Consider the following 117,528-nt stretch of genomic DNA (forward strand, 5'->3'; position numbering starts at 1 on the left):
GGTAAGCACCCTGGCAGGCTGGGGCAGTTTGTTTACCTGCCACATCGGCAGGTTCGGCTGATTGCAGCTCCAGGCCAATGGGGGCGGCGGGAAGCCACAGCCAGCACATCCCTCAGCCCGTGCCACTTCCTGCAGCCCCCATTGGCCTGGAGCTGCAATCAGCCGAACCTGCCGACATGACAGGTAAACAAACTGGCCCAGCGAGCCATGTGCCAGAGGTTGCCGACCCCTGGTCCAGGCTGAGGTTGATGGTGGTATGGAAATTGTTGAAATCATGGTGGAATTCCTCAAAGGCTTCTTTTCCATGAGTCCAGATGATGGAGATGTCGTCAGCGTAGCGCAAGGAGAGAAGGCGTGCTAGGGGCCGAGAGCAGAGGAAGCGGTGATCTAAGTCAGCCGTAAAGAGGTTGGCATACTGTGGGGCCAGGCGGGTACGCACAGCAGAGCCGCTGACAGTATCTGTTGTCCCTACGTGTGAAACAGTTGTGGGTGAGGACAAAGTCGCAAAGTTCAGCCACCAGGTTTGGCAAGAAACTAGTTCACAAAACTGGGGGGAGGAAAATCACTGCTCTGGGCACCCGCCCTACACACGGTTCCAGCCCCACTGAGCCCAGCCCAGCCCAGCCCTGGGAGCGCTCGGCGGCTGCTGGGACTCGGCCTTGGCCAGGGCTGCTGGACGCCTGGCCGTGGGGTCCCCGCGAGGGAAGCCCGAGCCGCTGGCTGGGCCCGGCCCCCCCGTGCTCCCGCGGGCTCGGCTGGGGCGCGCGGTCCTCCCGGCCTGCGGGGGCAGCAGCGGCCCCTCCGCCGCCTTCTGCGGCCCCAGCGCCCGAGCTCGCAACAATGTAGCAGGGGCAGCTGGGCTGCGCTGCGCTGCGCTGCGGACCCGGCGGGTCGTGCTGGGCCGGGCGGACCCTGCGCTGCGGACCCGGCAGGCCATGAGCAGGTGAGGGCCGGGCCGAGCCGAGCCGAGCCGAGCCGAGCCTGGCCTGGCCCGGCCCCTCCCCGCCGGCAGCGGAGCCGGCTGTGCCCGGGTGGGGTCTCCAGGGCGGTGCCCCCTGCCCGTCCCGGCCGGGCTTTGGGGGGCGGGGCTCGCCTCCAGCCCCCTGACCCCCCAGTGCCGCATCCTCCCAAACGTGGGGTCTTGTGGCGGCTCGGGCCGAGCCCGACCCTGGAACCGCTCGGGAGCGGTCGCTGCTGTCCCGGGTGCCGCGGGCCTGGGGCGGGGGGGGTTGGCTGGGGGCGCTTTGGAGACCTGCAGTGTGTTCAAGGCCCACTTGTCACTCTCCTGCGTGGGGACGGGAAGAGGGCGCCTGAGTCTAGCCTGGGGATCAGCCCCCCGACTCCGAGAAACGGGCCGGGGAGGGGTTCTGGCGAATGCCGCAGGCCCAGGCATCCTTCCCAGCCGCCTGCCCCCAGGCTAGAGGCAGCAGGGACTGGGAGGTGCTAGCTTGTGCCCCCAGCCCAGAGGGCCACAGGTTGAGCGCTGTGGGTCCTGGTGTTCTGCGGTGCCCATCCCCACCAGGTTGTGCAGTATTTCTAGGCCACTGTAGAAATCTGCATCCTGCTCCTAGCTCTGGCTGGGTGACACCTGGTGAGTCACTTTCCCCTCGCTGGTCTCCCATCTATAAAATGCCCTGTCTCATGGCAGGCTTCAGAGCATTATTGCTGTGGGTGCAATGTTCTTGTGCTGCGAAGCCCTAGATCGGGGTAGGCAACCTATGCGACGGGTGCTGACGGCGGCACGCGAGCTGATTTTCCGTGGCACTCACACTGCGTGGGTCCTGGCCACCAGTCCAGGGGGCTCTGCATTTTAATTTAATTTTAAATGAAGCTTCTTAAACATTTTGAAACCTTATTTACTTTATAATATATAACTAAACTATTGTTGTATGTTGTATCAGCACGCTGAGATGGTAACAGCACTCCCCAGCTGTGTCCGATTGTAATTGCGTTGCTAGGTTAAGACCCTTCCAGAACACCAGAAATACTTATAGAAAGAGATCTTCTAAAAAGGTTAAAATGTATGACTGGCACGCAAAACCTTAACTTAGAGTGAATAAATGGAGACTCGGCACAGCACTTCTGAAAGGTTGCCGACCCTGCCCTATATAACCACTGAGCATGTTTATCATCCCACTCTGGCTGTGGGAGCTCCGGGGGCAGGTGGGAGGCAGGGAGGGGCAGTAACTTAGTGGTGGTTTTATTTGGATGTGTGGATAGCACCACAGCTCCAATTTTGTCACAACAGCACAGCGATCCTTTCAGAAATCCCACACAGGAAACTGTCAAAACCCAGCTACATTCACCGTGAGTAAAGAGCCCAGCACAGCATTGAATCCCACCCTGCCCACCAACTAGGCTTTGAGTGACAATTAGCTTTAGGCTCCACTGTTGATGTTTTTCAAGAGCCTTCTATTGAAGGGCCTAAAATGCTTTATTTCGAGCCTAAATCTAGCTAGTGTATTCATTGGAACGAAGCTGCCTAGGCACTAGGGTGGGATTGCAACTTAAAAACACACCTGTTGTAAACCAAGTTCCTTCCCCATGCTGTCAATGAAGTGTGGATTTTTGAAAGTGGAAGTAGGCAAATAATGAATCCCTTTCCTTAGCAAGTTTCTGCTTCCTCTGTGCTCATCTCTGGCATTGCACAGTGAAACTCAGTCTCTCTCAGGTCTGGGTGCTGAATTGTTTGGATGTCAGATGGCAGGGGAATGGTTCTGAAAAAATAACTGCTCACACTGGAGTTTTGAATAGAGACACGTGTTTCTGTGTGCGTCATGGGTTTGGGAAAAGCTTGTGTGTGGCTGTCTCTGTTTGTTTACAGTATTAAAATTGGAGGCCAGACTGATCCTGACAGTGTCTCTTCATTAAATGGGATCAGAAATGGTTTCTGGAAATTAAGCAGCTATTTCAACATAACTGTAGGCAAAGCAGTTTTCCTGCATTTAAATTTCCCTTTTGGATGTCAGGCTAATTCATGAGAACTAGGAAGTGAAGCTGATCACTCTAGAATTGTTGTCGAATGGTCAGACAGTTCACTCAGTAAAGAGCATTATTAGGATTGTAGCACCAGCTGTGTGCTCAGCTCGATACAGACCAGTAGGGAAATAGCCACAGCTACGCTGCACAACCCTCTTGAAAGAAAAAAATCCCTGGCAGGAACACACATTCTTCTGTTTCTGGCCACGAGGACAAACGGAAACCCAAAAGTTGTACCGCTCATAACGATGTCAGCTGAGTTAATCGGTGCAGCTGCTAATCTGCTTATTCCCCCTCCTGTATGAGAGTAGCTATCCTGGTGAGCACTTTACACTAGTAGAACTGAGCCCACACAAGGGGTTTACCCTTATGACTGTATCTGTACAAATCACCCCCTACCAGACTGAGCAGGGTAATGCAGGGGCTGCGTAGGAGCTGCACTGTTCTGTATTTGTCCACCATGAACCTCTCTGTGGGGCGTCTGGTACTGAATGAGGCAGGCTGCTCAGAGTCCACTTGGCCATTCCCTACACACAGCCTTGTCTTCACTAGCCACAAAGACCCTGCACGGAGCTTGGCTGAGCTGATGTGAGGTAAACCCTGAAGACAAGGCAGTTGGAAGCTTTGTGTGTGGTAGCCAGTAGAGAGAACTGGCTGGGGGACACCAAGGGTAGTGATGGAATATGGGGCTGAGCCCCACTGGTGTGTTTGCCTTACAGGGGCGCACTGTATCCCATCTAGGGCTTGCAGGGCCCTGGGGTGGTGGGCCCTGATGTCTGTGATGTCTGTGCAGCAGGTAACACAAGGAGCTCTCTGGATTTTTCACATGTCTTGGGGGTGGCAGTGGTGGGGTGAGAGACTGCACATTCTGTCTGTGCAGCACGCTGAGATGTTAACAGCACTCCCCAGCTGTGTCCAATTGTAATTGCGTTGCTAGGTTAAGACCCTCCCAGAACACCAGAAGCCAGTACTTGCCCGAGGAGAAGATGCTCAAGGACGCTTCTCCAGAAATGTGGCGTTTTTCTGTGTGACTAAGGGCTAGTCTGCAGCATAGATGCTGGCTCCAGCCGCTGTCGGCAGGGTCAGTCCACCTCCCTGAGAGGCAGGAGCTAGGTGGATGGAAGAATTCTTCTGTCAACCCAGCACTCTCTGCGCCGGTGCCTAGCTCGGCTTAGCTTTGTCGCACAGGGGGTGTATTTTTTCCCCCTGAGAGGTCAACCCAGCAACATCAGTCTTTGGAGTGTACACCTGGCCATCAGAGGAAGGCTGGCCATGTCGGTACAGCACTGGACTGGGACTTGGGAGTGGGGTTTAATTCTTGGCCTGTGGAACCCTGGCCCAGTCACTTCGTCTCTGTGCCTCAATTCCCCATCTGTAAAAGGGGGTGAATATGTCTGTATGCTCCTCAGGGCAGGCCCTTGCTAGGTATATGTCCTGCGTCTAGCACAATGAGCTCTTCTGCTGGGACGGGAAGCACTGTCAGCACACGTTTGTAGAGTGCCATTGGTGGTGGTGGTAACTCCAGCTGGCCGGAGCTGGGGTGCATGCTCTAATGATGGGGTGCCACGTGCCGGGCTCCCAGGTGTCTGGCTGACTTGGCTGGAAGCTGTTCTGGTGACACAGGCAGGTGGATAGACTGGTTTTTCTACCTCCTCCGCTGTAGAGCACAAACCCCGCAGAGCTTGTGAGCAGCGGGTGATACTGCTCGGTAGTGGCTGGGGAAAATGATCCATCGATTCCAGTTTTAAGTGGAAGCTGCCTGGGCTGGGCTGGGCTGGGCTGTGGGAGGGAAAGATCAGGCATTGCCAGCTCTAGCCTGTTGCCCTGCTCTAGTGTCACCGGCAGAGACGGGTGAGCACCTGGGGCAGGTGACGTGCCCTGGCGTTGGCTCTGGCGCGCACTGCTCCCTTCACCTCTGCGTGATCCGGCAGGTTGGCCTGCTATGGAATGTGATGAGAAGCTGGTCCGGTTCCGACAGGCCCACCTCAACCCCTTCAACAAGCAGCTGGGGCAAGGCCAGCATGACCAGGAGGCTGGGGACGACCTTTCTTGTCGAGGTTAGTGTGGGGTTCCCTCGCCCATGCTGGGGGGGCGCATGTCGACCTGCTGCGGGGGAGCATGCAGTGACCAGGGGCTGGTGCTGAGAGCCACAACTAAAGGGGTGGGGGCCCCCTCTGACCCCAGTCCTCCCCCACCGGGTCCCTGCAAGCCAATTTCCTGCCCAGTCCCTGGGCTGCCGGATACCTAAGTGCCTTTATCTGGAATGCTTTCCCCACACCCTGGAGGGGTGGGGAGAGGACACTAGATTCCCCCAGCATAAGGGGGTTGTGGACCAGGTGGCCTCTCCACACCAGGCAGACTCCCAGAAAGGCAGCCTGGGCTCTAGGGACTTCTGGTTCTAACCCCGGCTCATCCACCCGCTGGCTGCGTGGCCAGGTGACTTGTGCATGGAAGCTGTGAAGTTCTGAGCATTGGTAGATCTTGCACCTGCCGCAGCCAGTCATTCTCTCTGGGGCAGGGAGGCTGCGAAGTGAGATGGGAAAGCGCTTTCCCAGCATGTCTGGGTGCTGAGCGTGGCTGTGTGGGGAGGGGACCCACCCGTATTCTGCTGTAGATGTTCAGTTGGGAAGGTCTGTGCAGGGGCAGGCCTCGAGTGACACCTCTCCTGTGTCCCCAGGATTTGGGGTGTGCTCCTGGGAGGTGTTGCTAAGTGCTGCTGCTCCTCGGACCTGGTGCCCAGAGCTGCCCCCTCCCAGTGCCCCTCACCATTCAGTGCTGAGGGGATTCCAGGGGCAACGGTGCACATGTTATGCAGGGGCTGAGTCTGGCGCTTGCCCTGGAGCTGAGCTGAGACCATATCGTGGTGGTGGGGAGGGGGTGTCTCCCTTCCCTCTCCATATGTCTCTGCTTGTTGCAGACTCGCTGCTGGGGCTCTCCCACGGGGACCCCGGGTTCCAGTGCTCGGAGCGCGTGATGGACTTGGGGCTGGCAGAGGACCACTTCTCCCGCCCTGTGGTGAGTGACTCCTGGGGGCGGCTGGGTGTAGGTTGGGGCTGGCAGCGACTGGAGGGGCTGTGGTGAGTGACTCCCGGGGGCGGCTGGGTGAAGGTTGGGGCTGGCAGTGACTGGAGGGGCTGTGGTGAGTGACTCCCGGGCGCGGCTGGGTGAAGGTTGGGGCTGGCAGTGACTGGAGGGGCTGTGGTGAGTGACTCCCGGGGGCGGCTGGGTGAAGGTTGGGGCTGGCAGTGACTGGAGGGGCTGCGGTGAGTGACTCCCGGGGGCGGCTGGGTGAAGGTTGGGGCTGGCAGCGACTGGAGGGGCTGTGGTGAGTGACTCCCGGGGGCGGCTGGGTGAAGGTTGGGGCTGGCAGCGACTGGAGGGGCTGTGGTGAGTGACTCCGGGGGCGGCTGGGTGAAGGTTGGGGCTGGCAGCGACTGGAGGGGCTGTGGTGAGTGACTCCGGGGGCGGCTGGGTGAAGGTTGGGGCTGGCAGCGACTGGAGGGGCTGTGGTGAGTGACTCCCGGGGGCGGCTGGGTGAAGGTTGGGGCTGGCAGCGACTGGAGGGGCTGTGGTGAGTGACTCCCGGGGGCGGCTGGGTGAAGGTTGGGGCTGGCAGCGACTGGAGGGGCTGTGGTGAGTGACTCCCGGGGGCGGCTGGGTGAAGGTTGGGGCTGGCAGGGACTGGAGGGGCTGTGGTGAGTGACTCCCAGGGGCGGCTGGGTGAAGGTTGGGACTGGCAGTGACTGGAGGGGCTGTGGTGAGTGACTCCCGGGGGCGGCTGGGTGAAGGTTGGGGCTGGCAGCGACTGGAGGGGCTGTGGTGAGTGACTCCTGGGGGCGGCTGGGTGAAGGTTGGGGCTGGCAGCGACTGGAGGGGCTGTGGTGAGTGACTCCCGGGGGCGGCTGGGTGAAGGTTGGGGCTGGCAGGGACTGGAGGGGCTGTGGTGAGTGACTCCCAGGGGCGGCTGGGTGAAGGTTGGGGCTGGCAGCGACTGGAGGGGCTGTGGTGAGTGACTCCGGGGGCGGCTGGGTGAAGGTTGGGGCTGGCAGGGACTGGAGGGGCTGTGGTGAGTGACTCCCAGGGGCGGCTGGGTGAAGGTTGGGACTGGCAGTGACTGGAGGGGCTGTGGTGAGTGACTCCCGGGCGCGGCTGGGTGAAGGTTGGGGCTGGCAGCGACTGGAGGGGCTGTGGTGAGTGACTCCCGGGGGCGGCTGGGTGTAGGTTGGGGCTGGCAGCGACTGGAGGGGCTGTGGTGAGTGACTCCCGGGGGCGGCTGGGTGAAGGTTGGGACTGGCAGTGACTGGAGGGGCTGTGGTGAGTGACTCCCGGGGGCGGCTGGGTGAAGGTTGGGGCTGGCAGCGACTGGAGGGGCTGTGGTGAGTGACTCCCGGGGGCGGCTGGGTGAAGGTTGGGGCTGGCAGCGACTGGAGGGGCTGTGGTGAGTGACTCCCGGGGGCGGCTGGGTGAAGGTTGGGGCTGGCAGCGACTGGAGGGGCTGTGGTGAGTGACTCCCGGGGGCGGCTGGGTGAAGGTTGGGACTGGCAGTGACTGGAGGGGCTGCGGTGAGTGACTCCCGGGGGCGGCTGGGTGTAGGTTGGGGCTGGCAGTGACTGGAGGGGCTGTGGTGAGTGACTCCCGGGGGCGGCTGGGTGAAGGTTGGGGCTGGCAGTGACTGGAGGGGCTGTGGTGAGTGACTCCGGGGGCGGCTGGGTGTAGGTTGGGGCTGGCAGCGACTGGAGGGGCTGTGGTGAGTGACTCCCGGGGGCGGCTGGGTGAAGGTTGGGGCTGGCAGGGACTGGAGGGGCTGTGGTGAGTGACTCCCAGGGGCGGCTGGGTGAAGGTTGGGGCTGGCAGGGACTGGAGGGGCTGTGGTGAGTGACTCCCGGGGGCGGCTGGGTGTAGGTTGGGGCTGGCAGCGACTGGAGGGGCTGTGGTGAGTGACTCCCGGGGGCGGCTGGGTGAAGGTTGGGGCTGGCAGGGACTGGAGGACTTGTGGTGAGGTGTTCCTTGGCCCAGAAGGGGCAATCTGGGAAGTCTCTGTGCCTGGGATGGGGACGGCACCGTGCCTGAGCCCAGCAGGGGCAGTGCTGCTCACCGGCGTTGCCCATCTCTTGCCTGCAGGGCTTGTTCCTGGCCTCAGACATCCAGCAGCTGCGGCAGGCAATCGAGGAGTGCAAGCAGGTGATCCTGGAGCTCCCTGAGCACTCGGAGAGGCAGAAAGACGCTGTGGTGAGGCTCATCCACCTGCGCCTGAAACTCCAGGAGCTGAAGGTGTGGCACGGGGGCTGGGCATGGGGTGGTGGCTGCAGCCGGCTAGTGGCTCTGCTAGCTGAGGCCTCAGCTGTGTGAGCACAGAACAGCCCACCCAGATAGCAAAGGACAGGATCCCCCGCTCTGTGCCAGGTGCCTGGGCCTTCCTGCTGACTTGCCAATGAGGGCCCGGGCAGCACTGACCGGGATTCTGAGGTTCCGCAGCCCAGGCAGGGAGCGGGGGCCCCCACTCCGGGGTGTTAGCAGCAGTGCTCACAGGAGGTGGTGGCCAGGCTTTCGGTGCAAAGGAGGGGAATGTCTCCCAGGCTCAGCCCTGCTCTAGCCATCTGTCTGTGCTGCAGGACCCCAGCGAAGACGAGCCCAACATCCGGGTGCTCCTGGAACATCGCTTCTACAAGGAGAAGAGTAAGAGCGTCAAGCAGACATGTGACAAGTGCAACGCCATCATCTGGGGCCTGATTCAGATCTGGTACACCTGCACAGGTGAGCAGCCAGCCCTGCCAAGGCAGCGCCTCCCTGCTCCCCAGCCTGGGGTAGGATGAAGGCTTGTTCTCCTTCCCGGTGGGGCTGATCCCCGGAGCTCAGCCAAAGCTTCCCTCTCAGGCTGGGCTGCAGGGCACACGGGAGGCGGCAGAGCCCCCGGGATGGGTCGGGATGAGTGGGTGGCTCTGCTGGTCACCTGGGTCCTGCACAGACAGGAGTGCAGACCCCTGATGGCATAAATGTCCCAGTCACTTCTCTGCTGCCACCCGCTTTGCTCTGAGCCTTTCCCTGCCGTGCGGAATAGGGCTGGGCCAGTTCTGAGTGTCGTGTGAGTGTTGGCAAGAGGCCTGGGTGCTCCCCAGCCGGGTCAGGCTGAAGCCACGGGAAGGCTTGGCCAGGCGGGTGACTCCTGCGTCTCTGTGCTGTGTCCTCCCCAGGGTGTTACTATCGCTGTCACAGCAAGTGCCTGAACCTCATCTCCAAGCCCTGCGTGAGGTCCAAGGTCAGCCACCAGGCCGAGTATGAGCTGAGCATCTGCCCCGAGACAGGCCTGGACAGCCAGGATTACCGCTGTGCAGAGTGCCGGGCGCCCATCTCCCTCCGTAAGTGCCACCTGCACGGGAGAGGATGCTGGGGCTGAGGCGTGGCCAGGGATAGCCATTAACCCTTGCAATTACCAGCCTGCGAGTGCTGGGACCGGAAGCCACGTCCTGGGCACCTTCCTGTTCATGCTGAAGCACAGCTCCATTAGCGGGACGGGGGCAATCCCTCTGGCCTGGGTGCACACAGCCAACGCATCAGTGGGGTCACCCTGCCATGTGTGTGAGCAGGCTGGAGCACAGAACATGGAGGGAGCAGAGCTCAGCTGGGATTAGATCTCGGGAGTTCATGGCTCCCAGGTCTGTGCTCAGCCCACTCTTGGCATCCCTGGGGTGGGGCTTCTGCAGGGGTGTGGCTGGAGGTTGCTCTGGGTATATGGAGTGAAGGGAGCATGGGCTGAGCACTGAGTGGAAGGAGATGACAGCAGAGATATGGGCAAAGGCCTTGGCATCAGGACACGTGGAGTCTGGTCCTGACTCTGCCCTGGCTCACTGTGCACTTATGGGTGAGTCACTTCCCCTCTCCGAGCCTCAGTCTCCCAAGTGCAGGACAGGGTCGGTGGCACTCACCCAGCCTCCCCAGGTGCAGGGCTTGGCACTGGCTTGGTGTTGGGAGACTCTGCAGCCTCACGGCTAAGGGGAGCAGCAGGTACTGCCCTGGCGGGTGAGAGCAGAGACCCCTGCTGGGTCTGGGAGGGATTGGGATGGGGGACCTAGCAGGGCTGGGGCCCTGGGGCTGTTCCTGGCATGATGGGGCTGACAGCCCCGTGTCCCATGCAGGGGGCATGCCCAGCGAGGCCAGGCAGTGCGACTACACTGGCCTGTACTACTGCGGAAACTGCCACTGGAACGACCTGGCCGTCATCCCAGCCCGTGTCATCCACAACTGGGACTTTGAACCCCGCAAGGTGAGCGTGCCGGCAGGGCAGCCCCAGGGGCAGGGCGGGAGGTGATGCTAGGGAGCACTGAGGCTCAGCTACCCTGAGGCAAGTCAGGGCACAGGCTGGGGGATGGGACATGGAGCCTTTCACCTTTGGCCAGCAGCGTCCGTTCCAGCCTTGGCTGGCGGAGCGCAAAGCTAGTTCCCATCTGCACCTGGGGGCCTGCGATGTGAGCCCGGGGCCTGCAGGGGTTCATTTAAATCTGGGCCCAGCCCTAGGAGATGGTTCCCTGGTGACCCACGAGAGATGGGGTCCGTGTACAGCGCAGGAGTTGGGCTGGTTTTCTCAGATGTGTCAGCACAGCAGGGCCCTGGCCCTCCCCCTTCCCGGAATGGGCTGCAGACCCCCTCCCTGGCCCTCATGTCCTTTACTTACCAGAACTGCTGGTCAGCATGGAGGGACCGTGCCCAGCAGCCCCGCAAACCACTCTGTGCTAATCACATGGGCCTGGAGGGCCCCTCCACGAACCATGTGCTGTTTACACTCAGTGCTGTCCCTGGGGTGGCAGCGGGGGCCCCTGGCACAAGGCGGTGCTGCCGCCTGCCCCTGGTTAATAACGGCGCTGTGTTCTCCGGGCCCAGGTCTCCCGCTGCAGCATGCGTTACCTTGCCCTGATGGTGTCGCGGCCAGTGCTCAAGCTGCGGGAAATCAACCCCCTTCTCTTTAACTACGTGGAGGAGCTGGTGGAGATCCGGGTAAGTGCCTGCATCCGCTTGGCTGGGCTCTGCTTGGGGCTCGTGCCCCTGGTTCTAAGGGCTGGGGTCACATCCCCAGACTGGCTTGTGAGCATGTTCGTCCCCTAGTGTGAGGGAGTTCCCTGGGGCTTCCAGCTCTGGGCTGGGCCAGGAGCAGCTCCCACTCATGCCCCCTTCTCTCGGTGCTTGTACAGAGTTGTACTTGCCCACCCGATTTCTCACCCCTCGATACTGGGGCCAGAGGGCAGATTATCCCACACCTGCTATTGCAGGGCCCTTGCGCTTCACTGGGAGGTGTCTGGTTGCTGTTGGGCAGGATGCTGGGCTAGCTGGGCAGGCCCTATTCCCTGAGCCTCACCTGCCCCCTCTCCCTGCAGAAGCTGCGCCAGGATATCCTGCTCATGAAGCCCTACTTCATCACCTGCAAAGAGGCCATGGAGGCTCGTCTGCTGCTTCAGGTGCGGGGGTGTCTGCACGGGGAGGAGCCGCTGTGCGGGGACCGTGTGTGCGAGCGAGTGTGCTGGGATGGGGAGGGAGCTGAACCCCTGAGCTCATGAAGCCAGTTGTGCCACTCCCCGGCAGAGTACAGATCTTCCACCTGTGCCCATCTGGTGCCCAGTGACGGGCCATGCCTGGGCAGCTCCAGCCCAAAAGGTGACACCTGAGGGGCATGGCACTGTCCACCTCCTGGGGCTGAGATCCGTTAACCCATCCCTGTCTGGGATCAGCTCTGCCTTGTTGTCCCATGAGGGCAGGGGAGCTGTGGGGTCAGCGTCACACGGGCCAAGCCCAGAATCCATGGGCGTGATTGTCCCAGCCCCGAAGCTCTGGCGCCTGTGGCTGCTGTGGAGACCCCTCTTAGGCATGCTGCCACATGGGGATCTGTGACTGACCCCCCCCCCCGAGGCGGTGCACAGCAGCACGTTACATGGACTCTCTCCGGGACAGGAGCCACGTGCCGAGGGAGGACGAGGGAGGCGTTCAGGCCACACTAGTGGCTGTGGCAAGCCCAGCTGAGGAGGAGGTGGCTGGGTCCAATGGCCGTCGCTAGCCCAGACGATGGTCTGGGTGGCCTCTATCCCAATCACCCTGTGTCCTCGGTAGAACTTCAGCTCTTGCACCTGCCTGCCATGAACCCTGGGAGACTCACTGGGCTGCTGGCGTCGAGCCCCGGGTCGGGGAGGAAGGGCACGTTGAACCCCAGTGTGTGATGTTGGACCAGCCACAGAGTAGGGTGGAGAGCTCTTGGCCAGGGCTTCATTGGATTCTGCTCCCTATCTGAGCCCCAGCTGGGGAAGGCCCCTTGGCAGGTGGGTGGCTGGGGAGCGGCGGCGTCTGACGATTCTTCCCCTGCAGCTGCAGGACCGGCAGCACTTTGTGGAGAACGACGAGATGTACTCGCTGCAGGACCTGATCGACATCCAGGCTGGGCGCCTCAGCTGCTCCTTAACAGAGATCCACACCCTCTTCGCCAAGCACATCAAGCTGGACTGTGAGGTGGGGCTGGGTGGGGATCAGCTCTCGGAGGGACCGCAACCCCCCACTCCAGCCCGTCCTCCCTGGATGTTTGCAAAGACTCTAATTTCTGCATCTTCATTGCTAGACAAATGCTTGTGTCTAAACCCCTCCCCTAGGAAACAGGGGAGTTGGGGGGGGCAGGCCCCGCCCTCCCCCAGTAACAACCCTGGGACATGTGGTGGGAGGAATTCCTCCTTTGAGTCCGGGATGGGTGTGGGGAGGTGCCATTGCCACTGCCCTGATGTATTTGTTGAACCCCCAGGTAGCAGAGGTGGGAATGGGGCACACAGGACTGGAGGAGCAGGGCCTGGAAGCAGTCGGGCCCCAGGGCTCTGACACCCCAGTGTGCAATCTGCTGGAGCCAGCAGCTCTGGGGGGGGGGCCTGGATCCCAGCACTGGTGGGGATGGGGGAATGCACTGCACAGGGCTCAGCAATCTTCACTCTTGTCTCCAGCGGTGCCAGGCAAAGGGCTTTGTGTGTGAGCTCTGCAAAGAAGGGGACGTGCTCTTCCCGTTCGACAGCCACACGTCGGTGTGCACGGACTGCTCTGCTGTCTTCCACAGGTGGGTGGGGAGGAGCCTGGGGCCACATGTCAGCCCCCATGGCGTTCTGTGCCAGCCATGGATGGGAGCATGGGGCCCAGTCAGGGAGAGCAGGGAGATCTCTGGGTGGGGGGAGCCCCAAGATATGCAGGACTGCGAAATGAGCCGGGCGCAGAGACAGACCCCACGGTGCCCTCAGGTGGCACTGCAAGGAACCAGCACTGGGCTGCCCCTGCGCCTGGCATAACCTGGCACTGGCCCCTGGGGAGGTGAAGCTGCTGGCTGAGATCCTGCTTTCTGCTGGGCAGTGCCTGGGATGCTGCCCCTGCACTCGGCTCAGTGGTGGCCATGGCTGGCCAGTCTGTTCACACGCAGTTGGGTGAAGCAGGTCCCGAGTGTGGCACCTTGGACCTCTCCGGTGCTGGGGTGGGGGAGGATGGAGCTGGGCTGGGCTGCCTGGAGGACTTGGCTTGCTCCCTGGCATGTTGCCCTCTCCTGTGGGTCTGCACCTGTCTGCTGGCTCTTGGGCTGCTGCAGCCACGCCCCTGGCGCTGGGCACTAGCTTGGACACTGCACACGTCTCCCTGGGCGAGCAGGGCACTGTGGGTGGCTCCCAGAGCTTGGGGGGCACTGGCTGTGAACTTGGGGGGGCATGCAGCTCCTTGCCAACAGGAGCGCCTGGTGAGGCTGCAGGGCTGGCCTGAGCCCCACACTCCTGATGGCAGGGCCGATGGGGGTAACCTTCCTGCTCCTCGTTTCCAGGGACTGCTACTATGACAACTCAACCACGTGCCCCAGGTGTGTCCGGCTCAGCCTGAGGAAGCAGTCACTCTTCCGAGGTCCCAGTGCAGAGGAGCAGGCCTAGGGTCCCCCAGCTCCCGCCAGACCTGAGCACCAAAGAACATTGGCGAGAACTGGGCGTTCCAGAGGGGGCGGCTGCAGCGTTGGGGCTGCAAGATCTGAACTAGCTGCCACTGGGGGTGGACCCCGGGCCAGGGAGCAAGGTGCTGTACAGGCCCGAACGAGTGCTTTGCTCTGGGACCAGCCCAGCACGCTGCCTGTTGTTGGGAGCCAGCTCAGCAGATTCTGAACCCAGCTCTGAGAACTCCCTGGGCTGGGGCTGAGCGTAATGGAGTGGCAGGAGCTACTGGGGGTCTCTCACTGTCCCAGCCAGCCTCTGCCTCTTGCTGCTCTGCCTTGCAGCTGTGCAGTGAAGCAGGGCACATGCCCCGTGCTGTGGCAGGTGTTAGCAGGGGTGACGGTGCAGGAATCCCTGGGGAAAGGAGGAGCCTGGTGTCCCTGACTCACTGACAAAGGGGGACATGAGATCAGCCTGGAGCAGGGGCATTCCAGGGCTTTGCCACTTGCAGGTGGTTTGCCCCCGGCCTGTGCTGAGTTCCCTGCTGCAGGTACTTGCTGGCCCCGGGCCGAGTGGGGAGAAGAGGGAGGTGGCTGTGATAAGGAAGAGCTGCTGTGTTCTCCTCCCACGCTGATCACGGCTCTAACCCCTCCTTTGGATATGTCCTTTTCTAACGCCGCCTCTGCGCCCCAGCAAGCCTCCTGGCATGGGCCGGCGTGCCAGTCTCCGTTGGCGTTACAGCGCTCCCTCTGCCAGCTGCTCGGTGCTCTCCGGTTGGTGCATTTGCGTCTAAAGGGCCACGTTGGTCTGGCCTCTGAATGGCCGGGCTGGCTTCGGGGGTGGGCCCAGGGAGCCTCCTCTGGAGGTGTCTGGCCGTGGCCTAGCTGGCGAGGGGCCTGTGGCGTGTGAGACTCAGGCTGGTCCCTTGGAGACAAGTGTGCACATCATGTCCCCATCCTCTCCGGCAGCACTCAGCCCCGGCTGGGCCGGGCCATCGAGCTGGCATGTCCCTCTCCTGTCCACGGGCTCTGCAGGGCCGGAGTGAGGCTCAGAGGCTGGGGCAAACCAGTGTGGGCTGGTGGAATGGTTCGCACTCGGTTCTCAGCCTCGCTAGGCTGATCTCACTGGCCTCCTCAGAGCCTGAGCCGTGGGGGCATGCCCTCTGCTGAGGGAGGACGCGAATGCCATGGGCTGCAGGCTGGAGCTTGTTACTGGTACTGGCTCCCTCCAGCTCCCTGTGAATGCAGGTGGCACCTCTTTGGCTTTTTAAAGAGAGAGACGCAGAAATGAGTTTGGGGCTGAGGTAGAGCTGCTCATTACATGGCCTTTCCCAGGACCCTCCTGTGCCGTTCAGAGGCCAGGGCCTCAGGTTGGAGTCTAGCTGCTTTAGTCTTGTATTTATTTCCGTGCCCAGCCTGGCAGTGCCCAGAGCAGTGCCAGCATCTCTCCTCGGCGCTGGGAGCATAGGGCTCGCAGTCCGCTGGCTCCATACACTGGCTGACTGCTGCAGGAGCCCAGAGTGGCACTGGTCTCCCGTGCCACCTTGCACCCTTACAGGCATGTCAGTGACCCCACTGCCAGCCTGTGTCTCCCGCAGTGCAACTGCCACTCCCTCGTCAGGGGCAGGAAAGGCAGGAGACGTTCAGAGTCATCCCTTTACATAAAAAAGTACCTGGGATGGGCCCCTCGAGCCTTGAACTCTAAACCGCCCCCCCCCCACACACACATACACCCCCGGCCCTCCTTTGAGTGGTACGGCCTGGAATTTAAAAATGCACTGGGGTGGGGGCTACTGCTATACATAGGGTGTTTGGGTGGAAGAGAGAGCACCAGGGCCGCCCACCCCCTCCCTCACTGCTGCCTCTTGCCTCCTCCATGCTGTTACTGGGCTAGACAGGGTGGGGGGCTAGGAGCTAGCTGGGGTCCGTCTCCCCATGCTGCAATCCCACCTCCCCAGTGCAGGGCAGACGTGGGTGTTTTCAACAGGCAGAACCAAGGACTCGAGGCTGCTGGGCCCGGCAAGGGAGGTGCACAGGCTTTGGGCAGTGACAGTGATGGAGCTCTGGGGGAGAGCTACGGAATGAGCACTAATCCCTTTAGTCTTCCTTTTTCTACAGAGGGGGGAGCAGGGCTGCAGGGTATGCAGGGCCGAGCCCCTCCGTCTCTGTCCCTGGGGGAAGTGGGAACTAGCAGGTTTTGTTCTAATCACTTTTCCTCTTGTGGGTTCTGCTCCAGCTGATCTTGGTGGGGCTCTTGCACCACCGGGGGGAGGGCTGTGTATGAAACGCTCGGGCTAACCAGTGAAACACACACTACCTGTTTGTAACCCACTCGCCTGATTTCCCAGAGGATGCGTTTCCCCTGCTGGGCCATTTCCACTCCCTTTGGATGAGGGCCTTGTTTGTAGTCCCAGTGGTAAGGGCAGGCTGAAGCCAGCAGAGGCCCTGAGCTCTTGCTTAGAGCTGGAGTCCAGTCAGGAGGCTGGAATGGAAACCCCACCTCTGCTGAACGGGGGCGAGCAGTCAGACCCCTCTGGGAACCGAGCTGGGCCAAAGGGAGCACCCTCACCCCCTTAGCCAGTGGAGTGTGGGGAGAGCCATTATTGCCAGTTTCCAACTGCCTCTGCTGGGCTCATGGTGTTTGCTGTTAGCAAACGCTGGGATTGTTAACCCCATGCTCGGTTTTCACTCATTTCATTTCTTTCTCGGATGAAATTTCTGGGATGAAATTTCTCCTCCTTCGACCGCATCCCGCTCAGGACTGTTACACATTGAAACCCTCCCACGTCACACTAGTATTAACTCAGCCTCTGGTTCCCCTTCGCAGTGCGGGTGTTGGATACTCTGGGTTTGGTGTGGTTGTCATGCCCCAGGCCCTTCAACTCTAACTCCCTCTTCGGGTGTTCGTAACTTTCACCTGCTAGGCTGAAACATCCCTGTCCTGGGCTCTGAGCAGAGGCGAGCGCTTGGAGAAAACTGGCCCTTGTCTCTTAGTTAAAATGAACCGCCACGTGTCTGGGACACTCCTCAAAAAGTGAGCTGCTGCTTCAATCTTCTCCGAATGGTTTTATGTTTAATGGCTAGTCTGCCAGGGCGGGTGTGCACCAATGCATGAACACTAGCGTGAGCACTTTAATTTCTGTACAGACGTGTACGGTGGCTCTCTTTGAGTAGAAATAACACACCTTGCTATAGAATCATTGTTTACCCTCTAAGTCCCTGACTTACAGGTGGATCTTTTTCTTGGATTCTAGAAACACTTTGTTTGCCTGTATGGGTGAGAGATTCAGATGGCAGGCTCCAGGTAGGCAGGGATCGTTGTGAAGCTGGGGTGAGGTGGTTGTTTTTTTAAAGTTTAGTTCCTAATCTTGCAATAACAAGGTCTTAAGAGAATGTTCCCCCGGCCCCCTCCCCACAGTTCAGAGGGCAGGACTAGCAGCGTGAGCGTGTTTTACATCCTTGCCTAGGCATGGAAGAGCACTTGCTGAACCTGCTGGTCCACACGCTTGTAGAATCCTGACAAGCAGCATATGCCACAGGTGTGGCCACACGTGCTAGTCTATGGCAGGATGGGCAGTCCCAGAGGAAGGGCGCAATTCCCACCTGTTCTCAGACCATCATCTTCCAGGCGGTATCATGTATAACCCGACTGCCATGTGTTTATCAGACCCAGCACTGTTGCACCTGTGATGAGAGACAGTCTAGGACCTAGGCTAGCTGCTCTATGGCCTTTATTAAATGCACCTTGGAAAGAGTGACTGCAGCAGCTGCCGTGTTGCACCTGAGCGGCAGGCAAATCCCTGTAATTCAGTCTGTGTGTGTGTGTTGTTACCAGACCCTTGGAGTCTGTAACTCTGGGGCTGCTTCGAGTAGCATAAACCACCCATGGGAAAGATACCACAGACAGAACAGATGGCATGATTCTTGCCTGTATCTGGAAGGGAAAAGACAGGGGAAGTGGCTATCTGCATAGCAGCTGGGAGTGTACCTCCCAGATACAGCTGGTTCTGCTTGAGCTACTGGGCTAAAAATAGCGTTGTCAGTGTTATGGCATGGGCTGGCCAGATGAGGACAAGCATATCTGCCCTTCTTGCAGCTCTGAGCTCATTGGCTGGCAACCTTTGGCACCCAGCCCATCAGGATAAAGCCACTGGTGGGCCGGGCTGGTTTGTTCATCTGGAGCATCTGCAGGCATGGAGCTCCCACAGGCTGTGGTTCGCAGTTCCTAGCCAATGGGGGTGTGTGTGGGAAGCGGTGTGGACTGAGGGATGTGCTAGCCACTGCTTCCCACAGCTGCCTTTGGCCAGGAATGGCGAACCACAGCCCATGGAAGCTGCGGGGCTCCGTGCCTGCGGACGCTCCAGATAGACAAACCAGCCCGCCAGCGACTTTACCCTGACGGGCTGGGTGCCAAAAGCTGCCAACCCCTGAGCTAGGCCATGCCACACTACTCTCTTTAGCAGGTAGCTCAAGCAGAGCTAGTATGTGTCTGTCCAGCATTGGAGGCATGTTTCTAGCTACACTGTGAACATACCCTCTTACAGGGCAGTCTGCTTCCTTGCCATGCCTGCCCTTCTGTCAAGGGGTCCCTTCATAATGAGAATAAAACTTTAGCTGACACAGCTGCCCTCTAATCTGCACAGCAAGAGAGGACAGAACCAGGACCAAAAGTTTTCAGTTTGCAAAGTGTGAATGACAAAAACAAAACCTCTGAGGATGTGGTTACACCACACCTTGGTGGCTGTAGCCAGGAGGAGGAATGGGGGATCACAGCACAGGAATCTAAGGTACAATGGTATTGATTCAATAAACCACTGTACTGGATCATTTTAATGGAGTGTTGTCATTGCTCGTTTGTTGAAGGAGGGGGCGGTGGGGATCAGGCCAAACGGGGTCACTGAGGTTACCTGCTGCTGTTGGGTCTGTCATTACTGAACCTGTTGCACTGCAGCCTGGGGAGGAAAGTCCAGTTGCTAATGAATTAAAGGCTAAAGCCTGCCTCAGCATGTGCTGGGACACAGATTAACAGAGCTTCCCACATGGGCATGGGCCAGACTGGGACCAATGAGGGGAATAGCTTGGCTGGGTTTGGTGACCTACCACCCAGTACAAGCCCACGCTGGGGATGCAGTGGTGGGGTGAGCCCAGGCCCCTGCAGCTACGGTGTAAGTTGTAGTAGAAATGAAAGCTTAGTTCTTGGCCCACTATACCTTTGCAGAGAAGCCTAGGAGCACTGTAGGAGCTAGCTGGGGTCAGTCTCCAGGGCTGCAGCCCCCACCTCATGCACTGCAGACATCAGGGGGGGGCTAGCTGGGGTCAGTCTCCAGGCCTGCAGCCCCCACCCCACTGCAGTACAGACGGGGGGAGCTAGCTGGGGTCAGTCTCCAGGGCTGCAGCCCCCACCTCACTGCACTGCAGACGGGGGGGGGGGCGCTAGCTGGGGTCCGTCTCCAGGGCTGTAAACACCCCCCCACACACACACACTGCAGACATGGGGCGGGAGTATCCACACTGGACTCCCACCGCCTATTGTCCCTGCGCTGGGAGGCCGCTCTGGGGTCACAGGAAACACGGAGCCGTGGTCAGCCCGGAACCAAAGGCCGAGCGCTCGTCCCTACCCGGAATGTCTCGCTGGGAGCCCGGCGGCGCCTTTCCTTGTCCCGCCCCCTCGCGTCAGGCGCTTCCGCCCGGGACGAGGGGCAAGGCGCATGTGCATACACACTTCGCGGGAGTGAACTCTGCGCATGCGCGTCAAGGCGCAGCACAGCAGTGGGGAATGGCTCATCGGCTCGCGTCGGGGACTCTAGTGCCGTCTCTCGCTGCCCTGTGGCGAGGGGGCTGCCGGACGCGCACATCGGCGGGGCGCAGGGACCTACCACAGACCCGGCAGGTGAGAGGTGACTCTTTCTTTTCCGGCATTGTCGTAAAATGTACGGCTCCGTATGCCACTACGACGAGGGGAACCGTCGCCCTGATGATGTCATCGGTGCGCGACCCGCGCGGCCATGACGTCCCAATGGCTGGAGATAAGCGCTAGTCAGGGGGCGTAGTCTGGTTGTTAGAACGAGGCCGCCTGAGGCGCGAGCGGAGTGGAAGCCCCGCCCCTTGCGCGTTGCCTGAGGGGGCGGAACCAGCCCGGCTCCTGCGGTGCTCCGAGTTCTGCGGCTGCGCACGGTCGGCGCCCCCCCCCCCCCCCCCCCCGCCGGCTCCAGGGCACCGGGCCCGCCCGCTGCCGTCCCGCCTGGGGCGGAGGCAGGGCCAGGCTGAGGAGGCAGGGCCGCAGGTATTTCTGCCTCCCGGCGGGCTGGCTCTGCCTGGGCCTGCCGCCAGCTAGAGCAGCCCCGGGGCGGCTCTGGGTTCCGCGCGCTGAGGTGGGTGGAGCCCTGTCGCGCTCTGATCGCTCCGCGGGGAGCCAGTGCCGCCGTGTCAGTGGCCTACATGAGACTGCTCTTTACTGTTCTAGCGGCTCGAGGGGATCCGCGCCCCGCGGCAGGGCTGCCCAGGGAGCATCGCATCCGCTTGGCAATGGCTCTGCTCAAAGCCACCCAAAGGTATGTGTCTGCAGCAAGGCTTCTTGTAGGGCCCTTTGCTTCTGCCAGCGGAGCTGTGCTCGGCAGAGGGATATCGACATTAAACAGGAAGGGAGCGAATGCAGGCAGGCAGTGAAAGGGGCGTGGGAATGGATTGCACAGCAGCACTGCGCACAGAGGGTGGGCTGCTGCTGCTGCAGGGCTAAGGATCATTGAAGACCTAAAACAATGGGGAACAGAGATCTGGCTGCACTCCTTGGGGCAGGGACCACTTTTTTTTGTTCTGTGTTTGTACTTCATCTGGCACTATGGGGTCCTGGGCCATGACTGTTGCTCCCAGGTGCTACCATAATACACTTAATAACATACATCATTTGGCAGGTCCTGGGCCCATTAATAATACTACTACTAATAATAATAGCCCCTAGTGATGTTAAAGGGATGTCATCAGCTTAAAAATCACACTTCTGTTTAACGGTAGGTTTTTTAATGTGTGTTTCGGGTAACAGCTGAGGTTTGTGTGGCTATAAATCCAGACAAATCGGCATGGAGACTCCGGCAGGGGTAGGGCCCATACCTCACTATAATTCACTTTCTGCAACTGCCTAGATTCAAGCTGCTCATGACCCTTTGGTAAGTGCTGTGTTGCAGGGCTCTTGCCTGCTTCCCTGATTTATATCCCCACAGAATCACCTCAGGCAGATTCAGCCCACCTCAGGAAGTCCAAGTTAAAACCTGAATGTTGGGGCACCTTTTCTCCACATCTCCCCTGTGCAGTGGGATAGTCGAAGGTAACCAACGTGAGCTGAATGAGTCCTCCTGGCTTAGTCTGCATTCCAGTCTTTGAGCCAGAGAATGGGGGGGATCCCCTACTAGAGATTAGGATATGTTTGTCTGTAGACTTTCACAGAGAGTACAATGCAAGGCATTCCTCTGCGCAGGGGTCTTCCCTCTACAGAGGCAGCAACATATTCGCTAGCAGGTGTTTCTTCCTCCCTTGGCTCGATCTGTCTAAGATAGATCCTGGAAGCAGAGATTTTCTTTCTTGAACAATGCTGTTCGGTAAATAACTGTAAAGCTACATCCCCTAATAATATCTGGTATTGACTATTGTAACTTTCTTCTCTCCAGTCTTGCAGATACTAACCTGCCCCCTGCGATCCGTGCAAAAGGCTGTCATCAAAATCATTTCCCCTGACCTTTTGGTTTGTTTTAGCATCTCCCTGGTTTGCCCAGAATCTTTCCCCTATAAACAGAGAGGGCTCTTTGACTGCACAGTGTCAGTCCAGTGTCATTGTACCTTTAAATAACCAAAACACAACCACTTTGTCTCTAAGGCTTTGAGAAGTATTTTAAGAAGCATGGAAGAAGTCCTGGCCCAGTAGAGGCTGCTCACCAGACTAAAGGTAAACAGTCCCGAATCCTTCAGGGCTAGTCCTTAGGTTTTATAAAGATGCTCAGGAGTGTGAGAGTGTTAGGGCTGGATAGCGATTGCTACAGTGTGGATGTGTGTGCCTAAAATACCCCCATGACCATGAGTCATTACATTTCCCCACCACCACTACTCTGAGAATTCAGTCCTTGTTGTGACACCCAACTCTCTCTGCTCTTCTAGGCCTGCCCACCCTAGTTCAGATCTGTACAATCCCCGTTGCTCTGTAGGGTTTCTGAGTACAATTGGCTTTATCTTGCTTGCCCTATCGACCTCTTTTTACATATTTTTTTAATTAGACCTTCCAGACAGGACTGGCTTATTTAATAAATGGGCTGGCCGTTCGGTGTGTGAATGGGATGGGGAAATTGGGCTCTCTTCAAAGCCAATTGTCTGTCTTAATGCACCTTTCTTTTCCCTAGGCCTCCCTGACCCAAAAGATCTCGGTCATAGGGGAGATGGCGGAGGAGGTGGCGGCAAGAGAGGAGGGAAGAAGGAGGATTCTGGGTGGTGGAGACGCCTGTGGAAGGTCCTTAGCTCTGTTAGAGTGGCAGTGATAGCTAAGGTTCCAGGAGGGTCACGGCCCTTTGTTCGTTCCGAAAATCAGTCTGTCCTCACAGGTTCATCACTTTGTCTCTTGCAGGGCAGACTGACTTGTCTGGAAAGTCACACGTAAATCTCTTTATTAGTTTAGTAGTTCAAATGGCTCCTTGTTTGCAGTGTAAATCTGCTGTCTGGCTCTTCCTTCAGATCAGTTCAGCTTAATGTTCACCGCAGTCACTCACCGTAACCTTCAGTTTGAATCCTGTGTCAGAAATGTTTCTGTTTGTGCCCCAGCAGCAGCCATAGGAATACAAAATCGATCGCAAGCTGTGGATAGAATATTCCACAGCAAAGCACATACAGGGCTGCTGCGATGCGCCAGCTTTCTGAGACTTGCAAGGCTCCGGCAGAACTCGAGCCTGGCACCACAGCAGTCTTCATGTGCCCACCTGCACAAGTTGCCTGGGGCACCAAGCCGCTAGCCATGCAGAAAGAATGTGTCCCCCTGTGCAGTGCAGTGTGTGTGCTTGCTCCAGCCGGGTCAGCACCAAGGGGATGTGGAGGAGCTGTGAGCCAGCTCCCCCACTACCACCACGCGTGCACACACCCACCCAAGGACAGTACCTACAGCTTAGGGTGGTCTCCCTGGTAAGTGCAGAGGGGCAGCCCAGGGGAGGAGGGCACATGGCTGGGGTGTTCCATTACCTGGCTAACTCAGTGGGCCTTGCTGGCAGCAAAAGGCAGTTCCAGCCAAGGCACAAGTTAGAGCAGCCTCTGAGGGTTAGGGGGGTATGTGGGTCCCCTTGTCTGTCCTGCACTGGGCTCCGCACTAGCTCCGGGAAGAACTGGGCCAGCAGTGCTTAGCACGAAAAGGCTTTCCTGTCCGTCAGACTCCCTGCTCCTTAGGTGGGTTTGGTTTTTAAAAACTAGACAATACCTAGACACAAACTTAATTAATTCAGGGTTAAGGAAGCTGAAATAGCCATATAACCCTTATGTACCGTGCCTACCTATAGCATTGCCACTGAAGAGACAGGAAATATGACCTTGGCTAAGGACAGTATCCATGTGAAAACTCTACAAATGCCAGGGAGAACCTTAGTGCTGGCTCACAGCCCAGACTCAAGTGTGGAGCATCTGGACTGAAAGAGTCTGTTAGCCTGTCCTGTAGGGCAGGGCAAAGGTGGTGGTTGGAATATGTAGGGTGAACTTTCCCCTCAGGATAATGGTGAATTGATAGAATGTTTCTCTGAGGATCTGAACTGGGCATTTCCTGTCAGTAACACGGGGTGTTTTAATGACAGTGCTGTAGTTAGATAAGCGATATAAGTCACTGATTGCATCAGCTTCTTTATTTCCAAGTCATTGGGGTTTCTTGTGAGGATTACAAACCCTCTTGCTTTTTGCCTAAGGTCAGGGCCGGCTCTAGCCATTTCGCCATCCCAAGCATCTGCCGCTCGCCAGTCCTGCGGCTCCGGTGGATCTCCTGCAGACTTGGCTGCGGAGGGTCCGCTGGTCCCGCGGCTCTGGTGGACCTCCTGCAGGCCTGCCTGCGGATGCTCCACCGGAGCCATGGGACCGGCGGACCCTCCGCAGGCACGCCCGCGGCAGGTCCACTGGAGCCGCCTGCCGCCCTCCCAGCAACCGGCAGAGCGCCTCCCGCGGCGTGTTTGGTTGGGCAGTATGTCGAATCAGTGCCGGCTGCCGGCGTGCCCCTTCTCAGGCCCAGCTGCACAAGTGCAGGCATTGAGTCCAGTCTGATGCACGGGGCTCCCGCTCTACGTGTGAGCGCTCCGTGTAGACGCAGGCTCTGCATTTGGAGATCAGGGTGGGGCTGCGGCACACATGCACTGGCTGTTTCTTCACAGTTGGAGCAGTCCTGCACCCCTTGCAAACCTGCTGTGCTAGCAGCCTGCACTGAATCCTTCAGCAGCACTGTAGGGCTGGCTGTCAGGGCAGGGGGCAGCAGGGAACCAACAGTTGCTCCCAGGCTAATTCTGAATGTTGGATGTTTATTTCCTGGTTGGAATCAGGCTGCTGAAGTGTAGCATTCTTTTCCTTTCCTCCCACCCCAGGGAGAGTTCCCCTGGGATGACAAGAACTTTGTCTACCTGGCTGTCATGGGGGCCGGCGCTGCCGTGGGATTCCTCTATTTTTTTTGGCGAGATCCTGGCAGAGAAATCAACTGGAAGCATTTTGTCCATTACTACTTGGCTAGAGGATTGGTGAGGAAATGTCATCAGTGTCTGTGTGAGAGCGAATGGCTCTCTCCTGGCTCATTGTGCATGTTTTTCCCATTTGTCCACTTGTGACTAGCACGGTGCTTGGGTTATCAAGTCGCCCCTGAATCCTGCTGGCTCCGGGCTGGAGCAGACCACCCCCAGGTGCCCTCTGGAAAGCAGTGACTACTCAGGCACCGTTCTGAGGCTGGAGTTGAGGCAGCTTCTGTTTTAGGCTTTCTGCAAACTCAGGCAGGCATCTGTGTCCATTTATGCTTGGTTCATGTTGTTTCACCACAGCTATGAGGTCTAGAAGGGTGTCGGTGTCTCCATGTGCCTGTCTAAGGAAGCAAAGATTCTGGAGCTCACTTCTCCCATCCATTCTTATCAGGGGAGCCCCAGAGCACTTCTGGTTGTCAGAGCTCCGGGCTGGCCACAGAGCACGTCGGGAAAGTGGGGGCTCCTGGGTTGTTGCAGGCACCCTGTGGAGCCTGCCTTAATGTTAGTGTATTTCGTGAACAGACGTCCCCCTGACTGTTCCCTGGAGACTGGCTCTGTGCCCTGCTGTCTCAGGCCCCCATAATTAGGGGAAGCTCTAGGTGGGTCTCTCTGCGGGGTTCTCTCAGCAAGACTTCCCCAGAACTGTGTCCTGGTGCTGCTCTGCTGTTTTGTGGGACCCCCGAGCCACGCGTGTGTAGCTGCCTGCTCCATGGGCCATTTGGCTGGTCCCTGCTGAGGCGCTATTGGGATTGCTGCTGGATGGACACAGCTCAGTGCTCCTCATGGCTGGTGGGATGAGGACGGCCTGAGCCTATTACAGGGACTCCGCCACCCGTGTAGCATAGACAGGCTTTCACTGTACCCCACCCCTGTCTAGTGGGGTTGCTTTAAAAGGACTGTAGCCTCTGGCTCCCAGCTACCCCAGGGTGTCTGGTAAATACTCCCAGTAGAGCAGCTGGGGCTGTACCACAGGGGCCAGGGCTGGGCTCAGTGATCGGGGGCTGGCTCCCCAGGCCAGGGCCGCTGGGGCCGGGGCTGGGCTGGGCTCTGTGATTGGGGGCTGCCTCCCAAAGTGGCCTTTTTTCACTACACCCGGAGAGGCCTGTGCTGAACAGCCTCTGTCTTCTACTGAACGCCTCCCTTTAGCGCCAGCCTCCCTGAGAATGCAGATTGCTCATCTTCTAGGGAGGGGCTGTACCCATCACCTGTCTGTCTGTCTTAGGTGGACCGTCTGGAAGTGGTGAACAAACAGTTTGTGCGCGTGGTCCTCGTGCCGGGTGTGAGCTCGGAGGTAATGGGATTGTAGGGGAGGAGGGATCTCGGCACACCAGCAGAACTGGGGGAGGAAAGGGAAGCCCTCAGGCGAGTGTGCCCCATACTGAGCCCCACAGCACAAGCCAGGCTCTGGGGCCACAGTGGTGGCAGCGCATGCTCTACAAATTGCCGTTTTGCCCGGGGGGGGGTGAGAGGTCTCTGATAACAGCTGCTCTGTGACATAGCTCAGTGTGTGCGCTGCGGCAGCGCGTGTGTGCGGCAGGCAGAGGGCAGCGCTTGTTGGGCCCAGCCGGGGATCCTGCCCGTGGGTGGGGGGCAGAGGCCGATGCAGCGACTGACTGGCTCTGGGTCTGTCCCTGGTCCCAGCAGAGGTACGTCTGGTTTAACATCGGCAGCGTGGACACATTTGAACGGAACCTGGAGACTGCCCAGCTGGAGCTGGGAATGGAAGGCACCCAGCAGGTGGCAGTGATTTACGCCAGGGAGAGTGATGGGTGAGTGCCAGCGGGGGAGTGGCTGGAGCCAGTGCCAGTGCCCGTGCTGGCTGGGTGTGCCCTGCCGCACCATTGCTGCTGGGTGACGGTGGCTTGTGCTTTTCTCCACTCCCAGCACATTCCTCATGAGCATGGTGCCCACTCTGCTGCTGGTTGGCTTCCTTCTGGTCACTCTGAGACGCGGGCCAATGGGAGCCGGGCGTGGAGGACGAGGGGGCGGGCTCTTCAGTGTTGGCGAGACAACGGCCAAGATCCTGAAAGACAACATTGACGTGCAGTTCCGAGACGTGGCCGGCTGCGAGGAAGCCAAGCTGGAGATCATGGAGTTCGTGAACTTCCTGAAAAACCCCAAACAATACCAAGACCTGGGCGCCAAGATCCCAAAGGTGCCATCTCAGAGGGAGGGGTGGCTGGGTCCCCTCTGCTGAGCAGTTGGAGCGCTGTCCTGGGGGCTCCGTGCAGTCCAGATCCTTGAGCTGAGCTTTGTGACTAACGGAGAAAGGAGCGAGGAAAGGTGGGACCGGCAGAGGGCAGCTCGCCCAGCCGTGGACTGTGTCCCATGCCTGAGCCATGCTGAACAAGTCACTCAGCCTACCAGACTGGTTCCCTTGCTGCAGCCGGCGGGGCATGAGGCGGAGAGGGGTGCCGTGGGCACGGCCCCGCAGGGGGTGCTGAAGCTTTCACAGCTGTGCAGCAGGGATGCCCATGACACAAGCTGCCCAGATTCCCGGCTGCCCGCTGTGCCTGAGCAGCGCTACGCAGTTCCTCTGGCCACTTGCGGATTTAGTCACCTCTCTTTTCCCCTGGGATGTACGTTAGTTACCATGGGGATGATGGTGTGGGCAGGGCTTAGTGGCACCTGTAAGTGCCAGTACATGTGATATTTTGAGGCATAGGAGGCACCAGGGTGTGTGTGCCGTGCAAGGCATGGGGTGTGTGTCCCCCTGCACAGGGGAAGGGGAGGTGTAGCAAGTGCCTGTGCACACACGTACACACAGACTTCCCTGGTGTTCCCCTCGGGCCCTGTGGCGCGGCACTGTCTGGTGATACTGGTTGCTCTGGAGCCCTGTGTGCTGGCAGTGCTGGACTCTCCCGACACGCTGCCAGGCTCAGTCCCTGTCCTGCGGGCCAGGCCTGCTATGAAAGTGATTCTGACGGAGGCTGCTGGGAGGGAACCAGTCCCCAGACACAGCCCAAGCCACCGAGTGACAGGGCGCTTGGAGCAGCCTTGCTGGCAGCAGGTTTCTAACTGTCAGCCCTGCCAATGGCTCCATGCTAGCGCTGGTCTCCGTTGTCTCTGCTGCAGGGCGCTGTGCTCACGGGCCCGCCAGGCACCGGGAAAACCCTCCTGGCCAAAGCGACGGCGGGAGAAGCCAATGTTCCCTTCATCACGGTGAACGGCTCGGAGTTCCTGGAGATGTTTGTGGGTGTGGGGCCTGCCCGAGTAAGTCTGCGGCAGCGAGGCTCATGAGGGCTCCCCAGAATGTTGTGCCTCTGGTGGAGGCATGTGGGCCTTTTGGGGGGGTCATCTCTGGTGCTGGAGCTAGACGGACTTCCCATATCTGCTGGGGATGGCTCCTAGCTGCCTCGAGAGCCTGGGGAGCAGTGGGTCTCCCGGGCTGTGGGCGGGACAGGAGGAGAACTGGCCTCCAGATTCTCTTCCAGTACTTCAGCCTCCTCCTGGCTTCATTAGCCATAGGCTTGTGTGAGCCCCCTCAGCTCAGTGGGGCTTCAGGACAGCACATGCACTGCACAGGCTGCTGGTGCGGGGCAGGTCTCTTTCCAGGCCCTGTCTGGAGCCCCTGGGAGGGGTTAGCCTGGTGCTGTTGTCTTCTTCCCATCTCAGCCCTGGTGGGAGTGTCCCAGACCAGTCAGAGCTGTGCCTAGGGAGCCTCGGGACACTCCTTCTCTGGGGACAATGGCGCCGAGAGGGTGGCTGGCTCTGCAGAGCCCCCGCTACGTCCTGTCCCTGCAGAAGGGCAGTGGCCAGTGGAGGCCTGTCCGGAGCCTTGGAACCCTGGCGAACCCATTGCATGTGGCTGTTTCAGGTTCGGGACATGTTTGCCTTGGCCCGCAAACATGCCCCCTGCATCCTGTTCATCGACGAGATCGACGCCGTCGGCCGGAAGCGGGGCCAGGGAAACTTCGGGGGCCAGAGCGAGCAGGAGAACACCCTGAACCAGCTGCTGGTCGAAATGGACGGTGAGTGAGCAGAGAATCAGAGAATGTCAGGGTTGGAAGAGGCCTCAGGGGGTGTCTGGTCTGAGCTCCTGCTCCAAGCAGGGCCAACCCCAACTAAAGCAGCCTGCGGCGGGGCATCGGGGTGCTCCTTAGAAACTCGCTGGTAATGCCCCAGCCCAGGATGCCAGGGGAAGGGGTGCTGCACTATGCTCAAAGCTAGTGAAAGCAAAAGGTCTGGCTTGAGCAGTGGAATCTGTCTGGCCTACTGGGCCCACCCAGCGATACAGCTGTGAGCCCCATAGAGCCTGCTGGGAAGTCCAGGCCCTCCCAGTCTCCTGTGCATTTTGCTTCCCCACCCTACCCCCCCTGCCGATACCTGTGTGACCTCCTTGTCACGGAATCACAGGGCGATGCTTTGGAACTGCTCCCCACCAAGTCAGGCAGGACTTTGGGGAGCCTCCTTTCCCTTGGAGCAGACTTCTTCAGGGCAAGAAGCTCACACGTCTTAACCTCGTGGGTCTCTCCTTGGAGCATTCAGCATTCTCTGCCCCTCCGTGTGCTTCCCACAGTGAGCCCACCCAGGCGGGGTCCTGGGGAAGCCACAGGGTCCTGCACCCCTACTTTGCAGTCAGACATGACTCTCAGCCAGCCAGTAAACAGAGGTTTATTTGATGACAGGAACAGGGTCTAAAATAGAGCTTGTAGATACAGCGAACCGGACCCCTCGGCCGGGTCCATTCGGGGGGGCAGTGAGCCAGACCCCCACGTCTGCCTTCAGCCAGCTCCAGACTAACAACCCCCTCCAGCCCCTCCTCTCTGCTCAGCTCCTTTCCAGGGCCAGGAGGTCACCTGATCTCTTTGTCTCCAACACCTTCAGCTGGCACCTTTGCAGAGGAGGGGCCCAGGCCATCAGTTGCTAGGAGACAGAGGGTCAGGCATTTAGGTGCACTGGCCCTTTGCTCTGCCAGACCCTTAAGAACTGCCATGGGGACACTGAGGCACCCACACAGTATTCATAGAAAACATTAAGAACATTCCTAGTTCATCACGCTCCTCCCACTCTGTTTAGGGTTCAACTCCAGCACCAACGTGGTGGTGCTCGCAGGAACAAATCGCCCAGACATTCTGGACCCTGCGCTGATGAGACCAGGGCGCTTTGACCGTCAGATTTACATCGGTAATGCTTGCCACGCCTAACCTCAGCAGATTTGGCCTCTGCCCTCCTCCCTTGCTCCCCAGCCTAGACTTGATCGTTAGCAGTAGAGAAAAGAATGTCCTGCCCTACAGCTGCTAACACTGCATTTGGAAAGCCAGGGGATCATGAGTGGGGTGGGGAGATCTGGTGCCCCGGGGAGCAGATTGAATTTCCCCCAGCTTGGCTGGAAGTTGAAGAATCATCTGGCTTTGTGTAAACATGGAGTTCCATGATAGTTGCAAGGAGTGGGGGGAGCCCAGCGAGGGTTACTGTGAAACGGGCAGGGCTGGAAGCAAGACCAACCCTGGCCTGAGAGAGCTGCAGGCCCCTGTGCTGGGGTGTGAGAGATCCCACTGCCAAGGTGGTCACTAGCAACACTGCTGCCATCTCGGCTCATACCTGCATGGGTTGCTGGGTGCTCTAGCCGTCCTCGGGGCAGGTGCTGTTGTAAACAGGTCTTTGCCACTAGGCAGCCCAGCCTGGTAAGTCTCACTGGGGGTGTTCTGTGCACCTTCAAGCCCCCCAGCCATTTCCTAACGATCCTGGCTGCGTGCTGTCACTGTGGGGCTGTTACGCAGCTGCTGCATTCCATGTCGGTGTGGTCTCTGCAGCGATCTCTGTATGTTGTGCGACAGGACGTGCTCTGGATACAGGCATCGCTGTCATTGCAAGGAAACGGGGACACTTCCAGGCGGCTGATTGTAAATATGGCTGGGAGCGTTCTCTCCAGCAACAACCTGGGGCAGACAAGGCCCCTGAACTAGTGCGTCTGGGGTGGTGAGAAGAGGTCCCGGTGGAGAGCATGTTTGCAGGAGGAGCCCTGCGTTATTCATTTCTGAAGCAGCCTCTCTGACTCTGTTCTGCCCAGGTCCGCCTGATATCAAAGGCAGAGCATCCATCTTTAAGGTCCACCTCCGGCCCCTGAAACTGGAGGAAAGCATCAGCAGAGATGCCCTGGCCAGGAGATTGGCTGCATGGACTCCAGGATTCACTGGTGTGTGGCAAGGAAATACCAAATGGGAGGAGGCGTGGTGGAGGGAGCTGTAGCAATTGACTGAGCTGCTGTGAAACTGATCTGATCAGGGGTGGGAGGACCAATGCCAGGGGCTCTGGAGGTACCTAGACAGCAGCTGTGAGCCCCCTGCTGTTATGGACAGGTCCAGAAATGATAATGAGCTGCACAGTAAATATTCACTGCAGACTTCCAGCCCCAGCAGGGTTCACTGGAGTCGCTGTTTTCTTCTCTGCCTCTGCTGCAGAGGGCTGAGTTAGCACGTCAGCGTGGCGGAAGGCAGCCAGGCCTTGCCCTGCTCTGCAGGACAGCAGAGGGGTCACAGTGCTGCCCCACATTCTCTTGGTCTCTGTCCCCCACTCACTGATTCTTCCCCAGCGGGGTGTGACCTGTGCATATAGACGGGAACGAGAATGCTGCGATGCTGCTATTCCTGAGCTGTGTTCATATGCACCACTCTGTACAGCACGCTCCCCTCTGGATGCTCAAGGGAGGGCAAATGTCAGCAGCTCTTAGGCTGCAGGGCGTGGGAAGATCACTGACTGGGGTCAGGAAGGAAGCCCCTTCCCCAGGAATAGCACTGTGCAGTCAGGTGTGCTTTGGGGGGGTTCCACCTTCCTTGGCATCCCGGGATTGGAGCTGGGATACTTGAGCAGAGGGGCTTTGGTCTACTTGGCCGGTCCTGCTGCTGGAATTGTGCTGTGATGGGCGTTAGCCATGGGGAGAGCGGCGGGAGCCTGTGTATGAATAGCAGGGGAGCGCAGCTCCGCAGGGGCCAGCAAGGCGGGTGACTGAGGGGGCCAGCGCCCTCTCTCTGAAGGGACTTGAGTACAGCAGGGATTCAGCCCAGTCCTAGCCCCGCAAAGCCCCACGTTCTGAGTGCCTCCTGTGCCCGGGAGCCCAAGCACTGCACCAGCGCTGGGTCCACTGCTTGACACCCAGAGCCCGCACAGCCTGGGGGACACTGGGCAGCTCCTTTGGCACCCCGTGCCGCAAAGGTAGTGCTTGCCCTGCTGGCCGTTTCTTGCTGTGACTGTCCTGAGCCATGGCTGGGGGACACTCGAGCTGCCTCGGCTGGTTCGGGTTCCTGACATGTGCTCGGGGACTAGGCTGATGGTGTGGCCCTCCTGTCCATAGGTGCGGACATCTCCAACGTCTGCAACGAGGCTGCCTTGATTGCTGCTCGCCACTTGAAGCCCTCTGTCGCCGAGAAGCACTTTGAGCAGGCCATCGAGAGAGTCCTTGGGGGTGAGGCTAGCTCGGAGCTCTGCTGGGGGGCGTAGGTGCAGGGGGGTCTGGGAACCATGCAGGGCATGGCTGGCTGCTGCCGTTTGCTTTGGCCCTGCACACAGCCTAGACAGCTCGGCTGCTAGAGCCCAGACTGGCTCAGGGCTCCGCCTGAGGCTGCCGGACAATGCGCTAGGCAGCGTGGGGTTCTCCTGGGCCCTGGGGCTCAGCCCAGTCAGGCCCTGCACTCAGCTGAGTCTTGGGAAGATGCCCAGGCACTTCTCCTAGGGGCCGTTACTGTGGGGGAGCCGCCTCTGGTGCTGTCAGGAAGGCGACTCTATCCCCTGTACTCATTTTAGGGGTTATGTGCCCCTCCCCCCCCCCCAGCTTAGGAGCTAAGCTGAGCACAATCCCACTAGCCTGAGAACGCAATGGGTGGGTCCCTGCAGGGCGAGGGCAGCGTCTTCAGAGCTTCCCAGGTGTGGCATGAAGAGCCACGTGCTCCCTGGGGAGTCTCAGCCAAGCGGGGAAGAATCGTGGGCTGCAGCTGATGGAGGAGGCTGAGGAGCTGGAATGAAAAGCACCAATTTTCCCCAGGGTATGGAAAGCAGCAGGGCCACTGAGCCATGTGCAAATCTCTGTGCCCTCCCCCCCCCCCCCCCCCCCGCCCCCGCTGAAACCTCAGCCTGCTGAGCTAACAGTTCTGCAGCGGCTTGGAACAGTGATTCCAGCCATCCTGATAGGCTCGTCTCGCTCCGCTCCAGAGCTTGGCCCAGCCCCGCAGAAGAGGTGCTTGTGAGAACCAGCGTTCCAGATCCCTGCACTCCTCATCTTCCCGTCCTCCCATGTGGCTGGGGGTGTCCAGGGGTTCCTTGTCCCCCTCCTGTGGCCCCTCCAATCAGCACAGCATCAGCTTACCTCCCCAGCAGTGCTGTGAGCTCTGAACTCCTGAGCTTGTGTTCCAGAAACCCACCGCACAGAGCTGGGCAGCTCCCATGGCCAGGCACATCCCTCTAGGGAGGAAATGTGAGGGGCCAATACCTCCCCCGAGCCTAAATAGCAGGCTGGGTCTCGGGAATCGTCTCTAGCCAGCGAGCCAAGGCCCCAGGTGCTGTCTCTGGCTTGGAAGAGAGGGCAGTGAGGTTCTACCTGCTGGGTGTTGTGGACACTGGGACAGGGGACTTTCTGGCGCCGACTATGGGGTTTGGTACCTCAGTTCCCCGCAAGTGCCACTGACTCTCCCGAACCTGTGTCCAGGTCTTGAGAAGAAGACCCAGGTTCTGCAGCCGAACGAGAGGACCACAGTGGCCTATCACGAAGCTGGGCATGCGGTGGTGGGATGGTTCCTGGAGCACGCTGATCCCCTGCTGAAGGTTTGTGTCTAGTCTGCCCCCCTTCCCAGGGTCAGCCTGCAGGGCTTTCCCATTGCTCTGGCCTTGAGCCTGGCGCATCTGGAACTTCACAACATGCCCTCCCCAAGCGTGACTGGTGAGGGGCTCAGGTCAGGATGAGGAGCCAGCTCCTGGCAGAGGCTCTGTTGGCTGGATTATACCCTCGGGGCCAGATGGCTGTGGAGGCTATTGAACATTTGTTTCAGTTGTGCCTCAGGCCACCCTGCCCTGGAGGAGTGCACCCCCAGGTGCTGGGCATCCCACAGGCAGTGTTCTGGCCCCCTCCCTTGCCCTGACCATGTCAAGTCCGTTAACTGTTTGCTGGGCTGTTCTGCAAAGAGCATGCTCGCTCTCAGGCCCCTTTGTGGCCAGCTCCAGTGTCTCTGGATAAAAGCCGAGCCCAAGGCATGCTCCCAGCATGCTGGCCAACATTCCCTCTTGCAGGCAGATTCTAGAATCCGGGAGCCCTGGCTTAGGGGCCAGTCTGTCACCAGGTGCCTCATGTCTTGCAGGTGTCGATCATCCCCAGGGGCAAGGGGCTTGGCTACGCGCAGTACCTGCCCAAGGAGCAGTACCTGTACACCAAGGAGCAGCTGTTCGATCGCATGTGCATGATGCTGGGCGGCAGGGTGGCTGAGCAGCTGTTCTTTGGGCGCATCACCACAGGCGCTCAGGACGACTTGAAGAAGGTGACACAGAGCGCCTACGCCCAGGTAATCCCCAGAGCAAGGAGCGTGTGGCTGGCACCGTGCTGCCAGGTTCTCTGCCTGGGGGATGGGAACGGTTCAGCTCGTTCCCTTGGCACTAGCCAGCTTAGTGGGGCTGCTCTCTTCCAGATTGTCCAGTTTGGGATGAGTGACAAGCTGGGCCAGGTTTCCTTCGACCTCCTGCAGCAGGGTGAGCTGCTCACAGAGAAACCATACAGCGAGGCGACGGCCCAGCTAATAGACGAGGAGGTCCGAAGCCTCATCAACTCTGCATACGAAAGAACCTGGGACCTACTGACACGGTGTCACGACCAGGTGGAGAAGGTACATGAATGGGCCCTGGTCCATGCCCCAGCGGGAGCCAACAGAGGGGCCTCTGGTGGCCCTGTCAGCAGCTGGATGGTTAGCTCCTGATAACACCCGCATGGGAGGGGAGAGGGAGAGACGGGTCTGTCTGTCATCCTGACGCACAGCATGCTGGAGCGTTTGCCTGTAGGGAAGTGTGCGACGTGCGGCAGGGAAAGTGCAGAGGCTGGAGGGCTGAGGGGTTTATTTTCCCCACAGGTAGGAAAGCGTCTCTTGGAGAAAGAAGTGCTGGAGAAAGCGGATATGGTTGAATTGCTGGGCCCCAGGCCGTTCGCAGAGAAATCCACCTATGAGGCGTTTGTAGAGGGCACCGGGAGCTTGGACGAAGACACCTCCCTCCCGGAGGGCCTGAAGGACTGGAACTGTGAGAGAGAGGAGAGACAGGAGGAGAGAGTGCAGGAGAGCACCTCCTAGCAGTGGGAGCCAGCTGGGCAGGATGGTGCCCGAACTGCTGCCAGCCCTTGCTGCTGGATAGGCACCAGCTTCCAGGGACCCTTTCTATGGGCGTCTCCCAGTGGTAATGATGACACCAGACAGAGCCATCCAGGGGAGCAGGAGCGAGGCTAAGTCTGTAAATAGGAAGAGCAGGCCAGGCCCCGCTCTGCTGTGGGAGGGCTGGTGCACTGGCTTTCCCTCTGAAAGCTGCAGGTCCCGCTCTCTCCTCTCCCCAGGGCCAGCCTGGGTCTGACTGGCTGACAGGAGGGCTCTGGCCACTCCCGGTCACAAGTGCCTGTTCCCACTGGCGGGACAGCAGCTGCTTTACTGGTGCTCATGGCCCAGTCTCCGTGGGCCTGTTCAGTCTGTGTAGGGGTGTGCTCCTGCCAGCAGCTGTCCCAAAGCCAGGAGGGTGCTGGAGGGGCTCCCCAGCCATGGGGCAGAGGCTGGGAGCCCAGGCAAGCAGCAGGGTGAGCTGTCCAGGAGCCAGCTCTCGTTTGACCAGCACCTCTGTCCAGGATGCGGTTACTCTAGTGCTACCACAGCATCCTCCCCAGCTGTAACGCCCAGCCCGGCACAAAGGGGGCCAAGGGTCCCAGGCCATGTGAAAAGAGCCAAGGCCAAAGCTTTTCCCGCCCTCTCCAGGCGGAGGGGAGGGTGCGCAGCCGGGGGAAGATCCTCCCCTCCGAGTTCCTGTCCTCAGTGCCTTCCATTCCATCCAGCCTTTGCAGCTTTGCTCCAGTGCAGTCCTGCTTTGCCCTCGGATCCCTGTACACGGGCAGTGTCTAGGAGACGAGCCCGAACAAGTCCAAAGATCCTTTCAGAGCAGTGGCCACACGGGCCTGGTAGAAAGCGCAAGCCTGGGGGCAGTCCCTGCAGTGCTACGCTGGGAAAGGCCCCCCCTTCACCCGAGGCAACCGGCTCCGCAGTGGAAATGGGCTAACAAAATGGTGCTAATGGAGTGGTGCTGCAGTGGGCTCTGCCCCCTGGCCTGCCCGCCCTGTCGGATGTTGGCAGGAGTAACTCCGGCCCTGTGGGACTCGGGGAGTCGTGGGACAGTGTGGGGCGCTGGTAGCCAGAAGCTCCCCCAGCTCTGAGCCGTTCTGGGGGGTTGTAACTGGCTGTGCGAGTTCCTGGGGGCCTGGCAGTGGTTCTCTTGGCCTGGGGTGTCTTTATGGCACCTATAGCCGTGTATCAAAGCAGGGTAGCTGTTGGCCCAGACATGCCTGGTGTGCGTCCAGCTCTGTCCTGAGTTAGCTTCTCTCTGAGCTTGGTGTTCCTAGCTCACCCCAATGGGGGGAGGGAAGCCTCACTTCTATTCCTTGTGTGCATCGAGTCTGTACCCTGCTGTTTCCTCATACCCAGGGCGAGGGGTTCACTGGGCCGTGCCTACCTTGCATGCACCCTCGTTCCATGCAGGGTCTGAGCCATGGCCTGGCTGCAGCACTGCTCTGGCATGGCGGAGCTTTGCGTTTGGGCCCCGTGCAGCATCCCTGCAAAGGGCATTTCTCTGCCACCGGCGGGCTCCTGAGGGAGCAGCATTCATGCTGCAAGGGCTGTGAGGGGAGGGGCATCTGCAGCAAACCCAGACCATACCTCCAGTGCAGTTCAGAAGGTGACGTTTTAGTAATGGGAGGAAGCTTTGCATATGGCCTGTCCCCCCAGCACGCTGGCCTTCCCAGCCCCTGGGCCGTGGTGCACGGCTCCTGCCTCGCCAGCCCCTCGGCCAGGATCACACCTGACAGAGTGCAGCATCTCTGCTGCTGGTGGAGCCTGCTCCAGCCAGGCCGCTGCATGGCTGATGAGCTGCCTTCCCTGCAGCCATCGGGGTTTGGGCTTCGGAGTCCCTTTCCTCCCCTTTCACCAAGGCAAATGCAGACAGCACAACCCCTGCTCTTTTACACTGACATCCCCCTCTGCCTGGTCTAGTCACTTCCCCTGGCCACAGTGTGGGGGCAAGCTCAGCCATTCAAGCCTGGGAGCATATTCTAGCCTTCTTGGGCTTAGGAATTAAAGGCCCAGTTCCCTCCTTACCTCCAGCACCCACTGTCTAGGGGCAGAGCTGGGCATATCTATGTTGGGGGGTGTGTGGAGGGGAGCACTGAGTCTGAGAGCCTGGGTCAGCTGACTCGGGCTGGTGCTATGGGGCTAAAACTACCAGTCTAGATGTGCCAGGCTCTGAAACCCAGCGACTGGCCTAGCAGAAATGCCCTCCTGGGGCTGGGTGCCTGTTGCCGGCTCAGATACAGTATGAAGCACTTCTGGGTAGTGCCAAGCCAGCTGCTGTGCAGCCAGGAACCTGTCCTCCCTTCTCTGGAGTGTAGGCCTGTTTCAGCAAGAACCCAGCCCCAGTGGAGGCAGTGACTTGATCTGGACAGCTATGAAGAGTGCTTTGTGTGCTCCCCGTGTGACTGCAGCTTGCCCAATACTGGGACTTCAGTAACCAGCCCCAGGCTGTGCTGCCTCAGAGTGCTTTTGTAACCAGTATTTGACTCGTAACACCTGCAGAGCGCCAGGCAGGTCTTGCCTCCAGAAGCCAGAGACACATGGGTTGGCTCAGCAGTGCCCTTCCAGAAGTGTTCAGCGTTTGTATCACCCCGATAGGGGTGTGCTCTGTTGGCTAAGCAGCTACAGTCAAATCTGGTACCCTGCAGCTCTCCTCTGACTAGCGCCTGCGGAAAAGGCCCTGGCTTTCTCAGCAGAGCTGCCCACTGTTTGTTTGACATGGGATCTGCTACCTGGTGGTGAGAAAAGCATTTACTGCCTTTGACACCTGCTGGACCAGGGAGCACATTGTCCTAAGTGCTGGGCACGAAACTCAGTCTGTTACGCCACTGGAAGCCGCAGGCCTGCGCCGATGACACAAAAGCCATAATGTGAAGGCAGAGGGACTACATGACTGGTGTTAATGTATCTGGGAGACCCTTCATTCCTGTGGCTGATGAAGGGAAGACGACGGCTTGATGTTCAGATTCCGGGCTGAGTTTGGGGCACTGGCAATTAGACAATTCAGGCCTTTGCTTGTAAATGGAGCCCTCTGATCTGGACTCATCACCCATAAACATGAGCCCCTTGGTGACATCACCACCCCACTGCCTTCTTTTCCAGCGGTGCCCTTCAGGTAGGGAGCAAGGAGGGAAGGAGACGATGAAGCGGACTCTCTTAGTGTTTATAATATATTTCCTCTCACATGGTGGACCTGGCGTAGCAGTATGTGCTTGGGAGGGGGAAGACAGCACGAAGGAAAACCAGCTTTGTCATCTCTGGCGATCCAGCCCCCCTTTCCCACTGCCCTGGGCCCAGCTTGATAACCGTAGAGTTGTGATTTCTAATGCAGGGTGCCAAATAAACCAAACCCCACTGTGTGGTGAGGGATCATTCCTTGTGTCAGCACTTTCCTTCCCACCACAGCCGAGGGTGCTCAGAAAGCACAAGGCTGATTGACTCAGAGCCAAGCACATGTGACTAGCCAAATGGCTGCAGGTGATGAGCCCAGCTGGTCCCAGTGCAGCACTGGAGCTGAGGCCCTGGTGAAGGAACTGGAATACCAAGGTCTGCAGGGCAAACTCCCTCCTGCCCCACCTCTGACCAGTGCTTTAACCCTCTGCATGAGGTGCCCAGATTAGGCATCAGATCACATGTCTGGCCTGGTGAGAGTTCATGGTTCTTTTTGAGGGACCTGCCTGCGGCCTGCAACAGCCATTGCTGATGGCTCAAAGGAGCATTATCCTTGGGGAGGGGACTGCCCCTCCTTGCTGTGCTGTTTGCTAGGCCAGAGCGGAGGAGTGTGGGAGATGGACCTGCTCACCTGTTAACGCTGAGAAATCCCATTCTAACGAATGATCTGTTTTTACCCCCAGCTGGTCCCCCAAGCAGGTCTAGGGGTTCAGAGCCGTGGCCCATGATGAACGTGACTAAAGAACAGCCATGAGCCAATGGCAGCTCTGGGCTGAGTGTCACAGCAGTTGAGCATTGAAAGCCAGGCCTTCCCGACGGTCACCCCTTCGCCTTGGGCAGGAGCACGGCCCAGCAGCTGATCACACCCTTCTGCATGCAAGCCCCCATCTACTTCAGGTGCGCATAGCTGGGTGCAGCGCTGCTGGTGCTGAGCGAGGTGGGGGACCAAGGAAACAACGACACACCTCGCTGGGCAGGTGGGGATATGTTTGTTTTTAACAGTACAGAAAGCTGCTACACAACCAATGAAAAGTACAGGACAAGGGCAGAATGACTCAACAGCTGGAGGGTGCAGTGGGTGTGTCCTGGATGCCTGGAGCTGCCTCAAGACTTAGATTAAAACCATCCAAGTCCTTATTGTGCCCTGCCGGCATCACCACCTAACTGCTCTTTTACTCTGGTCGGGCGGCTCGGTGCTGGAGCTCTGGGGAGGAGTTTAACCAGCTCCTGCTCTGCATGGGAGATTGTGTTTGTTTTTAAGGAATCCTTCCCTTGCAAACCCCCTGTGCACATCAGAGTTGGAGCCTTCCTTTTCCTGGGGGCTGCTGGCACTTCCATAACTAACAGGTAGGATGCTGGAGTAGCAACAGCACCGATCTGAGTGACAGCTGTAAACCAGCCCAAACTGCTACATTGGGCTCTGGAAGCAGGGGATTTATTATGGAAGCTGCTGCCAAAGCCCCTCGTGACTCCTGCCTGCGGAAGCCCAGCTGCACTCCAACTGCCCTGATTTACATGAGAATCAGGAGCAGCGCAACTGTCAGGCCATGAAATTCAGGGTGCAGCGCAGAGAACAGCCTGCTGGAACCTCCTCTCCGTGCTGCATCTAAATTTCCATGCAGGAGCCCAGCTGGACTCAGCAGAAACGAGAGTTGTGGGTCTTCCCACTCCAAAGATCTGGCTCAGACTTTTCCAGATTTGGTAGAAGAGAGAGAGGCCATGATCCTATGACCAGGAGCAGAATTTGTAGGGCCCTACCAAATTCACAGCCATAAAAACGTGTCACGGACTGTGAAATCTGGTCTTTTTGTGTGCTTTTACCCTCTACTGAACACAGGGGAGACCAGCGTTTCTCAAATTGGGGTCCTGACCCCAAAAGGAGTGGGGGGAGGTCACAGTATTGCCACCCTTACTGCTACACTGCCTTAAGTGCTGGGTGGCTGGAGAGTGGCAGTTGCTGGTTGGGTGCCCAGCTCTGAAGGCAGCACTCCGCCAGCAGCAGCGCAGACGTAAGAGTGGCAATACCATCCCAGGCGATCCTTACTTCTGCACTGCTGCTGGCAGCGGCTCCACCCTCAGAGCTGGGCTCCCGGCCAGCAGCCGCTGCTCTCCAGCTGTGAGGGCAGTGCTCCACCAGCAGTGCAGAAGTAAGGGTGGCAGTACCAACCCCCCCCCCACACACACACAGTAACCTTGCAGCCCATCTGCAACTCCTTTATGGGTCCTGCAATTACAACACTGACATTTCAGATTTAAATAGCTGAAATCATGAAACTGATTATTTTTAAAATCCTGACTGTGAAATTGACCAAAATGGCCCATGAGGTTGGTAGGGCCCTAATTATTTCCAATCCCTTGACAAACTGGTCCCTCCAGCCTGTTCCTATTCTCACTTCACAGTGCTGCTGTTGGGCACTAAAGGTGAGCTTTACGGAGAGCTGGGCATGACGGGTTGTGCTGGCCACTTCTGCATTGTCTTGTTTCCCGTCTTGTGAACATGGCCTCCGAGCCAGGCTACCTTGCCAGCTGGCCGCTAACTGCTGCCTGCAAGGTTCAAGGGACCCAGGGGTCTTAAACAGAGCTGGCAGTGCTGCTTCTCAGAAAAGGAAGGACAACACAGCCCCGGCCAGGACACTACTGCGCACCCAGAACCACAGGGACCGAAGGCAGCCAGGCACCCAACACGATGCTACAGTGAGGCAAGAGATTGGTTCGGCCAGAGAGTTTCTGCTCCATAACAGCGGAAAATGAGGATTCCCCAGTTTAACCAAGGGAGGTTGGAAGGAGGGGAAGACCTTCCCATCCCTCCTTTGTAGCTGTCTTGTAAGAAAGTTGCCACGGATCCTGAGGCAGCCTTGGCATTATTTGGTGCTCTGAACAAGGGAGAAGATGAAGACTAGGTGGACAGCAGCAGTTGTGGGGGGAGCCTGCAAAGACATTTGAGCATCGTCCGGCTCCCCCTGCAGAAGGGCGGGGCTTAGCGAGATCGGGCCCAGGGGCATTCAACAGGCTAAAGCCACCCCCGGGAGGAGGTAGGAAAAGTTCGGTAACACGTCAGACTCCAGTTGGACAGCAGCGGCTAGGGGAGTGGCAACAATTCAGTGGAGGCTGAGGTTTGAAGGGGCCAGGCCAGGACGTCCAGCTTAGCCGTGTTTGTTTTCTGGGCGCAGCGCTGGTCCCGTCCTCCTCCCAGGCCACCTCAAATCCGTTCCGCTCTTTAGCACAAAGCGGCTTGTGTCAGTGGTGAAAGGATCAGGTGAACACAGCTCCTCCTGCCTCGCCCCAGGGCCCCCTCCAGCAGGATCTGTACGCTCGGGCTCATGGTCCAGCTTGCTTCAGCCTGGTCCGGTTCTACGCTGAAAGACGTCTGTCCAACTGCCCCTGGCCCCATGGTGCTCCCCAGGGACCGGGCAGTGGCCCACGCTGCTTCCAGAGATGGAACTGGGGTTCCTTGTAACAATGGCAGAGCAGTCGTCATAATTCAGACCCACGGATTCCTTGCAGCCCCGTGAGTTAACGCGTGCCAGTCCCACTGCAGAGTTCCTGGTGCAGGCGCATGATGGAGCATGAGCACAGGCTGCTGTTCCCGGGTTGGCATCTCCAGCTGTGCTGCTCTTACACCAGAGCTAAAGCCCGTACAGGCGTAAGGCCATGGGGAAGGGAATGTGCTTCTAGAAGGTGGTGGCTAGATCCTGCCTTGGCCGGCAGCTCCCAGGCAGCTGGGTTCTGCTCTGAGCTGCAGCACTTCATGGGGGAAGAACCAGCATGGCTGTTTGCTCTCAGGTTCCTTGGACATTGCCTCCCCTTGCCCTGGGGGAAGAGAGGGAGCTTCCCCCCCCCCGCCCCCATCTGAACTCTGCCTGCAGCAGGAGCATTGTTCTCCAGAAAGACACGATTCTCTCCAAACCTGCTTTTCCCTTCTGTGCAGCCAGGCTCCCTCCTAGCCCTAGGCCCTGCTCTGTACACTCCCTTCACGGCTCTCCCTCCTGCTGGCCTGGCCAGGTTTTGTGCAGAATGAGCAGGAAAGGGTTACAAAAGTGCTAAAACGGTATGATGATGATCGCTCTCCCTCCTGGAGTTCCTGGTCCAGCATGGCCAGTGCCCTCGCACAGCTGCTCCACATCCTGTGGCTGCACTAAGGGGGGAGCGTTGTGTTACGTGGAGCCAGCAGCAGTTGCATGTCTCTCTAGGTGCAGGGGTCTGTTAAGTCACAAACTGTCTGGAATGGGGGGTGAGGGGCACCATGGCTCCCAGCCCCCTATTCCTCCTGAGGCCTCTCCCCCGCCAGGAACTTGCAGCTCGGAGTCACTGAGGTGTTTCTTCTCCCGCCCCTGCTCGCCTTTGGTCGTTGTCCAGGAGGGGGATGGCAGGTCCCCTGCCCGAGGAATGGGGTGCGGGTGCAGACCTGTGAAAGAGACAGATGTGCTAAGCAGGCACCTCCCGTGCCCCTGCCAGCCCTTTCAAGGTTACGGGAACGTGCTGGTCTGGGTTGTTCCACAACAGCCCCAGGACAGGCAGCAACAGTACAAACTCCCCTGCTCGCTTGTCTCCTCCCCCCACGCCTGAGAGACCAGCTCGAGGCAGCATTCAGGCCCCGAGTCCCAGGATCACTGCTGAGCCTGCTACGTACCAGCTGCAGCTGGTGGGCTGTGGCCCTACAGCCATAAGGAAGTGGAGCAAGATCCCCTGCTCCTTCCACAGCCAGGAGCCCAAATTGCTAAGCACCTTTGTTTAAAACCAGCTGGGCCTGAAGCTGCCCTAGCAGCCAAGAGGCCAGAGGTCTGTATCTTACTGCCAGAGCCATTCAGTGCCTTCCTCCACTTGTTTTAATTCCTTTGGAGCAGATTCCTGAGCAAACTACGTTGCAGTCAAGTCAGGGGCAAGAGAGTTTGGGCTTTGCGCTAGGCCTGATTTTCAGAAGTGGAGGTGCTCAGAAGCATGTGTGCCCAATTGGCCCCATTGTACAGGGTGTGTCACAGCCTCATGTAAGCTCTGCAAGAACTATGGGGAAACTGAGGCACAGAAAGAGTCTTTGTCTGGCTAAGGTTACACCAGAACCCTTCCCAGTCCTGTGCCCTGCCCCGCCTGGCTGAGTGATGGCGCACATGCATTGGCTAGCTGCGGGTCCTGCTGTGGTAACTACATGTGCACTTTGGCCCATCTGCACTCCTGCCTCCAAAGCACAACAGTCTTGTCTGCAGGCCTAGAGATTGGGGGCGGGGCAGACTTGTAACACAGCTCTCTGGCAGTCCTGGGTGTGCATGTGAGCTACAGCCAATGCTCACTTCAGTGGTGCAGGGCCTTTCAGTTCACGCCTGGCCACAGCCGTGTGGTTCACGTTCCCCTTGCCTTTGCAGTAATGACTCGCTGCAGATTCAGCCTGGCAGGGTAGCATTTGAAGTGCACTTTACACACAGCCCTGGTACCTGTGCCATGCGTGCATGCCCACGTGCTGTGTCACAGGAACAAAGCTGCAGCAGAGAGCTACCTCTGGCTCCAGCCAGCTCCCTAGTTAGAGTGCAGAGGAATTCTGCTAATTAATTCAGGTCACGTGTTCCCACTGAAGATGCTAAAGGGGCTGATTTACATATTCATTCAATCTGTTTCACCAGGCTGCAGCTGCTGTTTCTGCGTGCCCTGAGACAGACAGGCGGTGCAGGAGCCTCAGACAGATGGGATGCTGGGGGCATGGAACAGGTGGGAGCCCCCCGGAATGCCCAGGGCTGCACGTGTTCTCAGACAGTGGATCCATGCTCGTAGCCTATGCAATAGAGCACTTCCCTCCCTGGCAAGCGGGGAAATGCAAGTCCCTCACCCCTGAGTAACAGCCTCCCCTCGGCTCTGCCCTGCCCTCCATCCCAGCATTGCAAAGCTGCTCTAGACCATCGCCTCAGACGAAGGGCTGCAACTGAACTGAAACCCAAGCGCCTCCCCCTCAAGTAGCCCTGAAGTGAGACTGCACCCCACAACTGGGGCTGTCCCAGGAATGGCACCTTACCTGCTGCAGACAGAGCAGCAAGCCCCAGTGTGCAACCTCTGATGTAGTCGTGCACATGCGCCCCTCCCTGCCCCACACTCACCCATCCCCCCACGCACACTTGTGCCCATAACTACTGCAGCCCCACGCCTCGCCCCGTGTGGCCTCGGGTGCTGCAGGGGCTGACCCAAGCCCTCTGACAGTTACATGAAGGAAAGAGCGAGCCTCCCATGGAGCAGCGATGCCCCGAGGAGACGCCCGTCAGACAGTATTGATTTGCTCAAGATGCCTGGCAGAGCTGGTGCATTTAATGAGCTCCCCGCCCCCCCTGCAGCCAGACGAGCAGGTTTCACAGCCCTGCCGCACTGTCACAGGCTATGGCCCACGCTGGGGTTGGGGCTCGAGGGTTGGGTGGGGTTTGTCTGCAAAGGCCTGGATCCAGACACCCTCCTGTCAGCCCTGGGGCTCAGGCGGTGCTGGAGGAGCAGGCAAGGTGCAGCTGATAGATAAGGGCTGGCCCTGCCTCTCTGCTCCTGGGCCTTGCTGCTGCTTTTACCAAGGAGGCTGGTTGCACTAAGGCAGCTCAGGGAGACGAAGGATGTGCTGATCCCATGCGGTCTGTGGCTAGGGGAAGTGGCAAGGGGGCCACACCCTAGCTGGGGGAGGCCTGAGTGGGTCGTTAAGTGTCCCGTATTGTGTTTAGACATTGAGCTCACCAGGTGCTGCCTCAGCCCCCACCCAGCCGGGAGGGGCCGGGAGGGCAGGTAAGTGGAGTTGTCCCAGTGCATGTGGCAGGCCAGGCTGCCCACCCCCACGCTGGGCACACTCACCGGCAGGGGACTCGCTGGCTACGTTCTCGTCGTCGGAGTCAGCGAAGACCTCGGCGTGCTCCTGGTCCCACACTTCCGGCAGCTCAATCAGATCCAGCGCGTCGAAGTGCACCTCCAGGGAGGACACACTGCTCAGAGGCTCTGAGGAGCAGAGGTGACAGCTCAGGGATTCAGGGCCAGCCGGGGGCCAGAGTAACTGCCCTGCTTCCCTCTCCTTCCCCATGGCAGATCCTGCGTTCTCGCCATGTATCCACAACTGGGGATTCTCCCCCTGGAGTCTGCCTGGGGGAATGAGCCCCTGGAACCAAGACAACCACTCCCTGGCTTGGGCTCCTGGGGGGGAGGAGCGCCAGCGAGCGAGCCTGTGGCTAGGCTGGGCCCCAGGGCTGGAAGGGATTCAGTCCTGGGGGACAGGCCCTGGGCTGGGCCCAGGGCAGGGGGAGGAAGCCCCGGGGCCAGGCCCCTGGCTGGCTGCACAGCTGTAAGCAGGGGGGCACGGGATGTGCCTTGTACTCACGTCTCCGTTCAGCGACCTGCAGCAGGCCCGAGCTGGGGATGGGGATCCCTCCTTGCTCCGCGGCAGGGGGGCTGGGAGGCTCCTCCACCGGCCCATGTGCCAGGATGCCTGCAGCTCGCTCCAGCGTTTGGGCTTCTCTCACCCGTTCTATAATCAAAGCGCTGCCGGTGTTAGATGCCCAGAGACCGAGCCCTGGGCTCTGACCCTCTGCCCTACTCATGCAGGGCCGAAGCCCCCGAACAGCCCCCGCCCCTGGGCAGACACTGTATGGCTTACTGCCATGGCTGCTTCAGCACACGCCTGCCTCTGGGACTTCCCTCAGCAAGGTGGGGGATGGGGGAGAGACCCCTCCACTGGCACCTCTGGCCCCCCTTCCCAGGAGAGCTGGGTGCCTGGCAGGGTGGGGGCTGGAGGGATGGGGCCTCTCCCCCTTGGGATGCTGGCCGCGAGTGGCCTGAAGCCAGGAGATGGCTTTGGTGGGTCCCCAGCCTCGGCCAGGCCCCTGCGTTGAAGGGGCCATGGAGGCTGAGGTGCCCAGTCCCCCAGGTGGGTGGTGTGGCACTCGCTGGGCTCTCGCTGCTGCTTCCTGCACCACTCCTGCTCTGGGGACACGGCTTTGCGCTAGGCCCCTTCCCGCAGCCCTACACTTCCGCCCTGCCGCAGACAGGTAGGTCCCCTTGCTCTCAGCCTCTTCCCTGGGTCCCACGTGGCTACCAGCTCCCTCCCTTGGGTGCTCTGGCACTGCCAGTCTGGTGGCTCTGGGGGGCACATCGGGCGCAGCTTTCCAAGCCCAGGAAAGCCATTTTGAAATGATAGGATGAGGGGGTGTCAGGGAGGCTCCGGTCTCTGCCCTCATCCCCACACCAGAGAGGAGAGACTCGCACACAGAGCAGGTCAGAGAGCGCAAGCCACTGTGCTCAGCCCCACAGCGGCTGGGGGAGAGGAGACATGAGCCGGCAGGGTCGGGGGAGGGAATGGGATAAAGGACAGTTCCAGACACTGCACTGCGTAACACATGGCGAGAACCCTGCCCTGGCTGGGGGAGGCCGCCATGGGGACGGGTGCCAGTACCAGCAACTGCATGCCCGTGGGCTGCAGCTCCACACGCCCTGCCCTGCACAGGGACCCTTTGTCTCAGTGAATACAAAAGCAGAGCCTGTTCTGGGGAGGCTGGAAGCCTGCGATAACAGGCGGTTTGTCTTTGGGGGAAGCAAGATCCAAGGGGTGATGGTGCTCGGCCAGACCCTGCCCTGACTGCCCACCCAGGTCCTGGAGCCGGCGCTTTCCCAACGCAAACTTGGGGGGCAGGATGCATCAGTGCTGCCGGGAAGCCACAGCAAGAGGCGTGACTTTGCCTGTCACCACCAGCATCTCTCAGAGCACGTCAGTCCTGAGTGAGATCAAGAGGCTGGCAGGAGCCTGCTGGGCCAGAGGTATCCCCCTAGGAGCCAGGGAAAGGTGAACAGCAGCACGCTGGGGCCTGCTCATAGGAGGGGACAGGAGACACGCTGGTCACGGGCACACGGAAGGGGAGGGCCAGCATGTGGCTGTGGAGCAGTCGCTGCTTTTCATGGTGCCTTGTGAATAGGGCCAGCAGGGGCTCAGGCCTTTGTGCGTCCTGGGGCTGGAGAGAGGGACCAGGAGGGAGTCGTTGTTTAGGGGATTTAAGGGTTTTTTCCCCCCTGTGTGAGCTGGGTGTCCCTGGGCGCGGGATCGGAGCACCACGGAAAGCTGGACAGTGGGAGGGAAGGATTTGTAATCAGACTGTGTGTGTTTGTTAACTCCTGTTCGATTTCACTGCTGGAGAAACCCCTGGGACTAAAAACTGTTGCTGTGAAAGATTCCCCACCGCCCCACTGGGGCCTGGGGGAGACTGACAGTCCACATCCCTGAGACCTCCAGCACATGTGCTGGCAAACCCCAGGACCACCAGACGTAGGTATCCTCATGACAGCAGCACTAGGGCCATTATCGGAGTCGGGCGCCGGCGTTCCTGAGGTCATAGAATTGTTACCAAGCAGGACACGCCCCATGTCAGGCCTCGTCTGTGCATCATGGCCCACAATTCCACCAAGCTCGTGCTGTGTGATGCTGGGTTGTGGCTAGGAGCTGCAGCCATCTTTCTCGAGCGGACCTGAGACCCCAGCCCTCGTCTGAGCAGCTGTTCCGCAGATCATGCTGCTCTGGGTGCAGAATGTTCTTACCAGGGTCAGGCAAGGAAAAGGAAGCACAGGACTCTGGCTGCTCAGGATGGTGCCTGGCCATGTGGGTTTCCGAAGCATGCAGTGGAGCTGGTTTGCCCTGAAGGGGCACATGCTGGAGGCAAGCTAGCCAGCGAGACTGATGCAAGGGATCTCATTCATGCATATGCTGCAGCCGGACGGCTGCGCTAGAGCTGCCCATGCACCCACAGGACATGCGCTGGGCCACTCTGGACAGACACCTACACATGCAAAGAGTTTGTGGACTCCCAGCTCCATTCACTGTCAAGGCCTGACTGCTCCCACTGTCGTGTGCAGGACTCCGCTGATTAGACGGGTGGCCTGTAGCCCTCCGGATGCAGGAAGCCTATTCTTGCCCCAGGTGTCCAGTAGCTGCCACCCCACATGGAAGGCTGCATAGTTGCACTGGTTGAATATGTCTGAGAGGAGGCCTGCTGGTTCCTGCTGTAGGGATGGGGTCTCCCCCACCAAGGGCAAAGATCCTGGGTGGCCCCTTTAGGAAACATCAGGCAAAGGGGAGCCTTGAAAATCAATTCTGAACCGGCAGAGCAGGCAAGAACGTGTCATTGGGGCCCAGGCAGGGAGCAGGCCACTGGAAAGGCAGAGCTGAGCAGTCAGGCTCAGGGTAGGGCTGTGTCCAGTGACCCCATCTCTCCATGGGAGCTCTCCTGGGTGTCAGCACTTGGACGCTGGGGGGGGGGGGTCGCACAGGACGGAGGGATGGAGCGGAGGTTAGAAAGAAGGATTTGTTGCTGCAGTTCCTGAGGTCAAGACCCCACGCCGCTGTTCATCTCCTCCCCAACTGCCCTCACAATGGGGGCTCACGGGCAAGGGTATCTCCACACTGATCTCCAATGGGAATATATTAGCCAGACCGATGGACGGGAACTGAAATCCTTCCCACCCTGACTGAATCCAGTAGGGTGACCAGATGTCCTGATTTTATAGGGGCAGTCCTGATATTTGAGGTTTTTCACCTATTACCCCTACCCAATCCCAATTTTTCACACTTGCTGTCTGGTCACCCTAGAATCCAGGCAGAGAGCTGGGGGGAAGGATGGTGCTTGGCCACGGGGTGACGGGATGATTAACACTTCCCTTAGCGATCGGGGGGGTGGGAGGGGGGAGGGCTTCGATTCAGCCTAATCTGGGTAAGGGCTGTAGGAGCCTGCCTGGATGGGGAAGGCAGCATGCTCCTGAGCTGCTGGTGATGAAGGGGCCCCATGCACCTGGAGGATGGCTGGCACACATGGGCACCACGAGTTACATGCCCCAATTCAGACCACCTGGGGCTGGGATGTGGCCCAGGAGACCTGATGTGTGGAAGGGGATCCACTCCCCGTGGGGTGGAGTTCACAGCTTGTTCCCCTGCTGAGAGGGAGACACACGTCCTGGAGAGTAGGAGCCTGCTGTGCTGGCTATAAGGAGCCCTAGGTAGGCGGGTTCTGGAGTCCAGGATACCCATGCCTGGACGCCTCGCCTGCGGCATCGAACATCCCCAGGGCCTCATTAGCATGGGTTACACTGCGTTATAACCCTGGTGCATTCAGCCACGAGAGACTGAACCCCGCACTTCAGGAGCCAGGCACCAGCATAAAGGAACCTGTTTAACTGGCTCAGCTCCAGCCATCAAACTGTCTCCCACATCCAGTCCCTAATTTACCGGCAGAAACTCTGGCCCCGATTGCTCATTCAATACACGCAGAGGTGCTCCGGCTTTGTTCTGTTCTCTCATGCAGGCACATGCCCCTCCCGGCAGAGAGACGAGCGACAGCCTGGGGACAGCCGGGCCCAGGAGACAGGTGCCGCGCAAGCCTCCACCACACACGCAGCTGACCTGGCCTGCGGACCCCAACCCCTCCCAGCCTCTCCCCACACCTCGGCCAATGCACTTCGTCCGAACCTGCAGCACCTTGTGATGCTCCCGTCCTGCAGCCCCCATGCAGCATGGTTAGGGCCCCTCAATCCCAACCCGCACCCCCACCCGAAGCCAATTCTGAGCAGAGAACAACCCAGGCTGCAGGGTTGTAATGTGGGTGAATATCAGACTGGGAACCAGGCTGAGGAAGTTTTCCCTGCGCCACAGTCAGGATTCAACCCCCGTTTCCAGAGGGGAAAGGCTAGTCCCTCAACCCAGCGGGACCCTGATTCTAGCTTTAGAAAGGGGTTCTGTCCTCCCCTCCTGCCATTGCTGCCCTTTCATGGGCGCCCCCATAGCTCCATCAGGATGTTCCAGACAACCCTCCGGTCATCCCCCTGGAGCCCCCCACATCTTGCCCTGTCTCCTCTAGGCCCCAGGGGTGCCCTGCTGCCCCCTACAGGCACCGCTGCTCCCCTATGGCTCAGGCCTGCCTTGTTCCAGCCACAGGGAAAGCCTGGGACATCCTGTGGGTCTCTGGGGCCCTGAGACACCCGGCATTGCAGCACCGGAATGTGAAGGTAAATTACACACACGCCCCAGGCACCAAGACACATACACAGTTCGTTGTGTGCAAACCAAGCACGCCAGGGCGTACACACAGCCACGTGCAAGCCCCACAGGCATTCCATGTCCACGTGCAGGCCACACCCTGCCACACTACAGACACCACCCCACTGCACACACCCTCCTGCAATCCCCGCACACCCATGCACACAACCACAACCCACACTGCATCACTGGGCACACACCCCCCGACACCATGGAATCCCCACACACCACCACAACCCGCCCCGCACCACTGGGCATCCCCCATGCACACACCCACTACAGCCCCCCCCCCCAGCCCCGCACCGCACCGCACCGCACCGGACAGTAGCACTCTTCCCCCTCCGCCCTCCCCACGCTTAGCGCTGCCATGGGCCACTCCCACGGCTGGCCGCGCTGCCTGGGCCAGGAGCTCCGGCTGGGCCCCACGCAGCGCTGCGAGATGCGGAGCTAGCCCCAGCCTGGGACTCTGGCGCTGTGCCCGGGGGGGCCGGCTGCTTGGCCCCACACACCCCGGCTGGGCTTAGCTCGGGAAACCCGCCGGGTGAGGCCAACGGAGCCGGCACCTGCCCCGGCCGGTGACACGCCTCGGAGGGGCCGCGGGTCCTTCCCGTGCCCGGGGAGTCGCTTCCTCAGCAGAGGCGGCGGTGATGGGCGCAGGGCGCGGCTGCCCGAGGCGGGCCAGGCTCCGGGTTCCCCAGCACTGCGGGGAGCAGCCGCCACCCCCCAGCCGAGCCGACACGCTCCGCGCACGGTGTCCCGGTGTCTGCGGGGGGCGGACGTGGGAGCCCCCAGGACCCCACCCCGGGGAGCGGAGCGGCCCCGCCCAGCACCCGGGGAAGGGCCCGAAAAGCCGCCACGTACCTGGGGTCCCCGCCCCACCTGGAGCCTCCATCCAGCCGGGCTGCGTCGGAAGCCGCCGCCGGGGAGCTGGGGGCGGTGTCAGGCGGAGCCGCAGCCTCTGTGTCCCTGCAGCATGGCGGCGCCGGGGATCAGCGCCCGGAGCCGAGCCCCCCGCTGCCCAGCCGGCGCCGCATCGCCGCTGAGCGCGGGGCGGGGCGGGGCCCGCAGCGGGCGGGGGGCGCAGACGCTGGCAACAGCCGGGGACGGGGGAGCGGCGAGGACAGGTGCAGCCCGGCTAGCTGGGGGCAGAGCGGGCGCCCCAGGCTGCAGCCCCCCCGAGGCTGCTCCCCCCGCACTGAGCTGCGGGCTCTGCAGCATGTGAAATGCGGGGCGGGGCGGACCGGCTGCCGGCCCCCGGGGCGCCACAGGCTGCGCTTCCCTCGGCGGGGTTGGGGCAGGGGGGCGGCCGCGCCCCGACGTTGGCGCAGGCAAAGCTGCAGCTCAAGAAAACAGCCCCGGCCTTGGAGGCGGTGGAGGATCCCGGAGGGTGATGGGGGAGTCTCTACTTTTCCAGGCATGAAGGACATAGTGGTGGGGTCCCTGCGGACACCCTACACCCCCAAACTGCCTCTTTGCTCCAACCTCCCCATGGGGCGCTGCCCCCTTCTCTGCACCCCGGCCTCTGGAGCAGCGCCCTGTATCTTTTCTGCCTCCCTAGGCTCCCTGCCCCCAGTGTGGAGTGGCCAACTCTCCAGTATTGTCCTGGAGCCTCCAGGAGTTAAAGATTATGTCCTGCTGAAACCTCTAATAATAATAGGTCCTACCAAAATTGGCAGCCTTACCCCGCTTTCCCATCTCTCCTTCCCACATGGTCTTGGCCCCTTCATTTCTGCAATTGCAAACTCTTTAAGGTACCATTTACAGGAAAGCCCCAGGGTCCCAGGCAAGCCCAGGGGTCCCAGGCTTTCTCACAGCCAGAGAGGGGCAACACCTCCCTTGGAGATGGCTGCATGCTCCTTTTCATTGCTCAAGACAGGGAGTCTGTAGCCCCTGGTGCAGGAGGAGCAGCAAGTGACCTGTATTCCCCGCATCCCCAGCAGGAACTGGTGCACACACCCAGGGCAAGGGTGGGCCCCCATCGCTGGGGGACAGAGCCCTGGAGAACAGGCAGGCTTGGCCTGGGTGGAAGCTGGAAGGTGTGGTGGGTGGGCTTGCTGATATGGCTTGAGGAGGAAAGGAACAGGACAGCATGATACAGACCCCGGAGAGGAAGATGCTGTAGCCGCAGACAGGCTTGGGAGACAGCATCAGCACCATGGCAGGCAGAGTGCCATGGGAGCGGGAACTAGGAGCTGGGAGGGAGGAGCGTCCAGCAGGAGAGCTTAGGTGATGCCAGGCTCAAGGACGGAGCTTGGGCTGAGCTGTGGGTTGTTTCTGAGGCCTAGTCCACGCCTCAAAATAGATGGACCCAGCCACATGGCTCGGGGCTGTGAACAAGTGTGTGCACTGTGTGACGTAGTTAGGCCCACCTGACCCCACAGAGGTGCAGCTAGGCCTACGGGAAGGATCCTCTGTCGACCCGGCTGGTAGAGGTAGATTAACTCCATTGACAGAAGAACCCCTTCAGGCAACGTACAGTGCACCCACACTGCTGCAGTGGCACAGCTGCAGTGGAGGCATCTACTGTGTTACCTATAAAGCCAAGCCCCAGGCCAGAAGGGCACTCAGACCCTGTCAACCAGGGGCCAGCACAGGAACAATGGGGAGTGGTTTGTACCTCCCCTGCTCAGGGGCCGTGGGTAGCCTTCAGAAGTCCTCAACTTGCATCCCTGCATCAGTGGTCCCTATGAAACTTTGCTGGGATGGAGACTCAGGCATCAGAGAGCAGAGCCACAGGCTGAGCTGCCAGGTGCCCTGAGGCCTTCCTGGTAAGGATACTGCATGAGCTGTGGGACTAGCTCTGATAAATCCAAATACCTGGAAAAGTGACCTAACAGCGCAGAGCACAACAGCCCAGACAGGGCAGCCATTCATTTTCCACCAGCTCAACTCGTCTCACCCGCCGCCAAAGTGCTTACACAGTCCTAACTGGGAAGGGCAGTGGATTGGCAAATGAAAGCTAGCTGTGCTCTGGCCCCCTCGCTGTCTGATGGCCCAGATCTCCTGGGTCCCTGGCCTGTGATTCCCGTTAATGCATTACATTCAAAGGCAGCCCATTGTGTCCCCCAATTCCATCCCTCCCTCACACTGCCAAGAGCAGCACCTCCTGCTGCCTGCAGCAAAGTGACATCTCTGGAACTGCCGACAGGAGCTAGATGCAGTGAGGAATCAGGGCAGGTAACTGGGTGGGAGTTTAGGCCACTTATGGCAAAATCAGTTGCCTAAGCTTAAGTTATAATTAAACTGAAATCAATTCCAGGCAGGCAACGAAGTCAGGGTGGTCTGCTTCTCTGAGGGGCTCACATGGGGGTCAGTTGCAGATGTGGGGGTGGGGCTTGGTACCCTGCAGAACCCAGCTCCAGGATCTGAAAATTCATGCTTTGGAGACCTTGCTGGGCAATTCGTACAAATTGCAGCCATCTATAGTGGAGGTACCAGCTACTGTTTTTTCCTGCTCACTTCTCATGGAACATGGTGCCTGACTTACAAACTGCCTTGTGTGGAGCTGCAGCCCACCTAGTGCCCCTCTTCAAGCAAACTCTGAACGATAGTAACAAGTGCCCAGCCTGGCCAGCACGGAGATGAGAACATGGCTCCAGCCCAGCTCCAGGAGCACTGAGCTCATCCCTGGACAGGGTCAAGTCACAGCAGTGGCCGGAGCTCAGAATATCCAGCAAGGCTGACAGTGCGGTGGGCAGTGTGGGCTGACACGTGCTCCAGTGGGGTGGGCTGGGTCCTCTCATCTAGGCTGACGGTGGGAAAATCCTGCACATCTACCATAAGAACTTGTGTTCAAATTTTCAATGTATAATGCAGGCACAGGGCAGTGGCTACCAATGTGTCCCAGGAACACTGAGGGCTTGTCTACATCAGAAAGTTGCAGCGCTGGTGAGGGAGTTACAGCGCTGCAACTTTGAAGGTGTACACATCTGCAGGGCACCACCAGCGCTGCAACTCCCTGTTTGCAGCGCTGGCCGTACTCCCGTTTTGTCTCGGGTGTAGAGGATCCAGCGCTGGTGATCCAGCGCTGGTAATCCAATGTAGACAGTTACCAGCGCTTTTCTTGACCTCCGTGGAAGGAGGAAGCCTCTGGTAATCAAGCTGGTTTCCTTTCCCGGTTTGCTCTCTCGGTCCCGGAGCCACCCAGCAAACCGCAGGGAAGGAGACCTGCTTGCTCGGGGTTCCGGGACCGAGAGAGCAAACTGGGAAAGGAAACCAGCTTCGCCGCGGTTTGCTCTCTCGGTCCCGGAACCCCGAGCAAGCAGGTCTCCTTCCCTGCGGTTTGCTGGCTGGCTCCGGGACCGAGAGAGCAAACCGCGGCATTCCCGGTTTGCTCTCTCGGTCCCGGAACCCCGAGCAAGCAGGTCTCCTTCCCTGCGGTTTGCTGGCTGGCTCCGGGACCGAGAGAGCAAACCGCGGCGTTCCCGGTTTGCTCTCTCGTTCCCGGAACCCCGAGCAAGCAGGTCTCCTTCCCTGCGGTTTGCTGGCTGGCTCCGGGACCGAGAGAGCAAACCGCGGCGTTCCCGGTTTGCTCTCTCGTTCCCGGAACCCCGAGCAAGCAGGTCTCCTTCCCTGCGGTTTGCTGGGTGGCTCCGGGACCGAGAGAGCAAACCGCGGGGAAGCTGGTTTCCTTTCCCGGTTTGCTCTCTCGTCCCGGAACCCCCCTTGAAGCCGCCCAACAGCGCTGCAGTGTGGCCACATCTAACACCACTTGCAGCGCTGGTTGCTGTAAGTGTGGCCACTCTGCAGCGCTGGCCCTATACAGCTGTACTAATACAGCTGTAACAACTAGCGCTGCAAAATTTTAGATGTAGACATGGCCTGAGTCCCTGTCAGAGACACCTCTCATTCAGCATCTCCAGGGAGAGAGCCTTGCAGAGTGGTCTCGGGCCAAGTGAGTCCCAGTTCCCTCACTGCAAACACCCTTGGGATGCCAGCCTAAGGGAGGCAGACCCCAAAACACAAACAATGTCATACAGCAGAGGCAACACCATTAATTGCATCTGGAAACTAATTGGAAGGCCTGGTGTAGTGTGCTCCCTGTGTGCAGTCCTGCTAGGCAAGAAGGCAGCTACATCCTGTATCTGCTGAAGGTTATGAGTGGCCTTTGGGTGTAGTGCAGGGATGGGCAAACTATAGCCTGTGGGCTGGATGTGGCCCACCAGACATTTTAAGCTGGCCATTGAGCTCCTGCTGGGGAGTGGAGTCTGGGGCTTGCCCCGCTCCACACGACTCCCAGAAGCCGCAGCATGGCCCCCCTCTGGCTCCTACAGGCTCCAATGGCCCCCTCCGGCACACCAATGGGAGCTGCAGGGACAGTGTCTGCGGACAGGCAGCATGCAGAACCATCTGGCTGTGCCGCAGCATAGGAACTGGAGAAGGGACATGCCACAGCTTCCAGGAGCTGCTTGAGGTAAGTGCCACCCAGAGCCTGTACCCCTGAGCCTCTCCCCATGCCCCTAAGCCACCCCTGATCCCGCTCATGCCCTCCAAACCCCTCGGTCCCAGCCCAGAGCACCCTCCTACACCCCAAACTCCCCAGTCCCACCCCAGAGCCCGCCCCCCCAGCTGGAGCCCTCACCGCCCATCCTCCCCCCGGCACTCCAATCCCAATTTTGTGAGCATTCATGGCCTGCCATACAATTTCTGTTCCCAGATGTGACCCTCAGGCCCCGGGGTAGTGCCATGCAGAGGGCATGCTGCATGCTCCCAGGTTCCTTTGACTCAGGTGAGCGTCACATCAGAAAGGTGCCTGTGCAGCGGCATCTCAGGTTTTGTTATCTGTTCGGACTAGGACTTCCAGCTCCACGCTGCTCCCTTCTGAGGTCAAGTCTATTCCCTGCACACTCCCCCGGGGCCTGAAAACCCCCTTGGTCCTTCCACCTCCGAGCTGCCCCCGCCTTCCCACGCTGAGGATTCCGCTTTCAGAGCATCCCTGAGCGGTGCTGCTCCCAGCGCGGGCCTGGCTCGCCCACAGCCCCGGACCACACGCTGCCTGGCACGGCCCCCCGATGGCCGGGCGAAGGGAGGAGGGTCACACTGCCCCCCCCGTCCCCCCGCGCGGTCTCGGGCAGTTCCGCCGGCTCCGGAGCCCGCACACAGGCCGGGGCTTGGCTGTGCGCCGCCCAGACACCGCGGGGGGGGCCGAGCTGCAGGGCCCGGGCTCCGGGCGGGGCGGGGCGGGGCGGGCAGGGTCTGGGGCGGGGCCCCGCCCCCCGAGCCAGGCCGGGCTCCGCAGGGAGCAGCGCCGCCGGCGGTTGCTAGGGCCATGGCGCGCGTTGCTATGGGTGGCCCGGCCCGCCCGGAGTTCTCGCGAGGCTTCCCCGGCGGTTGCCTGGAGACTCGGTGACTCCGCCGAGCTCGAGGAGCCGCTGCAGGAGCCATGGTGAGGGGGGGCACCCTGGGGTCGAGGGGGGCGCTGGGGGAGCCCAAGGGTTGGAGGGGTTCCCTGGGGCGCTGTGGGGAGCCACTGGGATCAAGGGGTCCCTTGGGGTGCTGGAGGGAGCCCTTGGGTTCGAGGGGGGCGCTTGGGGGAGCCCCTGGGTTCGAGGGGTCCCCTTGGGCGCTGGGGGGAGCGCCTGGGTTCGAGGGGGGCGCTTGGGGGAGCCCCAGGGTTGAAGGGGTTCCCTGGGGGGAGCCCCTGCGATTAAGGGATCCCCTGGGACGCTGGGGGGAGCCCCAGGGTTGATGGGGCCCCCTGGGGCTCTGGGGGAGTTCCAGGGTTTTAGGGGTCCCCTGGAGCGCCTGGGGGAGCCCCTGGGGTGATGGTGAGAGCTCCAGGGTTGGAGGGGTCCTCTGGGGCGCTGGGGGGAGCCACTGGGATCAAGGGGTCCCTTGGGGTGCTGGGGGGAGCCCCAGGGTTTGAGGGGTCCCCTGAGGTGCTGGGGGGAGCCCCTGGGTTGGAGAGGGTGGCTGAGAGGAAAACATTGTGTTCAGGAGTCCGCTGCGGGGCAGCAGCATTTGGGGCAGGTTCTGGGGCAGGCAGCAGAATTGTCCCGTTTCCTCTGTGCCTGGGCACTTTGCTCGGGACTGAGGGCTGCAGTGGCCTTCCTGGAGCTGCAGCTGGGCTGGTCAATGCCCTGAGGTCTGGGTCACACAGTCCTTCGGGTGACGGGTCATTCTGAGACCTGGGCTGCACCAGCCCATGGCTCCTGTTGCCTTCCCCTTAAGTGCATGCCCCTAACTCATCACAGGGCTCAGGCTGCTCTGAAATGCCATGGCTGGTTAGGACAAGTACCACATGGGATCTGGGTGAGCGAGGACACACCAGACATAGTATGGGGAGTGTGAGAGGGAGCCATGCATCCCAGTCCCCAGCACCAGAAGTAGCAGTACCAGTGCAGTCTTAGTTAATTGCCCTGGTGTGGAGTTTCTTGTACCTTTACTGACCCTCCAGCCCTCTCAAAGCTACACCTGTGGCCTGTGGGGAACTGGATGATCCCACCTTGTGTCATCTCATTGATAAGAATGACATCCACACCCAGTGGTCCCCAGCAGCCCAGATCAGTGACACCTCTGTAGGTCTGAGCTATGCACACCTGTCATGTATATTGTTTTCTTTTCTAAGGCGCCCAAAAAGAAAAGTGGCAAAAAAGCCAAGGGGAGCAAAGCTGCAGTGGTGGTGGATGCTGTCCCCCCAGAGGACATGAGCAAGGATCAGGTGAGAGCTCACAGCATCTCTCCTAGGGCTCTCTCCCCTAGGGCTTCACATGGCCACCGAGCTCCTGGAGAGAGGAGGCTCCCATTTGTAAGGATTATTGGTGGCACGAAGTGCACAAGGTTTGGTTCAACCCATGGAGATGGCAGAGGGTGAAGGTTCATAGAAAAGACAGGGTGGGTTTTCACATCAACACCATCCCTCACATGCCTGAACTATTTGTATGAGTGTCACAAGAATGGACTCATTGTGGGCTTTGGGGTGTAGTTGGGTTCCCGAAGGGTTTAACCATCTCATCTCTCCCTCTCCAGAGCTTCCATAACTTCCCTGTGTCCCTCATCTAGCCTGCACTCTGTTGCCCATGAGCAGGATTCTGCGCCCTCCTCTGCACCCTGTTCCACTGTCTAGTAGTTATAAAAGGTTTTCTGTGACGCAGTCTAGCATTTCCCTGTTAGTCTGAGCGCTATGTCTTGTTCTGTCTTTTGTTTCCTATTGGAAACAGCCCCCTCCACTCACTCTGATACAGATGTATAACCCTTTTAGAACTTGAATTACTGATGAAATCAATGTCTGTTGCTAGGGCATTCATACATCCCATGCCATAAATACACCTTCCTCTTCTCTTCGGGCCCAAGCAAACTAATTGCTCAAGTGGTATTCGTTCAGATTTAGTTCTATGCTTGTTCAGTCAGTGGTTCGATGATCTGCAATCATGCTAGCTGCTGCGCTCTCATAGCATCTTAAGTGAAGCCAGTGCTTGAATGAGAGAACGTACTAGGTGCTGCGCAAAGGGGAGTTAGTGATTCAAGAGGTAACCCTCTTCCCTAGTATTATTATTTAGTATGGGAATGTCCAAAGGCCCACTCAGGGTCAAGGCCTTGCTTTGCTGGCTGCTATACAATCACATATGAAGACATGATCCTTGACCCAATGTCCTTGCAGTCTACAAGAGGAGCCTGCAATTTTGAGTCAGAATTGGTTGTTAATGAATGCAGCACTGCTCTTTCAGGTGACAAATAGATCTGCGGGTCTGTTCCCTTCTGATCAATAAAGATGCCTTAGCTCTCTTTCCCAGAGGTCAGGGTGTTAGTCCCAGTATCCATATCTTAATGGCTAATTACAGCCTACCTCCCTAAACGCCCTGTGGTTTCTGTTGGATTTGGCATCGTCACTTCCTGTCCTAAATTTCTGTATCCTGTTAAAAAGCTGCCATGCTCCACCCAGAGGAGGCTGTAGGGATTGCTATAGGTAGTTTGGAAAGAGCTTTGGTCCCCCAGAGGGGAGAGGTGCTAGAGAGACATCAGTCAGCAATTTTGTGGGAGGAGAACTCCTCCACCGATGCCTTCACCAGCTGCGCTTGTTGGCTTTGCAGCTGGAGGAGCACATTGTGCGTCTCCGGGAGGAGCTGGACCGTGAACGGGAGGAGCGCAACTACTTCCAGCTGGAGCGTGACAAGATCCACACCTTCTGGGAGATCACCCGTCGGCAGCTGGATGAGAAGAAGGCGGAGCTGCGCAACAAGGACCGTGAAATGGAGGAGGCCGAGGAGCGGCATCAAGTGGAGATTAAAGTGAGAGGCTAAGGGAGGACAGTTAGTGGATTCCAGCTGTCCTTATGGGTGCCACAGATCGTTCCTTGTCTGTGCCCGTAGTTAGTAGCACCCGGTGTTCTTTGCGTGAGCCGTGAGGGGGCAAAAGGAGTTGGGCAGGACACTAGCAAGGGGTATCTCGGGCAGTATTTCAAGTTCAAATGTGTTCTTGCCAGCATCTGCTAATGCCCCACTTCCCAAGCCCCTGCAGAGGGCTGGGTCCCCACTGCTGGGCTCCCCCTGCTCCCATCCCTGTCTGGGGGCTTTACACCACTGAGTTCCTTTCTTCCAGGTTTACAAGCAGAAGGTGAAGCACCTGTTGTACGAGCACCAGAACAACATCACAGAACTGAAGGCAGAGGGCACTGTGTCCATGAAGCTGGCCCAGAAGGAGCACCGCACCCAGGAGACGGAGCTGCGCAAGGATATGCGCACCTTGAAAGTGGAGCTAAAGGAGCAGGAGCTGGCCAATGAGGTGGTGGTGAAAAACCTGCGCATGGTACGTTGCTGTCAGGTAGATAATCATGGGGCTGGGGACACCTTAGCTGCAGGGCTTCTCCAGCCTCCTCACCGCAGCCTGGAAGAAGAGAGCAGCAGAGACACTGGAGCAAGTCGAGGTCTGGGTGGTATTGGCATGTAACGGAGATGGGAGAGCCCAAGGTTAGCTTGTCAGAGAAGGAGGCGAGAGGAGGCACCTGGCTGAGACATCCAGGCTCTGAAGGGCTGAATGGAGACTGATCAGTCCCTGACTCTTGCACCATCCCCATAATGTGAAACTTAAGGGGTCACCCAGTGACATCTGTGGGAGATCTATTTAGAGTTACTGACAGAAGTCTGTCCGCCTGGGGCTGGGAGTCAGCCAGTAGGTTCAGTGCCGCAGGAGTCAGAATCCAACCTGCGGCTGGAGAACCTGATGATCAGTAATTGCATGTGTCACTTTGCAAACTGCAGTAGGATTGGTAATCAAACCATGGGCTCCAGGGCATCAGCTGATCCCCATGGGGTCATGAAGGATTTCTGGCATGGCCAGGTGCATTGTGGGAATTTGTGTCCTCCTCAGCCGTTGGTCATTTCCTGGGGCAGGATATTGAGTAATATGGACCAAAGGTCTGATTTGATCTGGTAGATCCAGTGTAGTTCCCAGAGCTATGCTGAGTGCTGGTACACTGACATGGGGGTTACTGTAGGCAGAACCAACCTGGTGTGTGCTGCACAAGGAACCCTGGGGCATGGTGGAGTGGGCATTGGAATCGGTGTTTGCCAAACAGAAAGGGCCAAAGTCAGTTGGGAAAGAAATGTCCCCAGAGAGTGATACTGTCTATAAGCTGGGGGGGAGTGCCCCTGAAACACACCTGCAGGTTCAGTGTAGGCTCTCTGCATGATCCAGGTGTCTGAATGTAGTCCATACATCGGGGGCACACTCAGCAGCCTTAGGCAGAGCGGGCATTACTGACACAGGAGGTCAGCAGTCCTCAAGCCTTTTGGTGATGGCTTTTCACTGCAGCCAGATGCGCAGATGGCCTTGACTCTGAGCCTGTACGTAGGGGAGGATTTCTCTCTCTATTTGGCTATCCAGGTCTAATGTGCAGCTTCTCCCTGTCAGAAACAAGAGGAAGAGATCACACGGCTGCGCAGCGACTTTGAGAGACAAGTGAAAGGTCAGTTCCTATTTGGACTCCTATATGAAACCCAGAGTGAGATCTGCCTTAGCACTCATCACACTGTGCCTCCACCAGGCTCCCTCCCCAGAGCAAAACGGCCCCGCTGGTGGATGGCCATTCTCCTCCTCCTTCCCTCTTCTGCTGCTTATGGGCTGTAGGCTAAGTGGCTTGTTTGAATTCCAAGGAGCAGCTTGTCTGCGCATGTAGAATGGATCAGAGCAGCACCAGCAGTGGGTGCTTTGCTGCCACTCAAGGTTGGATGCAGGTCTCACTCTACACTGCCTGTTTCCATGTGGCAGTGCAGCCCTGCTCCCCCTATCTCTGCCGGGGGGGATTGTTTAACACTGTGGTCTGATGGGCACCACAGTGGGCACTAAGCAGTAGTTAGTGCCCTTCACAGCTGCTTACTGGGTCTCTGGAGCTGCAGGGCTCTGAGGCTGGAGGAGACTTTACAGGCGCTTTGGCCTTGTGCTGGTACCTCTTTATTACAATGTGGTTTGATTTGCATTGGCTGATTACCTGAGTGTTTCTAGTGCTCCCGTGCCTATGGTGTCTGGGCACCGCCGTCAGCCAGGCTTTCTGGGCATTCCCTTCCATGATTCTGCTGTAACTGCTCCATACACTAATGGGAGCTGATATGGCACCATTAATGGGCATCCTTTCCAAGAGTACCATCCCTGTAGTGTGGACTGACCAAGCAGCTTGTAGCAACAGCAAAGGGGTCCTCATGCACTGGGTCCCAGCTTGTCTGGCCTGCCCTATGGGGTGGTCACTCAGCTATGTGTGGTGCTTCCCTTCAGAGATTGAGGCCAAGTATGACAAGAAGATGCGCGTGCTGCGGGACGAGCTGGATCTGCGGAGGAAAACGGAGATCCATGAGATCGAGGAGAGGAAAAACGGACAGATCAACACGCTGATGAAGAACCACGAGAAGGCCTTCAGTGACATCAAGAACTACTACAACGACGTCACCCTCAACAACCTGGCACTCATCAACACTCTCAAGGTAACGCTCACCTGTGCCCGGCGCCGGAGTGGGGACACAGCTGGGCCAGAAGCCCAGTGTGGAGAGGACTGATGCTTTCTTGGAGGTGACAGTTCCTGCCTGTTAACTCTACACGCATTTCAGTATTGGCTTCCCATTGAGTGCCTTCCACTGCAGGGGTTTTCCCAGCTGCTTCATATGCATTGTGAGCACCATCACCTCTAATCCTGAGGAGTGGTGATACTCACACACAATTACACTCATGAAGATCATGCAGCTGCTTTATAAACATCCCCATTGTAAGGCATCTGCTAGAATGCTGCTGCGGCAGTGCTGCATGCAGTGCTTGGGAATCCTGCAGGCCTGGGGTCTCCTGCTGCAATGCCCCATGCTGGCAGCCCTGCTCAGGGACTCAGTACTTGTGTATCTGCCCCGAGAACAGGAGCAGATGGAGGAGATGAAGAAGAAGGAGGATCACCTGGAGAAGGAGATGGCGGAAGTGCTGCTTCAGAACAAGAGGCAAACAGAGCCCCTGCAGCGGGCCCGGGAGGAGGTGGCCGAGCTGCAGAAGAAGCTAGCCCACTACGAGAAGGACAAGGAGGCACTGGCTGTGAGTCACCTGCTTGGCTCCCATCCGGTTTAGGTCCCATGTCCTGTAGTGTCTCTCCCGCTCCTTTTCAGAGCACTCCTTGTGCTGTGTCCAGGGTACAGACTGGGCCTCTGCTGGTCATCTGGGAACTACATTGACAGACTCCAAAATGGAATCCCCTTCAGTGGTGCTTGGCTTATACTGGAGTCCTCAGCATAGCATCTAGTGAGGATCCCCGAACTTGGGGTGCAGAGGATCTCACTCTAGTGGAGGAAGGGGAATAATAGATTCCTGCCCCCGGGGGCTGACTCCTGAGCCGCACATGTCTTGTTAAGGTGTCTTGTCTGGTGACGCTCAGCTTGGGGAGCAGAGTCTGGTATTCTCCTGTGCCGCCTCTCCCCTGCCCGAGGAACCCATAGCATGCGTCTAATCGCTTTCCCTTTCTCCTCCCCTCTGCAGAACACAAAGGCCCGTTTGAAAGTCACCCAGAAGGAATTAAAAGACCTTCAGTGGGAACATGAAGTGCTGGAGCAGAGGTTCAGCAAGGTGAGAGCCATAGTCAGGAAGTGAGAGCACCTGAGCATGGGGAGTTCCCTTCCCACCCCAGCCCCCTCTGAACAGCTGGGATCCTGGGGTGAGATGACGTCACAATGGTAACGTTGTAGATGACTGCACAGACCTCAGCTCAGCCTGGGGTTGTCCTGGGTTCTGACACCCTCTGAGTTCCATGTGAACAGCTGCCTCCTCTGAGCTCTCTCTCTGCTCTGCCATCTCCTGTGCTCAGTGGACAGGCCCAGCTTTGTACTTGACTAAACAATAACACATGCTCCGCTGGTCCCTTCCTGGCCTGGGGTTGCCTGGCTGCAGCATTAGGCCAGGAGAAAGACAAGAGAGATTGTTGCTAAGAGTCTCCATGCTACGGTGAGGGAGCGCTGGATACAGCACAGCAACAGAACACCACTCTGGAGCCCCATCCTTTCCACTGGGACTAGCATCTTTGGTCTCTCCTCTAACCACTGGTTTTAGGGTGCTCCCTGCTCTGACCAGGCGGAGTCTGTTACTGGCATGTCAGCGTTCAGGGAGCATGCTTCAGGTTAAGTGCTTGTAGCCTGAGAGTCTTTCCCCCAGCTGAGTGGGTTAAGAAAGTGTCACGGAGTCACCGGGCGATGCTCTGGAACTGCTCCCCACAAAGCCAGGCAGGACTTTAGGGAGCCTCTTCTCCCTTGGAGCAGACTTGTTCAGGGCGAGAAGCTCACATGTCTTCACCTCCTGGGTCTCTCCTTGGAGCATTCAGCATCCTCTGCCCCTCTGTGCGCTTCCCACAGCGAGCCCGCCCCAGCGGGGTCCTGGGGAAGCCACAGGGTCCTGCACCCCCACTTTGCAGTCAGACGTGACTCTCAGCCAGCCAGTAAAACAGAGGTTTATTTGATGACAGGAACAGGGTCTAAGACAAAGCTTGTAGATACAGCGAACCGGACCCCTCGGCTGGGTCCATTCTGGGGGGCAGTGAGCCAGACCCCCAGGTCTGCCCTCCACCCTTGACCCCAGCCAGCTCCAGACTAAAACCCCTCCCAGCCCCTCCTCTCTCCTCAGCCCCTTTCCCGGGCCAGGAGGTCACCTGACCTCTTTGTCTCCAACACCTTCAGCTGACACCTTTGCAGAGGAAGGGCCCAGGCCATCAGTTGCTAGGAGACAGAGTGCCAGGCATTTAGGTGCACTGGCCCTTTGCTCTGCAGCAATCACACACCCTTATTCCACCACCTAGATACTTAAGAACTGCATAGGGGACACTGAGGCACCAACACAGTATTCAGAACAAACATTAAGAACATTCCCAGTTCCTCACAGACAGCATGGAACTTGTCTGCAATTTGCGGAGAATCCCCAGCAATGTGAACATTGATAGGAGATCTCATTAACAAGCTGTCATTGAGACAGCAGCATATTCAGTGCATTTGGAAATAGGCTTTGGAGGATATGTCTTAATTCAGACACATTAACTAGATAAGAACCAAGGTTCTCTTAGTTGCTGCTGCTAACATCTGCCATTCCTACCCGCTGCAAGGCGAGTGGGTGATCCCTGTATGCACTTGGCATTGGGGTTACTCTGAGGGCCAGAATACGGTTCTGGGGTCTCACAGCCATAGACTTTAAGGCCAGAAGGGACAAATGTCACCATCTAATCTGACCTGCAAAGCACAAGCCAGAGAACCTTACCCAGTAATTTCTGCATTAAGCCCATAACTTTGGTTTGAGCTATAGTACATCTTTGAGAAACACATCAGTCGTGGTTTAAAGATTCAAAGTGATAGAGAATCCATCACGCCCCGAGGTCAGTTGATCCAATGATTAATTCCCCTCCCTGTTAAAAAAGGAGGAGACTGTGGCTACCAGAGGATGGTTTCAATCCATCAGCCTCTGGGCCCAGCATGCTGCCATAGCACCGCTCTGCTAGGAGCCAGGATTCATGTGTTCTCTTCCCATATCTGCTATTGATTCATGGCGTGCCCTGGGGCTGGTCTCAGCCAGCCCATCTTGACCTGGGGATAGTAATACCTGCCTCTCAGAGATGACCTGAGGATTGGCTAATGTTTACAGAGCACTCAGGCCCCTTTGGATAAGCACAAAACGTAGCTGTTGAGGTGGAAACTAGGACAGGAACTGGGCATACGGTGCAGAGGAATGAAAGTGGGCTAAGGGGGAAGACCCGCGTCCTACGGGGAATCCGTCTGGGGCAGGAGCTGTTTGGTGGGGGTAGTTTATGACATTCCTGGCTCTGGCAGGTATACTGTGCTTATTAAAGTCAGGCCCATGGGGTGCATGTGCTAAAGAACACATGCAGTGGTGCTGGCTGGGGAGAAATGCTCCAGACTCCTCATTCCTCTTGCTTCACAGGGAGGGATTTTCTCACTGGGAGTCGGGTATGTTAACTTCCACTGAAGTTTCCAGTCTTGGCCATGTCAGGGGCATGCTACCCAACCTGGTGGCCCATTGGTCAGTCCAGTGTGGCAGTGCAGAGCAGATGGTTCTGAAGGCATGGCATGGAGCTCTCCTTGCTAACTGGGTGTGTGGCTCCCTCCTGAGCAGGTGCAGGCAGAACGAGACGAGCTCTATCAGAAGTTCACCAAAGCTATTAATGAGGTGCAGCAGAAGACTGGCTTCAAGAACCTGCTGCTGGAGCGCAAGTTAAAGGCCCTCTCCAACATACTGGAGAAGAAGGAGGTGCAGCTTAACGAAGTCCTCTCAGCCTCCAATCTTGACCCCAGCGCCCTCACTGTGGTCACACACAAACTGGAGGTACCGTACCCTGCTTCAGGGTCTTGGGGGAGAGATAGGAGCAGAAAGGTCACTTCTTGCTGGGCTTGCCCCTCCCCGCTGCAAGGATTAGGGCTTGGGGTGATAGGGCTGCACAGGTGGGCCAGGCCTGCTCTGTAGCTAAACATGAGCTAAATCTCTGGCCTTTTAACCTCAGCACCAAAGAGTTGAGAGCAGTCTCTGTAGCTGGAGAGGGATCTTGCTGGAGGCAGCAGGGGGCTACATTCGTGGTGCAGACAGGCTTGGAGAAGGCATCAGAGAATGATCCCTTTGTGACCAGGCGGGAGCCCTCTCCTCCCTGCATCCTCTGAGAGCGAGGACCAACCTTGTGGGACCCCACACTCTGTTACTCCCGCCTGGTGGCTAGCTGAACTTGATAGTTTTGTCAGAGCTTCTGCTGTTAGCGCAGCCCCAGGCTTGTGGTGCAGGAGGAGAGGCCCAATGGAGTGGGAGAACAGGAAGATTCACCCCTCGTCTTGGGAGAATTTCACCTCTAAGATGTGTGTAGAGCTGGGGTCCTGGCACACTCAGGGAAAAGCCCTGACATGGTCCATTGTCCTGCCAGAATCCCTAGGCTACCGCTGTGGCAAGGGGATGGGTTTCAGCGGCCTCCTGTCACTGCCATGAAGGCCTTTGTATGGGTAACCCCCCTGGGGCACTACAATTCCCCTCGCAGGAGGGGCAGGCTCAGTGCTGAGTCTCACTCCCGCAACTGTGGAAAGGGCTGTGCCGAGTCCCATCCCACAGGAGAATTGTCGGAGCTGGAGCTGCTGATTCTTTTATGTGCCAGGCTCCACAAGCCAGGCACTCTGCTTGTTTGTACTCTGTCAAGGTGAGGGATGGAAGCACCCGTCAAGGTGAGGGATGGAAGCACCCTGAGCAGCAGCCTCACCCAGGCTTCCCCAGGCCAGCTCTGCGGAGACAGCCCTCTCCTGGCTGGCCCCACACCCAGCCATCTAAGCAGGCTCCACTCTGGCCATGCCAACACTTGGAGCTGGAAGGTGATTCCTTGCTCTAAGTGTCATACTGGGGCAGCAGCCTCGCCTGCTGCCTGCATCTCTAGAGTGACCCTGGGATTTTAGCAGGTAGCTCGATGAGAGCTGGCACGGTATGTCTCCTGGAGCCGGCAGTGACACCTGCCAGCTCTAGTGCAGACACACCCAGGGCTTTATGGCCATGGGGGCTAGTGGAGACATAATGACCAATGATGAATGAAGATGAATCTCACTAGTCACTCCCCCCGCACCACCTGCTTTCCTTCCTGGGTCTGTGGCTCACAGCAGGCTCTGGGACGTCTGGCACCCTACAAATACATGGCAGGGAGCTCCTGGGGCGAGGGGAGAACAGGCTTAGTGATTCCACATTCCAAGCAAGTGGCAGCTGTCACAGGAGAAGCAGCACTTGTCTGCCTTTGTCCCAGCTCAGCTCGAACGGGCTCAGGACTCAGGTCCTGGCTCAGCCATGGATTTCCTGTGTGACCTGGGGCCAGTCACTTTATCCACCCCATGCTCAGCTTCCAGCACTATAATGGAGATACCATTTCCCTCCCTCCCTCCTTGTGGTGTTGTGAGGGTGAACCAGTAACAGTGCTGTAGTGCTCAGACGCGGGGGATGGGAATGAGCTCCACTGCCTGGCCTGGGGGGAGCAGATCACAAAACACATTCTTCAGAAACCACCAAGGCAATGATCTCTGCAGCAGCTGCTGGCGGTGCTGGAGTCTCCAAATTCCTTTGCTCAGCTGCCTCTTGCTGGCTACATCTACACTGCGAAGCTTCCGGTCTGTAACTCTGCACTGGTGCCATGTAGCCCGGGCCCTGGCATTTGAACAGTTAGGTGATGGAACGGCAAAAATGCAGCCCTGGCCTCCCCCTCTCACTAACGTTAGCAGAGCGGCACCGTTTGTACATCTCAGGACCGATTTAACTAGTGTAGACAAGCTCTCGGTGGCACCCAGGTCCAGAGGCCCCGGGTTGGGTTCTGGGAGCGGAAAGGCCAGGCAGCATACGTGAGGCACAGCCACCTCGCCTCATCACAACTCCATACCCCGCCAGGGGTTCCTTTCATAATATGGCCCCAAACTGGGGGTCCCCTGCCTTCCTGAGACCAGACCCTGAGCAGGGCCCTCCACCCTGTTGTTGTTCGTTTGCTGCCCTCTGCAGATCACAGGCTGCTGGCAAGTCAGGTACTTCATGCTTAATAGACACACGTGCAGCCTCCACACATCCCACAGCCTCTGCAGCAAACCAGCCACTTAACCGAAGGGCGAACACATTCCTGAACCCCAGAACGTCAGACCAGGTGTAGCAGTTTGACAAGGGGGCTCAGAGAAAGGGCCCTACTCAGCCACCAGGGTCCTGGATCTCCTCCAGTTTCCGCTTTCCCCAGCTGCAGAGAGCCCGGGGGTCTATGCTAGGCTGGCTGTCAATGGGCACTGGGCATCCAGAAGCACTGGATTCGGACCCTGTGTTGTGAGGCAGGAGGGTGGGATCAGGGGTGGGGACTGCTTGTCATGGGAAGGTTTCAAGGCACTCTTAATGCCTCCCTGGGGACTAAGGTCGCACTCCATAGAGTGGCCTGAGGATTCCCTCTGTCGGATCTGTGGCTTGGTGCTGGGAGGAAACCAGGCTGGAGTGGGGTGCTGTGGGCTGCAAGCTCCCCCAGAGCCGTGCAGGGGCATGGGCTTCTCTGCAGTGTTTGTTACCTAAGGGAGCATGGGGCCATGTCTAACCCCCCAGAAGCAACATAAACTGGCGGCAGGCGGCACTAAGGCATCTCAGTCTCTGGGTCAGTTACACTGAGCAGGGTTTTGGGGTTACGTTCCGGTTCCCCCTCCCCCACAAACTAGCCCCAGCCAGCAGGTACCACCTCCTCTGTCAGCACTGTGGGAACCTTGCCACGCCAATCTCTGCAACTTTCCCATGGCACCATGCTGAGCTGGGCTCTGACCCATGCCCGGGGGACCACCCAGTAACAAAGCTCTGATCTCCCTTCCCAGGACGTGCTGGATTCCAAGAACAACACCATCAAGGATCTCCAGTACGAGCTGGCCCGAGTCTGCAAGGTGAGGAGAGGGGACCCTGCTTCTGTCCTGCCCCAGTGGAACCAGGCAGGGTCAGCGCTGGGACATGCCACATGGTCACATGCCCTGCAGGGAGAGTCCTATTGTGCAAAACCTAATGGGAATGGAGGAGAAGCTCTAAGGCACTGCTTCTCTGTGGCTCTGTTAGACATCATCTCTCCTGCAGGAGAGGAGGCAGTGGAGGGGCTGTTCCCGCACACGTGTGCTAAGACAGATACAGCCTTTGCCCAGCACCTCCCTTGTTGTGTCAGGATTTTAATCCTCTTGATTATGTGGCAAAGCTAGAAAGAGCTGGCCAGGCAGCTCACCCTCTGGCACGTTGGCATCTCCTATTGTGTGGGCAGCCCTCGCTGCTGGGCAGGAATTAGACACACGGTGCTGGTTCTCTTTGTGAGGGAGTTACCCAGGGACCCCCAGCACCCAGACTGGCTCAGGGCCCAAGTTCAGGTTTCCCTAGTTATAATGACAGCCCCCCTTTGCCCCTGCTGGGCACCACCGGGGATGGTGCAGGAGTGGGTGCTCTGCACGGGTAGGAGCTAGCTAGTGAAGACCTGTGCGTGGAGTGCACTTCCCTGGGACTCACACTCTTGCTTCACTTTCAGGCACACAACGACTTGCTCCGCACCTATGAGGCCAAGCTCACAGCCTTCGGGATCCCCCTGGACAACGTGGGCTTCAAACCACTGGAGACCACAGTGATGGGACAGACGCTGGGGCAGGGCCCAGCCGGACTTGTTGCTACCCCAACCTAGCACTGCTGGGCACATGCTTGTCCATCACCTCTTGGGTTATGCTAAATATTATCAATAGCCTCCCCACGTGCTCCTGTCCCAGCACCACAGGGAGGGGGCTGGGCTGTGGCTCTGCCTCATTAAACAGACCCCAGAAAGGTTTTTAAGCAGGCTCCAAAGGAACTGTTTTTCACTTCCCAGGGCAGGGCTGAGCACAGCGTGGAAGGAGACCTCTCACAGCCCAGTGTTCCTTTGCCTAGAGAACGTGCCAGCCAGCCAGCTGGTAGCTGGCCCCTGGGTAGCACAGCACCGTAAGCAGGGGAGTGTCGCCACTCCAGACCACACCCATGGCATCCATATGCAGCCTGTTCCCAGCCAGCTCTGCACCCATAGGCCTCTGAGCTAGACCCTCTCCTGCCCTGGGTCTCCTCTGTCTGCACAGCTCTCTGACTCGGGAAGAGCGATGAGCCCTGCTGGCTCTGGAGAGACTGCGCTCACAGCAGGGAGAACTGGGCCCCTGAGCAGCAGAGCCATGCTGCCCTTCCTGGAGCTGAGCTATCCATCTCCTTGCCTGCTTTACCACTCGGATCCGCAGAGCTCACTAACGAGCAGCTGAGTGCATCAGGCTAAGGCAAGTGCTGTTGAGAGAACCCTTTAATAGTGTAAACCCCCTCCCCCAAACCCCTCTCATGTCACTTCCTCCAGCCCATCTCTGGAGCCATGGCCAGGCCGGCTGCGGGTGCCGACTTGCTCTCCCTTGTGCTCTTGCTCCCCTTGTAAGTGGTATAGGAGAAGGGGCTGATCAGCAGAGGGATGTGCAGCTGGCGGGTTTGCTCTGTGACCATGAAGACAGCCTGGCAGAGACAAGGGAGAAGCAGGTTACGTGTGTGACACAGCGTGTGCTGGCTCAGAGGAGCCTCGGCCCCACAGCAGTTCGATCTCTCGCAGACGGTCCCTAAGGGAATGTAGGAGCAGCACCAGGGCGGGAGGAAATGCGACCCTTTCCCAGTGACAGTGAGCAGCTCCAGCACTGCCGGGGATTGCTGGGGACAGAGCTGCACATTAGCCTTGTAAAGTGCTTCTGTCCTGCACTGAGCCCTAGTCACTCTGACACGGCAAAGGCGATGGGTGGGGAGCGGGGAGACGGGGCCAGAGTCTGCCTCCTTACGCTGCTGTCAGTCTGGAGCCGCTGTCCTGCGAGGCCACGAGGCAGAGTTTACGGTGGAGTATCAAAGAGTTTGACCTTGGGCTCCAGTGCATTTGTACCATCTGTGGCAACCTCTCCTGACTTAGTGGAGGATTCTGGAGAGGCAGTCACAGAGCAACCCGTGTCCTGGGTGTCAGGCACTCCACGTGCTCCCTGCCTCACGGGTCTGCACATGTTAGCGCTGGCTCTGTAGACGGGGCTGATTCTCCTTGCTCCTGCTTTAACCCGGGTGAGAGAGATTGGGCCCAGACATGCTCCTTGTTAATAGATTTACCTCCACATAGGGGTAGAAGCTAGTGTAGCCCAGCTGCTGCCAGTAAGCCCCAGTGTCGAAGTCCAGCCTTCACCTGCCCAGGAGCCAGGAAGAGCGGGCAGTGCCCATCCACGTTGGTAGAGCTGAAATCCAAACGAGTGTATCAGACTGAAGCTGTCCACCGCTCCCTTCTTGGTCGCCTGGAGCCTCCTTGCTGGGAGCCAGCCCCAGGTGCAGGCTGAGCCAGGCCCAGCTGTTGGGATGACGTGCTCTCTCCATGAGCAGAGCAGGAAGCAGAAGGCAGAACAAGGAGAGGAGTGACAGCGGGGAGAGCGCCTGGGGGTGGAGCAGGCAGGGGGGTTGTTCCAGACAGCAAGAGCTGCCCCCAGGGACTCCAGGAGACGGTTTTTGGGCAGCACCACCTCATGCTATGTGTGCATCACTCCGCCCTGGGAGTTGACGGGGAGATTGAACCGTAGTGGGTCATGTCAGAGCATAGGATCTGTCTCCCCGCACCCACCAGGCTTTTGCACTTAGGGGGGTTGTGGGGTGGCCTTCCCCTTTCAGGGGCAGACCATCTGCCTCACCACACCTACCTCTTCATCAGCTCCATCCACTGCAGCCTGGGGCCTTCGAGCTGGGACAGGTGCGTGGCCAGGCCTGTTGCGGGCTGGCTCATCAGAGTGTTCAACACGTGGATGGTCAGGGAGCTGCTAGGGGCCTCGGACATGTTTTTGACCTGGGACATAAGTTAATGAGCCAAGCGAGGCCCCTCACTCCTGGCCCCCAAAGCCCTATGGCCATTCCCCTGCCCCACGGCAGTGCCCACCACACGGGGCGAGCGCTGGTGTGGGCAGCAGGGGAGCAGCGTCTCCGCACTCTGGTAAACGGGGAGGGCTCGGAGGGCAGAGTGCAGGGCACTCAGGCCTGCTCTACACTCCATCGCTACGGTGCTCCAGGCTGGGAAAATCCACCCCCTGCGCACTGTGGCTCTGCTGACCTGACCCCCATCTCACCCTCTGTACGGGCAGCCCGGGCAATGGAACAATGCCTCCGTCAGCCCAGCTGCCATCGCTCGGGGGGTGGAGTCTGAGTCCAACCCTGATGGAAAACCCACTTCTAGCAGCGTAGGGGTGTGAGGCAGGTCCCTGGTCCGATAGGGGGTGAGGCAGGGCCGCTGGCGCACGCCCAGGCAGATGGGTGTGTGTGTGTGAGGCAGGGCTCTGGTGCACTCCAAGGCTGATGAGGGTTGAGGCAGGGCCCCGGTGCACCCCCAGGCCGGGTGTGTGTGTGAGAGAGAGAGGCAGGGCCCTGGTGCACGCCCAGGCCGATGGATGTGTGTGTGTGAGAGGCAGAGCCCCTGGCACACGCCCAGGCCAATCGGGGAGGGGGCGTGAGGCAGGGGCCTGGTGCACACCCAGGCCGATGGGGGGTGAGGGGTGAGGCAGAGGGCCTGGTACGTGCCCAGGCCGATGGGTGTGTGAGAGGCAGAGCCCCTGGCACACGCCCAGGCCAATGGGGGAGGGGGCATGAGGCAGGGCCCTGGTGCACCCCCAGGCTGATGGGGGGTGGGGGCCTGAGGCAGGGCCCAACCCTGATTTCTGAAGCCCGCACAGCAGAACCGCTGTCCCCAGAACTGTCTAACCTCATGAACGTGTGGCATCGCCCCAGCAGCTCTGACATAGCTCAGGGCAGCGCAAAGCACTGGCCATTTGCCACACTCCACCCTCCAGTCCCCTCCCTGTGGCACCATTCCCTGTAGCATATTACCAGGGCTTAGCACTGGGAGCCAGGCCCGGCTCTGTTTGCTGAGCTAGCGAGGCTGATGAGTAACCTTGGGGCCTCAGCGAGGAGCAGGGCCTGGGGAGGGATGGCCCAGCACCATGGAGCAGCGCCAGCCCTTGGCTGCAGAGGGACAGTCTGTCTCTAACACTGCCTGCAACAGGGTTTGACCCATGTGGCCAGACAAGGCCCCACACCCCCATTCCCTGTCAGAGCCAGTTTCCAGAGCAGGGGGCAGCCAGGATGAGAGCCCATCCTCTGAGTGGCCCCAAAGGTGAGAAGCCAGGGTAGGGCCAGGAACAGAGTGTCCCCCAGTGAGGACAGGAGGAGGATCCAGCCTGGTCTGGCTTGTGGGGAACGGCTGATGGGTGAGGGAGGGGCCCAGCTTACATGACCCCATCCCACCCCGGCCCTGGGCTGCTTCTGGCAAACGGATATCAGCAGGGCTCAGTGTGCGGCCTTTCCCCACCTGCCCTCGCCTGCTCTGCTGTGGTAGGGGCAGGGGTTGTGTCCCCGGAACTGGCCTGTGTATTTGTGTGGGCAGCCAAGGGGCAGGGCTGGAGTGGAGATCCCCAGTTACACTTAGGAGGGGAGCCCATTGAGTGCCCGACGGGGCTGCCCCGATTCCCAGGGAGCTCCGTGCCACAGTGCCCTGCACCAGAGTGTGAGCAGGTTGCCCGGGGCATGGGAACCTGCCCCTGCTGTGGGCCTGCAACCAGCTCAGTGACCCTCAGCTGAGCTGCAGGGTGTGGGGTAGTTACTGCTGGCACACCCCTACCACAGTCATGGGTCCCAAAGGGGCAGGCTCCCCCGGGGATGCTGTGACGCCAGAGAGCCAGCGAGAAACCCCTTCTCTAAGCAGGAGTCAGGCTGTGCCCACTGCTGCCCAGGCTTTGGGGCACCCTCCCTCTGCTGCTCCCTGCCAGCCCAGCTGCCGTGCCCTTCACAGGCAGCAGAGCAAACCGCACTTCAAGGTGCCAAGGTAGGAAAAAAAAAAAGCAACTTTGGACTTGGATGTTTTAAGCCTGTTTTTTTACCCAAGTTTCTGCCTGCGGGTTATTGTGCTTTACTCCCCTGCCCGGGCCTTGGCAGGCTTTTGTGTGTGGCAGTGGAGCCCTGCCCAGCATGTGACTGATAAACTCCACCCCACTTCTGCCTGCCAGCCAATGGGCTGTAAGGATTTTTTTTTTAAGTGAGTGGAGCCACATGATTGGCCATTCCACTGGTTTGAAAAAGAGGGTGAATTTCACTGATTGGTTCTTCACAGCTATTTAAAGAGCAACAGGTCAGCCAGGGCTGAGGAAAGGGTGTTACCTTCTTACCAGCCAGGGATTGGGAGACCTGCCCTGGGGTGGGGTGGAAGCTGCTCACGGGTGGCTGGGTGCTTTCAGAGCTGCGGGCCACTTGTGAGACCCGTGTCAGCTTGTGGTTTTTGAAAAAGCTGCCTCCCTCCAGCCAGGCTCTCCTGCCCCAGCTCTGCCCACCACTGGGGACTCCTGTGCAGCCTGTGGCAGGCTTGCTAACTGGGTACGAGCAGTAGTTTGATGGCACTGGCTAGCAGTGGGAGTGTAGAGGCAGCTGCCAGGTCTGTGGCCCCAGCATCTCTAGTAGTGCCCTGTGTGTTAATGGAAGCCCAGCCCCGCCCTCACCACAGCCTGAGAGCCTCACCTGCACCTCAATGACAGCAGTGGCGGAGGCTGTGAACCCCTCTCCCTGCAGATCTGCAGCCTGCACTGTCAGCCTGTATTGGGGGGCAGTCTGTGAAAGAGAGAGAGAGAGAGAGAGAGAGAGAGAGAGAGACACATGGGGCTCAGAACGGGGCCTTTCCCCTGCAGAGTGGGGCTCAAAGAGGGGCCTTTCCCCTGTGTGGCTGGGCCAGGGCCTTCCTTTCCATTAACTCATTGCTCACCCTACTAGAGCTGCCAGCATGTTACAATCTAGGGTGACCAGCTGTCCCGATTTTATAGGGACAGTCCTGATTTTTGGGTCTTTTACTTATATAGACTCCTATTACCCCCACCCCCTGTCCTGATTTTTCACACTTGCTGTCTGGTCCGCCTATTACAGTCACAAATGCGCTGCTGTTGGGAAGGGCGGGTGGGTGGCTGGGGGAGCTGCCATGGGGGAACACAGACCAGGGGCTGTGCCTGGCATTGCTGGAGGGGCCAGGGACTGCGGTCGGAGCTGCAGCCAGGACAGAGCCCTGTGGGGCCGTGGCAGTGAGGATAAACTGGCTGGACATGGTGCGTGGGCGAGGGAGGGCAAGGGATGTGAACAGGAAGGGGTGACGTGGTCTGACTGATGGACAAGGAAGATGATTTAACCGTGCCCTCTGAAGCTTTTCACTGGGAGCCTGCAGCAGCCCTCCTGGTGTGGCCGGAGGTCCTGGAGACTCCTGCCCTGGCACAGCCTCGCAGTCCGAGGGAGGGGCTTGGCGCCACCAGTAATTTCCCATGTGGCCTTGGGCAGCTCCCTGCCCTTGCCATGGCTGTTTCCCCTTCTGTAACACAGGAATAATGGTTCCTCCACCCGGGGCAGGCCGAGAAGACCTGTGACTGTTTGTGAAGCAGGGGAGGAGGCAGCGAGATGGGGCGAAGGGCTGTTCTCAGCCTCCTGCTCCCAGTTGCAATGGACTATGAAGGGAGAAGGGTGGGGCCTGTGTCTCTAGAAAGGCCACGTGTGCTCACGTCCCCAAGGAGTGTTCCGTGCCCAGTTCCCAGTGCAACCGCTCTGCTGCGCTCAGGCTCGACATCAATGTGTTTCTACACAACCCAACGTGGGGCTGAGATTTGATGCATTTAAATTAGCTGAATTAACCGAACACGGCCAAACGATTGGGCCTCCCACGGGGGGGGTCAGTTTCTAGCACTGCAGAGATGCCCATTGAACCCCCCCACTGCCAAGCACAATTCACTCAGCCCGAGGGCTGGCCGGGCAGGGGAGATCTAACATGGCACAAACACCCAGGAGAAACAGAGACAGTGGAAGTTTGTCAAAGACATCCTGCAGCGTGACACGGATTGTGCCCGCCATTCCGAATGCGTCTCGGTGTGGAGCTCGCCCTTCAAAACCTATGACCATCCATCCGCTCTGTGCAAATGCAACACACTCCAACCCAACGCTGTGACACTCACCTCTCTATCCAGCCCAGTTCCAATCACACTGATGACGCCAGTCTCCGGGTTGATGGTGAACATCTCTCCGTGGGGTTGTTCAGGTATCTGCTGCAGGATGGAGTAAGCAATGACCCCATTGTAGCTGTTTACACTGTCGTCTGCATCTGTGGCTGTCACTTGCATCACGGAGGTACCTGGGCACGAGTTATGAGTAACACCATTTTTATAATTCTAGGACAAAATGAGATTGGAGATGATTCTCCAGAACGTACTACCCGGAACAATCCCCCCTTGGCGGGCCAAGGGGGATGGGGGAAGGTGACTAGATCAACCACCAGGCATTTCCCATCCCTAACGTCTACCAATTCCTCTCTGCAGTCACCAAGGAAGGGGAATAAGACTGTAAGCGCCTCGGGGCAGCGCAGGCTGAGCCGTCGGCCCAGAGCCATCGATCTCACTGGGGCGATACAAAGACTAGAGCCCTGGGAGCGTCTCACAGGTACACGGACAGCACCATTGGGAGCTACATTTACTGTTACTAAATTAGCTCCCCTGTTCTCTTCCAGTTCTCGTACCGACCCCATCAGCAGTATCTGCGCTGAGCACCTGCTCCCTGCCAGCCCCAGAGCCTTCTGGGAAGGTAACTGGTCCCCTCCGCGGGGTCTGTAGCGAGGCGGGTGGTCAACCCCAGGATGCCGACTCTCCTGCAGGATCGGGGGAAGGAACTGCTGGGTTAGAAGGGGAGGGAGATCCTGCTTCAAACCCAGCCAGCCGCACGAGCAGCACGCTCTGGACAAGGTGCATCTGCTCAGTGGGCATATTTTAGCCCCTTTGGGTTATTCTGGGATTTAAATTCTTCAAAGCAAAATTAACCCAACGCTCAAACAGCCCCTGTCTCTCTCTCTCTCTCTCTCTCTCTCTCTCTCTCTCTCTTCTTGGAGGGAACCCTCCAAAGCCACATCTCATGACCAGTGTGTCTCATCCCCCCAGCAGAGGCTCTCCTCACATACCTGGCTTGGCTCCTTCTTCTATGGAGCCTGTGAAGATGCTCTGGGTGAACTGGGGTTGGTTGTTGTTCTGGTCGCTCACAGTGATGATGATCTCCATGGGGTCCTCCACAGGCTGCCCATTCAGAGACACAGCGTGGGAATAGACCTGCAAAGGCAGCACAGGGGGTAAGGCACCATCAAGCCACCCTGCGAGTCCTGCAGCTGCCTGGCAATGTGCAGCCAGCAGTGCCTGCCAAACCCAGCCATGGCTCCAAAAGCAGCCAGCAGAGACCCATGGGCCTGTGACGAGGCATCCAGCCAAGCTTTTGGAGACGGGAGGCGCACGTTGAGCACGTCTCCAAGCAGCAGTGGCCCTGCTGAGGCAGCGAGCGAGTGCTCTAGGCCCGATTCTCAACGGTGCTGGGGCCCCTCAGCTCCCGCTGCAGCTCTCAGCACCTCGGGGAAAGAACCAGGCCCCAGGGCCAAGGGCTGACGTGACCTGACAGAGCAGGAGGCAGCGCCCAGCTGGGGTCAGCACCTCCTCTCTGGCTTTACTCTGCCGGGGCCTTGGGGAAGAAACCATGAGGGGGAGGAGAGAGCAGCTGCCCTCTGGACCGTGCAGTACAAGAAATGGAGTGAAACCCAGTTCACTGGAGCCTCCGGCCCCTTCCCAGCCACCTCCAAGCTCCAGGGGCCATCAGCCCCTGAGAACATGCCCCTGCTCCATCCACCGCACCCAGGGACTCACCGTGTAGTGGCTGATGTCCTCTCTGTCCAGCGGCTGTGTCACCTTCAGCTGCCTCGTCTCCCTTTCGATGATGAAGACGCCCACGGAAGGGTGTCTGCCTTCTGCCCCATGATACTGTAGAAAACCATGATCTCTTTGTCCTTGTTGTATTTGATCTGTGCCAGAGAACAGGAGGGTCATCTGGGGGATTCTGCATCTAGGGCTGCTCTGTGGGGCCAGGCCCAGCCCAGCCTGTGCTCCCCTCCCCATCTGTCCAGAACCTGCAAGGAACTGCTCACATCCAGGCTGCTCCTCGCTGCCTCACTTCCCCCCAAGTCCCTCCCCTCTCAAAGCCTTCTACAGCGTGTAGATTCCTGGACCCTGCCCCTTTTCCACCAAGCAGCACCAGCATCTTGTGGAACACCCATGGCAGCCCTGCCATGCTGACCCACCCCATTGCTGGGATCTCCCACCTTTAGCTAAGTTGAGGGCACCAGAGACCACTATTGTACACAGTACCTAAGCCACATGGGTTAGGCAGCAGTAAGGGAAGGTGGGGGGATGAATAGGATACTAAGAAAGAACAGGGTCTGAAAAGGGATGTGCCAGAAGGATGAGGGTTGCTATCCCAAACCCTCAATGCTGCCCTACCTAATTGCCCCAGAAGAACCATCCCCACACCCAATTAGGGTGAGGCAGGTCAGCAGGTTAATGTGGGGATGGGACGCTGGCCTTGCGGCCGCCCTGCAGGAGAACCAGGGCATCTTACACCAGAGGAGTCAAATGGGCGGACACCTTTGCCAGCAGCACATAATTCTGCTAAAGGAGCTGTTTATAATATATGCAAAATATGTAATATGCAAATTAGTATGCTAGTGATTTGCATAACATGTCATACATGGAGCTGCACTTGGCAGTATAAATTCCCCACAGCTCCCCGGACATCCATACACACCATGTCTGGCAGCTAGTGCCAGGGTGCCACCACCACACTGCCAAAGGCCTCTCCATACCTGAACCAGAGGCTTGGGGAAGGGCCCCCTCATTCTCAGGGCAGCTGATTGGAGGAATGACCCAGTCTCTCTTCTGGCCAGGGCTGGCCTTTGGGACCGTCAGCCCAGCTGCCTGAAGGCAGGGAAAGAAGTCCTGCAGGGTAGAGACAGCTGCTAGAAAGGGAACCAGGGAGCCACTGCAAACCCCAAACAGCCAAAGAAGGAGGTAAGTTCTGCCTGTTGCTTGGGGCATGGTGCTGCCCCCGGTGCCTGTTGCTAGGTGTCTGTGGGGGTTGCAGGGTGGTTATTGCTGATCCTGACCAGGGATCCTGGGACCAGACCTGGAAATGCCCCATCAGGGCTGCTGGAGCCAGCGCAGGGCTCTGCCTGCGCGTCCTGCTGCTGGGGCCAGCCTGAGTGGGAGGGAGATGCTGGTTAGTGTCCCTAGGGCTGCTCTGTGGGGCTGGGGGCAGCAGGCTACCTGTGGGACTCCCCCCAGCCTACACTCCCTTGGTGGCTGCTTTCTCCTTCACAGCTCCTGGAAACTGGCCGGAGAGCCCAGGTGCCACCTTCAGTTGCCCAGGGTCCAACGTCAGAGGGGCCAGAGTGCCCTGGGGGGAGGGGGCTCAGAGCCCTGTCCTGGAACCAGACACCCCTGGCATATCACGGGAGCCAAGGCAGGGCACGCACGAGTCCAGGGCAATGTCCAGCCCCCTGGCACAGGCTGCTCCAGACAGCAGCAGGGAGAGCAGGGCTGGAGCCGTCAGCAGCAGCCCATTCAGTGCATGTTCCCAACACACACACACACACCGTGGCCGTCCACTGCCCAGGACCGTGGGCAGCAGCACCCAGCCTACCACGACGGCACCCAGGGGCCAGGACAGGCCTCTTCCAAAGCAGCTGACCCGGGTACCAATGCTCTTTCCCCTTCCGGGACATGTGGGGCTCAGAAAGGGCCTGGGCAGCTTCTCTGAGAGCACAGGCTGCAGCCCCCGTCGGGCAGCCGTGGGCAGAGGGACAAACCCCAAGGGCTGTGCCACCTTCCCTTGAGCCCGTGCCCTGCCCCCTGCCCTGCCAATGTCTGCTCCCCTTCCCCATCCCTCACCAGCGAGCCTGCCCCATCCCACGCCCCCCAGGGCCTGCAGGCTCTACCAGCCCCCCAAATCTGTTTCCCTCCCCCAGGATCTGTGCTCCCTAGCCTGCCCCATCCCATGCCCCCCATGGCACTCAGGGTCTACCTGCCTCCCAAACCTGCCTGCCCTGCTGGGAGCCTGTGCTCCCCCTGCCCGCCCTGGGACCCACGCACTCCCCTGGAGTCCGGATACTGCCCGCTCTGCTGTACACACTCCCCTTCTCCCCCCCTCGCTGTGTTGGACTCTCCCCCCCCCCCAGCCCCTAGGGATCCCCCTATCTGCGTGAGGAGGAAGAGGAGGCTGAGAGGGGAGCAGCGCATGGCTCTGGCTGTCTGCTGGCCCTGTGAGAGCCTCCCTCTGGCTGGCTGGGCCATGGGGCGGCTTCCCCACGCCCCACCTTGACCTTCAGCAGGGGCAAAGGCTGCGTGTTGGACTGGATTTTGGGAAGAGTTTGTGCTGCAGGCTCCAGCAGGCCTCTGGGTTAGCCTTGTCCTGCCCAGCCCAGTCCCCCTCCCGGCCCCTGTACATCCATCCCCTCTGCCCAGCCCAGGGGAATGGCCCCATCCCCCCCCCCACGCCTGGGAGACAGCCTGGCAGCCTGGCCTGGAGCAGGAGCTGGGTGGCAGCACAGGTTAATTATTATCACTCATGTTTATTGCGCCGGTCCCCATGGCCATTGTGTGAGGTGCTGCAGACACAGTAGCCAGGCCCTGCCCTGAGGGTTCCAAGCGACATTGGCTGGACACAGGGTGGGGGAAGTGACCCACACAACAGAGCACGTGCCCATTCCAGGGGGCATGGCTGGAGCACGCAGGGGGTTGGCCCAGAACAGAGTCTGCTCACAGCCGCAGGGAGTGCTTCGCTGGCTCCCTAGACACCTGTGAGGAGCAGCGGTGCTGTCTGGGGTTCTCTGCTCGGGGTGCCCCTCTGGCTCCTGCTTTTGGAGCTCTGACCCTCTGCTGACCCTGTCATTCATCACTGGGCCCCAGCCCTTATTTCAATCCAGAGTCCTAGGCTGGAGGAGGGGCCTTCAGATACAACTCACCCCCCCCCCCCGGACTTCAATAGGTGCAGCAAGTGCTCCACGGTCGCTGCCCTGGCAGATCCTGCCCCTGCTCCAGGCTCTGGCTGGCTCCTCACTGCAGCTTCCCCCCAGGCAAAGAGCAAGCCGCCCCCTTGGTCCTAGTGCCTAGAGTATAAGGGGTGGCCCCCCACCCCAGAGGAATGGCTGGCATGTTACTGGGCCTGTTTGCCAAGTCCTGGGGCCCTGCAGCTCCCTGTTCATTTCACTGCACTTGTGGGGCGCAGGCCCTGCCACCCCTCATGTCAACAGCTCCTCCCAGTGCACATGGGGGAGGGGGCTGCGTTTCTCAGCGGGCATGTGGGGGAGGGGGCTGCGTTTCTCAGCGGGGCACCCTCAGGGCGCCAACGCACACGCCTGCAGCAGGGGCTGCCAAGCGGCTCGTCAGGTCCCGCTGTGGCTTCAGAGCCCGCTGCCCGCTGGCTTCTGCACCCAAACAGCTCCTGCTGTTGGCAGGGCTGCTCTGCTGGTGAGCGTGACACCTGGCACTGCAGAGGGCCACAGGCAAATGTGCATTTGGGGAGCTGGCCGGAACGCCAGTGCCGGAGCCACCACCCACCACTGGTGCCCGACACTCCCTGGTGTGAGGGACGTTTGGCAGCTGACCCCACTGCAGGGCAGGTCTGTGGGTGCTGGGGGACACCAACGCCCTAAGTAGCTGGCAGCGCGCTGGGCGAGTCACCAGGCTCTATGGGCTGCAGCCCTCAGCAAGGTTCCCTAATGCCTGTCCCCCCTTCCTGGTGCTGCTGGGACAGCCTGTGCAATGCCGCCGGGTCCCTCCGGCTGACCAGCCAGAGGGGGTGTAAATGGATCCCACAGCCCATGAGCCTGTCCCTCTGCGGTGGGTGGAGCAGGCTGCCCTCCTGCTGGCTCAGATTACAGGGGAGGTAACAGGCATGAGCAGGCCCCAACCCACAGTGTTCCCCCTAATTATGCCCAGCACACCTTAGCCTGGGGGCACTGGGAGCGGTCAGCCACAGCCAGCATCTGCCTGCCCCATCCCCTGCAGGGGTGACACAGGCCTCCTGCCCACAGACGCAGCTCCTGGCTCTGCCCTCAGGAAGGGAGTTGGCTGGCACCAACAGGGACCATCTGCCCATTTCCCCGCGGGCAGGGGGAGCTCATCAGACTTCAGGCATGGATGGGCACAGCTCCCTGGGATCTCAGGCCTGGCTGGGTTTGGGCCTCTCTTTGCACCCTGACGATGCGGGACATGGGCCCAGAGCCCCGGTCTGAGCACCTGCCTGGGGCACCCACCGCTGAGCCCCGGTCTGAGCGCCCGCCTGGAGCACCCACCCCTGAGCCCCGGTCTGAGCGCCTGGGGCACCCACCGCTGAGCCCCGGTCTGAGCACCCGCCCCTGAGCCCCAGTCTGAGCACCCGCCTGGGGCACCCACCCCTGAGCCCCGGTCTGAGCGCCTGGGGAACCAACCCCTGAGCCCCGGTCTGAGCACCCGCCTGGGGAACCAACCCCTGAGCCCCGGTCTGAGCACCCGCCTGGGACACCCACCCCTGAGCCCTGGTCTGAGCACCCGCCTGGGACACCCACCCTGAGCCCCGGTCTGAGCGCCTGGGGCACCCACCCCTGAGCCCCGGTCTGAGCACCCTCCTGAGGCACCCACCCCTGAGCCCCGGTCTGAGCACCCTCCTGGGACACCCACCCCTGAGCCCCGGTCTGAGCTCCCGCCTGGGGCACCCACCCCTGAGCCCCGGTCTGAGCGCCTGGGGCACCCACCCCTGAGCCCCAGTCTGAGCACCCTCCTGAGGCACCCACCCCTGAGCCCCGGTCTGAGCACCTGCCTGGGACACCCACCCTGAGCCCCGGTCTGAGCGCCTGGGGCACCCACCCCTGAGCCCCGGTCTGAGCACCCTCCTGAGGCACCCACCCCTGAGCCCCGGTCTGAGCACCCACCCCTGAGCCCCGGTCTGAGCACCCGCCTGGGGAACCCACCCCTGAGCCCTGGTCTGAGCTCCCGCCTGGGGCACCCAACCCTGAGCCCCGGTCTGAGCGCCTGGGGCACCCACCCCTGAGCCCCGGTCTGAGCACCCTCCTGAGGCACCCACCCCTGAGCCCCGGTCTGAGCACCCGCCTGGGACACCCACCCCTGAGCCCCGGTCTGAGCGCCTGGGGAACCCACCCCTGAGCCCCGGTCTGAGCGCCTGGGGCACCCACCCCTGAGCCCCGGTCTGAGCACCCGCCTGGGGAACCAACCCTGAGCCCCAGTCTGAGTGCCTGGGGCACCACCCCGAGCCCCGGTCTGAGCACCCGCCTGGGACACCCACCCCTGAGCCCTGGTCTGAGCACCCGCCTGGGACACCCACCCCTGAGCCCCGGTCTGAGCGCCTGGGACACCCACCCCTGAGCCCCGGTCTGAGCGCCTAGGGAACCAACCCCTGAGCCCCGGTCTGAGCACCCACCCCTGAGCCCCGGTCTGAGCACCCGCCTGGGGCACCCACCCCTGAGCCCCGGTCTGAGCACCCGCCCGGGGCACCCATCCCTGAGACCCGGTCTGAGCTCCCGCCTAGGGCACCACCCCGAGCCCCGGTCTGAGCACCCGCCTGGGACACCCACCCCTGAGCCCCGGTCTGAGCACCCGCCTGGGGCACCCACCCCTGAGCCCTGGTCTGAGCACCCGCCCGGGGCACCCATCCCTGAGCCCCGGTCTGAGCGCTCGGCTTGCGGTGGGAAAATGGAAAGAGGCACCGCACGTGATGGCCACAAGAGGGGGCTAGAGGAACGCAGCTGGCTGGGCAGGCCCCACCTGGCTCACTCCGCCTGCTCCAGCCAGCCTGGTGTCTCAGCAACCTCAGCCTGGCAGGGAGCAAGCCACCAGGCCTGGGCACCCTGTGAGACCCCTAGACCTCGGGCTGGAGTCTCTCCGGGCCTCGGGGCTTATGTGGGCCTCATGCCGGCCCCTGGGCCACCCAGCCAGACTGCAGCCTTGCCTCCCACGGAGGTTTGCCCTCACCTCTGCCCTCGGAGAAGCGGCACCAATGCAAACCTCCAGCCCAGGCAGGCAAGTCTGCTGCAATTGCACTGGCGCACCTGAGCCTGGCTTCAAGCAAGAGCGAGTTCCCGGTGCAAACAGCAGCTTTGCCTGTCTGCCCTGGGGCGGCTGGAAGCCAAGCTGGACTTCTGTGCGTCTCCCTTCAGTGGGCTTGAGCAGCTGCCTGCATGGGCGCTCTGGGGACATTTCCACACTCTGCTCTGATTCAGCGTCTCAGTGTGCAGGTGAAACCACCACCACAAAACCACTGCCTAGACTCTTAGTTGCATCTTGTGTTTCTTCTTCAAAGGAAGCAGGAAAAAGGCAGGGAAAACCCCGGCCTCCTGGCCTTTCTCCAGGGCGAGTGAGTCAACTTCAGGCTCCCACCTGTCACCTGAATTAGCCGGTCTGGGTTAAACCAATCAAAGGAATCAAATCAGTGAAGACGACATCAATTCCCTCCACCAGATCGGCCCTGCCACCAGAGCCCGTTGCGCTGGGGCATGCTGCTGAGGGCTGGCTAGGATCTTTGTGATGGGCACAAGCTCTGGTTGAACCGCCAGTGACTGGATTGCTTTGCCCCCGAGGCTGGCCCATAGCCCCAGAGGAAGGACTCGGAGGCCTTGCTTCATCAGGTGTCTCAGAGGAATATACACAGGAAGCAGCAAAACTCAGTCCCACGGGGATTATTTCTCTCAACGACTGAGGTTTTAGCACAGGGGTGGGCAAACTGCAGCCCGGGGGCTGCATCCAGCCTGTCAGACCTTTAAATCTGGCCCTCGAGCTCCTACCAGGGAGCGGTGTCAGGGGCTTGCCCCGCTCCACACGTGTTGTGGCTCCCAGAAGCAGCGGCATGTTGCCCCTGAGGCTCCTACGCATAGGGCAGCCAGGGGGCTCTGCACACTGCCCCTGCCCCAAGTGCCGGCTCTGCAGCTCCCATGGCTAAGGAAGGGACAGGCCATAGCTTCTGGGATCTCCTTGAGATAAGCGCTGCCCAGAGCCTGCACCCCTGACCTCCTCCCATCCCCTGCTCCAGCCCTGATCCCTCTCCTGCCAGCATGAGGCCTGGAGCACCCTCCTGCACCCCAAACCCCTCATCCCCAGCTCACCTCAGAGCCCACACACCCAGCTGGAGTCCTCACACACACACACACCCGCACCCCAACCCCTTGCCCCAGCCCAGAGCCCCCTCCCACATCCTGAACGCCTCATTTCTGGCCCCACCCAAGAGCCCACACCCCCAGCCGGAGCCCTCACCCCCTCCTGTGCCCCACCCCAATTTCGTGAGCATTCATGGCCCGCCATACAATTTCCAAACCCAGATGTGATCCTCAGGCCAAAAAGTTTGCCCAGCCCTGCTCTCACACCTGGTGACTGGCATCACAGGAATGAGTCCCGCGAGAGCCGATTGTCTGACCTGGTGACACCACAGGTTTCAGTGGGATAAAACTGGCCACTGGATCAGGGGGGACAAGGTGGGCAGGGGAGAGCTCTTTTCTGCCTTTCACTCCTGGCCTGGCCAGCACTGCCATGTCCGAGGTCAGAGCCAGGGCCCCGTCATCACTACCTGGGCCAGGGGAAGTTGCACAAGACCGGCCTGGCCAGCCTGCCCTGCCCCAGTTGGGACTCTGAACCTGACTCCTGACAGGCTTCCCAGTTCCTCACCACCATCTATTACCCAGCTGCCTGCTCGCCTGAATGCGGTACCGCTCCCATTCCCAGCACAGCCTGTGCTCCAACTGCAAACTAATCCACTCATGGCCCAGATCTGTGGCAGTTCCCTTCCTCCTCTGTTCGTTCTGCTCTTCCCCAGTGGGGTCACTTCATTCATTCATAGAGCCTAAGGCCAGAGGGGAGCACCAGGACCAGACAGTCTGACCTGCACAACACAGGCCGCCGGATGAACAGAGGCCATCAAATGTCACGCAGCAAAGTGGATTCAGGAGTCTTACAAACAGGCCCCTCTTTGCCTGGCTTTCCTGCTGGCTGTCGAATGGGCATCTGCTGCCTTCCCCAGCAGCGTTAGCAGCCTGCACTTGGGTTTGTTTAATCCCAGCCCCTTTGCTAAGCGATGGCCTTGGAAAGCTCATCGTCCCAGAACTCAGCCAGGCACATCTGCTCCAGGCTGAAACTTGTCAAATTCTTCACACACAGCCTGGGTGAGATTCTTCTTTTTCCTAGTTCACCTCACGCTGCTCATGCCTGGACGGCCCTGCCGAGCAGGAAGACACTTTGCTGTTGGCCACGTGTAGATTGCACCCCTTTCAGACAGTTTGCTCTTCAGCGCAGGGGCTGTGCGCTCTCTGGGTCGGAGAGGGAGCACACAGGCACATCCGGGAGCTAACCCTGAATGACCAGGCATTTGAATAGGTGCTTGGGACAGAGCCAAGGGTGAGGGGCTGTTTGCTGGGTGTGAAGCTCTAGCGCGGAGGAATAGCTATCGCTCTCACACTGGCTTTATACTTGTCCCTTCCTTGACTTGGGCTGAGTTTCTCTGAATCTCCAGGCCAGCATATGCGAGGCCCAAGTCAAACCCCTGGGGCGTCAGCACCTCACAAGCTAAGGGCTCACCTCCATGCTTGGCTCCAGCTCACTGCTGGTGCATTACATCCCTCTCGCCCAGCCAGCGGCTCTCTGCCTAGATCGCAGGGTCTTTGGGGCACAGCCCTGGGGCTCCTGCTGTCTCCGGAGCAGCCAGCATGCCCTGGGCTCTGTAAGTAACTAGGCACGATGTCACTTTCAGACCTTTTGGGGATTTTTCCTTCACTCGGTCTGTGGCTGCACCTCTCCCCTCCATGGAGTCACCCGCATGTCTCTGGCTCTGTCCGCTGTGGCGGAGAGGGATTTCCAAGGTTTTAGGCTCTTACTGATACTAGTTCTGAATACGGTTGGTCTAAATCTTCAGATGAAACATTCTGTTGAAATTCCAAATTTCAGTAAAGGAAGGGGGAATCTTGTACTGAAACGATCTCTCCTCCTCCCCATGTTCTGTCAGCTCTAATTATGAATGATCTAATTATAGGCTGTCTGATAGGGAGTGCCACCCCCCACTGCGGCGAATGGGCTGCTTGATAGGGAGTGCCGCCCCCCCCTGCAGTGCACAGGCTGCCCAAGGGGGTGTGCCGCCCCCCTGCAGTGATTGCACTTCCCAAGGGGTGTGCCAGCCCCCCTGGACTGCACAGGTTGCCCAATGGGGTGTGCCAGTCCCCCTGCAAGTGCACAGGCTGCCCAAGGGGGAGTTCACACCTGGGCCGTACTGTTATTTGGCTGGAGACAGTTTTCAGCTGGGCTGATTTGCCAGGGAGCTGCACATCTGGCCATGCCACAGCAGGGCTTTTGCCAAGAGAAAGGGTCAAACAGTCATGTATGTGCAGCAAACTGCAGGAGGCAGAAGGAACTCCCAAAAACCCAGTGGTGGGGATTTTCCTCCCTGCCGGGCTTTTGGGGAAGGGATACGCCAGCATGGGGGGGCTGGGGCTGGTAGGACTTTGCTGTCTGCTTCAGTGACTCACGCTTTGTCTCTCTGAAGCCAGCGGGGCCTGCAAGCAGTTCCTATCCACATTGAGCCCTTAGCAGGGAGAATCCCCACCCTGCAGAGACACCTCGAGGGGGGCAGGGCGTAAACCCTCACTTTGGGGACTCCCTGAGCAGGCTCAGCAGTGATTGCTCAGTGGCCTGGCCACAGTATGTTTGCACTAGGATTTAATGTCTCTCTTGCAGTAATGCCCAGAGCCCCACCAGAGCAGGGCCCCCTGTGTCCAGGGCTGGACAGACACGTGACAGGGAGCCAACCACTGGGTGTGCTCGGAGGGGTGCGGCCCAGCCACGCCCGAGCAACCAGCCACCAAAACCAAAGACAGGGCCAGCCCCTCGAGGTGGCTGAGCTGTGCTGAGGGCTGCTCCACGCTGGGGCTCAAGCAGGGCAGGGGCGGTGCTGAGGCCCCATGTGCACCCAGGGGCGAGTTCGCCCTAGATTTTGTCTAGTGCCCCACCAGCACTAGAGGAGCCTCACGCACTTTCATCCATATCTCCCCCAGAGGCACCTTAGAGACTAACACATTTATTGGGCATAAGTTTTTGTGGGCTAAAACCCACTTCATCAGATGCATGGAGTGGAAAATACACTAGGGTGACCAGATGTCCCAATTTTATAGGGACAGTCCCAATATTTGGGGTTTTGTCTTATATAGGTGCTTATTACCCCCCAACCCCATCCCGCTTTTTCACCCTTGCTGTCTGGTTGCCCTAAAATACACTAAGCAGGTATAAATATACAACACATGAAAAGATGGGAGTCGCCTTACCAAGAGAGGGTTAGTGCTAACGAGGCCAATTCAATTGGGGTGGAAGTGACCCATTCTCAACTGTTGACAAGAAGGGGTGAATATCAACAGATGGGTGAATATCAACCGTGTTAGTCAGTATCCGCAAAAAGGCGTACTTGTGGCACCTTAGAGACTAACAAATTTATTTCAGCATAAGCTCTCATGGGCTACAGCTCACTTCTTCAAATAAATTTGTCAGTCTCCAAGTACTCCTGTTCTTTTAACAGAGGGAAAATTACTTTTTGTAGTGCTAACAAGGCCAATCAAAGTGGATGCGTCTCAAACCACACCAGGGCCTGCCAGAGGGGCACTAGGGGCGTGTGCGTGCACACACACACACAATCTTATCAGATATCAGAGGGGTAGCCGTGTTAGTCTGGATCTGTAAAAGCAGCAAAGAGTCCTGTGGCACCTTATAGACTAACAGACGTTTTGGAGCATGAGCTTTCGTGGGTGAATACCCACTTCCTCAGATGCATGCACCTCCCGATCTTATCAGAGCGAGTCATTGGCACTTGCTGCTGCCACTGCCTGTGTCTGTCTTTTTGATTGGGTGTCTTTAGCAGGATGGTTTTAATATGAAAACAGAAGCCCCAAGGGGCCCTTCTGTTCGCACTGTGAGATAGACAGTCCCTGTGTGAGTGCAAGTGTAAGCAGGGGAATGGTCCCACTATTGTGGGGAACTTTCCTGGCTTCTGCACTACCCTGGTGAAGTGGGCTAGTGAAAGGATCTGAGTCTTCACTCCCACTTCCTTTACCCAGAGGCCTCCCTGCCCTCGAGGACTCCCCTTCCACTCTCCTGTCTGGCAGAGTCCTCATAACCCCAAGAAGGCGGGGCCCAGGATTCCTGGGGGGCTCAACCTCCAACCCTGCTGTGGTCACCTGGGACAGGGGCTAGGGTGTCCCCACTCCAGGGTAGTCTCTCTGCACTGCGCACCTCCCTGACCCACTGATCATTTCATACAATTTAAAGCAAATACAAGTTGTTTAACAATTAATTTTAAAAAAAGAGTAAGGAAAAATGGGAAAGGTTAAAGGAAAACACATCACCCTGCTCTGTGGCAGGGACCATCACAAACAGTGTCTCTGGACATCAGGGCACTTCACAGTCTGTTCCTTGTAGGTCCCAGGCCTCCTTCTCAGGCCCTGGCAGTGCTGCAGGGACGCTGCGGGTTGGACACTTGCTCTGGCAGTGGCCACACTCTCAGGCTTTGGGTGGCAGGACCCTTCTCCCCAGTGTCACCCCCGCCCTGTCAGGGTTACGATCCCACTCCAAGTCTGACCTGCAGGGCCTCTTGGCTGAGGCGTCTCCCTGTGCTGGGCCCACTGCCCAGGGTCCCCCTTGCTCTCTCCAGCTGCTCATCGCACCCAGCTCCGCACTGCTCCAGCCCCAGACTGCCTCAGCACGGCTGCTGCTGCTGCTCTGCCTTCAGCTCCCTGGGCTGCTTCTCTGGCCTCTCTGGCTCTGGTTGCTACAGTTCTGCTCCAGGGCAGGTCTGCTCTGCAGGCTGCTTCTGTGACTCTGCTCTCTGCTCTCACCTGCTTCCTGGGCTGCTTGTCTGGCCCCTCTGGCTCTGGTTGCTGCAGCTCCCCTCCCAGGGCAGGTCTGCTCTCTCTGGGCTGTGCTTTGGCTTTGGGGCTGCAGCTCTGCTCCCATCAGCTCAGCTTGGGCCCCTGCTCTCTCCTTAGCTCGGCCCCACTCTTTCTGACCCAGGCAATTCCAGCTCACATGGAGGAGGACGGGACACCCCCCCCCCGCCCTCCTGACTCCTTGATTAGCCTGCCCGCCCTGTCAATCAGGCTGATCTGGAGCATTGGCCTCTTGCCCTTGTTCCTGGGGACTGTCAGTCTCAGGCTCCTGATTTCCCATCGACCCCTCCCTTTTTAGTGCTGGGAGCTAGCAACCAAACACCCCCACTGAATGTTAGTAAGGGGGCAACAGTCCCCTTACACAAGGCTGTAATTCACAGGCCACAAGGCTGCACAGGTGCCAGCATGTGAGGCCAGGAGCCCGTGAATGGCAGCAGAGCCGGGTTCCTGTACACTCTGCCTCCTTGGATTGCCATGTGTAATGAAATGCTGGCTGGGAAACAACAGCCTCACCAGTTAGTATTGATTTACACCAACCCCTCCGGTATTTCATGCTCCTCCCAGGATCCGTCCCCTGGGAGCAGTGGAGGGAATTGTAAAAGCTTGTTTCAAATGCAGAGTCTGTTTAATGTAAGAATTATGCTGGAGCCAACAATTAGCCCCCTGGCTCTCACGGTGGAAGTGTGTTGCTGGTGCCTGCAGAGACCTTGGGAAAGTATCAGCGGGGGTTAGAACTGACTTCGCAGCCACTGCCCCTGAAGGGAATGGACCAGCCCAGGATTCAGGCCCCCCCGGATGCATGAGACTTACATGTGTAGACAGGCAGCTGGGTCCGGAATGGGGTTGGTTCAGTCTCGGCTGTGGGTTGTGACTGTCTGTGAGTGGCCAACGTGAAATGAGTTGGTGCGTTTCAGGCTGGATCCAGGGGGAGGCGTGTCCACCTCAGAACCCCCGGCTAGCACGAACTGACCCTGCTGGGCACGGTCTGATTCAGCCATGAGACCGATCTCCCCTCTCACTCCTGCCTGGGCCAGGCCGTCAGCAGGGCGGGGAGTGGGCATCGACCCTGCCCACTTCAGGGGCTAGCGGCTGGGCTCCATTGTCCCAGACTGTGCAGCCAGTGCTGTCACCAGCATGGCATTCACTTTGACGCTGGCAATTTGTGTCCTGAGCACCCCACTGAGGCCAGTGACTGGGGCCTGCCGGTGACGTGACACTACTCCAAATGTTCCCCCAGTATTTGCTCCTCCTGGTAACGGCACAAGAGGCTGCAGGCCACTCCCCGTAGTCCAGGGGCATTGCTGTTAGTATGACACACTCAGCTGGGGCGCGTGTGCCCAGGGCCACTGCCCCATCTCCCCTGCACCCCTGCTCGGGGCTGGGATTGCTGCCTTGGAACTTCCCGTCAGAACAGAATTATCCTGCTGGAAAAAATAACATAAGAATGGCCAGACTGGGTCAGACCAAAGGTCCATCCATCCCCGTGTCCTGTCTGCAGACAGTGGCCAGTGCCAGGTGCCCCAAAGTGAACAAACAGACCAGCTTCTGGCAAACAGAGGCTAGGGACAGCATCCGTGTCCGTCCCGGCTAATAGCCATTGATGGACCTGTCCTCCATGAACTTATCTAGTTCTTTTTGAACGCTGGTATAGTCTTGGCCTTCACAGCAACCTCTAGCAAGGCGTTCCACAGGTTGACTGTGCGCTGTGTGAAAAAATACCTCCTTTTGTTCATTTTAAACCTGCTGCCTATTAATTTAATTGGGTGACCCTTAGTTCTTGTGTTATGAGACGTAGTAAATAACACTTCCTTATCTACTTTCTCCACACCAGTCATGATTTTATAGACCTCTGTCATATCTCCCCCCCCAGCCGTCTCTTTTCGAAGCTGAAAAGTCCCAGTTTTATTAATCTCCACAGCCCCTCCTCCCCTACCCCGGGGCCCAACCCTCAGCTAGTGCAAATCATCATAGTGCCATCAAATCCAAGAGAGTGATGCTGATTTACACCAGCTGAGGATCGGGCCCTCTGTGTTTAGTTCAGTTTTCTGTCACCCGAGTTACTTTCCAAATCCCAGCGTATAATCCCTGGGATGCTGCCTGTCACTGCACCCCTCTGTCATACCCTGCATGGTCACGCTGGCACATCCGCTGCCCAAAATCCACACTGCTCCTCATCAGACTCCTGTCTCTGTGCCTTCCTCCCTCTCGCCCCACTCTGCAAAGCTGCTATCCTGGTCCCTCACTCCTCCTGCAGCAGGCCCAGCTGTTGAGCTCACAAACAGCTGAAGTCGCATTTCTACCCAAAGCACACACTTTCAGCCTGAAAACACTTCTAGTTTGGATTTCAGGAGAATGAAGAAGAAAGTGAAATCTCCCTGGGAGAGCACAGCGTGTGTGTCTCCTCCAAGGATCAACTCCACGAACACAGCGGCTGCTGAGCGCTGCACGCCTGCCTGCAAACATACATCCCACCCCACACTGAGAAACAGAATGAGGCCATACACAGAAAGCAAAAGGTGTAACAGTTGCAGAGTGCCCCCCCAAGCAAACAGTGATAATTAATAATAAATAACTATTAATAATCAAAGCTGTTCAGTGCCTTCCGCGTCAGACGCACACTCTGCCTGGGCATGACTTTACCTGCGATTGTTACAAACACCCAAACAGGGCACTGTAAAGCTGCAGTCCCGCTCCAGGGGAGCCTCCCTCCCCACCCTGGCTGGCAAAGGCCTTACTTTAAGGGGCAGACACTCTGGCATATTTAAAAGGGGTGCTGACATTGCTGTGTCAATGGGAGTGTGAACAAATCATCCCTCTAACGGCTCAGCTCTGTTGGCAAAGGGCCCAGTGTAGATGCAGTTATAGTCTGTGCAGGAACCTGGTTTAAACTGCAGGGGGAGGGATGGGGGTTGTAGGGGGAGGGACAGAGAGGCTGGCGGGGGGCCTCTGGGGCAGGGTGGGGAGAGGAACAGTGGGCACTAGGGGGAGGTTGGATAATTGGGGGAGGTGCAGGGGGGGCCTCTGGAGCAGGGTGGGGGGAGGGGCTGGGGGAGGCTGGATAATGGGAGGAGGTGGGGGGGCTCTGGAGCACAGTGGTGAGCAGTGCAGGGGGCTCTGAGGCAGGGTGGGGGAAGGGACAGAAGGGTGCTGGGGGGAGGTTGGATAATGGGGGGAGGGACAGGGAGCACTGGGGCAGGTTGGAGGGAGGGAAAGGGAGGCTTTGGGGGTGAGGAGCAGGACGGAAGAGCTCTGGGGGGAGGTTGGATAATGGGGGAGGTGTAGGGGGAGCTGGGGCAGGGTGGGGGTGGTGCAGGGGGAAGGATGGAAGGGCTCTGGGGGGAGGCTGGATAACGGGGGAAGTGGGGGGGCTCTGGGGCAGGTCAGGGGCAGTGCAGGGGGCAGGATGGAAGGGCTCTGGGGGGAGGCTGGATAACAGGGGGAAGTCGGGGGGCTCTCGGGCAGGTTGGGGGTGGTGCAGGGGGCAGGACAGAAGGGCTCTAGGGGGAGGATGGATAACGGAGGGAGGTGCGGGAGAAGCTGGGGCAGGTCGGGGGGCGGTGCAGGGGAAGGACGGAAGGGCTCTGGGGGGAGGATGGATAACGAGGGGAGGTGCGGGGGGAGCTGGGGCAGGGTGGGGGCACTGCAGAGGGAAGGACGGACAGGCTCTGGGGGGAGGATGGATAATGGGGGCAGGGTGGGGGGCGGTGCAGGGGGCAGGACGGAAGGGCTTTGGGGGGAGGTGGGGGGGCTCTGGGGCAGGGTGTGGGGCAGTGCAGGACGGAAGGGCTCTGTGGGGAGGATGGATAACGGGGGGAGGTGGGGGACTCTGGGGCAGGGTGGGGGGCAGTGCAGGGGAAGGACGGAAGGGTTCTGGGGAGGGGTTGGATAACGGGAGGAGGCGGGGGGCTCTGGGGCAGGGTGGGGGCGGTGCAGGGGGCAGGACAGAAGGGCTCCAGGGGGAGGATGGATAACAGGGGGAGGTGCGGGGGGCTCTGGGGCAGGTTGGGGGGCGGTGCAGGGGGCAGGGCAGAAGGGCTCTGGAGGGAGGTGGGGGCTCTGGGGCAGGGTGGGGGCGGTGCAGGACGGAAGGGCTCTGGGGGGAGGTTGGATAACAGGGGGAGGTGGGGGGCTCTGGGGCAGGGGGCAGGACGGAAGGGCTCTGGGGGGAGGATGGATAACAGGGGGAGGTGGGGGCTCTGGGGCAGGGTGGGGGCGGTGCAGGACGGAAGGGCTCTGGGGGGAGGTTGGATAACAGGGGGAGGTGGGGGGCTCTGGGGCAGGGGGCAGGACGGAAGGGCTCTGGGGGGAGGTTGGATAACAGGGGGAGGTGCGGGGGGCTCTGGGGCAGGTCGGGGGGCAGTGCAGGGGGCAGGGCAGAAGGGCTCTGGAGGGAGGTGGGGGCTCTGGGGCAGGGTGGGGGCGGTGCAGGACGGAAGGGCTCTGGGGGGAGGTTGGATAACAGGGGGAGGTGGGGGGCTCTGGGGCAGGGGGCAGGACGGAAGGGCTCTGGGGGGAGGATGGATAACAGGGGGAGGTGGGGGCTCTGGGGCAGGGTGGGGGCGGTGCAGGACGGAAGGGCTCTGGGGGGAGGTTGGATAACGGGGAGGTGGGGGGGCTCTGGGGCAGGGTGGGGGCGGTGCAGGACGGAAGGGCTCTGGGGGGAGGATGGATAACAGGGGGAGGTGGGGGCTCTGGGGCAGGACAGAAGGGCTCTGGGGAGAGGATGGATAACAGGCGGAGGTGGGGGGGCTCTGGGGCAGGGTGGGGGGCGGTGCAGGGGGCAGGACAGAAGGGCTCTAGGGAGAGGTTGGATAACGGGGAGGCGGGGGGCTCTGGAGGGAGGTTGGATAGCGGGGGGCTCTGGGGCAGGGTGGGGGGCAGTGCAGGGGACAGGGCTGAAGGGCTCCGGGGGGAGGCTGGACAGCGGGGGGCTCTGGGGCAGAGTGGGGGACAGTGTAGGGGACAGGGCGGAAGGGCTCTGAGGGGGGAGATGGATAACGGGCGGAGGTGGGGGGGCTCTGGGGCAGGGTGGGGGACAGTGTAGGGGACAGGGCGGAAGGGCTCGGGGGGGGAAGATGGATAACGGGCGGAGGTGGGGGGGCTCTGGGGCAGGGTGGGGGCGGTGCAGGGGGCAGGACGGAAGGGCTCTGGGGGGGGAGATGGATAACGGGGGGAGGTGCGGGGGGGGCAGGGCGGCTTTGGGGGTGGGGGCAGGAGGGGCTATGGGGCTCCAGGGGCGGGAAGGGCCGGGCCTTGCCGCTTCCCCCAGACTGCAGCGCCCCCCCGGGCCGCGCACACGCGCTGCCGGGGGCGCGCTCGGCCCCTCCCGGGGCGGAGCCGACGGGCGGCACCTGGTCCCGCCTCACCTGGAGCCGCCGCTTTAAGGGCGCCGGGCGGGGCGGCCGGGCAGATACGGAGCCGCTGCGTCCCCCTCGCCCCGCCGCACGGATGGGGCCGCCGCGGGGCTGCCTGCCCGGGCTCTGCCTCCTGCTCCTGCTGCAGGTACCGGCCCCAGGACCGCGCTCGCTGCCCGCCCCGGGGCTGGAGGGGAGCGGGGGGCTGCGCCCCGGGGCTGGAGGGGAGCGGGGGGCTGCGCCCCGGGGCTGCCGCGCTGTGGGGGGAGGGGGGCTGCGCCCCGGGGCTGGAGGGGAGCGGGGGGCTGCCGCGCTGTGGGGGGAGGGGGGCTGCGCCCCGGGGCTGGAGGGGGGCAGGGGCTAGCCGCGCTGTGGGGGGAGGGGGGCTGCGCCCCGGGGCTGGAGGGGGGCAGGGGGCAGGGGGCTGCGCCCCGGGGCTGGAGGGGAGCGGGGGGCAGAGGCTAGCCGCGCTGTGGGGGGAGGGGGCTGCGCCCCGGGGCTGGAGGGGAGCGGGGGGCAGGGACTGCCGCGCTGTGGGGGGAGGGGGCTGCGCCCCGGGGCTGGAGGGGAGCGGGGGGCAGGGACTGCCGCGCTGTGGGGGGAGGGGGCTGCGCCCCGGGGCTGGAGGGGAGCGGGGGGCAGGGGCTAGGCGCGCTGTGGGGGGAAGGGGCTGCACCCCGGGGCTGGAGGGGAGCGGGGGGCAGGGGCTGCCGCGCTGTGGGGGGAGGGGGCTGCGCCCCGGGGCTGGAGGGGAGCGGGGGGCAGGGGCTGCCGCGCTGTGGGGGGAAGGGGCTGCAGGGGGTGCTGCATGGGCCGTGCCGGGCTAACCCCGCTCTCCCTGGCTCAGGTGGGCCGGCAGCTGGGCGAGCCGGCGGAGCCGTGCCGGGCTGGCTTTACCTCGGAGCGGTTCACGTTCGTGGTGCCCCGTGCGCAGCTGCTCCGGGGCCAGATCCTGGGCCAAGGTAAGGCCGCCTCCCTCGCGGGACCTGGGGCACGGGGGGGGCCGGGATCCGGGGGGCAGCGGGGTAGAGCCATGGGGGTGGCGCCTGCCTGTCTCAGGCTCCGGGCCAGGCCCGGGGTGCTGCTCGCTGCCCTGTGGACCTGGATGCTGCAGCAGTTGTGGGACGTGCCCTTGGCTGCCCCAGGAGCCCGGTCTGCCCCCCTGCCTGTGGGGTGCCTGTTGTCTTGCTGCGCTGGTCCTTCCCCGGCGCCCCTAGGGCCGCCTGGGTCGGGGTCAGCCCCGGGCCGAGACTCGCTTTGATGCTCTGGGGTGTGGTTCGGCTGGGGCGTTCCCTTCGGCGCTCCCTCCCGGGCCCCGGTGGGGCACGAGCCAGGCTTGCACCGAGATAATCACCTGCTCTGCCGTGATGCCTGGAGTCCTGCCAGGCAGAGCCGGCTTCCATTCCCTTCTGCTGGCAGGCCGAGACCTTGGGGCAGAGACCTCCTCTGCCCAGGCCCCCCAGAGCACAAAGGCTCTACAGAAAGAACTGCCGGGGCCCAGGCTGCCTAGGTGAGGAAACCCTGCACACTGAGGGAGTTTCCCTGGGGATATAATGGCTAAACAGCTTCCTGGCTGCTCCTAGTTCACAACCTGCCCTGACATTCCAGCTTATTCTCCACCCTCCTAGTATCCCGCTGGCTCCAAATCTTGTCCTGGAATGGAGGGTTAATTCTGATTCCCCTTCCTCCCAAACTGCACTGGGTGATTCTGGTGGCCTCCTTACCTAAACCCCGATCCTCCGGGCTTCCTGTGGGGCTGGACCGGGGCTGGGGTACTGGCTGTTCGGAAAGTGGGAATGGGGAGCGCCAGGCCCTGGCTGCTTTGTCCCTCTGAAGTGTGCTCAGCAAACGATCTGATCAGACCCTGTAGAGGAGAGTCTGTTTCCACTCCAAATGGGGGGGCTCGGTGGCTTTTTCTGCTGCAGTTGAATTGCTAAAACCTTAATTCAGACTGGAGCATTTAGGGGATTACACATTAGTGGAAACTTCCTTAATGTATCAGAGTAGCAGCCGTGTTAGTCTGTCTCAGCAAAAGAACAGGAGTCCTTGTGGCACCTTAGAGACTAACAAATATATTTGAGCACAAGCCTTCCACGGCTAAAGCCCACTTCATTGGATGCATGGAGTGAAAAATACAGTAGGAAGATAGATATAGATATCTGAGGTGCCACAAGGACTCCTCATTCTTTCACCCTAATGTAGTTAGGGCTTTGCCTGCAAAGGTTGTGTCATGTCTGTCCCACCCCAAAGTAGGGGAAACTTCCACCGTGTTTTTTATAACTTTGCTCTGGTGAACTTGGCTGTCAGTGCTCATAAATCCCCCAGGCCTCCAACACTTACAGGGCAGAGGTTATAAAAACTGCTTCCACCCCCAGAAAGAGTGGGCCTATCTCCTCTTTATCTCTGCTCCTCCCCCTGGAGTGCAGGAGGCTTTGTCCTGGGGAATGCAGCCTTTGAAATGCTAACGTTCAATGCTGGAGGACAATGCTCTGAGTGGAAGGCAAAAGACTCCCACACCTGGAGCCCCACCCTGCCTAGGACAATGGAGCAGGAATAGATCATCCTGTGAAGGTGCCTGAACGGGGGGCCAGGCTCTGAGCGCACACTGGCAGGGGTTTCTGTGAGGCTGTTACTGCCCTGACCTGGCAGCTTAGTCTGGCTGGTGGCATGTCTAACAGATCCTCCCCCGCCTTCCCCTCCAGCGACCCCCTCCCTGCTGCTCCTGCACTGGTCTCCCCATGCTGGGGATGTGGATAAAGGTGATTGCTCCTGATGTGCTGGTGAGACCAAACCAGGAGCCCCAGGCATGATTCAGTTTGGTGGGGCTCCATCTGGCCAGTCTCTGTGCACATGGCAGAATCCCTGAACCCATGTTCTAATGGCTAGTTCCAGGCGTTGGAGGGTGGCATTGGGGTAGACTCTGACTGAAATGGCTGTCAGTGTGCCCGTTTCTGCCCTTGCATTCCAGGCTCGCTCAAGCAGGGCAGTGGGTGCCAGTGCAGGATTCTTGCTCTGAGGTGGGTGTTTCATGGCCCCACAGACATGCTCCCATCACCTACGGGGTGACCTCCCCAGTGTCCCAAATCGGGGCAATGGCACTGCTTTGGACTCTCTTCCCTCCCTTTCCTGGCCCACCCTGCAGTGGGCTAGGGAGTGCAGATCAGGTGCTGAGATGAGCCGAGTCAGTGCTGGGCATGGTTCCGGCATGTGAAATGTGCACATTGTGCTCTGAACAGAGGCTAGTCTGTCTTCTGTCCTCCCTCCGCGGACTGGAATGCACTTAACTCCATGCTTGCCAGAGTGATTTCAGGGCAGGCCACCAGAACGGAGTTGATTTTATGGCGTCCACTGCTCTGTGGAAGAAAGACTTCCCTTCCTCATGGGCCAGAGCCTCCCTCACAGGGAGAGGAAGGCGAGACTGCACTTGCATGTGGCCAAAGGCTTGCCTACACTTGAGAGGCTAGAGTAGAGCTGCTGGAGCCTGGGTGTAGACTGCAGGGTTCCCCAGTACCCATGTGGGTAATCACCTGTCTGACAGGCAGTAAGTAGGCTGAGGAATTCTTCTGTCAGCCTAGCCCAGGGGTCGGCAACCTTTCAGAAGTGGTGCCAAGTCTTCATTTATTCACTCTGATTTAAGGTTCCGTGTGCCAGTCATACATTTTAATGTTTTTAGAAGGTCTTTTTCTATAAGTCTATAATTAAACGATTGTTGTTTGTAAAGTAAATAAGGTTTTAAAAATGTTTTAAGAAGCTTAGTTTAAAATTAAATTAAAATGCAGAGTCCCCTGGACTGCTGGCCAGGACCCGGGCAGTGTGAGTGCCACTGAAAATCAGCTCGCACGCTGCTTTCGTCACCCCTGCCATAGGTTGCCTAGCCTGATCTGTGCAAGGGCTTGGTTCTGCTTAACTATACTGCTCGGGGGGATGGATTTTTTCATGCAGTGTAGTTAAACTACCCTAATTTTCTAGTATAGACCAAGCTGTAGGCTCTCAAAGCTCACTCTACGTCTCCAGACAGACAACCCCCCCCCTAAAATACCGAACAGAAATGTGCGGTGGATCAAGGGACCCCTCCCATTATAAACCAGATCCATGCTGTTCAGTAATTCATCATCCTGTGAAACTAGCCAAATCCAGCCTGCAGAGCAGTTACTTGTTTAGTGCCCAAAGCCTAATTAACCTTCCTCAAAATGCAAATTGCCATGCCAAGGGACCAATGTTGCCTTCCTAGTGCTTTCAGCTTGACTAGAAACTCTGCACTGGTGGCTGCAGACCAGGGATTGCTGTAACAGGACCCTGAAGGATAGTGCCCCTGGCAGCCTGGGGGTGCTGAATCTGCCCTGTGGTGTTTACTGCTGTGCTTATGGAGGGTTTCACCAGAGCAGGCTCTGCTCTTCCTTCACCTCTTGCACAGCCTGACCCCTGTAAAGTAGAGGCCTTGAGACAGACCTTTGGTATGTCAACACAGGGGCTGCAAAAATTCCATGCATGCTGGAGGGAGGGGAGGTGCTGATCTCCTAGCCTGTTCGAATTCCCCTTGTGCTGTGAAGCCTGCTACAAAGTACTCTTCAACATGGCACTGTGGTGCCTTAGGAGCGATTTAATATCCGGAGCTATTTGAGTTCCCTCTAATTAGCATTACACAGGGATCAAAATGCATCTTAAAAAATCACATGCACTAAATGTTCCAAAGTGTAACTGCTAATTCTCCAGTGTGGAGGAGGAGGAGTTGTTGGCCTGTTGCTATTCGTCCATCTTAGAGACACACTGGTCAGCTCTGATTACACGTAAGCCTCTGACCAGGGTAGCAGTGATGCAGAAGCCTCCTGGGTGTGGGTGAGGTCTTTGCCCACACTACAGGGCTCATGCAAAGGGCTTCCTCTGTTGTCTGGTTGAAAGGATTGTGCCCCACCCCCCAAGCTGGTACCAAGGAGGCAATGTCAAGGCTGGGTATGACTGCAGTGAATGCCAGGTGGAGGCAGTTGCACTGGGCTGGGGTATCAGGGCTGTGGATGTGAAGTGGCTCTGCTCAGGGGTGAAGACAAGCAAATAAGCATTCCCAGTGCCTCTCCTCCTAGCCCCTGCTATCTCTGTAGTGGTGGGAGCTTTCTGCTGCAGTGCCTCTGGTGGGGACTGTGGCCAGCAGTCCCAGAGCTCTGGGGGCTGCGTATTTCTCCTGCGCTGCCTGATGCAGGGCAGCATTGCAAGCCCTTGTTTACTCTTTCCGTTTGGAAGTGTCCTGGGGGAGGAGGCTATTTCCAGTAACTGCATGCAGAACTCTAGCTTCGGTGATGGGCTTAGCTAATGGTTGCAGAACTCGAAATACCACTAAGTGGTGAGTGCTTTCAGCGAGCCAAGGCCAGGCGCGCTGACCTGAATGCACAGCTCGCTGCATGTACCTTTGCTGGGTCGAGCTAGATGTGGGGAGCTGGAAGCCTCCTTGTTTTCTCCATCCCAGAGCAGTGATGTCTGTCCCTTCTCTTTGGAACGCATGCCTCCATTTCTCAAAGTATCACTCTGGGACGTCCTGGTCCTGTCCAGGCTGTGGCTGCAAGTTGGGGCTTAGGACATGCCAGGGTAGCTGGGCTGGCCCAGGGGAGTCTCATGGACATGCAGGCTGAAAACTACAAATGTGCTGAAGCCTTGTGGGCCCCATGGCCATGTTAAGTGTGGCAAGAGGGTGCATTTTTATTGCAGGGTTTGTGTGATTCTGGATACAAGTGCACAATGCAGCTCCCCTCTGGAGCGAGTAATGACTGAGGCTGGTGCTGTCTCTGGGAGATGTGTTTTTGTGCATGGCCCTCAGGAATTCTTGTCCAAGACCACAGGTGGTGTGGGGTGACTGGCTCTGTCTGCACTGGGCACTCTAAAATCATCCCTCCTGTGCAGTTCACTAGGGCTAGTGACAAGGGAGCACTATTGGAGCCCAGCAGCTGGGCTTGCATGGTGCTGGCGAGCCCTGCTCCGTGCAGCCGGAGGCAACTCCACAGCCTGCTGGAGGCTAGAGCCCATGAGAGTGGGAGGACTCTGGCAAACCCTACAGCCTCACGGGGAGCATGCTGGTCTTGCTGTAGGGTGGCCCAGCCTGCTACCCCACAGGGGGACCCTGACTAGAAGAGTCTTGCACTGTCCCATTTCCTGGCTAAAAGGCATCTGAGTCCCTAGGCTAGGGCTGGTGCAGCTGACCAGAGCTCTGCGCTAAAGCTACCGGCCCTCAGGTATGGAGGGTGCAGTCATCGTCCTGGAGGCTTGGGGGAAGAGGTGTTCAGTTCCAGTGTAGGTGTTCCCAAGCCCCAGGAGCCAAGTCAGCTGGCACAGGCCATCTGCTGGTATCGGACATACTCCAAGTCAGCTAAGCTTTCCTGGCCATGCCCTTGGAAAGCCAGCACTTTGCCAAGACCTTTTCCAAGGGGCACTGGATTGAGCTATTCCATGGTCTCTCTGAGCTATCATCAAAGCCCTAAATTCCTGCAAAGTCCCTTGGTCCTGCCCTCCTGCTAGGCTAGCCCGGGACATCTGCTGTGGAGGCTCCAAGCATAGCAAGGCAACAAACTGGCAACCTGTTTAAGGAGGGAGTGATGGTGGCCAAGAAAGATGTTCACATGGCTAAACACCCAGAGCTGGCAAACAGTGTGCCCAACCTCCATGTCATGAAAGCCATGCAGTCACTGAAATCACACGGCTACGTGAAGGAGCCATTTGCTTGGAGACACTTTTACTGGTATCTGACCAACAAGGGTATCCACTATTTGCATGATTATCTTCATCTACTCCCTGAAATTGTGCTTGCCACCCTACGCTGCAGCCGCCCTGAGACGGACAGACTGCGGCCCCAAGGTCTGGAAGGTGAACGCCCTGCTCGTCTTACTCAGGGAGAGGCTGATAGATACCTACAGACGCAGTACTGCTCCACTTGATGCTCTCAAAAAGGCTGAGGCTGCTGCAGGAGCAGCTACTAAATTCCAATTTAGAGGTGGATTCGGTGGTGGACATGGTCCGCCTCCTCAGTAGAATTCTCTGGTTGTGTTTTTGTGTATAATAAAATAGGTGAATCTCAAAACAAAACAAAAAACCTGTTGGGAATGAAGAGCATGTGGAATCATCTGGGTATGGGGGTGGTAATTTTGCTGCCTCAGGCAAATGTTGCAGTTACTGGGTTTCCTGTAGCCACACTCCTCCCTCCCTCCACCCACCCCAGAGAGGCTGGTACCTATCCTGAGCTAGCATCCCGAGTCCCTACTCGGACCAGAGGAGGAGTCAGTCTGAGGAGAGTCAGTTTCTTGGAAATGCTCCCAGTTCATGGGAAAGGTCAGAGTTGACCAGTCTAGCTGAGCCTGATCTCAAGTGAGAGCAGAGCAGCAAGCTGCTACCTGACTGTTCCTGCCCCAGGGAAGGGGAGAGATGGCACAGTGACTGGCTTTCTCCAAGACCAGGCCTGCTGGTGAGCAGCTGCAGCCTTCCCTTGATGGCGCTGAAAGCTGTTAACTGGAGACTGGTTTGGTTTGGGCTTCACTCCATGCCACTGATCCAAAGGTGGTGAAGGGGTCAGAGCATGAGCATCTTCCTGGGCAAAACAGAGCCGAGGGCCTGTCCTTCCAGCTGTGAGGAGCTGCCCCCTAGTCTCCAGCCTGATGCCTCCAAAGCCACTCTGCAGACCTGCACTGTGTTCCCCATCTTCAGGGAGGGAGGCTCTGTGGCTGGATCACCATGGCAGGAGCAGGAGGTGGGACAGGTCTGAGTAACTTGGCCATTTAATTACCTGCATAGCAGAGACCAGCCCTCTCAGCACTACCCAAGAGTCGGCGCCTCATCCTGGGCACGGTGTCTGAAAGCAAACCGGAAACGTGCATGTAACTCGCTGCTAGGGGCAGATTACCCAACAGGCCCTGCACCTGCTTGGCCTCACATCAGGCTCTTACACATGTGGACTTCTGGAGACAAGTGACTGCCCACTGCATTATCCAGAGGGGTTCCTGGCTTCCCTGGAACTGGAGTGTGAGCAGAAACCCCTCCTAAACAAAAGATGGGATAGCAAAGCCCTGGGTCTGGAGTGCTCTGTACGTCTCTGGCTGCCCTTGCAGGGCACAGGGCCCCTCTAAACTGGCAGCTGAGCCTAGACCTGCTGGCATTCTGCATGTGAGGCAGCTATGGGAACCTTGTCTCCTAGGGTATTTGCATTGAGAACAGAGGTGACCGCCTAAGCCCGTGTTAGTCTGACCTCACTCCTCAATGGCAAAGAAAAGGGGAGAATGTCCCAAACAGGCTCCCATGCAGTAGTCTACCAAGCTGGCTATTGCAGGGTGCTGGCTTTCCTGGCTTACAGAAAGTCTCTCTTGCATTTCATGGGCATGGCATAGAATGGGGACCCAGGCAAGAGTGAATGGTGGGGTGGGTGTTCCCAAGAATCTGTAAACTATCCCATGGCAAAGGCTTTGGGACCACTGGCCTAAAGCACCAGCCTTCCTGCCCAACTGACAGCAGAGGTCCTGGCTGCAGCTCACCTAGGCAGCGTGACCTTGTGGAAGAGCTGGCAGAGAGGTCTACAAAGACCTATAGTGCTCTTACTAACAGCTGGCCCAATGCACTTGGCCACACAGGGCTGGGGTAGCTCTGGTGAACTGGGTACACCTGGCCTAGCAGCATGGTGGTTGGGATAGAAATGGGGTATGTCCGGTGGGCACTCTGTACAAGGCATTCGGGTCTGGCCAGGATACCCTATGACTGAAGCATGCAGTGCAAAGACTCCTTGGAGCTCTTGCCAAGGCATCATGCACCTGGTGTGGGTTTTGCCCAGAGCCTTCAGCCCTGAAGTCTGCCTCTTGCATTCCCAACTCCTAATACAACTAAACCTCTAAACTGCGGCAGGCCATCACAGGCTCCTCTGTGGTAGGAACTACCTGCAAGAGGAGAATTGGTCCTCCTGTTAATTGTTCCATCCCTCTGCCCCTTGCTGACAGGGCTGTCTGCAAACCCGTGGACGCATGGAGGCAGAGTTCTCGTCTAGAACTGCACAGTCATGGGTGCTAACCACCAGGCAGCTGCCTTACTGCCTTGTTCTGGAGGTGTACTAGCAAGCGATGCCACATATCTGAAGTGGCACCGTTTCCCTCACCCAAGTTTGGAAGGCCACATGCTGTGTGGTGGGGGCCCAGGCTGACAGACGCATCGGGATTCTGACCTTGGTATATTGCTATGGGGAAACAACCATTACTGTGGCCAGTTTCAGAAACCCAGCCTCTGTTTGGGGTAGTGACTGTGCTAAGAGCCTGTCTTAGCTGAGTCAGCAGCTCCAGTTGTGTCTGAGCAGACTTAGCTGATCACGCTGGAGGATAAATCCAGATCTCCCCTGCCCCTTCCTGTATGGTGGTGCTGTCACATGTCTGGCTTAAACACTTAATGCTTCCTAGCAGGTTAGCCAGAGTCTAGCTGGAGATACCTTATCAGTCACATTCCTGTCTCCCCTCTCCCCACACTCTTGCCCTGGCATTGAGAAACTTGTTCACACGTGCCTGGGTAGCTCAGAAGGCAGGTTCCAGGCTCATCAGTCCAGAGAACAATGACATGTGCTCAGTCAATGGCTCTAGAAAGAGGGTAACATGCAAATGATAGGTCAAGGCAAACCCATTGCAACTGGAAAGCATCGCAGTCATAGCGCCAGGGTCTCCCCGATAGCCTGTCTCCTGCCGTCCCGTGCATGGCTGCTAACTGTGCTGCCCTTCCTCCCCCAGTGAGGTTTGAGGACTGCACGAGATGGAAGCTAGGGCTGTATGATGCAGATGATGCTGACTTCCGTGTGCTGGTGAATGGGACGGTCTTGATGAGACACCACACCCAGCTGCATGGGCAGGGGAAGACTTTTACCGTGGACGCCTGGGATTCCACTGGCAAGAAATTCTCTGCTTCAGTGACTGTGAAGACTCAAAGCCCTCACTCCACACAGGTAAAGCTCGTGCCAGCTGGCAGGCCTGTAGGGAGCACACAGGGCTGACTCTATGGCAACCTTTGTGCCTGGCTAGCGAACCTTGGTCTCCTAATGGGATGGCAAGGTGCCCTGACGGCTCATGGCGCCTACAAGAGACAGGGCTGGGAAGGCCATTCCCACAACCATTAACACTGTAGCGTTGCCAGTGCACCCAGCCCACCAACTGCCTGTTGCTTTACTGGGACTGAGTTACATGGAGAATGACACTGGTCTGGTCTAGCAACCGCTTTCCTGGCTAGAGCAGTCCAGGAGTGTGGGGCTCAGTGGGAATAGCTACTCATAGCTCTCCTTGGACCACCAAGTTGGCCCCTATTGACACTGGGCCCAGAGTGCAACCTTCTCCATTGCACTTCACTTCTGTGTCTGGCTCGGATCTCGTGTATGGTCTTCATCCCACTTGCCATGGTCTGGCCTCCTGCAGTGTCTGAACTATCAGCAGGTCTGACTCCAGCTCTGCTGTGCTCCCAGCACGCTCTGTGTGAAGGAGCTGGCACTGCACTAACCCGGGTTAAACACTGGCTGGTCTGGGATCCCTGGGCTTGTTTCTTGTACACATGGATGTCGTCTCCCTCTCCCTGTAGGAAGCTGCTTCAGACCATCAAGCAGAGGTGCTGATGTTCCCACAGGCCAGACCTGGTCTGCAGAGACAGAAGAGGGACTGGGTGATCCCTCCAATAAGGGTTCCTGAAAATGAGAGGGGCCCATTCCCTAAAAAGCTGGTGCAGGTATGGAGGCATCTCAAACCGGCATTCGCCCACCTGAAAACTGTGTCTTGGGCAGGCAGATGCTGCCAGTTCTCTTGTTGCTGGACCTTAATGTGCAGTCAAGTATTTGACACACAGGCGCTGACTCTTCTTTTTGCTACTGGGGGCTTTTGAAAGGGCTTGGGGGTGGGGGGGAGGCCGCTATTTTCAGCATTTATAATTTCATATTCTAGCTGTTGCATGTTCTATCATTGGTATCTTAATGTAATCACTATACCAATAGTAACGAACTACAGAATCTCACTGTCAGAAATTACAGCAGAGGAAAATCCTTGCACTCCCCTGCATGCTGCTGCAGCAGATCTTCTGTATATGCTGAAGTACAGCGGGTTCCTAAAGGTTCCCACTTTTTTTCTTTTGAACGCAAGCTTATCTTTCAGCTTCGCCCTACTCCTGTCCATTACTGGACTCTGAAGTGTGGTGTGCTAGTCTAATTCCACCTTCTGGTTACATGGTACACCACGTATGTGCTTTGACTTCCCCCTAGATCAAATCCAATCGGGATAAAGCAACCAAGATTATCTACAGCATCACAGGGCAGGGTGCAGACACCCCTCCCAATGGCGTCTTCACCATCGAGGCCAAGACCGGTTGGATGATGGTGACTCAGCCCTTGGACAGAGAAGACATCGACAAATACCATGTAAGTCACCCAAGCCCTGCATGTGGTCAGGGGGCCCATTTCTCAGCCAGCTGCTGGTGGAAGGGAGCATGGTGGAGCTCGCAGGCCTCTTGTTTCTGTCTGTAGCTCTTCTCTCACGCTGTGTCTGAGAATGGCAAACCTGTAGAGGAGCCCATGGAGATCATCATCACCGTGACAGATCAGAATGACAACAAACCCCAGTTCACCCAGGAGCTCTTCAGAGGCTCGGTCCTGGAAGGAGCACTGCCAGGTAGGAGAAATGGGTGGAAATAGCCTTATCCTGCCAATACTGATCCAGGCTCCAAAAATCTGCACCTCTAGACTCTGCTGCATTAGCCCTTAATGGGACAGGGCATGAACTGGGTCTGGGTTGTCCCTGTTAGCAGGTGGGATTCTGCAGTGGAGGTCTCTGATGGTGCCTGCATCCATGCCCTTGTGATCCACATGTGGTACTGAACACAGGTCACCAGGGCTTCATTTCTTACAAGCTTCTGATCTCTGCAGGCCTGACGGGTCAGGCAGGCTCCCCAAGCCACTGGTCCATGAATGTGGTGCCCACTTACGCACCCTTCCATGTGCCATGCCAATGAGTCCTTCTCAGAGCAATTAGGGCTCCTCTCTACCAAAGGAGACAAGCCGAGCGCTGGCTCCATTCAGAGTCTCTACTATTGTCCTGATCTCCTAAAAATTCTAAGCATCTTGTATGAAGCTGCAGCACTCCTCAGGGGAAATGTTCCTCCTCCTGATGGGGGAGGAGAGATCCTCTACCACCTCCAACTCTACCCTTCTTTCTCAGGTACTTCTGTGATGCAAGTAACTGCCACTGATGCAGATGATGCTATAGAGACCTACAATGGGGTCATTGCATACTCAATCCTGAACCAAGAGCCTAAGGAACCCCATCCCCAGATGTTCACCATCCACAGAGCCACTGGTGCCATCAGTGTGATTGCAAGTGGTCTAGACAGAGAGGTGAGCAGAGACATGGGCTTAGAAGCACAGCAACTGTTGCCATAGCAAAGTTGCATGAAGGAGGGTGGCAGCATCACAGCTATGCTTCAGTTAGTGAAGTGTGCTGAGGACTGAGTCCTCTTCCATGCTGGCACAAGCCTATGAAGGAGATGGCTCCTCCCTAGCAGCCTGCCACTTGATGGTCTGAAATGGGCTGCAGGAAACAAGCAGGTTTATAAATTTGTGCTTGACACCAGAAGACCTTTGCAGTGGCTCTCCCTGGCTGGAGAGGTATGCTACTGCTGTTGACAAAACTTGGCCCTTGCATAGGGCTGCAGTGGAGAAGGGCTCCCTGTTGATCCATGCCTCTGAGATCTGGGCAGATTCCTGGCCCAGGAAGCCCTGATGCATGGTGGACTGATGCATGCCCTGGCTGCTGGGGACTGTGTGAGAAAGGGTTACAGGGAACTAGCATCTGGGGCAGCACTGCTCGTCTTATCTCTCCATCTCTACCACTTACTGGCGGGTCTGCCTCTCCCCAGAGAGTGAGAGAATACACGCTGACGCTGCAGGCTGCAGACTTGGATGGGGAAGGCTTAACAACCACTGCATCCGCTGTGATAGAGATCGCGGACACCAATGACAACGCTCCAGTGTTTGACCCCAAAACGGTACCCTACTCTGTCACCCTCTTGCAAGTATCAGCTGCTGACCCCTGCTGTGCTGGGGTGTCCCGTCTCGTTCACCTTCCTGGGATTGCAGGGGATGGCAGCTCAGGGACAACTGCAAGGAAAAGTGGCCATTCCTCCAGCCAAAGCATCCCTTGGCTAGGAGCCATGTGATGTGCTGTCTGCACAGCTGCTGGTATCCTGTGCCTACCCCAGTTGTCAGGGACCAAACAGCCAGGGTGCCCCAGATGTCTGTTAGGGGCTGCACGAACAGTGAGGTCCTGGTTCCAGGCAAGGGCTGGAGTCTATTTTCCTGCTCACGGCACAGGACAAGATGAGTGGGGCAGGGCTGGGAGGGCAAGGAGCTATCACTGTCTCCACTGGCTGTGTTGTGTGGCTGGCCAGTGGAGAAGGCCCAGGTCTCAGCATGGTGCTGGGTCTCTGCTCTGAGCTGTGACCATGTGGCCTGCATGCCCCTCTGTTGCAGTACACCGTGGCAGTGCCGGAGAACGAAGCAGGCCGCGAGGTCCAGAGGCTGATTGTGACGGACACAGATGAGGTCAACACGGCAGCATGGCAGGCTGTGTACACCATTGTGCGAGGCAACGAAGGAGGCTTCTTCACCATCACCACGGATCGCAAGACCAATGAAGGCATTCTGCGAACAGCTAAGGTGAGTGTGGGCTCCGGTTTCATGGGCAGCTAGATATGTGCACTTCTGGATGTGTGCAGGGCTAAGCACCAACAGCGTCAGGCTCTAGCGTCCTGCCTAGGGTGACCAGACAGCAAGTGTGAAAAATCAGGATTGGGGTGGTGGGGAAATAGGAGCCCATATAAGGAACAGATCCAAAAATCGGGACTGTCCCTATAAAATCAGGACATCTGGTCACCGTAGTCCTGCCAGAATGAAGCAACTGCATCAAAACCCAAGACCATCCTGCAGCTGATTCTTCAGCACAGCTGAGTGGATGGCGTTGCCACGTAGTGATGTCTAGAGCACCAGGGACCTCCTGAGCTAAAGCATGTTTCCTGGGCATGAGGCAACAGGCCAGGCTTTACCGTTCCTTCTCGTCCCTCCCAGGGCCTGGACTTCGAAGTGAGAAGCCAATTTGTCCTCTACATAGCAGCCACCAATGAGGAGCCCTTTGTCGTGAAGCTCACTACCTCCACGGCCACTGTCACAGTGAATGTGGAGGATGTAAATGAGGCACCTGTCTTTGACCCACCTATCCGGACAGCTCAGGTCTCAGAGGACATGCCTATTGGGCAGAAAATCACCTCCTACACTGCTCAGGACCCAGACAAAATGCAGAGTCAGACGATCCGGTAAGTGGTGATTGGGCCGGTAATGCCACATGTACTAAATCCAACTTCATGCCTAACAGCCCAAACGGGGACTGATGGCCTTGAGAGCCCTGTGCCAATACGTGAGCTTGGATCTGGACCTGTAAACCATGGGCAGCGAAGCCAAACGTACCATATCAACGTAGCCATGTTAGTCTGGATCTGTAAAAGCAGCGAAGAGTCCTGTGGCACCTCATAGACTAACAGACGTATTGGAGCATGAGCTTTCGTGGGTGAAGACCCACTTCGTCAGATCCATGGCCACTGCTCCCGTCCCCGGAACAGGCTGGCTGGCACGGCCGCCCTTGCAGAACAGAACTTCTGGGCTCTACTCTCTAGAGTTCAACATCTGCCGCTCAGGAGTACGGATCCCCCAGGGAAGCAGGAATTTGGGCAGGAGGCCTCCCTCAGGGAGCCTGTTACGTAGCTGTGCAGCAGGGCAGGTGTCAGCAAGCTGCTTTCTGCTGCACTCGGTCAGAGCGGTGCTGAATCTAGCACCTTCCAGAACCGTGTCCCCTATGAACTGGCGTCTGCCCCTAATGCTCTTTCTCTTCAGGTACCGCATTGGGAATGACCCTGCAGGGTGGCTGGAGATTCACCCAGAAAACGGCATTGTAACAGCAAAGGCCCAGCTGGACAGAGAGGCTGTGTTTGTGAAGAACAACACCTACCCGGCCATTGTGCTGGCTGTGGACAATGGTAACGGCTCTGCAGCTGGAACGTGGGGGGCAGGGCTGAGAGCTTGTCTGATTGCTGCGTTTCTGTGATCAAGAGCATCTTTGTTCCCCTGTGCAGTGCGCTCCTGGTGGCTCCCCATGTGAGAGACGTGCTAAGGCCACGCCCCCTCCTGGGCTGTCACGAGAAACCACAGATAAATTAAAACCCCAGCTCTCTTCCTGGGAAGATGGGAGTAATTCCAAAAGCAGCCCAGGCTGGCTTGTTGGCCCCTCCATGACACTGCTCCAGTCTGCAGCAGCCTGTGGTGGTGTGGAACTGAAGGCGCAGGGCTTGGAAGCCTCACCTGAGTCATGGGCAAAGCAGGTCCTGTAGCCTAGAGTGGGGGCCCAGTGGTGGTCCCTGTTGGGGGCTGCACCGGGGACCTCTCTAGCTGGCAGAAACAGCCAGCTCTTTTCTGGATCAGGCACAGAGCAGGGGTGTTCCACTGGCTGAGCAGTGGGCTCCCTTTCTGGGCTAGGCAAATAAGATCGTGAGTCATGTGCAGCCATTCACCTCCTCTCTCCCCAACAGGCACCCCTCCTGCCACTGGCACGGGCACCTTGCTTCTGACTCTTCTGGATGTGAACGACAACGGGCCTGAGCCAGACCGTCGTGAGATCACGGTCTGCAACCAGAATCCAGTGCCACAGGTCCTAACTATCAGTGACAAGGATCTGCCTCCGAACACCTCCCCCTTCAGAGCAGAGCTCATCCATGGATCTGGTGTGAGCTGGGCTGCAGAAATGGACAGTAAAGGTAACTGCTGAAGGGATTTGCTGGTCACCTGAGATCTCAGACCATCCATTGCCCCTTTCTCCTGCCCCATTCCTCCCATTCCCTCCAGGAGGAGGAATGAGCCCAAACTGGGGGTGTAGATCAAAGGCAAGGCAGTGCAGGACATGGCCCTTGCCCACAGAATAATAGGGGGTGGTGCTGGCTTGGAGTCACTCATGTGACTAGGTCCAAAGCACTTGACCTACCAGGAAAGATTTGAAAGTTAGTTTGTCTAGTCTGGAGAAAGCGTGTCCCCTTTCAGTCAAACAGTCACTTTTTTGTAACAACCTTTTACATACATGGAAGAGGGTAACAAATTGTTCTCCTTAACCACTGAGGAAAGGACAAGAAGCAATGGGCTTACATCAGGAAAACTAGTCTCTGTCAGGGTAGTTACATAGGGGAACAAATTCCCTAGGGAGGCTGCAGAACCTCTGTGGTTGGAGGCTTTTAAGAACAGGTTGGACAAACACGTCAGGGGTGGTCTGCAGAATTGGTTCTCAACCTATTTACCGTTGTGGGCCACATCCAATACTACCTGTATGGCCCTGAGCATGTCACATGGGCTTCAGCTCTGTGCTGATTGGGCTGCAAGCAGCCTGTGAGCTGCAGGTTGAGAACCAGTGGTATAGAGAATACTTGGTCCAGCCTCTGCACAGGGGGTTGGGCTAGATGACCTCTTGTGGTCCCTTCCAGCCTGACATTTCTGTAACTTCTCTGCATGTGTCATGGGTATCCTAGTCCCAGACATGCTGGGGAGGGAAGGTGCAAACTCCTGGGATAAAGTGATCTTGGGTAGAGCATGTTCATGGCACTGTAGCCACCATAGGGTCTTGGCTTGCTTGGGAGGTAGAGGGGATGTGGGGGCCTATTCTCCTCTGACCCCTGGTGACCCACCCCTCGGGTATCCAAGCTGCTGTTTCTCACCCATGTAATCCCACTGTCTGCACAGGGGAGACGCTCACCTTGAAGCTGTTGGAGCCATTGAAGAAAGACATCTACCAAGTTTACCTGCGGCTCTTTGACAACCAGAACAAAGACCAGCTGACTGTCCTCAAGGCAGAAGTGTGCAACTGCGAGGGGCATGCAGAGAAGTGCCCAGAGGAACGGCTGCCTGTTCTGGGGGTCCCTATCATTCTGGCCATCCTGGGGGCTATTCTGGCCCTGCTGAGTGAGTGCCCGGGAGGAGTTGCTCTAGGTCTGGCTGATGGGCATTTTGTGCCAGTGTGGGGTCTTCCAGAGCTAAGCTATCCAGGCCTGCACAGAAGGTGAGCTGCAACAGCAGGTGTCTTGCAGTGCAGGATGGGACCTGCTGCTGCCTGTAGTGAGGCAGCTTGGCCTAGTGGCTAGAGGACCAACAGTCAGACCTGGAATCTTGTTCAGCTCTACTAGTGACCTGCTGTTTCACTTCTGTGCCCTGGGTTCCCTGCCATTAAACCTGTGGCACCTGCCCTCCTGCCAAGTGCCCTGAGATGGGAGCCTGCTGGTGTATCAGCATCACTGCAGGCCTGCCCTTCTATGGGGTCCAGAGCAGCATGGGCCCCAGCATGGGGGAAGGAGAGCACGCTGCATGGCACATGCTGACCTGGCTTGTCTCTTCCAGTCATCCTGCTGTTGCTGCTGCTGCTCTTCGTGCGGCGGAGGAAGGTGGTGAAGGAGCCCTTGCTGCTCCCCGAGGACGACACCCGGGACAACGTCTTCTACTACGGCGAGGAGGGAGGCGGCGAGGAAGACCAGGTGGGCACTAGTGACCTGTGGCATGCTGGGGGTAGGGGATGGGTAACAGCACACCCGACGCACTGGCTTGCCCTGGGGGCTCAACTGGGTCCTACCTTGGTACTCTCAGGCTTCGCATGCTCCAGAAGTGGGCAATGTGGGCATGCAAAATGAATGGCCTTGGAGCCCCTCTGCTGCCCATCCCCAGGACAGATGAGGCCTGGCAAAGGGACATCCCAGTTCTGGATCAGCCAAACAGCCCTGACCCTGTGCATCTCTCTCCTAAAGGACTACGACCTCAGCCAGCTGCACCGCGGCCTGGAGGCTCGCCCCGAAGTCATTGTCCGCAATGACGTGGTGCCAACCCTGCTGCCAGCTCCCCAATATCTGCCTCGACCTGCCAACCCCGATGAGATCGGCAACTTCATTGATGAGGTGAGGCCAGGGATGTGTGTCACTAAACTCGCGTGAGCCTGGGCTCATGATACCTAGTGAGGAGCTGGAGCCAGCTCTGGACATGGGCATTGGCTGATCAGTGTCAACAGTTCCTTTCCAGAGCTCAAGATCTGGTCCTCGCTTTAGCTGGATGTGTGTACACTAGGCACATGCCACCCTTGGGGCTAGTCGCTAGCACCCCGCGGCTCTGCCGCTGTGGGGATTCCCTGGACAGCCGGTTCTGCCCACTCGAGGTCAGCAATGGGTGTTTGCCTGGCCTGGTGCAGCTGCCTAGCTGCTGGGGAGGCTGGTTTTATGGCTGTGCTATGCTCTGATGGGCCTGCCCTCGTTGCCAGGGACATAGGCAGCTATCTATTAGCAGGCCACATCCATTTTGGGGTGGGGGCACCCTGAGGATGTCACATGGGCCTCAGCTGTGTGCTGATGGGCCACAAGTGGCCAGTGGGTTGAGAACTGGTGGTGTAGAGATTTCAGGGGAACTGGCTGGGAGCAGTGGAGAACATGGCAACCCACTGTGAATGTGGCCAGAGCACAGACCTGTCTCCCTGCCCCGGAAGCTGTTGGGCTCTTCTAGACCCCTTGGCCAGCATTGGAGACTAACCTCCAGGAGAATGGCCTGTGGCACCCATTAGTCAGGGTCTGAGCCCTTCCTTTCTGCAGAGCGCTTGGCTCGATTGGCTCCAGCCTCTGAGTGCATGTGCTGTCAGAGTGGTAATGGGCCAGACCTTTTGCTCAGACCTGATCCCTCTGGTTATAGTGGCTGTAGTTCCTTGGGGTCGCTGAGCCCACCAGCTCCCACTGGCCTCAGTGGGAACGAGGGTTCCCCAGGACCTTCACCTGCACTTGTCCTGCCTGGGCAGGGGTGGCAGGATCTGGCTCCTGCCAGAGGATTCCCCAGCTCCAGCTGGGAGACCAAATTCTAGTCTCTGGGATGGGAAGGCAGCTGGCACTAGGGTTGCTCTGGGCTGTCAGGATCTCCCTGCTGGTGACTCATGGAGGGTCCATCAGGACTGATCCAGGAGCCCCAGGCCCAAATGCAAACACTGAGGGTAATCTCACTGCTGAGCGAAACCACCCTTCGATGCCCTGGTCTCATGATACAAACCTGCCTCTTGACTCCCCATCTGAGAGCCTGCTGCCTGTCCTGTCCCCAGGGATGAAAGTTAACTGAGGACACTTACCTGGGGGGGGGCGGGCACTCTGGCCCCCCGAAGGGGCGGGGCCTTGGATAGAAGGGCAGGACTGGGGGTCAGCAGCCCTTGGAGCCCCACACCCTTTTAAATAGCTGGACCCAGGGCAGCTTCTCTTTGTCACCCCCAGCCAGGGAGGGAGGGGGCAGAAGGGGCAGGGACTCTTCTTTAATTGCTGTGCCCGCCACCCTCCCCATCAGCAGCCCTGCCAACAGGGAGGTGCAAAGTGCCGACAGAGGGAAGGGGCAGCTATGTTAAAGCGCTGCCATGGTTGCCCCTTGTCTCTCCTCACTCCCCCATCGGCAGCCCTGCCGGTTCAGACCCTACTGACAGAGGAGGCAGAAGGGGCAGGGACACTAAAGCACTGCGGCTGGGTATGGGCTGGTGCGGGTTCTTGCTGATACAGTACTGGCTGGTACCAGCTCACTTCCCCTGCCCTGCCCAAGTCTGGGCCTCAGGTGGGCTCCCCTCAAGGTGACGACTGACTGGTGTTAGTGCTGCCTGCCAGCACCGATGGGGTGGCCTCTTACTGCACTGGAGTCGCCCCAGTGGCGCATGCTGGGATGACTCCTAACCTAACGCTTCTCCCCACCCCCAGAACCTGAAGGCGGCCGACACTGACCCCACTGCCCCGCCGTACGACTCCCTTCTGGTGTTTGACTACGAGGGCAGCGGCTCCGAGGCGGCCTCGCTCAGCTCCCTCAACTCCTCCGCCTCGGACCAGGACCAGGACTACGACTACCTGAACGACTGGGGCGGCCGCTTCAGGAAGCTGGCGGACATGTACGGCGGGGGCGAGGATGAGTAAGGGGGGCAGTCAGAATCTGCTGGGATGCACGATTTTCTCCAGGAAGCTCCGCAGAGCAGCTTGTCTTGCATGGAGCAACGGGCAGGCTGGAGCTTCAATGGGCAAACTCACTGGCCTGGGTCCCTTCACATGAGAGAGCCCAGCTCTGGCTCCTGTTGGGTGCCCATTTCTCCATGCCACCTTCAGGGCTGAGCCCTGATTGCCTGGTGGGTGTGGTGCTTCCTGGAGCTGAGGAGCCTAGTGTGACTTTCCTGGAGACTTGCAAACAGCCTTGTACCCAGACCCGGCTGTGCCTGGAAGCCTTATGAAGCTGCTGGTGCCTTCTGGATCTTAAGACACAGTTGCCTGCCAGGGAAAATAAAAGCCCATCTTATGAATCCCTAACTCCTAGAATATCCCCGAGGCCTGGAGACCTCTGGCTCCTGATTCTGAACTGTGGCTGGTTCACCTCCTTGTGTGAAATTTGTCAAACTCCAGTACATCAGGGTAAGGTATCAGTGCAAGGTGCGGAACCTAATCAGTCCATAGGCTGCTGGCTAGCTCCACATCCAGCTGCCTTTCTGCTCCGACTACTCGACTGTTCATGCCTTGCTGCTAGCCATGTTCCCTACAAAATGTCTGACTCTGGCCTTTTATAGCTTCCTAGGCCGCTCTCTTTTCTTTTGTACTGTGTATAAAGTAAGCTAGTTGCTGCCAAGCATGAGACAAGGGGTGAGGTCACTTTTAATAAAGGAAGTTGTGTATTTTTTAGACTTGGCTCTTTATTCCTGGCATCCCTCTGGCCACTCACACAGCCTGAGGCAGAGGAAGTACTATCTCCAAGCTATGTTCAAGGGCTGAGCAGTAACGAACTCCCTAGCCTGTACTAACTAGGGAACGTGGGGTCTCGCCCATCACACCCCTTTAGTCGATAGAGAAATCTCCACACGCTGGAGCCCCAGGAACTCTGGCCTGTTCACAGGGGCAACTTCCGAAGAGCTCTGGCCATGCTGGCTAATGGAGCTCCTCCTGGTCTGCCACTGGCTCCCTTCACACCTTGAGAGGGAGATGGCAGGGACCCATTTCCTGTGTGTGTGTGTGGGAGACCTAGCTGGCAAGGCCAGGCCAGCCCTCACTCCCCTCCTGACAGCTGGAGGGGAAAGGGGTTTCCCTAGCATAGAGGCAGGATTGGGCTGGGGTTCAGTGTATCTCACCCTGCCTCCTGGGCCCTCAGCCGCTGGTCATCTAAATAAACCTTGGCCAAGGCAGGACTCCTACTTGCTCGGCAGCGATGGCTAAGCCTGCAGGTCAGTGACCTAGTGCTGCCTGCTCATCCTGCAGGGAGGTGCTCTAACAGCATGGCAAGGTAGAGCAGCCCTCAGGCCTGCAGATACTGCCCCAGTGGCCGGCCAGCCAGCCTTGCCTGACTCGGTGGGGTGGGGAAGTGGAGGGATTTTAGCCTCTAGCAATGCTGGCACTGGGACCAGCCAACAAGCTGCTGCTATCTGAAGGGCATCCAGCTGTTGCCTCCCTCCAGTTATGCATTTTCAGTAGGAGTTTGTCACCCTGTGTTGGGAGTGATCCTGCTGCAGGTGAACAGCTGCAGTATTTGGCAGAGCCTAGGCCCATTGGGGGGGGGGGCAGGGAGGTGTTTTAAGGCTGCATGGGCCAGGGTAACCCAACTAAACTGTCCTGCACTAGCCTCACCCACACCTCATGAATGCACAGCTGGTGTGGCGTTGCCAGGTGGCCGGAGCAGCCCCTGCTGATCCCTGATCTCATCCCAGCCCTCCTGCAAACCTGAGCCATAAACAAGAACTTTGAGAATATGCCAAGGCCACTGATCTCCAAACAAAGCTGCCGTGGCAGCTCTTCCCCCCAGCTGGGCAGGGTAGAGCAGAGCTGGGCGTCTGGCTAGCCCAGGTGGAGGAGAGATTTACAAGAGTGAATGTTGTTGCTTCTTATAACCTGTGTAATTACAGCTGCTTGCCCTTGTCACAGGGACCCAGAGCCAGCCCAGGAAAGGTCTAGAACCTCATTAAGAACAAGGAGCAACATCTAAAGCTGTCAGGCTCCTGGGGCTGCTCCAGCCTTGGCTTCACCACCCAGACCGCAGCTCTCATGAGCTGTGATCAAATATCCATCTGCAGAAAGGCTTTGGGGAGCAAGATCCTGCTGCCCGCAGGAGCTTCCTTTGTGGTTGCAGGGGGCTGAGGTGGCCCCCGCTGCTGGGCTGGGTGACCAGTCACCTGTGCAGTATGTGTGATAGAGGCTGGTGAACTGGTGACAGCTGGGCCGCTGCAGTGT

The 117,528-nt window shown here is 58.7% G+C and overlaps 6 protein-coding genes and 1 pseudogene across 18 annotated transcripts; 4 read left to right on the forward strand and 3 right to left on the reverse strand.

Annotated features, from left to right (window-relative positions):
• Positions 1 to 839: 839 nt before the first annotated feature.
• Positions 840 to 18,721, forward strand: DEF8 (differentially expressed in FDCP 8 homolog). 5 transcript variants are annotated; one of them, XM_030581150.1, is made up of 12 exons: positions 840 to 943; positions 4,911 to 5,036; positions 5,897 to 5,994; positions 8,101 to 8,250; positions 8,592 to 8,733; positions 9,171 to 9,335; positions 10,113 to 10,240; positions 10,855 to 10,968; positions 11,346 to 11,426; positions 12,325 to 12,465; positions 12,942 to 13,051; positions 13,793 to 18,721. In XM_030581150.1, the coding sequence occupies exons 2-12, from the start codon at positions 4,922 to 4,924 to the stop codon at positions 13,893 to 13,895; spliced, it is 1,347 nt and encodes a 448-aa protein (XP_030437010.1). In that variant the 5' UTR covers positions 840 to 943; positions 4,911 to 4,921; the 3' UTR covers positions 13,896 to 18,721. The 5 variants fall into 5 exon arrangements, with proteins under 5 accessions (XP_030437010.1, XP_030437009.1, XP_030437011.1 ...); XM_030581149.1 differs by having other exon boundaries at positions 868 to 943; positions 4,813 to 5,036; XM_030581147.1 differs by lacking the exon at positions 840 to 943 and adding an exon at positions 1,831 to 1,958 and having other exon boundaries at positions 3,917 to 5,036.
• A 643-nt stretch (positions 18,722 to 19,364) lies between these two features.
• On the forward strand, positions 19,365 to 38,274 carry LOC115660144 (AFG3-like protein 1). Of its 7 annotated transcripts, none has more exons than XM_030581135.1 (17): positions 19,365 to 19,778; positions 20,352 to 20,439; positions 21,756 to 21,824; positions 22,273 to 22,379; positions 24,469 to 24,618; positions 25,835 to 25,903; positions 26,254 to 26,381; positions 26,497 to 26,767; positions 27,688 to 27,825; positions 28,430 to 28,583; positions 29,632 to 29,739; positions 30,626 to 30,751; positions 31,907 to 32,017; positions 33,254 to 33,369; positions 33,900 to 34,100; positions 34,224 to 34,418; positions 34,659 to 38,274. In XM_030581135.1, exons 1-17 carry the CDS (start codon positions 19,380 to 19,382, stop codon positions 34,872 to 34,874), a joined length of 2,646 nt encoding a protein of 881 aa, XP_030436995.1. In that variant the 5' UTR covers positions 19,365 to 19,379; the 3' UTR covers positions 34,875 to 38,274. The 7 variants fall into 7 exon arrangements, with proteins under 7 accessions (XP_030436995.1, XP_030436996.1, XP_030436997.1 ...); XM_030581136.1 differs by having other exon boundaries at positions 26,257 to 26,381; XM_030581137.1 differs by lacking the exon at positions 29,632 to 29,739.
• Positions 38,275 to 40,188: 1,914 nt separating this feature from the next.
• On the reverse strand, positions 40,189 to 51,091 carry DBNDD1 (dysbindin domain containing 1). Its single transcript, XM_030581152.1, is given in 5 exon segments — positions 40,189 to 42,364; positions 42,366 to 42,477; positions 44,880 to 45,020; positions 45,397 to 45,543; positions 50,950 to 51,091. Coding segments are annotated over 5 exon segments (465 nt in total). The 5' UTR covers positions 50,981 to 51,091; the 3' UTR covers positions 40,189 to 42,330.
• On the forward strand, positions 44,954 to 69,861 carry GAS8 (growth arrest specific 8). 3 transcript variants are annotated; one of them, XM_030581144.1, is made up of 12 exons: positions 44,954 to 45,033; positions 55,362 to 55,501; positions 57,656 to 57,748; positions 59,118 to 59,315; positions 59,626 to 59,832; positions 60,937 to 60,991; positions 61,795 to 62,000; positions 62,422 to 62,589; positions 63,028 to 63,114; positions 65,656 to 65,865; positions 68,880 to 68,945; positions 69,566 to 69,861. In XM_030581144.1, exons 3-12 carry the CDS (start codon positions 57,734 to 57,736, stop codon positions 69,713 to 69,715), a joined length of 1,362 nt encoding a protein of 453 aa, XP_030437004.1. In that variant the 5' UTR covers positions 44,954 to 45,033; positions 55,362 to 55,501; positions 57,656 to 57,733; the 3' UTR covers positions 69,716 to 69,861. The 3 variants fall into 3 exon arrangements, with proteins under 3 accessions (XP_030437004.1, XP_030437005.1, XP_030437003.1); XM_030581145.1 differs by lacking the exons at positions 44,954 to 45,033; positions 55,362 to 55,501 and adding an exon at positions 55,751 to 55,816; XM_030581143.1 differs by lacking the exons at positions 44,954 to 45,033; positions 55,362 to 55,501 and adding an exon at positions 56,412 to 56,473.
• Positions 69,862 to 69,947: 86 nt separating this feature from the next.
• LOC115660522 (5-hydroxyisourate hydrolase-like) lies at positions 69,948 to 71,884 on the reverse strand. Its single transcript, XM_030581997.1, has 3 exons — positions 71,751 to 71,884; positions 71,176 to 71,242; positions 69,948 to 70,548 (listed from the first exon to the last, which is right to left on the reverse strand). Exons 1-3 carry the CDS (start codon positions 71,882 to 71,884, stop codon positions 70,387 to 70,389), a joined length of 363 nt encoding a protein of 120 aa, XP_030437857.1. The 3' UTR covers positions 69,948 to 70,386.
• Positions 71,885 to 74,197: 2,313 nt separating this feature from the next.
• Positions 74,198 to 90,936, reverse strand: LOC115660523 (annotated as a pseudogene).
• A 4,387-nt stretch (positions 90,937 to 95,323) lies between these two features.
• On the forward strand, positions 95,324 to 115,992 carry LOC115660447 (B-cadherin-like). Its single transcript, XM_030581895.1, has 16 exons — positions 95,324 to 95,373; positions 96,067 to 96,191; positions 104,958 to 105,169; positions 105,793 to 105,936; positions 106,463 to 106,618; positions 106,724 to 106,868; positions 107,415 to 107,590; positions 108,112 to 108,240; positions 108,725 to 108,910; positions 109,319 to 109,563; positions 110,138 to 110,280; positions 110,830 to 111,054; positions 112,025 to 112,243; positions 112,676 to 112,809; positions 113,077 to 113,223; positions 115,033 to 115,992. Exons 1-16 carry the CDS (start codon positions 95,324 to 95,326, stop codon positions 115,240 to 115,242), a joined length of 2,646 nt encoding a protein of 881 aa, XP_030437755.1. The 3' UTR covers positions 115,243 to 115,992.
• The last annotated feature ends 1,536 nt before the right edge of the window (positions 115,993 to 117,528 follow it).

The sequence above is a fragment of the Gopherus evgoodei genome, chromosome 12 (assembly GCF_007399415.2).
Source record: "Gopherus evgoodei ecotype Sinaloan lineage chromosome 12, rGopEvg1_v1.p, whole genome shotgun sequence".
Lineage (NCBI taxonomy): Eukaryota > Metazoa > Chordata > Testudines > Testudinidae > Gopherus > Gopherus evgoodei.

Coding starts and splice junctions, on each gene's coding strand:
- DEF8 (XM_030581150.1), top strand. CDS start 4,922: ATGGAATGTGATGAGAAGCTGGTCCGGTTCCGACAGGCCCACCTCAAC. Junction 5,995..8,100: donor ACCACTTCTCCCGCCCTGTG/GTGAGTGACTCC, acceptor TCTTGCCTGCAG/GGCTTGTTCCTGGCCTCAGA. Junction 8,734..9,170: donor GATCTGGTACACCTGCACAG/GTGAGCAGCCAG, acceptor TGTCCTCCCCAG/GGTGTTACTATCGCTGTCAC.
- LOC115660144 (XM_030581135.1), top strand. CDS start 19,380: ATGGGGCGGGAGTATCCACACTGGACTCCCACCGCCTATTGTCCCTGC. Junction 22,380..24,468: donor GGTGGAGACGCCTGTGGAAG/GTCCTTAGCTCT, acceptor CTCCCACCCCAG/GGAGAGTTCCCCTGGGATGA. Junction 30,752..31,906: donor ATGGACTCCAGGATTCACTG/GTGTGTGGCAAG, acceptor TCCTGTCCATAG/GTGCGGACATCTCCAACGTC.
- GAS8 (XM_030581143.1), top strand. Junction 57,749..59,117: donor AGGACATGAGCAAGGATCAG/GTGAGAGCTCAC, acceptor TTGGCTTTGCAG/CTGGAGGAGCACATTGTGCG. Junction 60,992..61,794: donor CTTTGAGAGACAAGTGAAAG/GTCAGTTCCTAT, acceptor GCTTCCCTTCAG/AGATTGAGGCCAAGTATGAC.
- LOC115660522 (XM_030581997.1), bottom strand. CDS start 71,884: ATGTCCGAGGCCCCTAGCAGCTCCCTGACCATCCACGTGTTGAACACT. Junction 71,243..71,750: donor TGGATGGAGCTGATGAAGAG/GTAGGTGTGGTG, acceptor GGGCAGGTGAAG/GCTGGACTTCGACACTGGGG. Junction 70,549..71,175: donor GCTTCTACCCCTATGTGGAG/GTAAATCTATTA, acceptor TGTCTCTGCCAG/GCTGTCTTCATGGTCACAGA.
- LOC115660447 (XM_030581895.1), top strand. CDS start 95,324: ATGGGGCCGCCGCGGGGCTGCCTGCCCGGGCTCTGCCTCCTGCTCCTG. Junction 111,055..112,024: donor TGCAGAAATGGACAGTAAAG/GTAACTGCTGAA, acceptor CTGTCTGCACAG/GGGAGACGCTCACCTTGAAG. Junction 113,224..115,032: donor TCGGCAACTTCATTGATGAG/GTGAGGCCAGGG, acceptor CCCCACCCCCAG/AACCTGAAGGCGGCCGACAC.